We start from the raw sequence: 142599 nt of genomic DNA, 5'->3' as shown, positions 1-142599 counted from the left end.
CATCTAATATTGGAAGCATTGTGTCGAGAATAAAAAAGGAGAGAGTGAAGAATTTCTAAGTATATAAAGAGGTATGCAAATATCTTGTATAAAGAAAGTATAAATTTGAATAAATTATTTCAATGCAACACAAGTAAGATCCAAATTTTTAGCTCTAAACGACTCTAACATTGAAGTACAAATTTAATGAAATTGAATGGTGTTTCGAGAATGGGAAAGCTTTTTGAGCATATATGAGAAATACACATTTGCTTTGATTGAGTTAAAAGAGAAAATACCTTTTTCATTTGAAGACTGCTTTAAAGTTCTATGTGTGTGGGAGGATAGGGGATCACCATAGTCTTCCCGGGGATAATCTTAAGTGCTACCATTATATTTTAAAAATAATAACAGTAAATATTTTTGTCATTATTAAAAAAACATTCTTAAGGTCTTTCAGTATAATTGTTCCTATAACTCATGATTTAAAAGAACCAAATGCAGACTCTGTCCGTGGGCCTATGCAGGCCATTAGAAATCTCATTACAGCTTCGTTTTCAGTTCTCTGTTGTTCTCAAACTCAGGACTTCTGTGCACATCCATGCACTCGCTTTCCTTCTCTGTGAGCTTCATCTCGGCAAGTTCAGTCTCTGAAGAGTCAGTTTCCTCAGGGAGTTGGAACTTTCTCAAAAGTTTTAGAATGAAGATTGACACGAGGTAGCTTGATCCTCTTAGAGCTGCTGGCAACCCAATGTAAATGCGCCTGTTGAAAGCAACTAATCTATGTAAAATCGTAATGCATTCAGTGAAAGTTAATTTTGTACATTTTTACAGATAATTTATTCTTCAAAGAGAAACATTAGGTGATTACTTTTGCTCATGTAATTTATATAATCTACTTTGCTAAATTATCAATTCTGTTAGTTAAAATGTCAAAAATTTCCAACAAAAGTTTAAATGTATTTTTTCAGTTTGGTGATGGCTAGTTTTCATTGTCTACTTGACTGAATTTAGGATCATTATAGAAAGACATTTCTGGGTGAGAGTATTTTCAGATTGGTTTAGCTGAGGATGAAGTCCCTTATACCATGCACTGGACTTGTAGCCCTCAGTATTTCCTGCCAGAGCAGGTGACACGACCAGCCTCCTCACCAAACCCTGTCTGCAATTACCTCACACTAAGTCACTATGCTTCCCCCGTCATTCCAGAATACCTTAAGTTGTAGTAAAAGGAACTTTTGAACTACACAATTTGGGTCATGGGAATTGAACTCATGTGTTCTGCAAGAGCAATATGTACTCTTAACCCATGACCTATATCTTTAGCCCCACATTATTTTCATTTGCTGAACTTGTCCATTTTAATCATGCAGACTATGGATGCTTCCTGAAATGAATCAGGTAATTTTCCCTTTCAACATTTCTGAGAATAACTTTTGTACTGTTATAAACATCTGTTCTTTGTAAATTTGACAAAGTGTGCTTTGAAATTTCTGGGCATAGTGTGTATGGTAAGTAGGTATTTTGACAAGTATATTTCTAAATAAGTAGGGAAAACATTCCTTCATGTTCTCAACATATTTGTAGGAAAATCTGGTGTGTTGGATAGTGTTGTTAACTTCATACAATATAGAATCTCCTGCGAAGGAAGTTTTAGTGAAGGTCTGTGTGGATTTTGTTGGCCTGTGAACAGGTTCATGGGACATTATTTTGATTACATTAATTGAGGTGAGAAATTCCATAGTGGGTAGCACCATTCCTTAGGCCAGAGACCCTGGACCACAAAAGAACAGAGAAAACAATCATGCCTACAATCTCCCCCTACAGGGGGAAAAATATAAAAGTAGTATGTATGTGTATATGCTTAAGGTATAACAGCCTAGAAATACCATTGGCGTTCTTCCACTAGAAGAAAAATAGATTAAAAAGTATCTTAGCTTACTTTTCTGTCACTGTTATAAAAGACCCTGACAAAATTAATTTAAAGGAAGAAGGTGTAAATTTTCTCAAAATTCCAGGTTACTCCCAGAATACCCCACTATTGTGTATTATATCCAATAATGTGTATTATCAAGGCAACTGGAACTTTAACCCACACAGATACACTGACAGAAATAATTGAGACCTACTGTTACTATAAATATACCAGGGTGGGACTGGTATCTCAACTAATCATAGCCAGACAGGACAGGACAATGGCCAGAACTTTTCACTCCTAGAACGTTTCAGTATATTGCTCACCCAGAAACAAAGGAATGGGTCTAACCCACAGCTTTTTTTCTTATGCTGAAGTGATTTTAAGAGAGAGAAGTTGCACAGTGAAGTCTGTATAATGCAAAGTTCCTTTGTGGGCTTTCTTGAGCTCATTACCCTCCAGAGCCAGCAAGGTAAAACTCTAGTTCCAGATCAGCCTAGTATGGCCTCTGTGCATGGGACAGCAATGAACTCACAATTATCCCACTATATTGTTAGTGACTGGTGCCTGTGTAGCACTGAGAGTGGTGGGAACCATGAAGGTACTACTTTTAGTCTATGCAGCAGCATGGAGGCACACAACCGGTTGCACCCAGATCTCAGAGTCCAGGTTCCCCAATCTGCTGGTTCTTGAGGGTAATGGCCTCAGTTATTTCTACGTGTTGTCACTTCCTTCCCCTTCTTGATACTTTCAGCTGGTTTGTACCACAGTCTCTCTGCTGAACCATGTTTTGTTTATGAGATGGTTAACCGCTAAGTGCAGTGGAGCATCTATGGGTTCCCAGCAATGAGACCATCAATCAAATTCAGGTAACAGGTCCCTTCTAAAGATAGCCCCTGGCTCTGGCACCTGACATGTTCTACTAAACTGCAGGGGCAGAACACAGGTTTGGGGTTCTTCGTACACCAGGTGCAAGCATGAGAGGGCTGTGAAATTTACAAGAGCTAGAACATCAGGATCCGAGGTACTTGAATGTGTTAGGTCTGTCATCCTGACTCCTGCAGAAAGAAAGAACCTACTACTCTGAGCTCAGATATGGGGTGGTAGGAGATGAGAGATTTTGTTCCTGCCAATAGTGGCATTGTCACTGGCCTCTGGATCTTGCTGCCTTGTTTATCTCCAGTGTTCTGCCATGCTGCCTCAGCTTAAGATGCAGCTCTCCTCCTACTGCTCCAGGACATCTACACAGATGCCCTGCTCCCTTTCTGATATATTTTGAACAATTAAGTTAGGAAACCCATTTACTCTTATATATCAAGCACTTTAGAAATAATGGGAATATATGAAAATACACATATACGAAGTTATTACCATTCATGTACATTCCAAAAATGAAATCAAATTTAATCTTATCACTGAAGAAATTGTTAGATACTAACGGGGGCACTTCATACATTACAAGCACAAGTCACAAACATTATCATTACCTGTACTCATTTATATCATACATCCTGCATGCCCCTGGCTCACCACATTTCAGAGTTCCCCAGTGTAAACAGGTTCTGTCTATCAAGGCACCAAAGTAAATAGGTGCCGGAATGCCCCCTGCAGTGAGGAGAGAAAAAAAGACCATTGAGAAGAAGAAAGAAAAGAAAGAGATGTGTTGCCGGGTGGTGGTGGCGCACGCCTTTAATCCCAGCACTCGGGAGGCAGAGGCAGGCGGATCTCTGTGAGTTCGAGACCAGCCTGGTCTACAGAGCTAGTTCCAGGACAGGCTCCAAAGCCACAGAGAAACCCTGTCTCGAAAAAACCCAAAAAAAAAAAAAAAAAAAAAAGAAAGAGATGTGTTATTTTATTTGGAAGTACTTCAGTTTCCCTATTAAAAACAACATAAAAATTATAAATCAAAGTTTCTATACTTACTTTTAGGAATTATGAGTTAATGTAAAGTTTCTAGATAAAGACAATGAAAACTATAAGATGCTAATGAAGTATCCATTGAATTCATAATTGTATACAACATATATTTCCTGAAGTGTCTTGTGCTAGTTTTCTATACATCTAACAGAATGACTTATGTCTAATTTTATTCTTGAATCTACTAAAAGATGAAAAGTGTAATTAAGTTCAGGTAATCTTTTCAAAGTCAAGGGGAAACATTTATCATCTCTGCAGTTATCTCATTCTCAAGTTAAATACAAGTAGCCATTTCCAAACATAAGCGCTTGTGAACTGGAGTTCAGGTTAACATTGACAGAGCACATGTATGTTAAAGATGCCACAAGGTGGTTGGAATTTCCAGGATGTGGACAGTTTGCATATTGAAGATACAGAGACAAATTATTTTGCCTCTCTTATTTATCACTTATTGCCCCATCCCTGTGTCTGATGTTATATCCATGTGATTATCATATGAAGCCTTTGTGGGATGTATTGACTGAACTTTCCAAACACTAAGAATGCTATCAGATAGGATCGGAGCCTTCAAAAGAGAATTCCATGCTTTGATGTCACCAAGTTACTTCACATTTCCACAGATACATTTGAGAAGCTCCTTATTCATGACTTCCTGTGTAACTGCCACCATGTTGGAACCTGATATGTGGGTGACCTGAGTCTGTGTTCTCATCATGGTGATTCATGCTTGATTCCAGATTAAACCCTCCTATTCCCTCTAAGGTAAAGGTTTTGTTTTAGGTTAACAATATAGTTGCTGTCTTTTTCTTCAGAAAATGTTAACTGGTTTACTAAGAAAGTGATATGCTAGGAAAATTGTTCATACCAAATACTCTTATGAAAAATGTATGTAATCCAACTCCAAGGGATTTCTCTTCAGACTTTGTACACCTGAGAAATATATAAACACATAAATAAAAGTACATCATGCAAACACATATCTCTCCTAGCATCCTCCCAATGACAATGATGGTTCACGATCCTGGTGGTTAAACCTTTCATCCTGATAAGAGAGGATAATACAACTCTGCTGTTAAGTACATACAGAGAAAGGAGAGTATGACTTATGAAAGCTGTCCGGTGACCTCTACGCATCTGATTCAAGGCACAGCCTTTGACTGCTAACCTCGATGAATTGCTTCCTGTTGGGGGAGGCTGTTCATTCATTCCCAGCTGCCTAGACATGAAATAATCACATAGAAACTATATTATTTGCAATGTTGTTTGGCCAATAGCTTAAGCCTATTTCTAGCTAGCTCTTATATCCTAAACTAACCCATCTCCATTAATCTGTGTATAACCATGTGGCTGTGATTTACCAGCAAGGTTCGAGTGTGACTGTCTCCTGCAGGCGGCTATATGGCTTCTCCCTGACACTACCTATTCTCTATCTATAGCTCTTTCAGCCTGGATTTACTTTGTTAAGTCATTGGCTGAAAGCAGCTTCTTGATTAACCAATGGTAATAAAATATATTCACAGCATACATCACCTTCCACATCAGCTTCCTGGTTACCATGGTGATCACCATGCTATATCACAAATAATGAACCCAAACCTTTGAACTCACAAATCAAATAAATTTTCTTCTCTTAAATTGTTTGCCAGGCATTTTGTCAATTTCATAAAAAAATCTAATGCATCTTATATAAAAATTCAAGATATAGTAAAGGCAATTCCACAAATAAACAGAGAAAGAATCCATCATATAGGCTATGACATTAAGAAAAGGCCTTTGATATATGGAGTTACCAACTTTAGACATTTATCTTTCCTATACTGCCTACAAAATTAAACAATATGGTTTTCAGAATTAAATACAAAAGAGAGGCTTATAAAGCAGTCAGAATAAAAACTGAAAAATATTTTTATAAATTAGGAGTGTGCAAGTTTTTTTTAAGGTGTGTTTTTTTCCCCCACCAAATACACCCTTGTATAAGAAAAGCATAATAAATGGAACTGGTAGGATTTTATTTTGAAAGTGATTCCTTGGAAGAATTCAAGAAAACACAACAGACTAGAAGAGTGATAATAGCGTTCAAACAGTAGGACTGTATTATCAATCACTGACACTGCAATCATCACATTAAGCAAAATAGTGCAAAGAAATACAAGAAAAATAATCTGAATAGACATGAACCCCATTGCATCAAGAAAGTACACATTAGGGCCTAAAAGATGGCTCAGTGGATAAAATTCCTGCCACCAAGATTGATAAACTGAGTTCAATATCTAGAACCACATGATTGCAGATAATCAACCCTTACAAGATGTCTTCTCATTTAAACATGCACACCATAGCATGAAAATTCAAACACACACACACACACTCACACACACAGAATGCTTTTAAAAATCACACATTAAAACATCAATGAACCACATGTTTTTACACCCAGTTTAAGTGTTAACTTAAGAATTAAGATAATTGAGGCAGTAAGTGAGACATGGAAGTGGAAACAGTCATGCAGTAACATGGGAGTATCTCTTGAGAATGTGTTTGGAAGATCCAATAGGATAGTTCAGCTACTCCTATATCCTTTACTCTGGCCATCCTCCTCTATAATGAAAACTTGTCTTTTCAGTTGAGCATGCTGCTTTGGAACAGGGGCAACTGCAGTACTGAGGGAGAAAGGCAACCCTGTGTAGCCACATCAGCTGAATCAGTCTGAAACATGATGGGGTGGCAGGTGTCACAGGCAAATCTCACTCATTTGTAGAATATGTCTTAAGAACTAGTAATACTTGGTAAAATTTATCTGTCTGTGAACCTATGAATTAAAACAAGGCATTTAGCACATCTTCACATCTTCACTTGTGTTAATATAAAAAGATAACATCTTACCATGGAAAATGAATGTATAAGAACATATACCTAGCCTATTCCAGTGAGTATCTATGGTGGGTAGATGTAGAGGAATGGAAGAACCAAAGCAATGGATGAACATGTAAAGGAGAGAATGGAGAGAAGACAAAGACAGAGAAGGAAAGATGAAAGAAGAGAGAATGGGAAGGGAAAGAAGAGGAAATGAGAGGTGCAAGGAGAAAAGAAGAGGGAAGTGAAGGAGAAGGAGGAAGAGAAGAGGGTGTGGAAAGGGAATGTGGGCAAAGAAACAGAAAAGTACAATTGCCTATAAGGAAGAAGCAAGAACCTTAGTTCTGTTTATGAGGGAAAAAAATGTTACAAATTACACATCGCAGTTAACTCAACTTTCTTTCTGAATTCCAATGAGACAAGAAAAAGAATGTTGAACTGTTTCCCCATTGGTAGTGGATGTGAAGATTGCTAGGCTGGAATAAACACTTGCAAAAAAAAAAACAAAAAACAAACAAACAAACAACAACAACAAAAAAACACCCTTGAAGCTTGACTCTTCAATGTCCTCATTTTATGTTAGAGAGTTGGGTATTGTATCTGCTATTGCATTCATGTGTCGCCTGGTTAGCTAGTATCTATTATTGCACATATGTTTTCTGTTTGTTTGTTTGTTTTTGCATGAGAAGTTGAAGTCAGAATGTCAGAGGAGCCTGGTCACTTTTACACAGAGAGTTGCATCTTCTGCCAGTCAGTTAGTTGACCCCAGGAAATGAGTGTTAAACACCTCCTCTCTTCCAGCCAAACAAGAATTCCCTTACTGTAGATTTAAGACATAAGAGGATAAAATAGGAAAGGGCAAGAAGGAAAATTTCAGAAAACTTTAAATTACTGTGAAATATAACAATACTCACTGTATGTTTCTTGTTAAAGTTATCTCAGAACATTGAGGTTTGAGAACCATTACTGTAGTGGTCTTTCTTGGGAAAAGGGAATTTTAATAAGTGACTACAAAATCTAAATAGCATTGGAATGATGCTCTTTGTGTAAAGGTGCTTGCCACAAAGGCTAGATGTCCAGAATTTAAACCCAAGAACCCGGAATGTATGAAAAAATAGAAAAAGAAAATAGCTCAATTCAATGGCATGCATCTGTAATCCTAGCATTCCCATAGTAAAATAGGAGAAAACAGAATTACTTGGAACTTGAAAGCCAGGTAGACTGGAGTACACAGCTAGTATAGCAGCAGAAATAAGAGAGAACCTGTCTCAAAAACAGGGTAAACTGAGAGAACTGATTCCCATCATTACCTTCTGACCTCTCTGTGTTCTTGTTGGAGTCAAGAGTCAAACACACACACACACACACACACACAACCATACACTCACTTATGCACACACAACTAAGAAGGAAGGAGAGAATGCTAACTGAAAGAGGTATTTGTTACCTCAGAAGAACCATATACCCAGGTATGGCTGCCAGTGAGAAGATGAAACAGCCGAATACTGACACGATTAAAAAGTACTGTAGCTTTATAGTACAGTCAGGGCTTTTGTTACACAGTCCAAGGACTGCAGATGAGCTTCCTGAAGACTGAATGCAGCTGCAGTTTTGAAACACCTATAGAAAAAAAAATACAAAGTCTTATTTGTAGAAGAAAAATATTGGGTGCAAACCTTCAGTATTTTCAACATAGCTAGTTATATCAAAATGGAGAGTGTTGGGGCTAATGATATAACTCAGAGGAAGAGCACTCATCAAGCGTTAATGAGGACCAAATGCGAGCACAAAGATCATTAAATAAATACTAAATGCTATGTAAGTAAAATGGAGGTCCTCCTCCCCTTTACTTCCATCTTTCTGTTTTTGGATCTCAGAATTCTATCACAAAATATAAAGGGGAAGATTTTTCAAAACTCGTGTTTTTTTTTTTTTTTTTTTTTTTTTTTTTCGAGACAGGGTTTTTCCATAGCTTTTGATTCCTGTCCTGGAACTAGCTCTTGTAGACCAGGCTGGCCTCGAACTCACAGAGATCCGCCTACCTCTGCCACCCGAGTGCTGGGATTAAAGGCATGCGCCACCACCGCCAGGCTAAGAAGCGAATTTTTAAAACTTCAATTATCCTGATTGCACACACTTCACTTTTTCATTTGTTTGCTTGTTTATTTGCTTTTGCTTCTTGTGGAAATTCTTTCAGCCAATAGCCCTCTGGGCACAGGCTTATCAGGGTGTGGTCTGAATTATAAGCGCAGACAGCATGCTTGCTTGCTGTATCTTAGCTGGTGCTCTGGATTCTGTTCACAGCGCTCAGTGCCCACAGAGCAGAGGACCGCAGCATCATTCTTATTGTGAGTGTTCCCCAATAAACATTTGTTAGCTTTTATCGTGGGCTCTCATGGACTCTCTTAATTATACCTACATTCTTGCTTCTAGTATCCACATGACCAAAGTCCGCTGTTCTCCCCTCTGCAACTGTGTAAACCCTCATGTGGCTAACCACCCATGCGACTGACCACCCATGTGACTCCCATTCACAGTGGCTTAGCTTCCTCCCAGGCCCCACCCCCTCCACACCCATGACTGTGGTTCAGAGGCTCAACCTCTGCTTGCCCACTGCACAGCTACCCTGATTGGCATCTGAGCATGTTGTCTGCTCTTTTTCCCCTTTTTCTTTAACAAAAATCTGTTCAGTATGGTTTTGAGTTCTACTTAGTAAATCTATAGATTAGCAACTTTGGTAAAAGTCAGGTGGGAACTCCAGCATCCCCGGACCACTTTGGTGGTACAACTCTGGAACTTGCTGGCCAACACTGATATTATTATACTTTAAACTCTCAGTAGCCACTTAAACCAGCTAACTGAACACTAGCTCTACCTGCTGGTCAATCAATATTATTACACCTACAGAAATCTGAAGATTTCTGATAACTAGATATCTTATTTTGATTAATAACTAAATAATCAAATTAATAATAATTTATTTCTGAAATTTTAAAATCATAACTAAGATAATCTCAGATAATGCCACCATTCAGAAATTTAACAACCCTTTTTGTTTCTACTATGGATAGAATTCTAAAAAAGCTATATGACCTACCTGGGATATATACATTCTTAATCATAGCTGCTATTAGCTTGATACTTCATACTACATCCTTAAATAAATGGTTTGATGTTCAAAAGCCTTGACTTCTTTTCTCCAATAACTCTTCCACTGTAGCTGTGGACCAAGGTCTAATACTGACAAACATGTGGAGTGACCTTATTTTTTGAAGCCCATTTCTTCACTAACTGCCTCACATATAGTGAATGCATGCCATAAGAAACTAATGTTTCCTTAATATGTTTTAGATCTTTCACACATGCAGGCTCTCTTTTACATTCTATATATTCTTTTGGCTATTTCATATTTTCTCATTTTTCAGAAATAGTAACAACGTAAGTAGTTAAAATTCTTGGTAAGTTATCTCTGACTCTGAGAGGTACTGGCAATGCTAAGTCTTTACTATTGTCTTTTGTATTTGCCCCATCTCCTTACTTATCAATTATGACAAGTTCTTCAATGGTTTAAAATTGTTCTATCATTGTGTTTTGTGGATTATAAATTTTTTGACCTGTGAATATTTTCAAAAATTTTATCAATCAATTAATTTCTGGGTTTCATCATGCACATGTTATTCCAAGTTTTTAACTTTTTCCACTAATGATATCTTCTCATCATTAAAGATTATTTGGATAGCATGTAGATTGCCTTCTAGGAGGGATGTTCTATTGGCTAGCTTGTCATAAGTTTTTAACAGATTTTGATGTCAATTCAAACAGTATGGTTCCTTTCAGATAACTTCTCATTCCCAGTCTGTAAAGTCTGTATTATTTCAATAGGTTTCTCATTCTTGATTTTGTTATCATTTATTTGCTTGTTTATTTGTTTTTCTTGTATATGTTGTGCAAATGTGTGTGTTTGTGTGTGTATGCCTAATCAACTTTGTGTTTATGGGTTGACAAGTGAATGCCATCACATACATGTAGAAGTCAGGGGTAAGTTATGGGAGTTAGTTCTCTTTTCTCATGTGTGGCCTTAGAATGTAGCTGTGGGAATAGTGTTTGGTGACAAATGTCTTTATCCACTGAGCCTGCACATACTTTTCTAGCCTGCACATACTTTTAAAAAAAGTAAATAAATTCTGCTTTGTTTTGTTTTGACCCTAGTACTAAGGACTAAAACAAAATGTTTCAGAATGCTTTTGAAATAGTTAGGTGCTTACAAATAAAGTCATGTCCCCTAAGAAAATGTTTATTTCAACAATAAAGTCAATTCTTTTCTGATTTGTTATGATAATGGGTCTGATTAAAAATCAAAATTTATATTTTATTTTGACTAACAGCCAACTCTGTAAGTATTATAACATGTTTAAGACAAGGAAAATGCTTAACTCTTTATCTGTTAAATTATCATGATGTGGTATGCAGAGATACCACAGTCTGTAAAGTTCTGTACAAGGGTGAGGACCTGAGTTCAGAACCCCAGCACACATGTGAAAAATTATGTATAGAGAAAGTGCTTGCAACATTGGTGCTCTGAAGGAGGGAGCAGGTGACTCCCTAGGGCTCACTTGCCAGGCAGCCTAACTGTATCAACAAATTTCAGGCTAGTGAGATCCTGTCTCCAAAGAACAAAGTGGATGTGACCTGAGAGTCCACAGCTGAGGTAATATTTTGGCCTCCATATACTCATGCACCTGCACACACACACACATACAACTACAATAAATAAGTAAATGAATGAAAGAGGGTCATAATATGGAAAATTAAGTTTTCTGTGTGTTTCAACTACAAAGGTATTTGAGGTCAGCCTGAAATTTATGAGACCCTATCAGTAAAGGAAAGATTCTATCCAGAATATTTTCAAGTTTCAATTTTAATGTTTATTTACATGTATACTTCTGTATCTGTGTGTATTCAAATAGGTGGATGTGGGTGCCAGAGGAAGGCAGAGAGATTACCAAGATTGTAAGCTGTCCCATGTGTGTGCTGGGAACCAAACAGGTCTACTAAAAGATCAGCAAGTGTACTTACAGCTAAGCTAGCTCTCCAGCTAATCCTGGGAATTTTAACTTCATTAATTTGTATAATAATTTCAGATGCTTTGAAATTACAAAATATTTTTCAGATTCTGTCAAGGTTTTACATAACATCTACGAATTATAAGTTTAAATATACATATGTAAAGTAGTTAGTGGTTCACAAAATATATTAGTTCATTTAAAGCAGGGACTAATTTTTGTTTGTTAGTAGATGTGATCTTAGATCATAGCACATATTAATACAGCACACAAAACATCACCCCAAAGTACTGAAAGGGTGTATACCATGTTGATTCCTGTTCCATCAGAGTTTTCACAGCCTGCAAGGCAGGCTGACATGTATGATAGACCATTGTCTCCACACACTGGATCCCACGTTTTAGTTAAACAGTTACACTTTTTGCTGCACTCTGCAAGAACATTTTTCTTCACATACAAAGGCTGTTGAATTCTGAAATGATTAAAAATAATGTTATTGATTCTAAAGAACCATGCAAACCCTTTATTTTCTTATCTTCATCTCAGTCAGTTCACATGCATTCATGCACATATGCACGTGCATGCACACATACAGACACACACACGCAGACAGAAAGAAAGACAGACAGATGGGCAGAGATACAGAAAGACACACACACAGGGGGAGAGATGGGAGAGATGAAAGTGAGAGGGAGAGAGAGAGAGAGAGACTTCATCCAAATATCAATATGTGATCTTTATACTCTGTTTTTTGGCTCAAAGTTATCTGTTCCAGTGTTCACATTGCTGCTTTTTCAATTACTTCAAAAATAAGCATTAGCTGCATACCATATATGAGAAAACTGTGCTGTTGGATCTTTAAAAAAATGAAGATTGTAATTTGTCATTGATCTGCATGATAGGCTGACCTGAAAAAATTGCAGTTTCCATTTATAAGATATATATAAGACATATGTGGTTTGGGTAACCACACATGCTGCTCTGCAATAGAGCATGCCTCATATTTACAAAGGGTCTGAAAGATGATAATGAGGAAGCTAGAGTCTGAATTCAAATTCTGTCACTCAAGCACAGTGTGGAGGTCAGCATGACTGGAGAGAGTCAGTATACAGAATTCTATGGTATTTTTGAAGCCATTTTCTGAAAATTTAGTAATTCACCATGAGTTTTATTCTCTACATCTACAAAGTGAACAGAATAATTACTTTCATAAAAAGAGTTTCAAATTAGATAATGTATATAATTATTCATGATTTTATAATGAAATTATTCAAATTTTAAAACTTTTGAAGATCTTGAAAGGTCTTTTCTTTTAATCTCTGCTCCCATCTCTCTCTCACACATACACATACACACACTCACAAGTGTGTCTCTGTGTGTTCATGTGTGTAAGCCCACATACAACAGCATGCATGTGGAGGTCAGAAGATAATCTTCCACCCTTTTGAAGACAGAGTCCCCTGTTGGTTACTGCTGCAAATGTCAGACTAACAGGCCTGTGACCTTTCAGGTTTTCTTGTTGTGGCTCCCAGCTCACAGTAAGAGTACTGGGATTACAGATACTGTACCATGTCAAACTGTACATGGATTCTGGGAATCTGAACTCAGGTCCTTTGCCAGTCCAGGAAGTATTTTACTGTGCCCACCACGTGGGGCATGGGTCCACATAAAACCCTAAAAAGGATTTAAAAAACAGGGCTTCTACCCACAAAAATGAGAACCAAGCACAGTTTCTTGGTAGCCATATTTTTTCCCCAGATGGGCTTGCAGCAAGCAGGGGTGCCACTTGCACTTTTAAGAGAGATGTAGTAAAAACTGTGTGGCTTTTATAAACAGAAGCTTCCTGGTCTGCAAGCACAAAGGGCTCTGACTCTTACAAGAGGTCCAGCTATGGAACATTTGAATGGGTTTTATGAGCAGAGTGGTACAACTTGCTTAATATCAACATAGACCTACTGTTTGCCTGAAAATTGGGCAATGTGCATGGCTCTCAGAGGCAGGAAACATGCCTCTACCATGTTGGACTTGGTGGAGTCAACAGGTAGGACCATGGAGATGATCCTAGCCATGCCTGCTTAGGATTAAAAAAAGCACTTCTGATCAGAAAATAATTACAGATATGCAATAAAGACAGATGAAAAAGACCTCTGAAGGGTCACAGTGTTGGATAAATGTACATAGGCTTGGGAAAGAGAAGAGGAAAGTATAGGCAGTTATAAAAAGAAATACCTTTAAAGAATAAAGCAAAATCTTTAAATAAACTGAGTACAGAGAATCATAGGTTAAAAGAGTAAGGAAAAATAAGTCATGTATATGAAACATACACAGAGAGTCTAGATTATGTATATTATTGTGTTTTCTTTGAATTTCTGACTGCTAATGAGCTAAGTACAGAGAGACATTTCATTGTACAAGATGCTAAGCTAAACCAACATATATATATATATATATATATATTAAAGGTATTTTGACTTCAAAATATGGGTCTAAGGACATGCTGCTTTGGAAAAGAGGTTCTGCTTTTGTTTCCACAGAGGATGAGAATCTACATATTCTTTCTAGACTAATGTGGTTTGACAGAGCAACATCCCCTGAAAATTTTACATAATCCCCCAAAATTACTTCACCCAACAAAAAGCAGGAATCAGTTTGAAGAGAATTATGCTCAAATTTCATAAATGATTATTTATGAATCTTTGTTTACTTTTAAAGGGAGATATGAAATAGAGATAAATAATTTGCATTAGTATAGATCTTGGCTTATTGATACAATAAATTTTGTTATATGTATATTTATTTTCTTGATTAAGGTATTGTATTTGTGCAGGTAATATTAAGTTAAGAAATACAAATTAATTGATAGTCATCTATAATAGTCAAACTTGTAGTAATGTTTCTTAGGTTTTCTAGGTGTACAGAGATATATTTTAGATGGCTGGGTATTCTTCAAACTTTTCAAAAACTAGCAGAACATAATATTTAAAATGTTTTAGTACTTTTCATGACAATGAGACTCATCTGTTCCTGGTAGCACAAATATAGTTCAAGAGGATAATGGGCATCAAAGAGGCTCCTTATGGAGTTGGTTAGCCATATGGGCAAGAAACTGCTCTTTCTTAAACTGCTTGATGTTCTGTCGTATAAACTGGACATGGCCGGGCGGTGGTGGCGCACGCCTTTAATCCCAGCACGCGGGAGGCAGAGGCAGGCGGATCTCTGTGAGTTCGAGACCAGCCTGGTCTACAAGAGCTAGTTCCAGGACAGGCTCCAAAACCACAGAGAAACCCTGTCTCGAAAAACCAAAAAAAAAAAAAAAAAAAAAAAATAAACTGGACATGTAGGACCCACAGAAGAATGACTACTGAAGTTTCTTAAAGAAGATGAGACAGTCTTCCAGAGTTCCTGTTTCATGAAAGTGTCTGCCAGGCATTCTGCAGGATGCAGACGAAAGTTACTGAAAAACTGCCAATATAGGTGGAACTGTCTTTGAAATTTCCTGTTTCATAAAAAATTTTGCCAAACTCTATGGGCCTGTAGGTTGAAGATGGGTGCCTCAATGGTACAGAAGAAGTTTGGGTGATTGTCCAGGCAGCAGGATGCCTCTGTCAATTCTAGAGTGTTGAAAGTTGCTTACAATGCACTTCCTATTTACTTAGGCAACATTTTATTTTTCTGGAGTCTTTGATGGAGTTGAGGAATAGATAGTTATAATTATAGTTTTCCTCAGTTATGATAAAAGATAAGGTAGATATAAATATTGTAACTGTAATTCTTGCTTGATCCCTGCTTTGTTATAGATAATTTTACCTTGTTAAAGTTAAAACCTTCCTCTTTATTTAGAACAAAAAGGTGAGGTGATGGGGAATTCCCCTCTGCATGCTGTGAATGTATTTAGTTAATAAATATAGAAGCTGCTTGGGCCAACTACTGAGCAGAATAGAGTAAGACAGGAATTCCAAGCAGAGATAGAGGGCAAAAGCAGGTGGAATCAGAGAGATACCATGTAGCTGTTAGAGGAGACAGACACCAGAATCATTGGTAGACCAAGAATTCATGGTGATGTACAGATTAATATAAATGGGTCAATTTAAGATATAAGAGTTATCTAGAAAGATGCTTAAGTTATTGGCCAATCAGTACTTTAATTAATACAGTTTCTGTAATTATTTTGTGTCTGGGTGGCCAGGAATGAACATGCAATCTCCTCCAACATTTTACCACTGAGTTGTCTCCCCAGAACTTTTAAAGGAACCACCATGTATATGTTTTATTTCATTTTAACTGATTTGTTAACATATTTTATAACTCTGCTTTAAACAAAGTTTTACATTTCCCATGCTAATATAGAATATGACCAGGAAACTCTTAAAATACAAAGTCTAAGACTAGGGTGTACATGAGATGTAACTATACTAGTGATTTATACAAATATTATATATAATATATTCATATTATATATAATTATATATTATAATGTTATATATATTGACTCATCAGTATTAGATTCAATTATTCTAAATTGAAATAGGATTGATGAGTGAAAGTACAAGATAACCATGGATGACTGCAAATAAGTTGTAGTAAAATGACCTGGTCATGTACAATCCTTGTAGAAAATGGATAAGCAATTGTGAAAATAGTATTTTCTTCCTTAGGAAATAACATACCGTTCATGTTCATAAGATGTAGTTAAGCCAGCAACTGGAAAATTATCACAGGTCCACATAAAGTTTAAAAAAAATAGAAGGTACTCAATAAGGGATAAACAGAATGCTATGTATGCAGCTTTCTTGACAGTTATCTTGAACTTTTTCATAATCAAGCCACCAATTAAATATCCAATGCATATTGGAGGTAAACTATAAACACCTATAAATGCAAATAAAATAGTATTAATAAAAGAGCAGAAAATAAATGTTATCAATTTTTAATACATTTTAAAGGTATTATTTATCTCTAATATACAGTGATCCTAACCTCCACCCACTCACATATTTCAAATATCCCATAAATGTCACTTTAAAAAAACTTGGCATTAATTAATTATTTGAAGCAAGTTATAAACACCTTATAACCATCTCTCTCTCACATACAAACTCTCTCTCTCTCTCTCTCTCTCTCTCTCTCTCTCTCTCTCCTCTCTCTGATACACGCACACACATACACTAGGTATTTCATGTAGTTCTTTCCACTCGATTTATAATTTGACTTGTCCCTAGGTAATTTTGAAGGTCACTGTGGATTCCATGCTTGTCAAGTGTAGAAATTTTTGTAAATTGCCTATGTTACCCAGAATTCTTCCTTCCTTAGTCACTTCCCCAGCCAAAAATCAAAGAAAAAATTTTAAAAAATGAAAGAAAAAAACGAAACAAAAAAACAAAAAAATAAGACTATTACATATTTTTAAAGGTTGTGTCTGAAATTAGTATCAGTTCGAAATTTTTGACAATATTAAACATAATTATAAATCTTTATGCAGTAAAATAATCATAATTACAGTGATTGTGCCAACCTGTTCCAAATAAATATTAAAAATATTGATTTAACACTTTTAATATTTTAAAGATGTTTTATTGGAGAAACTTTCCAGCCCTATAACATACCCATACAACATTAGGAAATTGCTTTCTAGATACTATTTGCTTACTAGTTTACACAAAATATGTAGGAAATAATGTTAAGCTAAATAAAAAGTGTCTTCTATGAAAACCCTACAAGTTAATAAATTAAGAAGCACAAAAAAAAGAAAGAGAAAATCCTGCCTAGTTTGCATTCATACAGCAGCAGCCCCAGAGTTGGAAAAATTTATCAGTCCTTTTCAGTGCCATGCAGTTGTGTTTAACTTTATCCATCTGCGGATAGGGACTTGAATTTTCAGAGAACTCCCAATAGTGTGGATGCTTTCAGCCTATGACTGTCAGTTTTCAAGAGTAAATGAATCCAGGAAAGACCCAAAGATAGGTAGGATCTCTGGATTTGGTACACTAACAAGAAAGGCAGAGTGTGGTTGTCCAGATTACTCAGACCACCAGGAAACCAAGTAACCAAATTAGGAATAATGTATAAGGCAAGAATTGAAGGCCAGAAAAAAAAACCTGGGAGTAAGATACATAATCCCAGTGACTGAAATCTATATTCCTCTTTGAATTAACATATTGACTATCTAAAAATTGACTGACATAAGGACCCCCAAATATTTCCGTAATGATGATGATTTTCATTCAGATAGGAGAGAGAACAGAGACGGTATTTCTGCCCTCTTCCTTTCCCTATCCATTCTTGATTTACCTGGAGACTGGAATGAAGATATTTACAAGTATGGTAGCAGTGTTCAATTTTCTTTCAGTTTCCTGGTCACATCATCACCTTGTTAAGCAAGTCCTAGGGGATACTGTTCATAATATTCCTGGAGAAAGGGGAACTACTGCTACTGAGATAATAAAAATACATACCTATGAGAAAGATTATCTCTGCAGTTGATTTTCCATATTGCTGTTCCAGGTATTTTGGCATAAAGGTAAAAGTAATGATAAATGAATTGACCTGGAGCACACTTATAAGTGTGAAAAGCATATAAATCGGATTGCAGAAGAGGCTTTTCATGAATGGCAAGAAATCTGAAACAAGAGAGTGTCAAGATCATCAACATAACTTAGCCTTGCATTTTATGTTCAGTGTTCTCCTAAAATTTTATAAATTCTGCATTGTGACACAAATACATTTGATAAATCTTTACCCCATTGGGCTGAAGTTCTATGTCATTGTTTAAGGTGCTCCTGGAAGTTAGTGCCACAACTGGCTTTGAAAGAGAATGAGAATCCAGATATGTCATCAGGCAACCTATAAAGACAAGGCATCCTATCTGTGGTTACATTATTTTATTTGTTTTCCCATTTTTTCTGTTAATATCCTGCATTAACTAGAGAGTTATTAGTCTTTTTCTCTTGAATCTGTAAGGGACTCTCTTTGATGAAATTTGAGTTCAGATACTGATGCTATAGTACTTGATACAAAAATAAATAAGCTAAAATCTTAGGAAAGCTCCAGAAATCCCATTGCAGTTCAGCCAACCACAGCATTCCTGCTGGATTTCACAACAGACCATTCATTAGAAAGCACATAGTGATATTTTTAACCATCTCAACACATGGGTCTCACTGTAATAAAAGTCTACTCATTTGTTGTATTCCAAGCGACTTCCAACTAATGTAATTGGAACTCCTCCTTGTTTAAAAGGTGAACGTCTACTTTTAGTCCATCTGTAGTAAATGGATTATATCTCACAGAAGGTAATGAACTCCACACTTAGTAATCTCCTTTTTCATCTCTATGTTTTCTATCTTGATTTTCTAATTTTTTACTATTCTTAATAAATTGCCTAACATTTTTGATAGTAAAGCATCAAGAATAAACCATTAAGAAGTATAGGCATAGAAATTTAACAAAAAGAAGTGAAATTTAGTGGCAAATCCATCTTTATGAATGACAGGGTTACAATCAGAATTCCCAGAAGCTTTTGAACTCACCTGTGTTTGCTGACATCCCTGTTCTCCCAAATAATTTTCCACAATTCACGTTGATTTTCTATATGTCTTATACTATGCTAAGTGCTTTCCTAGTTTTGAAAATCATGTTGACCTGGCAGACCACACAATCACACATAACAATCAATATTAGCCCTTTCAGGAAAATCCTTAAAATGACCATGATTCTAAAGCCGCTGAACTAGTTTACAGTGTTATTAGCCCAGCCATGGTCAATAGTCATTAAGAGAGATGTGTCATTGGTGTGGGAGGTCCTTCTGTCTATGTATTGATTTTATTGGTTAATGAATAAAGAACTGGCTTGGCCTATAGCATGGGAGGAAAAAGGCAGAGTTAGAGAAATGCCATGGAGCTGTCACTAGAGATAAACATGCTGAAATTTTGTTGGTAGGCCACGACCTTGTGGTGATGAACAGATTAATAGGAATAGGTAAAATTAATACGTAAGAGTTAGCCAATAAGCAGCTAGAGCTAAGGGGCCAAGCAGTGATTTAATTAATACAGTTTCAGTGTGATTATTTTGGGTCTAAGCTAGCTGGGTAGCCTGGAAGAACAAGCGGTCCCTCCTTCTACAAATTGGCATCATCATGGGTAACTACATCCATGTAAAATCTAATAGGGCTTGAAAAGGAATTCTAGACAAAAAAAATTCAGAGTTTAACACAACTTCTTGCTGTTTGCTGGTGGCATGCTGCAGGTTCTTTAAAAGAGGTTCTTCTTTTGTTTTCACAGAAGATGAGAACCTGTGGATTACTTCCAGACCAATATGGTTTGATGGAACAAGACTTCCTGAAAGGTTGCTGGGAACCCCGCCACCCCCAAATTACTTTGCCCAAATGCTGACTGAGATTAACCCAGCACACAGGATAAAATATGAAAGACAGGGTTAACTAACAATGCCCCCAAAGCGCAGGAAACTATTTGTATAAAAGTACATCCACATTCCCAAATATTGTCTATAAATGTTTGTTTACATTCAAAGGGGGATATAACATTGATATGAATAATTTGCATTGGTATAGATCTTGGTTTATTGATACAAATTTAAGGTCAATCTTGTTATATGCATATTTCTGATTTTTTTTGGGGGGGGATTTTTCGAGACAGGGTTTCTCTGTGGCTTTTGGTTCCTGTCCTGGAAATAGCTCTTCTATACCAGGCTGGCCTCGAACTCACAGAGATCTGCCTGCCTCTGCCTCCTGAGTGCTGGGATTAAAGGCGTGTGCCACCACCACCCGGCGTTATTTCTGATCTTGATTAAGGTATTGTGTTTGTGTATCTCATAAAAATGTAATTTATAATTAAGAAATATAGGTTAATAGCTAGTTATCTATAACAGTCAAGCTTGTAGTCATGTTAGATAGATTTTCTAGATGTACAGAGATGTATTTCAGATATGTAGGTATTCTTCAAATCTTTCAGAGACCTTCAAAATATGGCATTTAAAATTTTTAAGAAATTAGAACCTTTCATGACAGTGAGACACATCTGTTCCTGGCAGCACCAATCTACTTCAAGAGGAATATGGGCTTTGAAGAGGTTCCTTATGGAATTCAATAGCCATTTGGGCAAGAAACTGCTCTATCCTAGACTATTTAACTGGACATGCAGGACCCATGGAGAAATGACTGCTGAACTTGCCTAAAAGTGAGATGGTCCTTCAGGGTTCCTGCTACATGAAACAGTCTGCCAGACATTCTGCAGGACACAGAAGAAAATTACTGACAAACTGCCAATATAGGCAGAATTGTCTTTGAAGATTCCTGCTTCATGGAAAAGTCTGCCAGATAATAAGGGCCTGTAGGCTGAAGATGGATGCTCCAGTGGTACAGAAGAACTTTGGGTGACTGTCCAGGCAGCAAGATGTTTCTGTCAATTGTAGAGTTTTGAAAGTTGCTTACAAGGTGCTTCCTGTTTACTTAGGTAATATCATATCCTTCTGGAGTCTTTGATGGAGTTGAAGAATTTATAGTTATAGTTTTCCTTAGTTATGATAAAAGATAAAGTAGATATAAATATTGTAACTGTAATTCTTATTTGATACCTATTTTGTGATATGTAACTTTACTATGTTAAAATTAAAGCCTTCCTTTTTGTTTGAATAGAAAAAGGAAAGTGGTGTGGGAAGTCCTTCTGTTTATATGTTGCTTTTATTGGTTAATTAATAAAGAGCTGGCTTGGTCTATAGCATTGGAGGAGGAAGGCGGAGTTAGAGGGATGCCATGGAGCTGCCACCAGAGTCAGACATGTTGAAACTTTGCTGGTAAGCCACAACCTCATGGTGATGCACAGATTAATATAAATGGGTTAAATTAATATAAGAATTAGCAAATAAGAATCTAGAGCTAATGTGGCAAGCATTGATTTAATTAATATAGTTTTTGTGTGATTATTTTTGATCTAAGCTAGCCAGGTGGCTGGGAAGAACAAGCAGCCCTTACTCCTACATGTGGTTATTCAGTGCATGATGCTATTGGAGGTTATGAGTGGTGGAAAAAATAGAGATATCACCAATAAAATTTTCCTCACAATAATTTGCACCAGAATATCACAGAAACCCAAGAACATAATAAACTGCTACCCTCATTTGACAGGTAAAGAAATAGCCCCTGCCTATCCTCCAGCTATTTTAAGAATTTCATTCTTAACATTTTAAGAATTTCAGAACTCAAGCCATGCCCCTCTTGCACTAACTCAAATCTCTTGAGAATACTACAGAGGTCACCTAAATACAAGGGTGAAATTAGTGCCAAGGCTCAGTAATGGGCAGTCTTGACCACTCAGCATCTCACAGATGCACCACTGCTCTGCACCAGAAGTTGATAACATTTCTGTTTGTTTTACAGCAGTCTGCTTCATGGGGAACAGTTCTCATGTAAACTATCACACACCTTCAAATACAGAGGATTATGTTACCACTCATGTTTTTCCTTTCAACCTTTTAGTTTTTGGTTTTTCAAGACAGGGTTTCTCTGTAGCTTTGGAACCTGACTTATAACTCATTCTGCAGACCAGGCTGGCCTCAAGCTCACAGAGATCTACTGTCTCGACTTAGAATTCTGGGATTAGCGGTGTATGTCACCACCACCTGGCTATTTTCTAGTCTTAATATCAAGGATACTCATAGCTAAACTGACATTTTTCTTAGCAAACTATAATGTTACCATAGGACAATGTTTTTCTCCCATTATCTTTAACTTTAATTTCTAGTTATTAATGTACTTTTTAGCTTGGACAAATATTTTATGTAAAATAGATTTTTCAAAACAGTTGAGAAAACTTTCTCTTATTGAGTGTCCAGATTGACTTGAATTTTTCAAAAGTCTAATCTAAGATAAGATGTTTATAATAATGCCCATTGTTTCCAAGGGATAACTTGGGAAGAAGTTTAACACATCTGAGTAGGGACCACTAATGACAAACTATTTTAAATCAGCGCAGAATTTACCTGGAAATGCTCAACTAACTGCAAACCCATCTAAACCAAATGCAGGATTTAAAGTTTTCCTGTTTACCTTTGGTGATTCCACGTTTTTTTCCCTTGGCTTTTTCACAGTGTTTCTCTTTTTCATTGCTTTTAGTCACATCTTCATTATCCTCTAGTCCTTCTTTTGGAAGTGTTTTGGGAAGGAAGAAAAAGGGGATGCTGATCAGGACATTCACTCCTGCACAGATCAGAAAGCCGATCCACCAAGCACCGACCCAGCGTGTATCAGTGAGAGTTATGGTCAGGTCATCTGTGGAGAAAAACAGATGTTTTGTTAGCTTGCATCATTCTTTCCTGGGTAAACTGTAGAAAATTAATAAGGATCATAATCCATCTAAACACAAAATTTTTATATATTTTGTAAACTATTCTCATGTTTGCTCTTGTATTTGTTTGAGCCTTGTACTATGGTGCCCTGCTTCTACTTCCTAAATTCTGGAATTATAGGTATCTGTCACCAGGCTGGGTGAATTCAGACCTTTAGAAAAAATGTCTGAGCCAGGCAGTGGTGGTGCACAACTTTAATCCCATCATTCAGGGAGGCAGAGGCAAGCAGATCTCTGATTTTGAGGTCAACCTGTTCTACAAAATGAGTTCCAGGACAGTCAGAGAAACACGGAGAAACCCTGCCTCAGAAAGAAAGAAAAAGTGTCTGAGATTATTCAATTGGGTAAAGTTAAAATTATCAAAGAATAAAAAAGTTCTGGATTATTATATTATTATACATAGCATAATAGTTAAAAGTTCATTTTTAAAAGAGAGTAAAAAGATTTGAGACATATTTAAGAAACCAGATTTAACCTAGTGAATTCATATCTGAAAACAACACAGTGATTGAAGAAGGGGATTGGAGAGACCGTTCAGCAATAACTAAGAATTATTGCTACTATTGCAGAGGTCTTGAGTTCTATTAGCTGCACCCATATCAAAACTCACTACTGCCTGTAACTATGATTTCAGAACATTTGAACCTTTTTCTGACCTCAGCTGGCACCCACACACAGTGCACGCACACACACACACAACATATATATATATACATATATTAATATGTATTAATATATAATATATATATATTAAGACAATAAAATATCACATGGTACACAATTGATTTTTTGTGTACTCATTAAGAAAATCAACTAATTTAATCTAGCAATATGTGGTGATATGTAGCCAGTGGCCATGTCATAGGAGCTGTAGACAGCAATAGATCTTATGGAATATAGCCCAGAGGATGACAAAGCTACTTAGGTACATCGTGGAGAGGCAGAGGTCCTGAAGGATTTCTTTCCAGAATGTCCCTTGTTTTGTTCTGTGATTCCTTCTGTTTGCTGCTGCCATATTCCTGCTGTATTTGTTCAGTGTAGTTACTATAAGAAGGAATTCTACTCTATCTGGTACATTGTTATTGTTCTTGAGAAAAATCCCACCCTTCACTGGGCAATTAACTTGTATATAATAATTTTTATAAGAGTAATGATGTTTAGTTGAATCAATGATTTAATTAAAATTTGAGCCTAAAAGATACATGTGGTTAAGACAATTAGTAAGATGATTAGGAACATGATTTATGTTATTCTGACTATTGTTCCAATAAGAGGTATTAAAAAGACAAATATAGGGTAAAAGTCACCTTTCCCAAATATGGGATTTGCAGAGGATGGAAAACAAGAACAAGGAAGTTTAATGACCTGTAGTACCATGAATTATGCCTGTGAAAAAAAACAGGCTGATGATTAAAGTAAACAATTATTTCCCTACACCCAAGGTTAGGTCTGAGTTCCTTGGTCACGTAATTTCAGAATTAACCACACCACTAGTATGTGAAAAAAACTGAGAAATAAAATTAAATGTCCCTATTGTGTAAGGAAAAATAGATGGTTAGCTGACCACTCATTTAGTTTCTCTAGAGTAGAGCTAAAAATAGAAATATGTACTGAAACTGCAAAGAGCAATATGGAATTAGCTGAAATATACATAGCTTGCTGAAATTTTTTTTCAGTAATAAAAGAAAGAGTCATTGCTTTGGAATGAAGATATTATGGTGGGAAAATTAATATAAATAAAAATGTTTAATTTCTATTTGTGGGCTTCTAAGGAAGACATGTAACTTTTGATCTTAATGAAATTTTTTTCTTATGTAAAAATTTTGTTTTTGAAAAATATATGAAATGTGAGGTAATCTTTTATTGCATAGATATATTTGGATATGAAGTATGAAAGGGCTAAGAAAAAATAAAAGATAAGAGAAGGGGACATGTTGAAGGAAAAGCATCAAGAAAGAGAACAGAAGAAGCAAAAGGAGAATACCAGGAAATTATCACAGGAGAACAACTGGAAGAGGAAATAAAAATGACAGGGTGAAAGAACTGAACAGCCAAAGAACTGAGTAAGAACAACCAACAGAAAAAAAAAAATAAAACAAAGAATTAACCTCTGGCCCTCAGATAAAGTTCCCATGAGTGTCTGTGCATCTGTCCAGTAGTTTACCTGCTCTACAGCTCCCCTCCAGTTTTACTGACATGGGGACTGGGCCCCTTGCAGCAATATACTTTTGAGCAGGTAATGATTATGTCTGTCTGTTATGTGAAACCTTTTAAATCAGTGCTTATCACATAATAGAAAGATTTCTTTCATTATCCACACTGACTGCCTCATTGAGAAAAACTTATTTGAGTAAATTGTTTGAGACCAAAGGTGTGGCTACAATGTGGTGAGAGGATGTAGGAATTTTAATGAGGAGGTGGCATTATATCCTTACCTCTGCTCCTCTTGGGTCTGCAAATTGTAAGCAGTGATAATTTGCCTAACTGAGGATCAAAGGAGGCAGTGGTATATTAATCTGGAGCATTCTTCCACACTCTAGAGACTATATTATATAAATAAGATGTATTTTACCTGTATTCACAGATCCAATGTCTACATAAAGGGTTGCACAGAAGGATGCCAATAAAAGTCCAATCAATGGGCCAATGACCATTCCTGTTTCTAAAATACCTGGAAGTAAACAAAAATAGGAAGTTATACAACCACACAAAGAGTTTGCTTGCACACAAAAGCCTTGACTATGAATAGTTTTAGATATTAGATTTCTTTTCCTTCCTTTGTAGAGCTGGGTATCAAATCCAGTAGCCTATCCAAGCACTCTACAACTGAGCTATACGCCATTACTTTAGGTATTCTTATATATTCGTTATAAAAAAATTAAGCTTGATATGTATGTTACATGTAAATTTATACACATATATACCCATTACATGTACATATATGTGTTGCATGTACATACATTGATTCTATAAATATTAAGAAAGATGCTCCCATTGTTTCAATATAGAATGTCCCTCAGAATTTCATGGGTCACAGACTTGTTTTCCAGGGGTTACCACTGAAGCCTGGAGTAACTACCAATACAGAGTATGATGGCAGGTGTTCAAGTCATCTGGAGTAGAACCATAGCCCCTTCCTCATTCTCTTTCCCTTCCCACTCACAAGATGAATGGGTTCACTCCATCATCCTTCCTGTCATCATGGTGAACTGCCTCATCATAAGCCTTTAAACCACACAGTCCAGCAACATAGACCAAAACTTCCAAATCTGTGAGCCAAACAAATCCTTTCTCTTTATAAAATGTTATCTTAGATATTTGTTAAAGTGACAGAAACCTGATTGACACAAAAACTTTATCACTCAAAGCTACATTCCACATTCTCTTTCATTCTGAGTTAAGGCCAAAGGCTGTACAATCACAGGCAGTCCTGTCAAAGGCAGGATATGAGCAAGGTCCTTTTGATGCTTCTATAGCCATGTTTTCAAGGGTTTCTGTGATGGCTAGCTTTAATTGTCAACTGTCCTGCCTAGAACTCCCTGGGAGGAGAATATTAATAAAGTGTTGTCTACACTAGGTTTACCTGTGGCATGTCCATAGAAGACTGTCTCAATTAAGTTAATTAATGTGGGAAGACCCAGTCCACTGTGAGCAGGACCATTCCCTAGGCAGGGAGTCATCAACTATGTAAGAGTGGGGAAAGAGCTGAGCACAACCATGCAAGCAAAGACATAAGCATGCATACGTTCACTTTCTGCTCTTGGATCTGTGACAGCAGCCTCAAGCTTCTGCTACTGTGACTTCTCTATTGTTATGAAATTATAAGATAAATGAACTCCTTTCTTTCCAAGGCTGCATTTCCTCACAGAAAAAGAAATGAAACTAACACAGTTTTGAAGTGTGATCCAAAGTAGTATTATTAAATAAAAACTCTGAGTCACATATTAGGGTCAAAGCTGAAATATCAGAAAAATAAAGCAGCAGCCACAGTCACATTTTACCTCTGTGAAATTTCATACCTAAATAGAAAAGATTATTGGCAAATCAGTAAGTCTTCAAATAGTGACTAAAGTTATTTTTAATTTAAATCATCTTGGTTAATCCTAACCCTATTCCTCTCTTCTATTATCTGCTTTCATTTTTGTTTGTTCTTTTGTGTTAAGTAATATGTATACATTAATTGAAAAGTGTCCCTATATACAAAGTTATGGGTTTATAAACAACTACAGATGGAATTACTTAAGAACATATGCAAATTATTCCTAATAAGCTGAGAACAGTTAAGAGATAGCAGAAGTAGGTATACACTCAAATGGCTCTTCCCTTAAGATGTATACATTTTAAAAAGACATTTTTAAGTAATACAAACAAAAGATCAACTTGGATAGTTATTAAAACCATAAAAAACCTGCCTGTCTAGGCCAAGAAGTTATAACAAAGGAAAATGTGTCATTAACTTCATAGAGAATCAGGTTGCAGAGCCCCAAGTAGTAAAAGAGAGAAGATGGTAAATAAAAAACCAACTATTGAACATAGTAGAGGAGACATGATTAAAATAGTATTTGATAAGTCTTATTCTGCAAGATAGTTTACAAGAATACAACAAAAGAAAACACTAAGTGCCAGGCACAAGGCTCAACAGGTAAAGGCATTTGTCCATCAAACATGACCCAAGGATCAGAGTTCAATATCCAGGCCAACTGTCAAAAGCTGTTATCTGAACACCACACTGTCAACAAAATGCACACACACACACACACACACACACACACACACAGAGAGAGAGAGAGAGAGAGAGATACAGCAGTATTTTAAAGTACTACAGATACAAAATGGCCAATAATGAAATTTTAATAACTTATAGATGCAAGAATGATAATGAAAAGCAACAACAACAACAAAAAAACCACAATTGAATCTAAGAAACATTTTCCAGGAAATATTGGTGAATCTCTAATGCTTTAGGGATAATGTGATAGCAACAGAAGACTGTAGGTTTAGAAGGTTAGCGGGCTCTCCAATAGTGAGAGGCTGATTGAAAAAGTGGCTTGTCTAGAACTATGATTTTTAATTCTTCCATTAAATAATCTTTAAGACCAATGGTGGCATAGCACTCAGCTCAGCATTGTGCAAACCATAATGTGTCCAAATCAATAAATGTTGGTTTTTTTTTTTTTCCCTCTGAGGACTTGTTTAGCTAGTAAAGACTCCAACTCTGATTTTCAAACTTACCAATGTATAAAGGGGAGTTTTCAGATTTGGCAAAATCTTCTATGTAAGAAATACCCAAGGGCATGATGGGAGTTTCACCAATTCCACGGATAAGATTTCCTACCATTACATATATCCACATTAAGGATTTAATTTCTTTTGAACACTCTATATTAAAACAAGAGAAAAACAGATAAGCATTCCAACAGTCAAGTGTTACTGAGAGTTAATTCAAAAATTTCTTTGTTTCTTGGGTCACAAATCTATGATGACCATGAGAGGAGTGATGTAACTGTGCTGTGACTCACTGAGTCACCCCTACTGCTTATTTTGGGATATTATTTATCAACGAATTATAAGAGTTATTTATGCTGGAACCAATTCTCGCTTGGGTGGGAAAGATGACTCTACAGATATATACCTCTTCCCAATTCAGTATTTAGTGACAACACATTGGTTGTGAGAATTTACATCAAAGAAATATGCAAACATTAAAAACAAGGACTTTTCATCACCTCTAGGGACTCAGTTTTCTGCCAACCAATGAACCCAGTAAGTTAATGTATGTCCTGCCTCATTCATCCACAATTCTGAGAATTAAAAAAAAAGCACATGTGTGTATGTCTCTGATAATTCGTGCTGTACTGACACAACACAAGGAAGATTGATAGAAGTTTGAATTCCCCACAGCCTCAATTACTTTGTAAAAACTAAATATTGTAGCACAAATAATAACCCCAGAGACAAATTTGGGTTTCAACCCAAAACCCAGAAAAGCAGAGCAGGAAAGCCACTAGAGAAGTCTTACCTCTACCAAGTCTGGGAGACCTCAGATTAAGCCCACTAAGCTTCTCTCCTCCCATTTTGTATTCTCTCTAGTGCTGGGATTAAAGGCGTGTGACTCCCTAGGACTGGAATTAAAGGTGTGAGCCACCAGCACCTGTATTTGTTTCTGCATTGATCTTGTGTAGCCCAGGGTGGCTTGATCTCATAGAGATCTCTCTGGTTCTGTCCCCCAAATCCTGGAATTAAAGGTGTGTGTCACCATTGACTGACATCTAGTGGCTTTATCTTTGTCTCTGGTCTTCAGGCAAGATTTATTTATCAATATACAAATGATATAACACTACAAAATATTAAACATATTTTTTCTAAAGATTCTGTCTTTTACTATTAACCAAATATTCCAAAGGATCAAACAACAGATAATCATTGAATAGCAGATAATGAATCTAATAGCACTCCATAGACTTCCTGAGAGTAGTGACGTTCTAAGTCTTGGGGACTGTTGCAAATTCTGTGGCATGAATCTACATAAGATGGAAAAGTTCTGGCCTGAGACAATCCTACTCAGACAGTATCAGACGATGTGTTCAGGAAATGTGTTGGGTCTTTTAGCATACGTGACTTTAAAAATGTTCTTTAAAACGTATGTACCTTAAGGAGCACATGTGCATCACGTGTGTGCAGGTGCCCAAAAGGGCCAGAAAAGGGCACCCAATTCCCCATAACTGAATTGATAGGGGGTTGGGGACAACCTGATGACAGTGCTGGGAACCAATCAGGCCCTCTGTAAGAATGGTATGGTGCTCTAAATGGAAATCCCCCCCCCCCCCAGAGGCTTGGGTATTAAATATTTAGTCTCCAGTTAGTGGTGCTATTTGGGGAAGTATAAGAAGCCTATCACTGCAGATCAGCTTCCAGAGCTTAAAGCCTCAGCCTCTGCCCCAGTTTGCTCTTTCTGCCTCATGCTTGTAGTTGAGATGTGAGTTCCTCCTGCTGCCTTTCTCCCTGCCGTGATTGATTCTCATCCCTCTAGAACAGTCATTATCAACCTAGGGATCACATCTCTTTTAGGGATCATATGACCCTTTCACAGGGCTCCCCTAAGAAAATTTGAAGACATAGATATACATTATGATGCATAACAGTAGCAAGATTACAGCTACGAAGGAACAACAAAAAAACTTTTAGGATTGGTGGTCACCATAATACGAGGAACTGTATTAAAACGTTTCAGAATTAGGAAGATTGAAAAGCATTGTTGTAGAATCTTAAGCACAACTATGTTCTTCTGTGTGTAAGTTCCCTTTTGTTATGGTATTCTATCATAGTAAAAGAAAAGTAACCAATACATGCAACAAATACTCAGTGGTCTCTGCTTTGGTTCCTGCCTCCAGGTTCCTGCCTTGGCTTCCCTCATGGTTGGGTACAATTTATAAGATAGACAATCTCTTTCCTACCTGAATTGGTTTTAATCCATGTTTTATTATAGCAACAAAAAACCAAACTAGACCAATCACATAGATCTTATCATGGGTCTAGATCCATCCTTCCAAGTTGTTTTCCCTTGTGGGATTAACTCTACAATGGTGCTGGAGTAGATATCATTTTTAATATCCACTTTAAGAAACAAAGGAGTCTTAAGTATATTCAAACTTAGGAAGCAGAGAATTCTATATTATTAGACAACTCTCTTCCCTGAGAAGAAAAATAAAGATTGTTCATTTGTCTTAGATGCCTACTAAATCCAATGTAACATTCAAAGCCCTTTATAAGAATATTCTGTAACCATGTCCCTGAGCAGGAAAGCAATAAGAAGCACTAGTTCACCTTTAGGGTCCGGTGTTGGTGTTAAAGTCTGGCTTCTATTTCCCGAACACAAGAAGCTGTTTGAGGACAAGTTGCTTGAAGGTGAGATCGTTTTCTCATATTCGTATCTGTGTGGACACAGAAAACATTCACTGTGAGGACCTGAGTGCAATGAGAGCAACTGTAGATCTCTGAATCCTGCTTTCCTGTAAACACAGCGTCCAGAGCCCACACAGACATGTTTCCACAGTGGTCATTCTAAAAATCATGAATCCCATTGCTGGGAAAGAGAGATGACTTAGCAGGTAAAGAACTTGCTGCACAGCCTGATGTCCTGAGTTCAGTCCAGGAAATTACATAAAGGTGGAGGGAGAGGAGTGAATCCGTAAGGCACTCCTCTGACCTCTACATGTGAACACCTACACCCATCCACCATGCATATGCAAAAACATACAGGCACACACACACACACACACACACACACACAAATAAAAAGAAACGGAAATCTGTATCATGAAGCTGGACATGTAGTTCTGGGGCTAAACTCTCTAACTGCATTAACAGGGTGTGGTGGCCCATGCCAGTCACCCTAGTACTTGAGAGGTGGAGAGAGGAACAACAGATGCTCAAGGTCACCCTCAGCTATGCAGTTAGTTTGAGGCCAGACTGGGCTTCCTAAGAACCTATCTCAAATAAAAACAGAACAAAACAAACAAAATAAACCAAAAATAATCCCCAATTTGAAAACATGAATGAATATAAATAAGTAATAAATTTCATCAAAAAGAACTTGATAATCACCAAAAATGTGTCCCTTCTTTACAGTTAGCTCTCATCTCTACATGTAAGTGGCATAACTTTCAGATTCCTTAATGCTGACCCTTTGATATTTCTAAATGATTATTTTCTAGAAATAATTGAGTGAGGTAAAGAACAGAAGCAAAAAAGGAATGAAACTCACTAAAGTAAAATTGAGAAGATGAAAGCTTTGGAGAGAGACAAAAAACAACACAACAAATCAAGACACCTGCTCTGTGATCTCTGAGCTGTGATCCTATCCTTCCTTTCAGAGAATTCAAGCAATCATTTTCCTATGTGTTCATTAACTCCAATAGAAGAAAAAGTTCCCATGTCATGACAAAAGGTGACAGAATCCATCACCTGACAATGCAGATTCGTGGTACCAAAAATGTTAAAAAAAAACTATGATCATTTAACTTGATCAAATCACCAAGGATGAGCTTGTCCTAGAAAGAAAATGACAGACTACAACAGTAGAGGAGAATGTGTCCAGTCAAGTCTATCTCCATTGTAGGTATCCTGGATTTCATTTAGTTATTTAATATTTATTATTTCTAAGTGCTGTTTAGAAGAGGAAAGCCAGAGGAAAGCATGGGCTGCTGAATTCTGCATGAGTATGGAGCTATACTTGTCAACATTCTAGTTTCTTTGCTGAATACTATAGTACAGAAGTCAGAACCACTTCACCCAGAACAACTGCCTGGATGGTCCCACAGAGGTTGCCAGTGAAGTGTAAACAAGAGCCTGTGCCTCTCTATTCATGACCCAGTGAGAACAGGCCAGCTTCAAAGAATAATCACCATTGGCAGAAGGTAGACAAACACAGTAGTTGAATATTTCTTGGCATTGATTTGAATGAAATAGAAAGCAAAGAATAATTTTTAAATTCCATCCACAAACTTCCAGTTCCCTGCAAAAATACCTGAGATGACAAAATATTCTTTCATTTATTATCCACTTAAAATTCAGTTGTTCATTCAAAGTCCATTTACTCCCCAATTGACAATAAAAAAGCAGGAAAATGTTTAAAAATGAAAAAAAGGGAATTCCCATTTTATCACAGATAAAGAGATCTAGATATGAAGATGTAGATCAGCCAGCATATTGGTGCCTGGCAAGCACAAATTGAATGCTAATTTCCATATTAGCATTCTGTACTTTGGGGGAGCATTGCTCCCCCCAGAGAGGAAATTCTAAGCCTCATTCACTGAAATTGAAAGTTGAACTGAAAATACCATCAAGGACTGGGATACTCACCGGCCCATCAGGAAATGAGGTAGTGATATTAAGAAACATCCTAGGCCCATAACCACACATCCAACACCGATCACTATAGGTCGATGCAGTTTTGTTCCAAAATAACTCACAAATATAATGAACAAAAGGTTTCCTAGGAGAAATGAGAATGCTTGTTTCAATAAAGTATTATCACATCATAGTCAATAGCCTCCTTTATATTTGCAATCTAGTGCTCATTGTTTAACAACCACCTTAAGAACACAGCAATAGGTACTTAGAAGATTTGTGCATTGTTTTAAATTAATAATCAATCATGACCCTGAGGGAAGGTTTTCCTTCATTTTGGAGAATATTCAGGGGTCTATTCAAGATTATCTAGTCTTTCAGAATGGATACAAAGCGAGTATTAGCCTGCAAGCCACATCTGGCTGCTCCTCTCATGTCTGCTCTATGCAGAGTCAAATGGAATCATGTTTTTATTTTTAACTTAATATTTAAAAAATCCGTTTTTGCTCAACACAGCCAAGATGGATATCTGCTTCTCTTTCATATCTTTCCTTAGACCCAGTTAAACAGAGAGAAGGTCAGAGTTCTAACTCTCCAACTGCGACTTAGTTCTAGATTGTTGGAGGCATAAACTCAAACCCCAAATTAATAGTAGAAATTAATTTCCACTATTTAGTTTAGTAGAAAACTTTGGCTTAAAGAAATTCAGTGGAAAACCCTATTCTGACAGAGATGACTTTACTATAGATGTTAAGATATAAAAGAACAAGTGGAGGGGCTGGGGACCTGTCATCTCCAGTCACAGAGGTGCTAAGACAGGAAGACTGCAAAATCAATGTTGGCCTGGGCTGCAGAATGAGTTCAAGACCAGCCTAGGCATCTTACTGAGAACTCCCTCCAAATAAAAAGTAAATAAAGGGGCTGGGGATAGAATGATAGAATGCTTGTCTAATGTGTGAAGCTCTAGGTTCAATCATCAGTATTATTAACAGAAAAAAAGGAATTGAAAAGAAACAAATATATAAGTAAGCTCTCTACAAACCACATATTTTCAGTTTGATGAAGAGTATTTGCCACATTCATATAACGCATAAAGAAAAAAATTAGAAAACTCAAATACTTTTTAAATGACTTTGCAAATCTCTAAGTGATCTCAAATATTTGAAAGATATATGAAGACTTTGTTTTTCTCCCAATTCTATTTCTCTCTACTCTGCTAAGAAGAAGAGATGTTGCATTATTTTGAATGGTATGTGTCTCCCTCTATATCCTTATTACACTATCTCTGTCCACAGATTATATCATTGAGGTCATGACTCAGAAGGTAATACCCCAGGACATCCATTGTTTGAATTCTCTGGGCTCCTTTCTAGTCTCTGACTGTACCTGCCCTGAATGAACTGGATCTTATCTGAAATCTCTGTTGTTTGAAAGGAAAACATTCTTTCCTCACATTACACTTAGATTACCTTTCACATTGCCTTAGTGTCCCTTGAATAATTGGAGGGAAGGTGGGGGGAAATGTAAGGTGTCATCCAGGCTAGGGGAAGGTTGTTAGCAACACTAAATGGGGAAATGCTGACCAAATGCTGCATTCACTGTCCAGTGTGAATTCATCCCCTAACAATGATTTCAATTTAAGACTCCCTTTAAGTCATCTGCCACAGCCAGTGGGATTATTATTTTTTAATTTAAACCAGAATTTTTAACTTTTAGTTTAAAAAATCACAGAAAATAGAGTTTTCCATGAACTTGGATGAGAATTAATTTCAACAATCATTAACTTGGAATCAACATTTCTGTTCATGGTAATGTACGAAGATATAGTGACATGAAGAGCCATCTTTCTGTCACCAAAAGAAGTATAAATATTTGCTTATGGTATCATGATTGTTGTAAATACTGCAAAAGGCCATGCAGTCAATAATTACTTGAAAATCAGATGTAGATGATCTCTGCCTTGTTAAAAACCATGAATATTCCTTCCTGACAGGATGTTTAAATGTTCTGATAATTATACTTTAATGTAACTGCATTCCTTCTGACCTATATAGTTTGATTTTGTATAACTACATTATTATTCAGAAATAAGATAGGATTGGGTTTTAATATAAGTCCTCGACATAGAAAGATAAATACTCTCTTCCAACCCCATACTGGATCTCTGCCACATAAAAGATAGAAGACATAATCAAGAGTAAGTCACAGTCTCTACCCATTTTTCCTACTTGCACACAGGGCTGACTTGATCCCCACACAAACTATTTGATGGCTCACCCTCTGTACACATCTCCCCTTCACATTTCCCTGTGGTTTCTCTACCCAGATCACCTTTACCCCTTCAAGAGACTGTCTTCCCTAGCACAGTGTGTTCTGTTTGAACTTGGATAGCCAACGGATAGCACTTGCTGCCCCTAGCACACTGGAACATTACTCAATCTCAGTAAGGCATTCGTTCTGACTGCACTGTGAAGACATGGGACACAAGCTGCAGAGGAAATACTAAGAAGTTTGATTCTGTGAGACAAAATTAAGCAACCTCAGTGTGTGTTAGCTACTTCACAGTCCTGATTTTCTTTGCTGCTTTGATTAAATACCTTAAAGAAAATTTCACTTTGAAGAAAGTAACAACTAGGACTAAAAGTCTTCCAGGTCACTTTGTTAATAGAGGGCATCTTTCCCTCCTTGACCTCCTGTATTCTCATATCCCAGTTCATCATCTAAAATCTGGGGCTAAAGTTCATTCACTTTTCTTAGGAATTGGGTCTTAGGAATTATTCAAACACAGGAAAACATAGAACACATTTTCATGTTTCTGGTTACTAGGAGTGGAAAAATGTCAACCTCACATACACAGTAGGGTAAGAGAAGTATTTGCTCTCCTTCAGAACAAAAGTTCCTCCAGGATCCCACAGAAACCTTGTAAAATTTCATGGAAGAGGCCTTAGTGTCTCTTTGAGCTACAAAGTGATGGATATTAATCAAATCTACTGTCACTTTCAGGAAAAAGAGACCCTATCAGGGTATGTGGCAATAATTAGGTACTATAATGGAGATATTTAAATAAATAATTTCTTTATACCCAAACCTGGCTATTCAATCACACCAGGAAACATGTAATTCACAAATTATAAAGTCTAATGCAGGAAATAAAGAGAGAATGTCAATATATAGCAATAAGTAAATGTGAAAATAACTCACCAATCTCAAAGCTCCCATTGATAAATCCAACTATAGATGTGGGGATATTAAATTGTCTCTCTATTTGTGTGAGCATGGAATTCATATAAATTCCTGATAGTGATTTAGCTACATATGCCCCTGTTAATGCCAAAAGAAACATCTAGGAAGAAAAACATTTAAGAAATAGTGAGAAATTCATTTTACAATTATATATATGCCACCAACTGACAAAACAGATGGAGGATTGTATCCAACTTAAACAGCCCTAGAAGCTAAAAAAAAAAAAACTTTAAAGTGTAATCTCTACTCTGTCCTAACTCTGGAAATGCAGGGTTAGAATAGTTGGATTGAAGCTGTGAGTTTTGTAGATGGATATGGCTTTTCTATTGCTAGTGTACCACATTAATACAGAAAAACACGAAGTTATTTTCCGTAAGACACAGTTATTGTTGGATCTTCAGCATTATACTGTTCTCTGCAGCACAAAAGTTGTCCACCTTAAGGAAGGGAAAGAATAGAACACAGAATAACACCACAGCATTGTTTCTATAGCAAGCCTGTTTTCAGGAGTGACAGGTCTCTGGATGTTCATGGCATTTCAATATTTTATCTTCTTTCTGCATTTTTGAGAACAACAAGCTACAGTCTCACTTCTGGAGGCAATGGTCTGGCAAACTGGTCTCTGTATTTTTTTTTTCTTCCTGAAGCAGCAAACCCTATAGACTTCTAATTCAGTAGTTCAAGTGGTGTTCATAACATATCAACCCAGGGCAGAACATTTTTGGGGGTCTTTCAGGTGCAGGATAAAATGGGACCAGGTCCTGATAAGACTCCACAGTACCTGCCTGTGACTAAAAACTCACATTAAACAATATAGTGAATGAGCTTCCTGTTTCCCTCAACTTATCTTCTAGCAGTTGGTTGATGGCAAATGTCACCATCCCAGCTTCTGAAACCTCTGTACTCTCTCATATGAAATAATAGGCAAATCACCTTGTGTTAGATTAGTATTTACTGCTTATAAAATTTGTCATAAGTACCAATTAATCTGTATTAACCTGAGCAGAAACAAACACAAAAATAAGTAAAATGGCAAATGTGAAAACCAAGTTCAGTATAGCTTAAAAATATTCTATAACTATAAGATAGTATAATTCCATCTCTAGACGTTTATCTTCTAACTCTAAATGACATTGGCAGAGATGTTTTTTCTTCCCACTGCAAATTTTTCAGAGGATATGATTGATACTTGATTATGTTCTCATGAGTTTTATAGTCAGGTCCTATATTTAAAAGTGAAGTCTTCAAAATTAAAAAAAAAAGGCTTATGGAGATCGTTCATTTGATTTAAGTTTTGAAGAAGAAAATTAAACAGATGCTGAATAAATAGCTCTTTCTCTAAAGTATTTTGTTGTAGGCAGAAAATAAAACAAACAAAACCAAAACAAAACAGTGTCCATATTGGCTCAGGTCTGCTGCTACACAACATCTGTATTTATAAAATCAATCCTGGTGATTATTAAACTGAGCACTCTAGAATCTGAAGGAAATGCTTTCAAAGCAGGTTTTACATTCCTCGTAAGGGAGTTCTCTTCTACTTTTTCTTTCAACCTCTTAACTTGTGTAAATGTGTGCATGTTCGTGTGGAATGAGTTCACCTATGTATATGCACAAGGGGAGATGGGACAAGCACAGATATAATTCTTCAATCTTAGTACATATTTTTTTAATAACAGGGACTCTTGCCTGGAATTCACCCAGGTGGCAAAGCTGGGTGTCAGTGAGCATCAAATATCTGCTGACTCTATTGCCCCCACACTGGGATTGCAGTCAGTGTCCCACTATGCCTTGTTTCTACATAGGCTTGGGGACTGAACTGGTCGTCGTCATCCTGCTTCCAAGGCAAGTACTTTACAGATCAAGATTTCTCCCCACACACTTGAGAAATTTTCCTTTCATTTCTTTAATAAATTTTACTGATTAATCTTATTGTTTCATCATTTCATACTTAACGTGACATCGTCTGATTGTACTTTCTTCCTCTTCTCTCCCTGTCTTTCACATCAACACACTCATTCCTAGCATTCCTTTTCCATGGTTCATGAATTTTGGTTTTGTTTTTTGTTCCACGTAGCTTAAACAGGGCCATCTGTGTAGCCACTAGATTAGGACTCACTATTGATGACTAGTGACATCATCAGTGGATGCATGACTGTAGGTCATTAAGGCCATCATTCCCCCTGCCTTAGGACACTTTTCTTAATTATTATAATCTAAACTTAAGAAGCAGGGGCTTCAGTCTAGCACTGTAGACCGTTTGACTAACCTAACATTCTAAACAGTTCTAAAGTCAGAGAAGTCTAATCCTTTTTAAGCAATCACCTCTGAATTTTGACTTGTAAACTCATGGTTTTAACATTTTCCCGTAAACTGCACACCAGTATTTACTGTTGTTAAACTCCCAAGTAACTGTGGTGGGTTGATTAGGAATGGCACCATGAGCTCATAGATTTGCCTTTTGGGCCACCAAGTAGTGGTACTATTGGTAGCTTTGGTCTTGTTGGAGGAAGTGTGTCAATGAGAGTGGCTATGAAGTTTCAGAAGCTCCAGCTGGGCCCAATGTCACTCTCTTACTGTTGCCTGCCGATCTGAATATAGAACTCTTTGATCCCTCTCTAAAACCGTATCTCCCTTGGACCCCATGTTCCCACCATGAAAATCATGGATTAAACCTCAGAAACTATAAGCCAGCCCCAAATAAATATTTTCCTTTATAAGAGTTACAGTGGTTATGGTGTCACTTCATAGCAATAGAAGCCCTAAGACAGTAACCAAAGATGAACTTTGAGAAATAATATTTATGATACCTGATGATATTTCTCTATAAATGTTATTAATGTTAGCAACCAAAAATCAAAACATTCATTATTATCCTAAACATTGAGGCTGGAGATGGGACTCAGCAATTAAGATTATTGACTACTCTTACTGAGGACATGGGTTCCATTCTTACCACCCACATTGTGCTTCAAAACCACCTGTAACTACAGCTCCAGGGAATCCAATACCTTCTCGCCTCCAAGTATACCAGACATTCAAGTGGTGCACCAACATACATAAGGGCAAAACATCCATGTACATAAAATAAAACATAAATTTAAAATGACTCACATATCTTAAAGTGGAGATGGAGGAATAGACCAGATACAGAGGCATTACCTGGTGTGTGTGAGCATCTGGATCTACTGGATCTAATCCTTCATACCACTCATAGAGGATGGCACTGAAGGGTAAGTACTGACACACATACAGAGAGAGAGATGGACACAGAGAGGGATACACATATTCATACACACAGAGAAGTCTCGGAATAATTTTTATCTTAAAATGTAGGACTAGCATTACCTTTTTCAGAAGAAATACACTGAGGTATAAACACATTGCACAAATTGTCCAAAGTGACACATCTAGGAAGCATCTCACAAAGGATAAGCACCAGAGGTTCCAGGTTCCTCAGAAAAATGTGAGAACTGAAGGATAACTTGAGGGGTTGGGTTTCAATAATTCCCACATCGCTGCAGGTGAAAACACTTTCTAGGGCTGGGTCTGAGGCCTCCTCTCTTTTACATTAACGAATGGAGTCCACTACATGTGAATAAGCTCAGTGAGCTTGTGATAGGATAACTTAGGAGGCAGCAGCTTAGAGAGGACTCTGGGAGGAACTCTACAGAGACTAGGACCATGTTCAGATCCTTGGGTTAATCCAAGTTTGCATTTAGTGATGCAAAGATGCTTTTGGAACTGTGACAAGGACAACTATCTCAAAGCTACTGAAAATTACCCAAACAACTAAAAGAATGGAGGTTTTTTTTTTTTTTTTTTTTTTTCTATTACAAAGCCATGATTGTGGTATTGCTAAATCTTGAGGAAAATCTTTTTCTGACTAGGTCATGAAGTCATCTTTGCATATCAATCAACACAGAACTTCTGTTGGGGAACTGTTTCCTAAGAGCAACCCCTGATCTCCTGTTGGGAACCCCCGAGAACTGAGTACTGAATTGACCTTTATCTCAGATTAAATTCCACCACACTATAATACACACCTAAAATATTTTAAATTCCGTCCTCCTTTAAGACTATCTAAATCAATGTTTCTCAGTCTTCTTAATGGTACACACTTTAATACAGATCCTCATATTCTGTTGACTCCAAACATAAAATTATTTCATGTACTACTTCCTAACTGTAATTTTCCTACTGGTATGAATTTTAATGTAAATCTCTGTGTTTTACAATGGTCTTAGGTAGCCCCTGTGAATAATTCTTCAACCCCCAAAGGGGTCACGACCCACAGGTTGAAAACCTCTTCTCTAAATTATTCTCATAAGTCTTTCTGAATGAATAATTCTGGTTAGATATCCACAATTATAAAACCAACTTCTTTAAGGAAATAAATTAACAATACATTAGGCAAAAAGGCTTTTATGTTGGAAAACTTCAAATAAACTGAGCAATGTTACAAGGATTTTCAATGCTTGTTTAAAAAGACTGTAATGCATATATACATGCACATATATCTAAACAATTCATACCTTCATTTTCGAAAAGCATGTCACCCCACGGGTTGCAACCCTCTTCCCAGGTTCTCCCATGTTCTTCTGATGGTTTCCAGATGTTGGTCTTTAAGTGTCTTACTTCTGCCTTTCCAAAAATATCAAACAGTGATTAATTAAACTATTGACTGAACTGTAACAAGTCATACATAAAAAAAAAGAAAAGAAACTTTACTAGAGGTCTTAATCATCATTTCTATTGCTGTGATAAAATACCAGAACCAAAATCAACTTAGAGTGGGAAACAGAAAACCAAAATCAGCTTAGAGGGGAAAGATGTTATTTTAGCTCACAATTTTATATCACAGCTTGTCACAGATGGAAGTCAGAGCAAAAATTTATGGCAGCAACCTAGATACGGAAGCAGATGCAGAGGCTAAGGAGGAATGGCTTGTACTACCTGCTTTCTTATAGAACTCTGGACTGCCTGGCCAGGGAAGGGCCCACCCATAGTAAACTGGGTCCTCTCACATCAATATTTAATAAAGAAAATACACCAAAGGATAGACCATAACCTTGTGACATTTTCTCAGTTGAGGTTCCATCTCCCCCAAATGACCCTAGCCTGTGTCAAATTGATATAAACTGTTGGGCACAGCTGTAGAGGTAGTTCAGTGGGTAATGTGTTTGATTCCTAACTTGAGGACATCAATTTGAATTCTGAGCAACCAACTGAAAACATGGACTTCTCTGTACCAGACTGTAACCTCAACAATGGGAGGACCCAGAGATCAGGATCACTACAGCATGGCATTTTGTCACTCTAACCAAATAAACAACTGAAAAATTCAGTGAGGAGACTCCATTATAACCTAAGGTGGAGCATTCTAGAGGAAGACATTCAGTATTGACTTGTGACCTCCATAATATGTTTACCTGTATGTGTACACCTGGCCCTACATGTGTAATTATGTATATACATGAAAACATATTGACTGCACAGTCTCTCTCTCTCTTTCTCTCTCTCTCTCTTTTTCTTTCTCTCTCTCTCTCTTTCTCTCTCTCTCTCTGTCTAACACACACACACATACACACATACACACACACACACACGCATCACTTGAAAAAGAAAAACTTAACCAGTACCTTGAATATAAAATTATCTAGGAAGCTTTCATTCTGACTGATCTTGAAAAAACTTGCCATAGGAGATTTGTTTTGTTTGATTTCTACTGAAAAAGTCAGTGAAAATAACTATGCTTAGTCTTTGGTGATATTAAAGCTAGCCTCAGAGTTTGTTAGGCTCTAACCTGAAGCTAAGGACAATGTGGTTAAGACAAAATTTTTCAATTCCTTACCCAAGCAAATGAAACCTGAATGAAGCCCTTTGAAGTTACTTGAAGGCTGCTGCCTTTAAGAACATGAAGATATCTGCTGTGTTTGTTCTAAATGTCTGTCTCACTGAGCCAACTAAAGCTGTTTTTCCAGGCTTCCTTCTTGGGGTCTTTGCGTTCTAAGATTTCCCTCGTGTCTCAAGAAGAGAAACACTTCCTGGGGCCACTGTAGATTCACAGAGACCTGGGGAGACAGAGAATTTTAATCAAGAAAACAACCTAAAGAAAAACAACAAATAAATCTACAATCTGGGAATAAGTTGAACACTTCCAGATTTAAAAAATGTAGCAATAGGAAAAGACCAGGCACCTAAAAAGATGCCTATAGATGGTTATTTAAGACATACATGCTACGGATGGACAAACATATATGTTCCTGTGTAGGTGATAAGCAGGTGCAAGTATTAATATGCAATGCAGACAGGTGACTTGAGCTCGATTCAACTGTCAGCCTCATCAAATTATTTTCTGTCTTGAAAGTAGAATATTTTTTCATCATATAGGTATTTTGATTTTATATTTATTACAGAAAATCTATTTCAACATAGCAGTATTAATCCTTAGAAGCATCTGCAGCAAGAACTTGTGCAAATCCTCTAAGCAACATTCATTCAACTTGTAATTCAGAATGGTTTTAACTTTATAAAATATTTAAACCATTTACCAAAGTTTCAAATCCCAGACACAACTGAGTAATTATGTATGACTGTAATTTTCTTTACTGCCTTACAGTTGCAATGAATACTATTTGAACACCAACTATATGCATGCACATCAACAGTGAAGAAAGAACAAGATAAGCTTGCTGTTCTGTAGAGAAGTGAAGTTGTTAGAGACACCACAGTTACCAGAGAAAGTTACTTGTAATTTCTTTAAAAGAAATAAAGGCATACTGAGATAGAATGGGGGCATGTAGGCTGAGGTACAACTTCCTTATTGTGGAAATAAGGAAGAAAATTCATAGTATATGAATGAAAATTTTAATGACTCTCTAGGTAGTTTTGAATAGATATAAGAATGAAATTACAGACTCAAGGATCCCACATAGAACTTCAAGTCCACTTAACTTCATGAGAGGACCTGATAATGGTTGTGGAGAGAATAGAGAAAGGAGGCAATTTCCAATAGAGGGGAGGCTCATGTTTTAAATTTACACCAATTTAGATGAAATTTCAACCTTTGAACTCTTTTCATCTGCCTCTTTTTCTCTCATCTTATTTCAATCTTGCATCAGCCTTTTCTTGCTTTGTTTTCTCCTTCAGCATTCCCGAGTGTGGGATGGTCTCTTTACCCATCATTAAGAGAATTTACTCCTCTCCCATGTAAAAGCTGTCTTCACTTTCCCCAGTGACTTAAAATATAATCATTCTCAATATCTACTTCTCATTATTTAACCAAGAGAATCTGGAGCTAATATCCAGATCATTGGATGACTCTTTTTGTCCACATAAAATAATCATCTGAGTAGTTTGTATCGCCACCTAGACGATTCCTTTCAGAACACAGTGGCTGTGTCAGAAAAGTCATACGATCAAGTGTCTCAACTGTAAAGAAAATGTACAGAGCCAAGCACTTGAAAACAGATTCAATGTTAATAAACTAATCCCCATCTTCCTCTAAAGTGCCAATATTGTCTATATCCTTTCAGATGCATTTTAAACATGTCCATAAAGGAAAAAAGACAAAGCAACCTGTTTCTTTGATTCAACAAAAATTGTGTGACCCAATACTGAATCATGTCACAATCCCCTCTTGAGCACTTTGAACCTAAATGAGAAATGTGCACAAGTGGCAGCCACATGAACAGTGTCCCTTTATACAACACTGTTTAAACAATAACTTCTGTTCCCAGGATCATAGTATCAAAATAAATCCATTATCAGCTATCAATGCTAAAGAAAACAGGATGTTACACTTTTATTAAGCTGACAACACTGTCATTCTCGTTCTTTCACACCCAAATGAGGCATGGAAACATGCCAGTCTCATTCTCGAGCAAAACAGTCCATAACTTTGAACCATTTTACATTGCTTGTGTTTTAATACAAATGTATGACGGAATGTCTGCTCTCTCAATCATTTTAAGAACACAGTGCATAATTGCAAAGTAGATGGGTGAGCATACTATGAAGCAGATCTCTAAAACAGTAACTATCTTACAGTACTGACACTCTATACACACAAAGCAGCAACATTGCTCTGGGGGAACCTTTGGCTGATGGTCCTTAATGACGTCTCAGTCACAGGGAATATAACTCTGTACAAGATAAATAAACACACTCAATCATATTCAGTATCCACCCAACTTGAAATTATCAGGAAATCCATGCTGTTCACGCCACCTTACTCTCTACTTTTGAATTAATGAAACAAAGATTCTGCTTTACCATGGCCAAGCAAATAATACATACATGAAGAAGTCTTAGGAGACAGTCCTCTCCCTGGTGCTGGGAAAAAGAGTTACAGCAAACAAAGTCTAATGAAAAGTACCTTTCCCTGGGATTCTCAATTTGCCTCTAATTCCTAGGGACAGCCTATTGGGTGCTGTCCAGTTGAATTGTGTTCAACCAATACCAAGCCAAGAAAGAACATGGAAAATCAATTGTAAATAGAAGTTTCTGTCCCGTCTCATTCTGCAGTCATTCAGTCTTAAATGAACACACAGGCAGCAGCACCGTGTTTTACATCTGTGTGAAAGGCGGGCAGAAGTGATAACCCCACTCCCCATCCTGTGACAAAGGACTCACAGGCTCAGGTGATGTCCCAGAGTCACACAGCTGCTGTCTGTGTGCTTTTTACTCTGATTGCATTTGTTGGCCTGTTTTATAGACTTATTTGAGGAACATTATTTGAAAATGTGTGTATAGAAATAAAGCATTTCTTTTACTAAAAAAAAAATGATCACACAGAAGCCTATATCAATTATAAGATAATTAGAACATTAGCTCAAGTTTATTAACTAACTCTTACAACTTGAATTAACCCATAATTCTTGCTTATGTTTAGCCACATGGCTTGGTACCTTTTCTCAGTGAGGCATTCTCATCTTACTTCCTCTATGTCTGGCTGGTGACTGCATCTCTGCCTTTCCTCTTCCCAGAATTCTCTTAATATGGTTGCCCCACTTATACTTATACTTCCTGTCTGGCTGTTGGCCAATCAGCATTTTATTAACCAATATTAGTGACAAATCTTTACAGTGTACAAAAGTATTATCCCCACAGAATTTTCTCTTTTTTATTTTCTAAAGAAGAACCTGTATCTAATCTCCTTTGCCTAGCTATTTTTCTGACTATTATCCAGAACAACTTGTAACTAACAACCTAAACAAAAACAAACATCCATAATCCAACTTTGAGGAATGTGGGCATAGTTTTCTAGGCTACTTCCTTCTGATTGGTGGCACTGATAATCTTATGGAGGCCCCCAAAAATTAGGATTATGGTCAAGTACTGACTGGAGTATTCTGTAAGGCTATATCAGCTTAGCTAATAGTCTTGAGGCTGTACTATGTAGAACTCAGAGGAAACTGCACCAGAGGTGCTCTGAAACATTGCATCAAACCTTTTTTTTAAAACCCAGAATGAATCCTCAGCCTCTCGTTTTCTATGGAAACAAAAGCAAAATCTCATCTCCAAACTAACATACCTTTTGACTTAAATCTTGAAGTCAAGGTATTTTGAAAATATGTAGGCTGGGTTAATACAGCAACATTTATAATCAAATGTCTTTTAGCAGCTGTTACTTCTTCCTTAGTAGTCACACAATTCAGAGACAGCATAATAACATACAGTATCCAGACTCTCTGTGTATTTTTTATCTTTATATGGCTTTTTTCTTACTCTATTTTTTTTATTTTTTAATTTTTGGTTTTTTTTTGAGACAAGGTTTCTATAATAGGAGGAAGTTTGTTCATTCCCAGCTGATCAGCCCCAAAATAGCCACATAGAAACTGTATTAATTAAGTCAATGCTTGGCCCATTAGCTCTAGCTTCTTATTGGCTAACTCATAATTTAACCCATTTCATGAGGCTGTGGTTTACCATGTAAAGTTCCAGAGTCTGTGTCTGGTAGGGCTACATGGCTTCTCTCTACTCTGCCTTCCTTTTCCCAGCACTCAGTTTAGTTTTCCCTGTCTACTTCTATTCTTTTGCCCTATCACAGGCCAAGACAGTTTCTTTATTAACCAATTGTATTCATAGCATACAGAGGGGAATCCCATCTCACTTTCCCTTTTCTGTTGAAATAATAAGGAAGGTTATAACTTTAACATAGTAAAATTACATATAGCAAAAAAGTTATCAAACAAGAGTTACAGTTAGCCGGGCGGTGGTGGCGCACGCCTTTAATCCCAGCACTTGGGAGGCAGAGGCAGGTGGATCTCTATGAGTTCGAGACCAGCCTGGTCTACAAGAGCTAGTTCCAGGACAGGCTCCAAAACCACAGAGAAACCCTGTCTCGAAAAAAACCAAAAAAAAAAAACCAAAAAAAAAAAATAAAAATAAAAATAAAAAAAAAATAAAAAATAAAAAAAAAGAGTTACAGTTAGAATATTTATATCTATTTTATCTTTTTTCATGACTAAGGAAAATTATATCTATTCTTCAACTCCACCAAAGATTCCAGAAGGACATAATATTACCTAAGTAAACAAAAAGTGCTTTGTAAGGAACTTCCAAAACTCTAGAATTGATAGAGATGTCTTGCTGCCTGGACAGTCACCCAAAGTTCTGTACAATTGGTACATTCATCTTCAGCCTACAGACCCATAGTATCTAGCAGATGGTTCCCTGGAGCAAGAAATTTCAAAGACAGTTTCACCTATATTGGTAGTCACTTTCTTCTGTATCCTGCAGAATGTCTGGCAGACTTTTTTAGGAAGCAGGAACCCTGAAGGACCATCTCACCATTAGATAAATTCAGCAGTCATTTCTCTGTGGATCCTGTATGTCCAGTTAAGCAATCCAGGCAAGAGCATTTTCTTGCCCAAATGGTTAGCAAACTTTATGAGGAGCCTCTTTAATACCCATCTTCCTCTTGAAATAATTGGTGCTGTCAGGAGCAGATGTGTCTTATTGTCATGATGAGGCCTAAACTTTTAAAACAGTTTAAATACCATACTTTATTGTCTTTGAAAGGTTTAAAGAATACCTATCTATCTGAAATACATCTCTGTACATCTAGAAAATCTAACTAACATGACTACAAGCTTGACTATTTTAGATGATTATCTATTAACCTGTATTTCCCAATTATACATTACATTTTGAAATAAGCTGCACAAACACAATCGCTTAATCAAGAGAAGAAATATATATTCACAGTATAACAAATTGACCTTAAATTTGTATCAATAAACCAAAATTCATACCAATGCAAATCTCTATAGCATATCCCCCTTTACGTGAAAAATTTGTAAACAATCATTTAGGGAATTTGGGCAAAATTTTCTCCAAACTGCTTCCTGCTTTTGGTTGGGCCAAGTAATTTTGGGGAATGTTCATAGTGATCTTTCAGTGGGTCTTGATCCAACAAATCACATTAGTCTGGAATAATTCCACAGGTTCTCATCTGCTGTGAAAACAAACAAAGAATCTCTTTTCCAAAGCAACATATCCTTAGACCCCAATTTGAAGACAAGATAAGTTTAAAGTATATATGTTGGTTACTTAGCTCCTTAGCAGTAAAAAAAATCAAAGAAAATACAATAATCTACATAATCCATACTCTGTGAATTTTCCATCTTTATGTGACTTATTTTTACTCTATTACTTTTTAATATTTATTTTAATATTTTAGCTCTTTAAATCTATGACTGTCTGTACTGTCTCTTTAAAGACATTGTTTTATGTTTTATAAACCATTTACTTCCTTTTATAACTCTCTATACTCTTTTTCTTCTCTGTCCCAAGCATACAAACATTTCTTAAACACATTTTATCTCGTTCATAGTTCTTTCATTTCTGAATCTGTCCTATTTTGTATTTGTAATCCTTTTCTATCCTAGAGAGCTTTATGAAAAAAATACTACCTTATGAAAAACCAGATTATTTAGTGCTCAAAGTGATATTTTGTACTCCATGTGTGATGTATTTTTCAGTTGAGTGACAACACATTAAGTAAAGTTTAAAAGTTCCTGAAGAACTGATTCTACATTGGAAGATGCATATCTGATCTCATTTAGATAATAGATTATCCTGATAACCTGGATATCATGGAAAATTACAGATAATGAATAACATTCGCCTCTAATACTCTTCACATATTTTAAACATCGCTCAGAAAAACTTGTCACATCAGTATATTATTCAATTCTCATAAATCCCTGTGACATGAGTACTGTTAGCCCAACTTTAAAAGTATAGAGAAGTCAAACAGCTGTCTAAGGTCATATATGTCATAAGTAGTAAAGTCAATTTGCCACTTCTCAAGTATATCTGTCTCTGTGTAAAATCTAAACCTGAATCTTCTGAATGGATTTACAAAAGAATTTGCTTTAATTCGCCATTGTTAATTTCTATACTGTTTCTGTAAGTATTATTGGAATTTTTTTCTAGTGAAAAATTGTAGAGGAGCTAGAGGTAATACTTAGTAGCACTTGCTGTTTGGCTAGAGGAATGTACATTAGACCCTAGCATCCTCATCAAGTAGCAATAAAACCACTGGAACTCTAGCAAGGGATGCCAAAATACCAAGTACTGGCTGTTATTTCATCTAGAATATTCATATGGCTTTTAAACTAATGTTTTTTCATCATATTTGGTTGTGTGTATGTATGTGGGTGCATGTATGTGCACACGTGTATGTGTACATGAGCACATGTTTATGTGTTTGTACATGCATGTGTGGTTTATGTGCATGCGTGAATGTATGTGCATGTGTGTGTGTGTGTGCATGGGAGCATCATGTGTGTATTAGCACACAAATATGCATGCATACAAATGCATACACCCATTTATACAAGTACACATGTGAAGGTCAGAGGATAACTTCAGGTATTGTTCCTCACATGTCACTTGATTGAGACAGGGATCCTTGTTGGAGGAAGGTCATTGGTTAAATAATAAAGAAACTGCTTAGCCCTCATAGGTTAGAACATAGGTGGGTGGAGTAAACAAAACAGAATGCGGAGAGGAAGAGGAAGTGAGCTCAGATGCCATTTCCTCTCCTCTCTGGGGCAGACACGATGCCGCTCCTCTCCAGAGCAGACGCAATGAAGCAAGCCGCCAGGTCAGACATGCTAAATCTTTCCCAGTAAGACTGATGCTACACAGATTATTAGAGATGGGTTGATCGGGATATGAGAATTAGCCAGTAAGGGCTAGAGCTAATGGGCCAAGCAGTGTTTAAAAGAATACAGTTTGTGTGTTGTTATTTCGGGGCATAAGCTAGCCAGGCGACCAGAAGCTGGGGCGGCAGGAACACAGCCCGCAGCTCCTACTACAGAATCTACAGATCCTTCTCTTTGCTGCTTCATTCTGAGGCTAACTAGGTTGTGACCTTCTCAGGTTTCTTCTAGCTTTGCCTCACATCTGTCTCTGGGAATGCTAGGATTTCAGACTCATCCACTTATACTTGGATTCTGAGGATGTGAATTCAGATCCTTATGCTTTCATGGCAAGAATACTGCTCTTAAGCAACTGTCCCAACTTTCCATTTTAGAGCTTCTTGTAGCATAGGTTCATGTGTTATATTGTAAAACACATAATCAAAGCTGCTTTTCCTCTGGAAAAATGTCTCTGTTGCTAGAACACCATTATCAAAGGGATAGCCAGCCTCCAGTGTTCCCTTATGGATCACACAGTGAACAAATATCTTTGTCACTCTCCATTTTGCAATTGCCACCATTTTGAGATTCTTTAATACATTACTAATTTGTTGGAGATTTCCACTCAGGGTTCCCTGGAGGTGATTATCATAATAAATAGACACTAATGCATCTGAGTTCATATTACTTATCATATCATGAAAACATGATGTATATATGAGTATTGTTGATTAATTTTGCACTTTTGAAGTCTTTCCTCATGTTTAATTACAAGATATTCCATCATCTCAATGCATCATCACCACATATTCCAAGTCCAAAATACAAATTCTCTAGTCTTTTGGAAGCTACTCCAAAACAACAAGCCATAAGCCCCTACCTTGAATGACCTCAGGGGCTTGAAGTTGAAAGCAAAAATTAGCAAGTGGACTCAGTACATCTAACTCTTTTGGAATGGCAAGATTTAAGAAGGGCTTATAGGTCAAAAGGAATTGACAATATTGGTCTGATTACAACAACAATAACCATGTAAGCACCAATATTGTAGTAGTCCTCGCACACAGAGGCCTGCTAGAGCACCCCCCACACACATTGAAAACTAAAATTCCTGTTTCTTTTAGCAGATGCATATATTCAGTATCTAACTGCTTGCTTGTCTCTCTGCCTGTTTACATAAGACAATCTGCCACAGATAACTTTGTGAACACAGAACTTTCATAAAGAGTTTTTAAAAATTGTTTTTTTTTGTCACCAGTGTTGTTTGGCTTTTTTATTTTTTATATAACCAACACATTGAGCATTAAACTCTGAGATTTAACATTGATTTATTACCAAATGCATGATTTGCTTTTTATATTCCAATTATGCCCATTGTCCTAAAAATTTCCTTATAGGTTTTTGAAAAAAATAATTACAATTTTATTTGCTATGCGCGCGCGCGTGTGTGTGTGTGTGTATGTGTGTGTGTGTGTTAGGAGCTGAACCCCCAGATCCTGAATTTCTTTTTTTTTTTATTTTTTTATTGAAAAAAAAATTTTCCGCCTCCTCTCTGCCTCCCATTTCCCTCCCCCTCCTCCTGCCCCTCTCCCCCTCCCCCCACTCCTCTTCTCCTCCCTCTCCAGCCCCAAGAGCAGTCAGGGTTCCCTGCCCTGTGGAAAGTCCAAGGTCCTCCCCCCTCCATCCAGGTCTAGGAAGGTGAACATCCAAACTGTCTAGGCTCCCACAAAGACAGAACATGAAGTAGGATCAAAACCCCGTGCCATTGTCCTTGGCCTCTCGTCAGCTCTCATTGTCCGCCATGTTCAGAGAGTCTGGTTTTATCCCCATGCTTTTTCAGTCACAGTCCAGCTGGCCTTGGTGAGCTCCCAATAAATCGGCCCACTGTCTCAGTGGGTGGGTGCATTGTAAACAACTTGTTTTCCTCTGCTTGCAGCTGCTCTGAGCACAAGACCCTCAGGAGCTCCTGATGGCAGGGGAGTGATTGCTGGTGGGTTTGGCTGGGGCATGGCTATCCCAATATAAGCTGCCCCTGGACACAATAAAGGGGCATTCTTGGGGCATTCCTGTTTCAAGGATAACCTGTGTCTCTCTCTCTGTCTGTGAGTCTTTGTATTTTTCAATCTCCAGCCCCTTGCCTGGTTCATGAACTGTATGGTGGCCCATAGAGCACAGACGGGAGTGGTGCGCTACATATGTGTGTGTGTTTGTGTGTGTGTGAGAGAGAGAGTGATTAAAATGTATTATATAACATATATGTGTAGGTCAGAAGAAATTGCACAGGAATCAGTTCTCTCCTTCCACCACATGTGATCTGGGGATCTGATTCAGGTATACAACCTTGGCAGTAATTGACTTTTACCCACTGAGCCATCAAAAAGTCTCCATTATAGTTTTTTTAAACTATTATTCTAAGACCGATTTCAATTTCTGACATTGTGTTTAGGTTATTATCTTTAGTTTCTTTGTATAAGGACCAGTTTCTTGGTTTTATTTTTTTTAATTGGGGGATTTTTGACCATTTTCAGAAAACATGATGGGGCTGAGAGATGATTTATTTGATAAGAGCCCTTGCTGCTCTTCCAAGAACACACATCAGGTGGTTCAGAGCCACCTGTAACTCCATTTCCAGAGGATCTAACACCTGCTTCTAGCCTCCTTTGGCACCAACACTCAAGTTGAAGACACATATACATATATTCATAAAAATTTTATTTAAATTTTTCTAAGAATGGTAGCTATTCAAAATACCTCTCAATACAAATCTGTTAAAGTCCCATCATGTTAAGGTTCTCATTACATAGAGTGGAAATGCTATGGAAATAATGTCTTCCCAATGTGTCCAAATACATGGTGCTTATTTGTCCCACTATTGGTAAAGTGGATTTTGGTTATGTGGTCCATGTATATCTTCCAGTTCTCTTAGTATCATAGTATTTCTTCATTTTAATCATGGGACATTTATGTGGACATCTATAGATCACACAGTCTCTTGTCTATACATAATTCACTAGTTTTAACATCCAGTAACAATTTAAAACTCCATTATTTGTGTTAAGTGCAGCAGCTGCTTTTCTGTGTTAGGATAGAGTTTCCCTTATTCCCCAATATTTAGTAATTCGAATCATAATGAACTTACAGATTTTTATTCTATGAAATGGGTTACAGTCTACCCCCTTGATAACTGCATTAATTACATTTTCCATTTCTGGGACATATCTGACAGAATGTTGTAGAATATTACATTAACCATATAAAGGTGTGTTGCATTTGTTTAACTATGTAAACATGTGTTATTTGGCCTGCCTAAAGCACCTGATTCACCTAATAAAAAGCCAAAATGCCAATAACTAGGCAACAGAGAGATAGACATGGCTGGCAGGCAGATAGAATAAGTAGGAGGAGTAATCTAAGCAATGAAGACAGAATTAGGAAAAAGAGACAGATATACCCTGGGTCAACCAGTCAGTCAGACATGGAGGAAAGAGGGAAGTAAGATATGTAGAATGAAAGAACAGTAAAATGCCCCAAAGCAAAATGTAGATGAAAAGCAGGATAATATGTTATAAGAGATAGTTGGAAATGCATACAATAAGGCCAAGAATTTATAATTAATAAGTCTTCATGTCATTATTTGAGGGCTAGCAGTTCTAGAAAGCCTGCTACATTTGACACTGAATATGGAGTACAAATTTCCACATAGGTCCTGAGAAAGCTGAAAAAAGAAAGAGGTTCCGTCATACTGCAGCTGCCACATTAAGTAGAAACAGTGAGCTAAGTAAAAGTAGCTGCCATAGATGAGCATCAACTTTCTAGAGCTGGGGTAGTTGCATGCAACTTCTACTTAGAAGCACCTCCCAATTGAATGCAACTCACTAGCAGGGTAGTGTTAGCCACCAGCACAAAACTGCACAGCTAAGGTTGGGTTCACACAGTCAGAACAGGCTAAAGACATGCAGTAAAGGACTGTGCAGATTAAAAAAAAAAGCTCTAAAGATGTTATAGTGTGTTTAAGAATGTAAGGTATTATTAAGAAAGAAAAGAAAATGGGTGTAGACAATCATAGGAAACAATAATTGAACTAAAAAAATAAAGTCTTTAAAAACAAAGCAAAGTAGCCAGGTGGTGGTCATGCACATCTTTAATCCCAGCACTCAGGAGGCAGAGGCAGACAGATCTCTGTGAGTTTGAGGCCAGCCTGGTCTCCAATTGCTAGTTCCAGGATAGGCACCAAAGCTACAGAGAAACCTTGAAAAAAACCAAAAAAAAAAAAGAAAGAAAAGAAAAATAACAAAGAAAGAAAGTAGTATAAAGGAGAAAAGCTGCATAAAGACAGGAGTCTGGATTCTGTATAGTGTAGTGTAGACTTTTAATTCTTGAGTGCTAATGAATAAATGCGAGCTATTGAGAGACACAGGATGGTAAAAGTAACTGCCGAATTAAATCAGTGTAGATACCTTAGGAATGTCTTAACTTTAAAATGAATTTCAGGAAAATGTATTTTGTTGGGAAACCAAAGGCTGTGAATTCCTTCAAGGTTTATAGAGATCAGGCTTGAGTGAGGGAGATTGACTGAAAATCTTGACTACAGACAACAAAAAATAAATCAGGAAAAACTACAAGACAAATGACATATATACTGATACTTCTGCATGGGAACAGTTCTAAGACTGGAAAACAAATATTACAACTAGTATTCCCAGTACTTGACTATTGTTTTAGAGTACCCTGGAGATGCTGTAACCCACAGACAACAGGAGGTAGTCTAGAGAACACAAGGCCAACATTCATAAGAGGTGGGGTGAGTGGTTTTTGTTCTCATTCAGTGGGTTATAGATGTTTGTCATCATTTAGCAGGGATACATAATATGGGATAAAAAGACAAGTATTAACATCAAATATTTTACATTGGTATGTATTTTGTATATTGATACAAATTTAAAGTTTTTTTTATACTGTATGTATGTTTCTACATTTGTTTAGAGGTATTGTGCTTATTTAACTCATTCATTTTAAAAATGTATTGTATAATTAAGAAATTCAAGTTAGTAATAAGTCATCTGTAATAATCAAACTTGTAATATTAGATATGTTTTCTAGGTTAAACAGTTATATTTTGATAGATATATGATCTTCAAATCTTCAGAGACCTACAGATATGGTATTTAAAATATTTAAGAACCTAAAGATTTTCAGTGATGGAGGAAGGTCATTGGTTAATTAATAAAGAAACTGCTTGGCCCTCATAGGTTAGAACATAGGTGAGTGGAGTAAACAGAACAGAATGCTGGGAGGAAGAGGAAGTGAGCTCAGATGCAGGGCAGCTCCTCTCAGAGCCAGACGCCATGCAGCCAGCTACCAGGTCAGACATGCTGAATCTTTCCCGGTAAGTGCACCTAGTGGTGCTATGCAGATTATTAGAAATGGGCTAAATTAATACGTGAGAATTAGCCTAGAAGTGGCTATATATAATGGGCCAAGCAGTGTTTAAAAGAATACAATTTGTGTGTTGTTTTTCCGGGGCATAAGCTAGCCAGGCGGCCGGGAGCTGGGTGGCAGGAACACAGCCCGCAGCTCCTTTAACATTTCAGGACAGTTAGAAGTGTCTTCTTTTGGAGATACCAATCTACTTAACTAAAGGATACTGGGCATAAAAAAAAAAACTCTATATGCATTGATGTGGTAGTCCCCTCTGTGTGTTATGATTATCATTAATGAATAAAGAAACTGCTTTGGACCTATAGCAAGACAGAACTTAGGCAGGCAGGAAAAAACAAACAAAATGCTAGGAGAAGGAAGGGCAGAGTCAGAGGGATGCCATGGAGCTGCCGCCAGAGTCAGACATGTCAAAACTTTAGCTGGTAAGTCACAGCCATGTGGCAATACACAGATTAATAGAAATGGGTTAAATTAGGTGTGCAAGAGTAAGCCAATAATAAGTTCCAGCTAATGGGCCAAGCAGTGATTTAATTAATACAATTTCTGTGTGATTATTTTGGTTCTGGGTGGCTATGAAAAAAATGCAGCTCCTCCCACTAAAATGGAGTTTTCTTTAATGGTGACAAAACTACCCTTTTGTGCAAAAACCTGTCCTTGTCTAGGCTAATGACAGTATTCCATCCAAACTGGATAAGTAGGACACAAAGTAAAAAGATAGTGGAGCTTTTCTGAGAAAAGGTAGGTAGGATAGTTTTTCAAAATGTCTGCTTCATAGAAAAGCCTGGCAAATATGCTAGGCCTGTATACCAAAGATGAGTGTCCCAATATTGCAAAGGAAACTTGGGTGACTTCCTATGCAACCAGATGCCTCTGTCATTTCTATGGTTTCAGAAGTGGTGTGTACTATACTTCCAGTTTACTCAGGCAATATATTATTCAGATAATAAAACATAAAATTTTAAGTATAGGGTACAATGTATACACTCCTCTGCCATTTACAGTCTTCTCAAAGTATAGAACATTTACCTCCTGACAGACAGGATTCTCATAGACAATGTGTGTTTGAATGTTTATATCATTTGACACTTTAGCTCAGATTTTAAATAATATGTAAGAATGAATTATCTTATCACTTTAAAAAAGCAAAAATAACCTAAGAATGACAAAATATGGAATTATGATCTGAATTTGAACCGCAAAACTCACATAAAGGTGACAGGAGAGAATTAACTCCAAATAGTTGCCCCCCAGCAAACATGCACACACACACACACACACACACACACACACACACACACACACTCATTTGCCCCATGCATTACACACCATGTAATACACACTGCATACCACACATTGTACATATCTGTGCCATAAAATACAATAAATAGAATAAATTTTTAAAAGAAAGGTATAACACACTAAAAAGTACACATTCAATTAGTTATAAACAGTTTAAAACAAGATTAAGATGTCAATTCTACAGAAAAGAGTAAAATGCTGAGGAAAAGTCAAGTTCTTAGACAATGCCCCTTAAAATGTTTATATTCTTTGGTCCTCATGGACATGGCTGTTAGCTTGTTTTTCTTATTTATCTTCTTTCATGACTCATACCAATCTACACTAAAATGGTCTTTTCTGCATTACAAAAATGATTTCCTATTTATTATTAAATATATGTAACTTTTTAAAACTTGGCTTACTTCAATATCTGCCTTATCATTAATACATTTTATGGAAATATAAAACAGGGCTGAATTATTATTGTCATCTCTACCAAGAAGTATGCGACCTCTCTGAGTTCATTGAAGCAAACCTGAACTTGTGCCTGACTTTTTGCCACATTTTTAAACAATTATTTGCCAAGGACAGGACTTATCAGTATTTGTCATTGCCTTGGCATTTGATTCTGTTTATTACCTCTGAGAACTTTGCTCTCTGACTGCTTGCTTCTGTGTTCACTTGAATATTGCAAAGGAAAAATATATTTTAACTTACTGCTTGATGTTATTTTAACTGTTTTTTTGGGTCATGTTTTCCTATTTGCATTTGTCCAGAACTTTAGCTAGATTGAGTTCAATAAAACACTGCTTTTTCTTTTAGTAGAAAACAATGGAGATTCTTATATCCCCACAGCTACTCAACATACTTTCTAAAAACACACATGGATAGTTTACTGTTTACCTCTTTCACCTTTTAGTAAGAGATGTTATATATACACATTTCTTTAATGGTGCATATGCCTAATCATTATAGTTGGCTATGTTCTTGTGGTGGCTATGTCAAAGAAAGGAAAGGTGGGGGCTACAAAGATGTGTTAGTGCTTAAGAGCTTACCTGTGCTTGCAGAGGACACATGTTTAATTTCCAATGTGACAATTCATAACAACCCTTATCTCCAGTTCCAGGCACCATCCAACCCACTCTTCTGGCCTCTAAGGTCACACTATACACACATGGCACATAGACATTCAAGCAGGCCAAACACCCACACATATAAAATAAATAATATTTAAAAAAAAACACTAAAGGAAAACTGGAAAAATTTTGCATTAAACAGATGTAGTAGAACATTCATATACCTATTATTCTTTTACTGAAGGGAACAAAGAGATGTATGGAAGTCAAAGTAATCAAGGCATCATAGACTGCCCAAGTAGAATAAAACAGTAACAATAGTTACAATGAAGATTAAATATAGAAGTAAATGAGGAATAAGTAAATTCAACTGATTTTCTAGTCTGAGAATATGGATTAGGTGTGTTTGCAGAAAAGTTAACCAAGATCTCAAAATGTGCAGGAAGAATTTTGTTGGCTGGAAAGGAGAACACAAATACAGGTGTCAGCTCAAACTACAAGCTGACAATTTTGCTTTGAAATGTATACAGTGTGAAAAAATGATGGAGGTGGGTCTTGTATTAATCTGTTGCTTTCATTGGTTAATTAATAAGTAAACTGCCTTGGCCCATTTGATAGGCCAACCCTTAGGTGGGTGGAGTAAACAGAACAGAATGCTGGGAGAAAGAAGCTGAGTCAGTGAGTCGCCATGATTCTCTCACTCCTGACAGATGCAGGTTAAGATCTTTCCTGGTAAGTCAGCTCATGATGCTACACAGAATATTAGAAATGGGTTAGATCAATATGTAAGAGCTAGCCAATAAGAGGCTGGAGCTAATGGGCCAGGCAGTGATTAAAAGAATACAATTCCGGTGTAATTATTTCGGGGCATAAGCTAGCCATGCAGGCGGCCGGGTGCCGGGGACGCAGCCCTGCCGCTCCATATTACAACAAAAAAATCTTTACCTGGACCATTAAGAAAATTTCAGATATGGATGGTGAAATCAACACTTAGTGCACAATGGAAAAAAGAATTAAAGAAGTTTCGATTAAAAAAAAAACTCATGGATGTTGACTGAGGTTTTTGTCCTGCATGGTCCCACAGCCATTCACTCCCAAAGAAACATACAGTGGCCTACATTTTTATAAACTAGATGGCCTAATGACTCAGGCTTTTTATTAATTAACTCTTACATTAGCCCACAATTTTTGTCTATGTTTGTCATGTGTCTTGGTACCTCTTCTCAGTGAGGCATTCTCATCTTGCTTCCTCTGGGTCTGGGTGGTGACTGTAAATTGAGACTTTTCTCATCTTAGAATTCTCCTAGTCTGGCCATCCCACCTGTACTTCCTGCCTGGCTACTGGTCAATCAGCGTTTCATTAAACTAATACAAGTGACAAATCTTTATGGGGTACAAGGCCATTGTCTCACAGTACTTGCCTTTTTTTAAAGTAAGAACTCTAAAACTAATCTCCTTTGTTTAGCTTTTTTTCTGATCATTATCCATAAAAACTCGTAACCAACACTCTAAACAAAGACAAACATCCATAATCCATTTTGGGTGGGGGAATGTGGGCATAGTTTTCTAGGCTACTTCCTGCTGATTGGGGGTGCTAATTTATGATTATAGTCAAGTCTTGATTGAAATATTGGTTTGGGAGGTCCTTCTGTCTATATGTTGCTTTCGTTGGTTAATGAATAAAGAAACTGTCCTGGCCTGTTAATAGGGCAGAACTTAGGTAAGAGAGAAGACAGAACTGAATTCTGGGAGAAAGAAAGCAGAGCCAGGTAGACATCATGGATCCACTGCCAGAGTAAAGCATGCTGCTAAAACTTAGCTGGTAGAGCCGGGCGGTGGTGGTGCACGCCTTTAATCCCAGCACTCGGGAGGCAGAGGCAGACGGATCTCTGGGAGTTCGAGACCAGCCTGGTCTACAGAGCTAGTTCCAGGACAGGCTCCAAAGCTACAGAGAAACCCTGTCTCGAAAAACCAAAAAAAAAAAAAAAAAAAAAAACTTAGCTGGTAAGCCACTGCCATGTGACAATACACAGATTAATAGAAATGGGTTAAACTAAGGTGTAAGAGTTAGCCAAGAAGAAGTTAGAGATAATGGCCAAGCAGCATTTTAATTAATATAGTTTCTGTGTGATTATTTTGCTTCTGGGTGGCCAGGAAGAACAAGCAGCCCTCTTCTGGCAACACCTAGTGCCAACATGATGGACTAAATCCATTTAAAAACCCAAGAGAGCTTAATTCTAGATACAAAAATATAGAGTTTAAGACAGATTCTTGCTGTTTGCTGGCTGCATGTCACAGCTACTTTGAGAGAGATTTTTATAATCCAGCCATAGCAGAAAAAAAAATCTGTGGCCATTTTAATATGCAAGCTTTCTGGGTCACACTGCCAGCATAACCTCTAACAGGCGATCCAGCTACAGAGCATTTGATTGGGGTTTGTGAGCATAGTGCTCCAGCTTGCTTGCTGGCAATGTGGACTCACTATGTGCCTGGAAGTGGGGCAGTGTGAACAGCTAAGAAGCACAGAAGCTCAGAGGCACAAGAAGCTCCACCATTGCTGGACTTGGCAGGGTAGGCAGGCACTACAATATTTGACCTAGCAATGAAGCAGCTTAAGATTTTAAGAGGTGCTTAGGATTTTAAGAAGTGCTTCTGGACAGTAAAGAATTACAGATTCACAATATAACAGATTCAGATATAAAAGAGTTCTAAATGGGTCACAGTTGGATAAATAAATGTACATAGGCTTGGAAGAGAGAATAAAAAGAGTATAGAGAGTCATAAAATAAAGTTAATGCTTTTTAAAAAGGGTAAAATCTTTAAAGAGACAGAGTACAGATAGTAATAGACTGAAAGGAATAAAGAAAAATAAGCCATGTAAAGATGGAAAATTCACAGAGAGTCTGGATTATGTATATTATTGTGCTTTGACTACTAAGGAACTAAGTACAGAGAGACATTTCATTGTATGGGCTGCTAAACTAAACCAGCATGTATATTGTAAAGGTATCTTGACTTCAGAATTTGGGTCTAAGGATATGGTTCTTTGGAAAAGAGATTCTTGTTTTGTTTTCACAGAAGATGAGAACCTATGGATTGCTTATAGACCGATATGGTTTCATGGAACTAGACCTCCTGAAAGGTTGCTGGAAACATCCTAAAAAAAATCACTTCACCCAACTGTTGACTGAGTTGAATCTAGCATACAGGATACACTGTGAAAGACCTGATTATCAGCAAACCAAAACAGCAGGAAGCAGTATTGACAAATCTACACCCATATTCCCAAATATTGTTTATAAATTTTTGTTTACATTTAAAGGGGATATGATATAGATATGAATAATTTGCATTGGTATGGGTCTTGGTTTATTGATACAAATTTAAGATCAATTTTGTTATAAGTATATTTCTGCTCTTGATTAAGGTATTGTAATTATGTAGTTTATTTTAAAAAGTAATGTATAATTAAGAAATATAGATTAATAGATAATCATCTATATAATAGTCAAGTTTGTAGTCATGTTAGTTAGATTTTCTAGATATACAGAGTATTTCAGATGGATAGAGATTCTTGAAATCTTTCAGAGACCTTCAGAATGTGGAACTTAAAATGTTTACGAATTTAGGATGTTTCATGACAATGAGATACATCATCTCCTGGCAGCACTAAGAAACTGCACTTGCCTGGACTGTTGCATAAACTGGACATGCAGAACCCATAGAGCAATGACTGTTGAACTTGCCTAAAGGTAAGATGATACTTTGGAATTCCTGCTTCGTGAAAGATATTCTGCAGGACACAGAAGAAAGTGACTGACAAACTTCTAATATGGGTGAAACTGTCTTTGCAATTTACTGCCTCATGGAAAAATGTGCTAGATACTATGGGCTTGTAGGCTGAAGATGGATGGCCCAATGGTACAGAAGAACTTTGTGTGACTGTCCATGCAGTGAGATGTCTCTGTCAATTCTAGAGTTTGGAAGTTGTTTATAATGCACTTCCTATTTACTTAGGTTATGTTATATTCTTCTGGAGTCTTTGATGGAGTTGAAGAATTTATAGTCATAGTTTTCCTTAGTTATGATAAAAGATAAAGTAGATAAAATATCGTGATTATAATTCTTATTTGATACCCACTTTGTTGGGAAATGGTGTGGGAGGTCCTTCTGTTGATGTGGTTCTTTCTTTGGTTAATGAATAAAGAAAGTGCCCTGGCCTGTTGATAGGGCAGAACTTTTGTAGGCAGAAAGATGGAACTGAATTCTGGGAGGAAAAAGACAGAGCCAGGGACACACCATGGATCTATTACCAGAGTAAGACATGCTGCCGAAACTTAGCCAGTAAGTCACTGCCACGTGGTGAGACACAGATTAATAGATATGGGTTAAACTAAGGTTTAAGAGTTAGTTAATAAGAAATTAGAGCTAATGGGCCAAGCAGTGCTTTAATTAATATAGTTTCTGTGTGATTATTTTGGTTCTGGGTGGCTGGGATGAGCAAACCACCCTCTCCTAGCAATAGAAATTCTTTGAGGCTTGATCATCTCAACCAGCAGTCTTGAGGCTTTTCTGGATGCAGAACTCAGAGAAAACTACAACAGAGGTTCTCTTAAATGTTGGATCATCTGTGCCATCTGCTCCTCTTGGAGATTTTTCAGATGGTCTTCCTTGGTCAAATCTAAATTTTCTTAATGCAGAATGAATGCACAACCTCTCATTTCTTCTGGATACAAAAGCAAAGACTCTTCTCCAAAGTAACACATCTTTTGGGTTAAATTTTGAAGTCAAGGCATTATCAAAATATATATGTTGGATTAATCCAGCAGCATTTATAATTAAATATCTGTTAGCAGCTGCTTTTTTTCTCAGTCATTAAACAATCTAGGACAACACAATGACATTCAGTATCTAGATTCTTTCTGTATTTTCGATCTGTACATAACTTTATTTTAAACTCTATTTCTTTTTTCTTTCTAATTTTTTTTGAGATAGAGATTTTCTGTTTATCTTTGGCTGTCCTGAAACTCACTCTGTAGACCAGGCTGTCCTTGAATTCACAGATGCCTGCCTCTGCCTCTCAAGTGCTGGGATTAAAGGTGTATGCCACCAAACCCATCTACTCTCGTTCTTTCTTTTTTAAGGACTTTATCCTTTTTCATTTCTTTCCAGAGTCTACATATATTTTTAAACATGCTATAAACCATTTAAAGATTTTTATCTGAATTAATCTTCACAGTATATCTTTTTATTCTGACCACATTAGTCTTTAATTTGCTAAGCAATATGGCTAGGATTAAAGCCATGGCTCTGATGGCTGAATCCATCCCATTCCTTAGAGTTCTGAGAGTATCATGGCAGAGATACTGGCAGGGGCCATATTTTTGGTCACAATTCTGTGAAGTTTCATGGTTCCTCCCATCACCAAGAAGCATGATGTTGGCTATTCATAAACAGCATTTTATGGCATAAACAGTGTTTTGTGGCATAAATAGCTGTGACGTTTTTGTAGCTAAAGCTGAGTCAGGAAGCCTGCCTTAAAGGAGACATGCTTCCTCTAGCAAACGGAGCTCACCTGAGAAAATGCTGCTATCAAGAAGCCATGATTAATTCTGTTCTTTTATGCTTAGAAGAGCTTACTGAGCTCTTTCAGGTTTTATGTGGATGTAGTACCCCTTATTGTCATCTGGAGCCCATGTGAATCCCAATTCCACTCCTACTGGGACCTGTCTAAAAGTTCCAAAAGGTCCGTGGCCTAGAATGTCTCCCATGGCTGCCCTCCTGACTTGTTTTTACCTACTAAGCAGGTTTTTTTTTTTTTTTTTTTTTGTCAAAGCCACGATTTGTCAATATCCCAGGCTGGCCCCTGCTTTCCCCACCCTGCTGCTTTCCCCACCATAAAGTGACTTGTACAGCTTCTGGTTTGTGTTCCCTGCTCTTGTGCTCTGGATTCTTTGATATTCTGGGAACAAAAAGACACACTCCATGTACAGAATTGCTTCACTTTTCCTTAATTTGTGAAGCAAAGCATATTTGTCAGTATTTAAGCAGGCTCCAACATAGGACCAAGTGGAACTACTCACACGACTATGGTTGTTTCTCTCTACCACTGGTCATGTCTCTCTACTATGCAGCTGCCACATGCTGGCCAATGAATATTATTACATCCACAATAATTTACTGAAATCTTATATCAGAAGTAACATTATTTGATTAATAAATAAATCAATAAATTTGAAAGTTATATAATTGCAGAAAATATTATTATCTAGGGATTTAATAATCTTTTTGATTATACTATGGATGGTATTCTGCAAGCTTACATGGTTTTTCTGATACATCCATTTATTAGGTATTGGGGATTAGCTTTCATTTTCATAATGTATCCTTAAGAAAATGATTTGATAACAGAGCCAAGAATGAGGCACTTTTAGAAATGATACAGTCTTTACAGACTAATAATGACCAGTTAACTGACTGAATTACTACTATCAAAAATAAAAAGTTAGCTAAAAAAAGTAATACCATTAAAAAGGAAAACATTAATTTGACAAACAAAATTCAATCTATGTCAAAAGGTGCTGAGAAATTATTTAAAAGAATTCATACTGTTTAATTTAATAATCAAAATCTGTTAAAATGTTATGATAGGTTAGTAGATAAAGTATATTTCCAGGAAGGCAATCTTCATGCCATCGAAATAATATCCAACAATAACAAGCTAGCCTTAATGGATAAATTTCATACCTTTGGGGTTACATGTGCAGAATGAGGACCAGGGGTTATGTGAGTCAATGAGATCACTAGAATTATATACAGGTCAAGGAATTTGGGATTTATAAAAGACAGTGGTGAAAATATTTTAAATGATTGAGAAAATTGTAGAAACTGATGAGCAGTGAGAGAAGGTATAAGGACTGGATTTATCCTTGCTAGTACACGTCAAAGTCAAAGATGATTTACCCAGGCTTTTAGAAACCTACCCTGTAGTCACCTCTGACAAACCATCAAGTTCTAAATGCCCAAAAGGGTGCTGTTCTTGTCTTTGAAAGAAAATACTCATGTAGTAGAGAACAGAGTACCTTGTTTGTCCCAGTCACTCAGCTAGCTTATACCTGAAATAACCAGATAGAAACTGTATTCATTTAAACACTACCTAGCCAATTGTCTCTAACCTTTTATTGGCTAACTCTCACATATCAGTTTAACCCATCTCCATTAATGTGTATCACCACTTGACTGTGGCTTACCAGCATGAGTCTAAACAGGATCCATCTTGGGCAGGAGTACCATGGCATCTGCCACACTGCCCTTCTTCCCAGAATCTTGTTCTGTCTTCCCTGCTTACCTGAGTTCTGCCCTATCAACTAGGCCATGGCAGTTTCTTTAATAACCAATGAAAGCAACACAAATATAGAAGGACCTCCTACACAATTTCCCATTTTCTGTATAAACAAAAAGGAAGGCTTTAAGTTTAACATAGTAAAATTACATATAACAAAACAATTATCAAGCAAGAATTATAATTAAAATATTTATATCTATTTTATCTTATTTTATTTATTTATTTATTAAAGATTTCTGCCTTCTCCCTGCCACCGCCTCCCATTTCCCTCCCCTTCCCCCAATCAAGTCCCCTTTCCTCTAGAAGCAATCAGGGTTCCCTGCCCTATGGAAAGTCCAAGGACCACCCACCTCCATCCAGGTCCAATAAAGTGAGCATCCAAACTGCCTAGGCTCCCACAAAGCCAGTACATGCAGTAGGATCAAAAACCCATTGCCATTGTTCTTGAGTTCTCAGTAGTCCTCTTTGTTCAGTGAGTCCGGTTTTATCCCATGCTTTTTCAGACCCAGGCCAGCTGGCCTTGGTGAGTTCCCGATAGAACATTCCCATTGTCTCAGTGTGTGTGTACACCCCTCACGGTCCTGAGTTCCTTGCTTGTGCTCTCTCTCCTCCTGCTCCTGATTTGGACCTTAAGATTTCAGTCCAGTGCTCCAATGTGGGTCTCAGTCTCTGTCTCCTTTCATCGCCTGATGAAGGTTAATATTCAGGAGGATGCCTATATGTTTTTCTTTGGATTCACCTTCGTATTTAGCTTCTCTAGGATCACGAATTATAGGCTCAATGTCCTTTATTTATGGCTAGAAACCAAATATGAGTGAGTACATCCCATGTTCCTCTATTTGGGTAGGGCTTACCTCACTCAGGATAGTGTTTTCTATTTCCATCCATCTGCATGCAAAATTCAAGAAGTCATTGTTTTTTACTGCTGAGTAGTACTCTAATATGTATATATTCCATACTTTCTTCATCCATTCTTCTATGGAAGGGGATCTAGGTTGTTTCCAGGTTCTGGCTATTACAAACAATGCTGCTATGAACATAGTTGAGCATATACTTTTGTTGTATGATAGGGCATCTCTTGGGTATATTCCCAAGAGTGGTATTGCTGGGTCCTGGGGTAGGTTGATTCCAAATTTCCTGAGAAACCACCACACTGCTTTCCAAAGTGGTTGCACAAGTTTGCAGTCCCACCAGCAATGGATGAGTGTACCCCTTTCTCCACAAACTCTCCAGCAAAGGCTATCACTGGTGTTTTTTATTTTAGTCATTCTGACAGGTGTAAGATGGTATCTTAAAGTTGTTTTGATTTGCATTTCCTTGATCGCCAAGGAAGTTGATCATGACCTTAAATGTCTTTTGGCCATTTGAACGTTTTCTGTTGAGAATTCTCTGTTCAGCTCAGTGCCCCATTTTTTAATTGAGTTGATTAGCCTTTTACGGTCTAGTTTCGTGAGTTCTTTATATATTTTGGAGATCAGACCTTTGTCAGTTGCAGGGTTGGTGAAGATCTTCTCCCTGTCAGTGGGTTGCCTTTTTGTCTTAGTGACAGTGTCCTTTGCTTTACAGAAGATTCTCAGTCTCAGGAGGTCCCATTTATTCAATGATGCCCTTAATGTTTGTGCTGCTGGGGTTATACGTAAGAAGTGGTCTCCTGTGCCCATATGTTGTAGAGTACTTCCCACTTTCTCTTCTATCAGATTGAGTGTGTTCAAACTGATATTGAGGTCTTTAATCTATTTGGACTTGAGTTTTGAACATGGTGATAGATATGGATCTATTTTCATTCTTCTACAGATTGACATCCAGTTTTGCCAGCACAAATTGTTGAAGATGCTCTCTTTTTTCCATTGTATACTTTTAGCTCCTTTATCGAAAATCAGGTGTTCATAGGTTTGTTGGTTAAAGTCCGGGTCTTCTATTCTATTCCATTGGTCGGCTTCTCTGTTTTTATGCCAATACCAAGCTGTTTTCCATACTGTAGCTCTGTAATAGAGTGTGAAGTCAGGGATGGTAATGCCTCCAGAAGTTCCTTTATTGTATAAGATTGTTTTGGCTATCCTGGGTTTTTTGTTCTTCTATATAAAGTTGATTATTGTCTTCTCCAGATCTGTGAAGAATTTTGATGGGATTTTGATGGGGATTGCATTGAATCTATAGATTGCTTTTGGGAGAATTGTCATTTTTACTATGTTGATCCTCCCAATCCAAGAGCAAGGGAGATCCTTCCATTTTCTGGTATCCTCTTCAATTTCTTTCTTCAAAGACTTAAAGTTCTTGTCAAATAGATCTTTTACTTCCTTGGTTAGAGTTACCCCAAGATATTTTATGCTATTTGTGGCTATCATGAATGGTGATGCTTCTCTGATTTCCCTCTCTGCTTCATTATCATTAGTGTACAGGAAGGCAACCGATTTTTTTGGAGTTGATCTTGTATCCTGCCACATTACTAAAGGTGTTTATCAGCTCTAGGAGTTCTTTGGTAGAGTTTTTGGGGTCGCTTATGTATACTATCATATCATCTGCAAATAACAAAAGCTTAACTTCTTCCTTTCCAATTCAAATCCCCTTGATCCCTTATGTTTTCTTTTTGCTATTGCTAGAACTTCAAGCACTATATTAAAGAGGTATGGAGAGAGTGGACATCCTTGTCGTGTTCCTGATTTTAGTGGGATGGCTTTGAGTTTTTCTCTGTTTAATTTAATTTTAGCTGTTGGCTTGCTGTAAATAGCTTTTATTATATTTAGGTATGACCCTTGTATCCCTAATCTCTCCAAGACCTTTATCATAAAGGGGTGTGGAATTTTGTCTAATGCTTTTTCAGCATCTAATGAAATGATCATATGGTTTTTTTCTTTCAGTTTATTTATATGATGGATTACATTGATAGATTTGCCTATGTTGTACCAGCCCTGCATCTCTGGGATGAAGCTTACTTGATCATAATGGATAATTTTTCTAATGTGTTCTTGGATTCAGTTTGCCAGTATTTTATTGAGAATTTTTGCGTCGATGTTCATGAGTGAGATTGGCCTGTAATTCTTTTTCTTGATTGGGTCTTTGTGTGGTTTTGGTATCAGGGTAACTGTAGCTTCATAGAAGGAATTTGGCAATGACTCTTCTGTTTCTATATTGTAAAATACATTAAGGAGTATAGGTATTAGGTCTTCTTGGAAGTTCTGGTAGAATTCCACATTGAAACCATCTGGTCCTGGGCTTTTTTTTAATTCTTTTTTTTAATTCTTCGCGACTAACAGGTCTATTTAGATTGTTCACCTGGTCCTGGTTTATCTTTGGTATATGGTATTTATCTAAAAAAGTGTCCATTTCTTTTACATTTTCCAGTTTTGTGGCATACAGGCTTTTGTAGTAAGATCTAATGATTCTCTGAATTTCCTCCGTGTCTGTGGTTATGTCCCCCTTTTCATTTCAGATCTTATTTATTTGCGTGTTCTCTCTCTCTGTAGTTTGATTAGTTTCGATAGGGGTTTGTCGATCTTGTTGATTTTCTCCAAGAACTAACTTTTTGTTTCATTGATTCTTTGGACTGTTTTCTGTGTTTCTATTTTGTTGATTTCAGCCCTCAGTTTGATTATTTCCAGTCTTCTACTCCTCCTGGGCACGTCTGCCTCTTTTTTTTTTCTGTAGCCTTCAGGTGAACTGTTAAGTCCCCAATGTATGCTTTCTTCCTTTTCTTTAAGTGGGCACTTAGTGCTATGAATTTTCCTCTGAGCACTGCTTTCATTGTGTCCCATAGGTTTGAGTATGTTGTCTCTTTATTTTCATTGACTTCAAGGAAGACTTTAATTTCTTTCTTAATTTCTTCCTTGAATCAAGTGTGGTTCAGTAGCTGACTGTTCAGTTTCCATGAGTTTGTCGGCTTTCTGGGGGTAGCATTGTTGTTGCCTTCTAACTTTAATCTGTGGTGATCTGTTAAGACACAGGTGGACACTGATATTTTTTTGTATCTGTGGAGGTTTCCTTTGTTTCCGAGTATGTGGTAAATTTTCGAGAAGGTTCCATGAGCTGCAGAGAAGAAGGTATATTTTTTCCTATTTAGGTGGAGTGTTCTGTAGATGTCTGTTAAGTCCACTTGCTTCATTACCTCCAACAATTCTCTTAATTCTCTATTAGGTTTCTGTCTGATTGACTTGTCCATTGGTGAGAGAGGTGTGTTGAAGTCTCCTACTACTAGTGTTTGTGGTTTGATGTCTGCCTTGAGTTCTAGTAATATTTCTTTTACATAAGTGGGTGCTTTTATATTAGGGGTGTAGATATTCAAGATTGAGACTTCATCCTGATGAATTGTTCCTGTTATGAGTATAAAGTGTCCATCTCGATCTCTTCTGATGCATTTTAGTTTGAAGTCAGTTTTGTTAGAAATTAGTGTGGCCACACCTGCTTTTTTCTTAGGACCATTTGCTTGAAAAACCTTTTCCCAACTCTTTACTCTGAGTAGATGCCTGTCTTTGTGGTTGTGATGTTTTGCTTGTAAACAGCAGCATGTTGGATCTTATTTTCGTATCCAATCTCTTAGCCTATGCCTTTTTGTAGGTGAATTGAGACCATTAATATTAAGTGATATTAATGATCAGTGGTTGTTTACTCCAGTTATTCTTATTGTTTTTGGTAGTAGAGTTTGTGTGTCTCCCTTCTTTGAGTCGTGCTGGTGAAGGGTCGCTAGATGCCTGAGTAATTGTAGGCAGTGTTGGCAATGTTGGATTCCTTGGGTTGTGATTTTCCTTCTATTACTTTCTGTAGGGCTGGATTTTTGGCTACATATTGTTTAAATTTGTTCTTATCCTGGAATGTCTTGTTTTCTTCATTCATAGTGAACAATAGCTTGGCTGGGTATAGTAATTTGGGTTTGCATCCATGGTCTCTTAGTTTCTGCAGTACCTCTATCCAGGACCTTCTGGCTTTCATGGTTTCCATAGAGAAGTCAGGTGTAAGTCTGATCTGTTTACCTTTATAAGTTACTTGCCCTTTTTCCTTTGCAGCTCGTAATATTCTTTCTTCAATCTGTATATTTTGTGTTTTGATTATTATATGGCCAGGGGATGGTTTTTTTTTTTTTGATCTAGTCTATTTGGTGTTCTGTATGCTTCTTGAATATTTAAAAGAATATCTTTCTTTATGTTGGGAAAGTTTTCTTCCATAATTTTGTTAAATAAATTTTCTGGGTCTTTGAGCTGTAATCCTTCTCCTTCTTCTATCATTATTTTTAGGTTTGGTCTTTTTATGGTGTTCCATATTTCCTGAATGTTTTGTGATGAGAATTTGTTGGATTTGCTGTTTTCCTTGATCAGTGTGTTTATTTTCTCTATGGTGTTTTCAGAATCTGAGATTCTTTCTTCTATCTCTTGTATTCTATTGATTATGCTTGTTTCTGCAGTCTCTGCTCTTTGACCTAGATTTTCTATATCCAGCTGGTCCTTAGTTTGTGTTTTCTTCCTTGCTTCCATTTCAGTTTTCAATTCTTGAACTGTTTCCATTACTTGTTTGTTTTTTCTTGGTGTCCCAGGGTATTATTTACGTATTTACTCATTTCTTCAAACTTTTTGTTATACTTCTCATCCATTTCTATAAGGGCGTTTTTTACATGTTGTTTAAGGGACTCTATTGCTTTCATAAAGTCAATTTTTTCCCCTTCTTCTGTGTTAGGGTGTTCAAGTCCTTCTGTTGTAAGATCATTGGGTTCTGGTATTTTCATGTTGCCTTTCAGAATGTTGGGTGAATTCTTTCCTTGTCCCCTGTCCATCTTTTCCTATCGATGCTATCTAATGGGTCTTTTAAAACAGGATAAGGTTTCCCTGCTCACCAGGGCCCCCACTTACAAAATGCCCTCACTTCTGCCACAGGCCAATATCCCTCTTACCACTCAGAAAGGTCTTCAGGAACAGGACCAGGCTCCCCATTCGCCAGGGACCTTGCCAAAAAAAGGCCTACTACTCTGCAGGCCAGCCACCAAAACAGAGAAACTCCCGCTGCTCTCTGCCCTTAGCTCCTGACTCAGAGCCCAAACAGGCTAAACAGGTTTATCCTGTGGCCCTGTGGAAGGGAGGGAGAGTGAAGGAGGCCCCTGGACGAAAGCTGGGATGGGCCAGGGAGAGAGAGGTCACAGCAGAGGAGGAGCAGCCCCAGCCCAGCAGAGGGGACCAGCCATTACAGACTAACCGGGGGGTCAAGGGGGTCGAGGAAGGCCCTTGCTCCATTTCCTGTGTCCCGTCGTGGGCCAAGAACACTCTCCCCACCCAGTAGGGTCTTAGGGACAGGACCAGGCTCCCTGTTCGCCAGTGGACCTCGCCAATAAAAGGCCTATCACTCTGCAGGCTAGGCCCCAAAAAACCTAATTGATTTAGCTGTAGTGGGACAATCTGCTCTCAGTGTGGGCTTCACTATTTCATGCTTGGACTATCCCGCATCCGCTGCGTCTGCACGCTGGTCTCCGCTGCATCCGCGGGCCAGTCTCTGCTGCGTCCGCGCTCCGGTGTCCACCACGCTCCCATGTGCTTGTCTGCTCTATTTTATCTTTTATCGTAACAAAGGAAAACTGTAACTATCTATCTATTCTTCAACTCTCTCAAAGACTCCAGAAGGATATATATATTACCTAAGTAAACAGGAAGTACATTGTAAGCAACTTCCAAAACTCTAGAAATGACAGAGACATCTCGCTGCCTAGACAGTAACCCAAATTTCCTCTGCACCATTCAGGCATCCATCTTCAGCCTACAGGCCCACAGTATCTAGCATACATTTCCATGAAGCAGGAAATTTTAAAGATGGTTCAGTCATCTTCTTCTGTTGAATGCCTCTCAGACTCTTTCATGAAACAAGAACCCTGAAGGATCATTTCTCCTTTAGGCAAGTTTAGCAGTCATCTTTCTGTGGATTCTTTATGTTCAGTTTATGCATCAGTCCAGGCAAGAGTAGTTTCTTGCCCAAATGGCTATTAAAGTCCATAAGGAGCCTCTTTGATACCCATCTTCCTCTTGAAGTAGCTGGTGCTGCCAGGAGCACACATGTCTCATTGTCATGAGAAACAAAAGTTATTAAAACATCTTAAATGTTATATTCTGTAGTCTTCGAACTATATGAAGAATGCCTATCTAACTGAAATATATCTCTATATATCTAGAAAATCTAACCAGCATGACTACAAGCTTCACTATTACTGATGATTATCAATTAACAACCTATATTTCCTAATTATACGTTACATTTTTAAATGACCTACACAATCACAATACCTTAATTAAGAGCAGAAATATATATAAATATAACAAAATTGACCTTAAATTTCTATCAATAAAACAAAATCCATATCAATGCAAATTATTCATATCTATATCATATCCCTCTTTAAATGTAAAGGAACACTTATAAACAATATTTGGGAATATGGACATAGTTTTTTCTCTCCAAACTTCTTCCTGCTTTATGGGGGCACTGTTAATTAGGTCTTTTATGGTATATCATGTGTGTTATGTTAATCTCAGTCTGCAGTTGAATAAAGTAATTTTCTGAGGGTGTTTACAGTAACCTTTCAGGAGAGCATGGTCTATCATACCATATTGGTAAAGAAGCAATCCACAGGGTCTCATCCTCTGTGAAAACAAAGAAGAACCTCTTTTCCAAAGCATAATATCCTTAGACACAAATTCTGAAGTCAAGATACCTGTGTAATATACATGTGGGTTTAGCTTAGCAGCCCATACAATGAAAAGTCTCTCTGTACTTAGCTCCTTCACAGTCAAAAAATTCAAAGAAAACACAATAATATATAAAATCCAGACTCTCTGTGAATTTTCCATTTTTATGTGGCTTTTTTATTTTTTTAATCTATGACTATCTGTGCTTTGTCTCTTAAAGACTTTACCCCCTTTTTAAGGCATTAACTTTATTTTATGACTCTATATACTCTTTTTATTATCTCTCCTAAGCCTACGTACTTTATCTAACACTATGACCCATTTAAAGGTCTTTTATATCTGAATCTGTTCTATTGCATTGTCTTTAATTCTCTTCTGTCTTGAAAAGCTTTTAAAATGCTAAGCAGGTTGGTTGCAACTGCTCTGGATGTTGGCTCCACTTCTCTCCAATTTCAAAATGGTGAATGTACCATTTTTGCTAGCTCTGGGGCCACCAGGCAGGAGCCACACTCAGCACTACAACCCAGAGAATGAGCATGTAACATATAAATGCTTTTTATCTGAGTTACAGCCAAATCTGCCATGCAGAGGACTGTGCAACCTGAAATCATCTCTGTATATGGCAGCAGGAATCTGCCATCCTCTCCCGCCTGCCCAATTCTAATTCTGCCATCTGCCCAGGCAGAAAGAACTGAGCCATGGGCATGATCTCAGATACTTTGTTCCTGACCCCAAGTAGACACACAAACATCCAGGCTCACAAATGCTCCATAGCTGGAGTTTGAACTGGCAACAGGGCCCAGGAAGCCTTGTTTTAAAATGGTGTGGCTTTTTTTTACTGCTGAGTAAGAAAAATCTCTCTGTGTCACGCCACAAGCAAACAGCAAAAAGCTGTGTTGAACTCTATATTTGTATCTAAAATTCCTTTCCAAGCCCTCTTAGGTTTTTAAATCAATTTAGTCAATCACATTGGGCACCAATCTGTAGTAGAAAGCAGAATGCCTTGTTTTTCCCAGCTGCCTGGATAGCTTATACCTGAAATAACCACATAGAAACTGTATTCATTTAAACATTACCTGGCCAATTGTCTCTAACCGTTTATTGGCTAACTCTCACATATCAGTTTATCCCATCTCCATTAATGTGTAACTTTACTGTGGCTTACCATAATGAGTCTAAACAGCATCCATCTTGGGCAGGAGTACCATGGCATCTGCCACACTGCCCTTCTTCCCAGAATCCTGTTCTGTCTTCCATGCCTACCTGAGTTCCACCCTATCAACTAGGCCATGGCAGTTTCTTTAATAATCAATGAAAACAATGCAAATATAGAAGGACCTCCTCCAACATAGTCATCTTGAAAATGCCAAGAGACCCTGGATATTTGGATAGCTAAAGAATAAAAGATAACTATCCAGAAAGGATACCAAGCAAAGAGAATTATGACTTATGAGGACAAGTCAGCTACATGGTGTGATGTGGGATTCCCCTCTGCATATTATGAATACCATTGGTAAATAAAGAAACTCTCTTGGGCCTGTGCAGAAAAGAATACAGGTAGGCATGGAAAACTAAACTGAATGCTGGGAGAAAGAAAACAGATTTGGGAGATTTCTACGTAGCTGCCAGAGGGGAAAGATGCAAGCTGCCAGCTGGAACCTTGTCAGTACACAGTGGAGATATACAGATGAGCAGAAATGGGTTACATTAAGATGTAAGAGTTAGCCAATAAGAAACTAGACTTAATAGGCCAAGTAGTGATTTAATGAATACAGTTTCTGTGTGGTTATTTCAGGGCTGAGCAGCTAGGAACAAACAAGGAGCCTTCCTACTACAGAGATCCAGCTGCCTCTGCCTCCCAGGTGCTGGGATTAAAGACATGTGCCAGCACACTTGGACTTCAACCACAAATGTCTACAAATGCTGTGGCATAATACTGTTGTACCCTTTAAAGATTTGTCACGTGTATTGGTTTAATAAAATACTCATTGGCTAGTAGCCAGGCAGGAAGTAGAGCAGAGCAACCAGACTAGGAGAATTCTGGGAACAGGAAAGGCTCACTCTGACATAACTACCCAGACACAGAGGAGGCAAGATTAAAGTACTGTACTGAGAAAAGGTACCAAGCCACATGACTAAAACTAGACAAGAATTGTGGGTTAATTTAAGTTGTAAGAACTAGCTAACAATAATCCTGAGATATTAGGCGAACAAGCTTATAATTAATGTAGGCCTTTCTGTGTTTCTTTGGAACTGAATGGCTACAGGACCAGGCGGGATAAAAACTTAGATCTACAAATGGTGCCAATGTGAGGCAACTACATTCACATACAACCTGAGAGAGCTTGAGAAAAAATTCTAGAAAAAATAAAACAATAGAGGTAAGCTCAAGTTCTTGATAGAAGCTTTTTCTCAGGTGGCCTCTGTTTTCTAGAGATAAACAGAGGCAAAGTTTCCTTAACAGAGGCTTCCTGACTCAGCATTAGTAGCAAAAACCTCACTGCTCTTTTAGGAGGCTCTGACACCAAACACTTAATTGGTGTTTAAGAGCAGCAGCGTCAGGCTCCTTTGTGGTGTGGACCTCTGGGGGCCTAAAAGCTCCACAAAGTTATAGTAAATTAAATATGACTCCTGTCAGTCCCTCCATCTTGAAGCTCTCAGGAAATCAAGGAATGGAGTGAATCTAGCCACCAAAGCCACAGCTTTAATCCTAGCTCTATCACTTAGCAAATTAAAGACTCATGTAGTTAGAAAAAGAGAGATATACAGTAAAGACAGATTCAGATTTTAAAAAAAACACTCTAAATAGTTTACAGTGTGTTTAAAAATATACATAGCTTTGGGAGGTAAAAGAAAAAGGATAAATAAAGTCTTTAAAAAAAGAAAGAGAATAGTTGACTGTGGTGGCACATGCCTTTAATCCCAGCACTTGGGAGGCAGAAACTGGTGGATCTCTGTAAGCTAAAGGGAAGCTTGGTCTACAGATTGAGGTCTAGAACAGCCAGAGATACACAGAGAAAAAAAATTGTCTCAAAGAAACCAAAAATTTAAAAAAATAAAAGAAATATAGTAAAAAATAAAAAAATAAACCACATAAATATGGATTATACACAGAGAGTCTTCATTATGTGTATTATTGTGTTTTCTGTTTTCTGATTTTTGTTTTGTGTCACAGAGGGCAGAAAGCTTTGGCCCTTACCTGCTTATATGATTTGATCAAATAAGACTCCTTAAGTAAAAGCCCAGGTTGTCCAAAATTCATGACAGCTTTAAGACTGATGGTTGAGATGGATCAACCACATTAGATATCCCATGAAGTATCTCACATACAGCAGGAATCAGTCTAGTTAACTATGTCCAAATTCCCAAATATTGTTTATAAATATTTGTTTTTTATTTAGAGGGGGTTCATTATAAGTGGTTAATGATCACAGTAAATCTCTGTAAAAATAAAGGTGGGGATTTGATAAAGAAATGAATACTTTCATTTGGTATGGACTTTGGTTTATTGATATAAATTTAAGGTTAATTTTGTTATATGTATATTTCTACTCTTATTTAAGGTATTATGTTGATATAACTCATTTAAAAATGTAATGTATAATTAAAATTATTGATTAATAGATAGACATCAATAATAGTCAAGCTGTAGTCATATTAGTTAGGTTTTCTAAAATGTACATGGATTTTTTAAGATGATAGGTATTCTTCAAAACTTTCAAAGACCTAGAGTATATTGCATTTAAAATGTTTTAATAACTTTGACTTTACTCAACAGTGAGACACTTTCTATTTTGGGCAGCATAAGTTTCTTCAGTGAGGTTGATGGGTATTGAAGAAACTTGTTCTGGAATTTGCCTTCAATGCAAAAAGGCTAGTCATTTGAGCAAGAAACTGCTCTTGCCTGGACTGCTTGATAAATAAACTAGCATCTGGAAATTTACATGCAAATGGATGAAACTATCAAAAAGCATCCTAAATGAAGTAACCCAAAACCTGAAAGACAAGCATGGTATATACTCATTCATAAGTGGTTACTAACTGTAAAGCAAATGATAACAAACCTATATAGTTCATGACCCCAGAGAAGCTGGGAAAGGGAACTAGACAAGATTGCCTGTCCAAATTGGAAGGTTGGGGGTTGGGAAGGAGGGAGGACAGACAGAAGGGAAGCAGAAGGGGAGAAGGAATGAGGGATGAGAAGTTGAGGGAACAAGATGGTTGAGATGAAGAAATGAGAGATTGAGAGCAAGTAAAGAGATATCTTGATTGAGAGAGCCATTTTGGGGCTAGCAAAAACTCTGGCACTAAAGAAATTCCTAGGAATTCGTAAGGATTACCCATACTAAGGCCCAATAATGCAGAGGATGCCTGAACTAGCCTTACCCTGTCATCAGATTGATGAGTGTCTTAAATGTCATCATTATAAAACCTTTATCCAGCAAACAAATGGAAGCAGATGTAGAGATCCAGAGTGGAACACTGGACTGAGTTCCCAAAGTTCAGTCAAAGACTGGGATGAGTGTTAATATGGGCCGAGAGCTCAAGACCATGGTTGGAATATACAGTGAACCAGCTTACCTGAGCTAATGGGAGCCCACCAATGCCAGCCTGACAAAGAGAGAACTAGCATAGGATCAAACTAGGCCCTATGGACTAATGTGGACAGTTGTATGACTGGGACAGACTGTGGGATCACTGTTAGTGAGATCACATTTTATCACTACTACTTGTAATGGCTTTGTGGAACCCATTCTTTTATAGGGATACTTTGCTCTGCCTAGATATAATTGGGATGGCCTTGGTTAGTGTGGGACCATTCTGTATTCTGTCAATTATGTTTTAAATAAACATTGATTGATTAGTAGCCAGGTGGGAAGTATAAGTGTGATAACCAGACAGGAAGTAGAGGTGGAGCAGTGAGAACAGGAGAATTCTGTGAAGAGGAAAGCCCATTCCTGTCCAGTCCTGCACAGACACAGAAGAAAAAAGATGTGGCCTGCCATACTGTAAAAGGTACCAAGCCATGTGGCTAACATAGATAAGAATAATGGGCTAATATAAGTTATAAGAGTTAATAAGAAGCTTGAGCTAATGGGCCCATCAGTTTATAGTTAATATAGATATCTGTGTGATTTCTTTGGGACATAAAGACTGCCGAAACCGGGCAGGACAACACTGAGGTAGTGTCTGTCTTTGAGGTTGTGGTTTGTTTCTTGTATACATCAAAATGCTGGATCCTGTTTTCATATCCATTCTCTTAGCCTGTGTCTTTTTTTAAATATTTTATTTATCTTTTATTTATACAATATTCTGTCTCTGTGTATGTCTGCATGCCAGAAGAGGGCACCAGACCTCATTACAGATGGTTGTGAGCCACCATGTGGTTGCTGGGAATTGAACTCAGGACCTTTGGAAGAGCAGGCAATGCTCTTAACCACTGAGCAATCTCTCCAGCCCTAGCCTGTGTCTTTTTATAGGTGAATTGAGTCCATTGATATTAAGCAATATCAATGACCAGTGGTTGTCAATTCCGAATATTTTTCAGTAGTAGTGTTTGTGTGCTTCCCTCTTTGGATTATGTTGGTGAGGGGTTTATCAGCTGCCTATGTTTTTGTGGGTGTAGTTAGCTTTCCTGGGTTGGGGTTTTCCTTATAGTACTTTCTGTAAGGCTGGGTTTGTGGATACTTATTGTTTAAATCTGTTTTTATCATGGAATATATTATTTTCTCCATCAATGGTGAATGAAAGCATTGCTGGATATAGTAGTCTGGGCTTGCATCCATGGTCTCTTAGTGACTTCAGCACATTTACCTAGAACCTTCTAGCTTTCATGGTTTCCACTGAGAAGTCGGGTGTAATTCTGACAGGTTTACATTTCTATGTTTCTTGCCCTTTTTCCTTTGCAGCTCTTAATATTCTCTCTTTATACTGTATGTTTTTTGTTTTGATTATTATATGGAAAGGGGATTTTTTTTGTTCTAGTCTATTTGGTGTTCTGTAATCTTCTTGTACCTTCAAAGGAACATCAATTTTTAGGTTGGGAAAGTTTTCTTCTATGATTTTGTTGAATATAATTTCTGTGCCTTTGAGCTGAAGTTCTCCTATTCCTATCATTCTTAACTTTGGTATTTTCATGGTGATCCAGATTTCTGGATGTTTTATGTTAAGAATTTGTTGGATTTAATGATTTTTTTGACCAATGAGTCTATTTCCTCTATAGTATCTTCACCCCCTGAGATTCTTTCTTAAATATTTTGTATTCTGTTGGTTATACTTGTCTCTGCAGTTCCTGTTTGTTTACCCAGATTTTCCATATTCAGAATTCGTCAGCTTATGTTTTCTTTATTTCCTCTATTTCAGTCTTCTAGCCTTGAACTGTTTTCTTTAACTGTTTGTTTTTTCTTGGTTTCCTTGGATTTCTTTGAGGGATTTATTAATTTCTTCCAAGTTTTTGTTTGTCTTCTCCTTTTCTTTAAGGGAGTATTTCATTTCCTCTTTAAAAGTCCATCATTTCATAATACATTTAAAGTCATTTCTTCTGAGTTAGGATGGTCAAGTCTTTCTGTTGTGTGACCACTGGGTTCTGGTGTTTCCATGTTGCTTTTAAGGTTGTTGGAGGAATTCTTGCATTGGCACCTACCCATCTCTTCCTTCAAATGAGTCCTTCAGTGTCTTTGTATCTTGGTCCAATCTTTGCAGTGTCCTTCTGAGTGTTTGGGAGTTTTCCTTGGTCTGCTCTGTATTGTCAATGTCTATCTTAAAAGCCTCTGAGGTCTCTATATCTGCTTTCATGGTCTTCTCACCTGGTTTGCTCTCTTGGTGCTCTCTCTTAATCCCCTCAGTGTTGTAGCAAGCTCTTGGTCCTCTCAGTATTATAGCAAGCTCTCAGCTCTTAGGCAAGATGTTGCTAGTAGCATTGGGGGGGGGGTCCAGTGTATGGGTTTGGGTTTTGGGGGAGCCTAGCCACATAAATCTCCTTGATGGCTGGCTAGAAAAGCTGAGTGACCTGGGGGAGGGCCCAAGGTTTTGTCCCACTGGTGTGGATCTAGAGAGTGGAGCATCCCAATATGTGGCTGTTCACTCACCTCTTAAGTCTCCTCAGTATTGGGTCAAGCTGTTTTTCAGAGTTCCACTGAAGTTGCAGGAGGATAAGTGGGTTTGATGGCAGGGTGTGGCTAGTAGACTGGATGTGTTTGTGTTTTGGGGCAGCCTAGGAGCATGGAACCACCTGCGAGCTGGATAGAAAAACCAAGGGAGTTGGGGGGAGGGGCCTGGGGTTTTGTCCCACTAGGGAGGACCTAGAGAGTGTAGTTTCCCACTTTGTGGGTGTTCACTCACTTCTTGAGTACCCTCAGTATTGGAGCAAGCTGTGTTTCAGTGTTCCACAAAGGTTGCGGGAGGATAGGAAAGCTAAGACATTTTTAAGATATTCAGGTTGATGTACTGTATCAGTCTTTTTCAATCCATGTCTCTCAGCAACTGTTTGACTTAAATCCTCCCAATGCTGCCATCAGGTAGCTTACAGTCAGCACACACACTTTTTATGTCCATATGAGCAAAAGCAAAATATGTCACACAGTACTTGACTGATTAGCCTCTATCTACCAAGGCCTGTGTGAGACTGCCAAATCCTACCACCCACAGCATAGCTTAGCTCATGGCAGTTGACGGCCAGCTCCATGTTGTTATTTTGGGGCATGAGCTAGCCAGGCGACCAGGAGCTGGGGCAGCAGGAACACAGCCCGCAGCTCCCACAACAGAATGGCCCCCAAAATGTGGACAACTGAATCCACAGAAAGCCTGAGAAAGCTTGGGAAAGAAGAGAGTAAAGCATGTTTTCTTGGTAGCAGCAATTTCTTGGGTCTGCTCTGCTTGCTAGAGGCAAGCAAGCACTCTCATCTAAGAGAGGCTTCCTGACTCAGCTTTAGCTGCAAAATCCTGCAGCTCATTAAGAGGTCCTGCCACAAAACACTTAAATGGTATTGATAAATGCTGACTGAATGCTTGTTTGTTTTCAGCCGTAGCAGGAAAAATGTTGTGCTGTTTAAAATGCTGGCGTTCTGAGCTGTCCTGCCAGGGCAAACTCTGTTTGAGGCAGGAGGGCCGACTACAGAGAGAGGACTTGAGTGTTGTCTGTGGACATAATGCTGCAGCTTGCTTATTGGCAAGGACCTTGAAACGCCACAGAGTTGTGGTGATAAACATGGCTACAACCAGTACTTCCGCTATGAGGCTGGAAAGCTAAGGAATTGGCTCGATCTAGCCGGCAAAGCCACTGCTTTAATCCTACCCATATTGCTCAGGAATTTGAAGGCTCATGTGGTCAGATTAAAAAAAAAGAGAGATATGCAGTAAAGAGAGACTCAAAAACAAAACAAAACTTCTAAATGATTTACAGTGTGTTAAAAATATATGCAGGCTAAAAGTTAAAGTTCTTAAAAGTAAAATAAGGAAGAAAGAGAGTAGTTGGGTGTGGTAGTACACACCTTTAATCCCCAACACTTGGAAGGCAGAGGGAGATTGACCTCTGAGACTTCAAGGTGTGGTAGCACACGCCTTTAATCCCAATGCCTGGGAGGCAGAGACAGAGGAATCTCTGAGAGTTCAAGGACAGTCTGGTCTACAGAGTTATTCCAGGACAAATATATACAGAGAATATAAAATAAAAGTGAAAATAAACAAAATAGAGGTTAAAATAAAGCTTCACAAAGATGGATAATACACAGAGAATTTTGATACTGTATGCTATTATGCTCTGTTTTAATTGTTTGAATGCTGAGGAAGGAGCAACAGATGCTAAAAGATATTTGTTTATAAATGCTGCTGAACTAATCGAACATAGATATTTTGAAAATACCTTGACTTCAGAATTTGGATCTAAGGATATGATACTTTGGAAAAGAGTTTCTTTTGTTTTCACAGAGGATGAAACTCTTTGGATTGCTTTTATCACAATATGGTATGATAGACCATGCCCTCCTGAAAGGTTGCTATGAACACCCTCAAAAAATTACTTTGCTCAACTGCCGACTGAGATGAACCTAGCAGACAGGTTATCCTATAAAAGACCTGAATAACAGTGCCCCCATTCAGCAGGAAGCAGTTGGGAGAGAAATAACTACGTCCATATTCCCAAATATTATTTATAAATGTTCTTTTACATTTAAAGTGGAATATGATATAGGTATGAATAATTTGCATTGATATGGATTTTGCTTTAGTGATTTAAATTTAAGGTCAAATTTGTTATATGTATATGTATTTCTGATATTGATTAAGGTATTGTGATTGTGTAGCTCATGTAAAAATGTTATGTATATAAGTTGTTAATGAATAGTTACCTATAATAGTCAAGTTTGTAGTCATGTTAGATTTTCGAGATGTACATAGATATATTTTAGATAGACATTCTTCATATCTTTCAAAGACTACGGAATATGCTATTTAATGTTTTAATAACTTAGGACTTTTCATGACAATGAAACACTCTGCTCCTGGCAGCACCAATCTACTTCAAGAAGAAGATGGGCATCGAAGAGGATCGTTATGGAGTTTGATAGCCATTTGGGCAAGAAACTGCTCTTGCCTGGAATATCGCATAAACTGGACACAGAGAACCCGCAGAGAGAGGACTGCTGAACTTGCCTAAAGGTTAGATGATCTTTCGGGGTTCCTGATTCATGAAGAAGTCTGCGAGACATTCTGCAGGACACAGCAGATAGTGACTGAACTGCCTTTGAAATTTCCTGCTTCATGGAAATGTCTCTGGATACTATGGACTTGTAAGCTGAAGATGGATACCCCAACAGTACAGAGGAACTTTGGGTGACTGTCCAGGCAGCGAGATGTCTCTGTCATTTCTAGAGTTTGAAAGTTGCTTATTTCTTGTTTGCTTAGGTAATATTATATCCTTCTGGAGTCTTTGATGGAGTTAAAGAATATATAGATAGTTATAGTTTTCCTTAGTTATGATAAAGATAAAATAGATGTAAATATTGTAATTTTTACTTGATAACTGTTATATGTAATTTTGCTGTGTTGAAGTTAAAGCCTTCCTTTTTTTGTTGTTTAAACAGAAAAAGGGGAAATGATGGAGGAAGGTCATTGGTTAAAAAAATAAAGAAACTGCTTGGCCCTCATAAGTTAGAACATAGGTGGGTGGAGTAAACAGAACAGAATGCTGGGAGGAAGAGGAAGTGAGCTCATATGCTTTAACTCTGCTCTCTGGGGCAGATGCGATGAAGCTCCAACTCAGGATGGACGTAGCCTAGAATCTTCCCGGTAAGCACACCTTGGGGTGCTACACACATGAATAGAAATGGGCCAAGCAGTGTTTAAATGAATATAGTTTGTGTGTTGTTATTTTGGGCCATGAGCTAGCCAGGCGACCAGGAGCTGGGGCGGCAGGAACACAGCCCGCAGCTCCCACAACAGCTCCATCTTGCAGTCCCTATGGAAATTTGAGCACCTCATGTTGGTATACCTTTTGTAGATTTAAGTTTCTCATTCTACCCAGTCCCACAGTCACTTTTAGAATAATCACTCTGAAGCTTAATAATAATTGCAAACTGTTTGGTTTATTAGTTCAGGCTTATTATTAACTAGCTCTTACAAATTAAATAAACCCATTCTATTTTTCCATATTTTATCATGAGGCTCCTGGTTTATTGCCTCACATCTTACTTCCATGGATGCTCCTGACTCCACATTCCTTTTTCTTTATCTTTGCTTGGATTTCCCCCAGTATTATTCTGCCTAGCTAGTGGCCTAATCAGATTCTTTATTAACCAATAGTAATAAAACATATTCACACAATACAGAAGGACATACTACATCAGGAGGTGGAAGCATCAAGACATGAGGTACAGAGGGAGGAAGCTTGGTGGTAAACATGTAGAAGGCCCTTTGTTCCTTACATCTCTTTTTGATTCCCAGTTGAAGTGATGCCAAAAAAATTCCTTCCTATGATTTACCTCCCCAGTGTAAGATTGTGCCTTCTTTTAGTCTGCTCTCACATGTAGATATTCTCACTATATAAACAAGCACACTATATTGACCTCCACTTCTCAACTTTCCTAATTTCAACCTCATTATCTTTAGGGATTAACTCACTTGCTCAACAAAAGCACAAAGCAGAGACTGAACTGAAAGTAGGCAATGCTTTTAACTCTCAACATCCAGCTCAAGGATGCACTTCCTTCATTAAGGATGGTCCCATAATTATTCACAGTTATCAACTGGAGTGCAGATGTCCAATTGTTTGAGCCTAGGATGGACATTTCTCACTCAAACTACCACAACTTTATTTTGTTTTAATGTGTACTTTCAATATTATAAATTCCAGTTTCAAAGAAGAAGTCACTCTTTAAACATTTATAATTTTTTCATCTTTTTTATTAATCTATTTATTTATAGGTGGAGCATGTATACCACAGTACAGAAGTAGATTACATAGGACAACATGCAAGACATGATTCTCTCTTTTCACCATGTGGATCTTTGGGATCAAACCCATCTTGTTAGGTTTTGTGGCAAACTTTTCTTTCCACTGAGCCATCAAACTGATCTCTCTTTAAATGTTTTATTCTAAGACTATTTTGAAAATCATTGTGTCTAAGGACACATTTATAAAATGAATTCTGGGTCAAAGAGGCCACCTGAATAAGAGATACTAGTCTTATGAGAACATCTGATACTGCCTCCAGCCTTTATTTTATTTTCAGTAATTTGCTCTACTTTGATGTTAAACCCAGAGCCTCACACATACTTGACAATCACTGTAACACTGACACACAACCTCTTCTCTATGAAGGCCTATGAAAGTACAGGCTTCCTCAAATTCTTGCTTTTAAGAGTGAGTTTTATGACCAGCTTTGAAATGTTAGGGAAAATATTCCAAATATCTTTGCTTCATGATTTTTAAAAGCATGATTAAAATTTTCAGTGCTCTAAGTAATCAAATGTGTGACATGAATAATAAGACAGGGGATTGAAAACAACAGATGACATTTAATAAGAAGTCTAATTTTAGAAGCATCATACCTAGATAAAAAAGAGAATTAAGAACTCCTAACTAGACAAAGAAGTATGCCAATATCTTGCATATAGAAAGGATAAATTTGAACAAATGATTTCAATGTAATACAACCAAGATGAAAATGTTTCGCTCCAAATAATTATAACATCAAAGCATAATTTCATGAAATTGAATAGTGTTTGATCATGGGAAAGTCTTAAAGCTTTTTACAGATATGTAGGAAAGGTGCACTTATATTGATTGAGTTAAAAGAGAAAATGCTGTTTGACAATGAAGGCAGCTCTAAAGTTCATTGTGGTGGGGTCACCATAGTCTTCCCTGGGAAAATCTTAAGTGCCACTCTAATGCTTCTGAAATATCAGTAAATATTTTTATCATGATTAAAAATAGATTTGGGGGTTCTCAAACATAAGAAAATAGCTCCCATAGTACTTCCCATGATTCAAAAGAACCAAATGCACACTGTCCATGCACTTGTGTAGGTCAATAGAAATCTCATTACAACCTTGTTTTCAGTTCTCGGTTGTTCTCAGACTCAGGACTTCTGTGCTCATCCATGCACTCACTTTCCTTCTCTGTGAGCTTCATCTCTGCAAATTCAGTCTGTGAAGAGTCAGTTTCCTTAGGGAGTTGGAACTTCCTCAAAAGTATCAGAATACAGATTGCTGGGAGGAAGCTTGATCCTCTTAGTGCTGTTGACAACCCAAGGAAAATGCTCCTAAAGAAAGCAACTAATCTGCATTAAATCTTAACATGATCAGTGAAATCTAATTTTGTCTACTCTTACAGATCATTTATTCTTCAAATAAAAATATCAGTTGATTATTTTGTCCATGTACTTAATATAAGTTACTTTACTCAGTTATTAATACTTTTTGTTTAAATATAAAAAAAATCCAACATAAAAGTTTGAATGTATTTCTTATGTTTGGTGATGCCTAGTTTCCTTTGTCAACTTGACTGGATTTAGGATCATTATAGAAAGACATCTCTTGATGTGCTATGCTAATGTTTTTATAAATGTTTAGCTGAGTATGAAGTCCATTATGCCATGGACTGGGCTTGTAGCCCTCAACACTTCCTGTCAGAGCAAGTAACATGACCAGCCTCCTAGCCAAACCGTGTCTGCAACTACCTCACACTAAGTCACTATGCTTCCCCTGCCATTATTGCCTGTTTTCTTAAATATTGAGAAAATAATATCACTGTTAGTTTAAGAGAGATCTTCTGCCTTGTTTGCTCAGAGTTTTATCATACATGAATAAAACATGAAAAAGTCACTTTTCAAGATTTCTCACCTACTAAGTATTTGTATGTGTGTTATGCCAATACATGGAAATTTTTGTATAACTAAAATAAGTCCTGTTAGTCACTTTATACATTAATAGCTTCAAATTGTTGATTTTCATGCATAATTTTGCATATATAAGGATCAATTTATTTTTTATTGTTTAACTATGTGTATGTGTTAGGTCTCTCTGTGTGCATTTGTCCAGTATTCCTGGATACCTTGAAGTTGCACTAACAGGAAGTTTTGAGCTGCAAAATGTGGGTTATGGGAATTGAACTCATGTGCTCTGCAAGAACAATATGTGCTCATAACCCCTGAGCTATATGTATAGCCAAAAATTCTTTTCATTTGCTGAACTTGTCCAGTTTAAGCATGAAGACTATGGATGTTTCCTAAAATAAATTAGGTAATTTTCCTTTTCACCATTTCTGAGAATAACTTTTATACTATCTTAAGCATCTTTCTTTATAAATTTGATAAAATATGCCTTTAGATTTCTGGACTTCATGTGTATGTAAAATAGGTATTTTTATATGTATATTTCTAAGTAACTATGAAAGCATTCTTTCATGTTCTCAAAATATTTGTAGGAAAATATGGTGTGATGGATAGTGTCAACTTAATACAATATAGAATCTCCTGAGAAGGAAGTTTTAGTGAGAGACTGTATGTATTTTGTTGACCTGTGAATAGAGTCATGGGACAGGATCATTCCTTAGACAGGATACCAAGGACCATGAAAGGATAGAGAAATTAATGTTACCTACTTCTACAGTATTAAAACATAAAAGTAGTATATATGTGTAGATTCCTAAGACTTCAGATATAACAAATCAGAAATATTTTTTCTAACGGGATAATAGATTTAAAAGTATCAGTTTATGTTTCTTTCACTTTTTTAAAAGACCATAATAAAAATCAACTTAAAGGAAGAAGGGGTCAATTTAGTTCACAAATCTAGGTTACATGCCACTATTATGGGATACCAAGGCAAATTGAACTGTAGTCCACACAGATATACTGACAGAAGTAATTGAGATCTTCCACACTCTTAGGGTGGATACACCAGCCTGGGAATGGCATGTCAGCTGATCACAGCAGACATGCTTGAGGACAGGTCAGCACTTTTCTTTCCCAGAATTTCAGTATATTGCTCACCCAGACACAAATGAATGGATATTATCTACAACCTTTTTCCCCATAATTTTGGGAGCAAGAAGGAGCCCAGTGCAGTCTGTAGCAAGAGAAGCTTCTCTGTGGACTTTCTTAGACCTGCTGCTCTAGAGGAACAGCAAAGTAGCAAACTAAGTCTGGTTCAAGATCAGCCTAGAATGACCTCTGCAAGTGAGGCAGCAATGAACCCACAACTGTTTCACTATACTCTTAGTGGAAGGTGCCTGCATAGCACTGAGAGTGATGAGAACCATGCAGGTATTGCTTTTGGTTGAAGCCATAGCATAAAAATGAACAACTGGATGCACCTGCATCTTGGAGACCAGGCTCCCTGGTCTGCTACTTCTTGATGATAATGGTTTTAGTTATTTCTATATGTGGCAACAACGTCCTTCTTTGTGACACTCTCAGCTGGTTTGAACCACACTCTTCTACTGAGTCACATTTTGTTCAAGAGACAGCCAACCACTAAGTGCAGTGGAGCATCTCTAAGTTTTCAGAGATGAGACCATCAGTCAAACTCAGGTAGCAGCTAGGTCCCTTCTGAAGGTAGCCCCTGGCTAAGGGACCTGACATGCTCTATTAAACTGCAAAGGCATCACACAGATTTGGGGTTCTTAGTATATCAGGGTGCAAGCATGAAAGGTTTGGAACTTCACAGAGGCTAGAATGTCAGGATCCATGCTTCTTGAATGTGCTGGGACTGTCATCCTGGTCCTTGCAGAAGGGAAGAGTTCTCCTTTTTGTCCATAGGTATGGGGTGGTAGGAGCTGAGATATTTGTTCCCACCTACTGTGCCATTGTCTGTGGTCTCTGGATCTTGCTCTCCTCTTTATTACTGTTGTTTTGCCATGCTGGCTCAGCTCAAGATACAACTCTCCCCCTACTGCTTCAGAGTGTCCACATAGACACCCTGTTCCCTTTTGAAAGTATTTAGAAAGATTAGGTTAAGAAGCCCACTTACATTTATATGTATCAACTACTTTAGGAATAATTGGAATATATCAAAATACATAAATAAGGAAGGTATAACATTCATGTGCATTCTAAAAATGAATCAAGTATCATCTTACCACTCAAAATGTTACATATGAATAGGAACTTTCATATGCACTAAACTCATATGTCACAAAAATTATTATTACCTGAAGTTATTTATATCATACATCCTGCAAGCTCCTCTCTTCCCACATTTCTGATTTCCCCAGTGTAAACAGGTTCTGTCTATCAAGGCACCAAAGTAAATAGGTGCTGGAATGCCCGCTGCAAATAAATGAGAAAGAAAAACAGCCCATTGAAAAGAAGAAAGCAAAGAGAAATATGTTATTTGGAAGTATTTCTGTTTCCCTATTTAAAAAAATATAAAAATAATGAATAAAAGTCTCTATGCTTACTTTTAGGAATTATCAGTTATTGTAAAATTTTTAGATCAAAACAAACTAAAATTATGTATAAATTCTAAAGAAGTATGCAATGAATTTATGATTATGAACCTCATTTATTTTCTGAAATGTCATTTTCAGTCTTCTGTACATCTAACAAAAAACCAGTTTTCTTCTTATATTATTATTGAATTTGCTAAAAGATGAAAAATATAATTAAGGTCAGATAAGTTATTTAAAGACAAGGGGAAACATTTTTCATCTCTGAAGATACTTCATTCTCAGACTAATTAACAGTAGCCATTTCTAACAACAGGGGCTTCAAAATGAAATTCAGAGTAACATGGGCAGAGGACACCTATGTTAAAGATGCCATGTCATTGGAGCTCCCTGGCTGTGGACAGATGGGATGGTACATATCCGGTCACAAATTACATTTTCTCTGTTCTTTTGTCATTCATTGCCCCATCCCTGTATCTGACCATATATCCATGCATCTATCACATGAAGCCTTTGTGGATGTATTGAGTTAACAGGATACTATCCTCCACTCACCTAAACACTAAGGATGTTTTCAAACAGCATCTGAGCCTGCAACAGAGAATTCCATTTTGTGCTATCACCAACTTACTGGACATCCCCCTAGATATGTTTGAGAAGCTTCTTATTCATGACTGCTGATATTCTCCAACTATAAACATCACTAACAGTCATCATGTTGAAACATGATACTTGGATGATCTAAATCTCTGTTGCCTTTGTGGTGATTCTTGTTTGATTCTAAATTAAAGCCTTTTATTCCTTTTAGGGTGAGTGTTCTCTTTTGACTTAACAATATATTTGCTGTCTTTTTTCTTCAGAAAATTTAACTGGTTTACTAAGCATTTGATATTGATCTGATATGTTTAGAAAATTTTTCATACCAAATACTCTTGCGAAAAATGCATGTAATCCAACTCCAAGTGACTTTTCTTCAGACTTGATACACCTGAAAAGCAATACTCACATAAATAAACGTATATCATGCAAACAATATCTGTCCTAGCATCCCCCCAATGACAATCTTCGTTCATGAACCTAATGGTTAAGCTTTTAAGCATGAAGGGAAAACAATGCAACTCTCTCTCTGCTAAACATACACAATGGGAGGAGAGTAATGACTTCTGATAGCTGTCCTGCGACATTCACATATCTTATTGAGGGTGAAACCCTTTAACAGTTGGACACTGACTGCTAACCTAGATAACCTAGGTTATCATGGTGACTAGCATGCAGTACCCTTATACCCAAAACAATGGACCCAAACCTTTGAAACAACAAAACAAATAAATCTTTTTTTTTCTCTTAAGTTGTTTGGCAGCATTTTGTCCTGATGATAAAAAAAATCTAACACATGTTATATAAAAATTCAAGATATAGTAAAAGCAATCCCATGGATAAACAGAGAAAGACTGCATCATGTAGGCTATGACATTAAGATAAGACTTTTGTTATATGGAGGTAAACGCATTAGATATTTGTCTTTCCTGTACCATCCACAAAATTAGATAAGATGTTTTTGAGAATTACATACAAAGAGGAGGCTTATAAGGCAGTCAGGATAAAATCTGAAAAAAAATCTTATAAATTATGAACACAGAAGTCCTTTTAAAATGCTGTCTTTCCTCTGCAGCTGCTAACTTTTTTTCTGATTATGCATAGATAGCTATGGGAATCGAACCCGTGCCCTCAGGAACAGTGGTCAGTGCTCTTAGCCTCTGCACCACCTACTCACTCATATGTGGATTCTAGCCATAAATAAAGGACATTGAGCCTATAATCCATGATCCTAGAGAAGCTAAATAAGAAGGTGAATCCAAAGAAAAACATATAGTTATCCTCCTGGATATTGGAAGGAGACAAGATTGCCAGAACCTTCATCTGGCAATGGATGAAGCTAGAGAAAGAGACCCACATTGGTGCACTGGACTGAGCTCCTAAGGTCCAAATGAGGAGCAGAAGGAGGGAGGACATGAAAAAGGAAGTCAGGACCGAGAAGGGTGCACCCACCCAAAGAGACAGTGGGGCTGATCTAATGGGAGCTCACCAAAGCAAGCTGGACTGGGACTGATGGAGCAAGATGTCTCTCATTTCAACATGTATGCCATAACATGCAAACACACACATGTACAAATACATGCATACACACACGCAAATAGAGAGAGACTAAAAATGTTTTTAAAAATCACAGATCAAAACATCAATGGGAGCCAGGCACTGGTGGCTCATGCCTTAATCCCAGCGGATCTTTATTAGTTCAATGCCAGCCTGGTCACAAGAGATAGTTCCAGGACAGGCTCCAAAGCTACAGAGAAACCCTGTCTAAAAACCAAAACACAGAGATCAGCCTGATTGGGCTCTGGAACAGGGTGCTGAGGGCAAAGGGGCCGGCGGGAATTGCTTTGCTTCAATAGCCTGTCTGCAGCAAGATAGGCCCTTTGTTAACGAGGTTCCTGGCCACCAAGGGAACCTGATCCTGTTCCATAAGATCTATAGGATAGCATTTGAAAGAAGAGATGGGCAGGCATCAAGGCAAGAATTCCTCCACCAATCTGAAAAACAACATGAAAACACCAGAACCCAGTGATCAGACAACAGAAGGTTTTGAACACCCTAATCCAGAAGAAGGGGAAAAAATTGACATTATGAAAGTGATAGAGTCCCTTAAACAGCATGTAAAAATGCCCTTATAGAATGGATGAGAAGTATAACAAAAAGTTTGAAGAAATGAATAAATACGTAAATGATACCCTGGGAAACCAAGAAAAAACAATCAAACAGGTAATGGAAACAGTTCAGGAATTAAAAACTGAAATGGAGGCAAGGAAGAAAACACAAACCAAGGGCTAACTGGATATGGAAAATCTAGGGCAATGAACAGAGACTATAGAAAGAAGCATAACTAATAGAATCCAACAGATAGAAGAAAGAATGTCAGACTCTGAAGACACCTTTGAGAAAATAAACGCACTGATCAAAGAAAACAGCAAATCCAACAAATTCTCATCACAAAACATTCAGGAAATATGGGACACCATAAAAAGACCAAACCTAAGAATAATAGGGATAGAAGAAGGAGAAGAATTGAAGCTCAAAGACCCAGAAAGTTTATTTAACAAAATTATGGAAGAAAACTTTCCCAACATAAAGAAAGATATTCTATGAATATTCAAGAAGCATACAGAACACCAAATAGACTCTATAAAAAAAATACCATCGGCTGAGGATCAGCTTCCTGCTCTTACACTAAGGCTACCCACCCAGAGCGATGAGTGCCTGACTAGCAGGCAGGCCTCAAGGTCCCCGTGAGGGAGCACGGGCCCCTGCTGCTGGGCTGCAGGGTCTGCTGTGCTCTTCTGGACCTGCCCTGCCTGCCTCATTCTTCCCTTGGTCCCTGGATCATTGGGCTACCAGGCATCCCTGTGTAGGTGCTGAGAAGTTCCATCTGGACGGGTGTCCCTGTGTAGGTGCTGAGAAGTTCCATCTGGACGGGTAAGTGTGTGCTATCCAGGGGTGGACTGTCCCAGAAGAGAGCACAAACCCCCCTCCCCCAGCTCCTGCTGCAGGGCTTTCTTTCCTACACCCCCCCAAAAAAGCCTGCCTTGTCTGCAAGGTCCACCCAAATAGGAAAGAATATACCTTCTTCTCTGCAGCTCATGGAACCTTCTCGAAAACTGACCACATAGTCGGTAACAAAGCAAACCTCCACAGATACAAAAAAAAATTTAGGACCACATGTGTTTTATCGAATCACCATGGATTAAAGTTAGAATTCAACAATGAGGCTACACCCAGAAAGCTGAAAAACTCATGGAAACTGAACAGTCAACTGCTGAACCACAACTGGGTCAAGGAACAAATAAAGAAAGAAATTAAACTCTTCCTTGAATTTAATGAAAATAAAGAGACAACATACTCAAACCTATGGGACATGATGAAAGCAGTACTAAGAGGAAAGTTGATAGCACTAAGTACCCACTTAAAGAAAATGGAGAAAACACACATTGGAGACTTAACAGCGCACCCGAAAGCTCTAGAAAAAAAAAGAAGCAGACTCACCCAGGAGGAGTAGAATACTAGAAATTATCAAACTGAGGGTGGAAATCAACAAAATAGAAACACAGAAAACAATCCAAAGAATCAATGAAACAAAAAGTTAATTCTTGGAGAAAATCAACAAGATTGACAAACCCCTATCCAAACTAATCAATCGGCAGAGAGAGAAAACACAAATTAATAAAATCAGAAATGAAAAGGGGGACATAACTACAGACACAGGAAATTCAGGGAATCTTTAGATCTTACTACAAAAGCCTGTATGCCAGAAAACTGGAAAATGCAAAAAAAAATGGATATCTTTTACGATAAGTACAATATACCAAAGTAAAACAAGACCAGGTGAACGATCTAAATAGATCCGTTAGTCGCGAAGAATTAGAAACTGTTATCAAAAATCTCCCTTCCAAAAAAAGCCCAGGACCAGATGGTTTTGATGCAGAATTCTACCAGAACTTCCAAGAAGAGCTAATACCTATACTCCTTAATGTATTTCACAATATAGAAACAGAAGAGTCATTGTCAAATTCCTTTTATGAAGCTACAGTTACCCTGATACCAAAACCACACAAAGACCCAACCAAGAAACAGTAATTACAGGGCTATCTCACTCATGAACATCGACGCAAAAATTCTCAATAAAATACTGGCAAACCGATTCCAAGAACACATTAGAAAATTATCCATTATGATCAAGTAGGCTTCATCCCAGAGATGCAGGGCTGGTTCAACATATGTAAATCTATCAGTGTAATCCATCATATAAATAAACTGAAAGAAAAAAATATGATCATTTCATTAGATGCTGAGAAAGCATTTGACAAAATTCAACATCCCTTTATGATAAAGGTCTTAGAGAGACTAGGGATACAAGGGTCATATCTAAATGTAATAAAAGCTATTTACAGCAAGCTTAAAGCTAACATTAAATTAAATGGAGAGATACTCAAAGCCATCCCACTAAAATCAGGAACACGACAAGGATGTCCACTCTCTCCATACCTCTTCAATATAGTACTTGAAGTTCTAGCAATAACAATAAGACAACATAAGGGGATCAAGGGGATTAGAATTGGAAAGGAAGAAGTTAAACTGTCATTATTTGCAGATGATATGATAGTATACATAAGCGACTCCAAAAACTCTACCAAAGAACTCCTAGAGCTGATAAACACCTTTAGTAATGTGGCAGGATACAAGATCAACTCCAAAAAAATCAGTTGCCCTCATATACACCAAGGATAAGGATGCAGAGAGGGAATTCAGAGAAGCATCACCTTTAAAATAGCCACAAATAGCATAAAATATCTTGGGGTAACTCTGACCAAGGAAGTGAAAGATCTATTTGACAAGAACTTTAAGTCTTTGAAGAAAGAAATTGAAGAGGATACCAGAAAATGGAAGGATCTCCCTTGCTCTTGGATTGGGAGGATCAACATAGTAAAAATGGCAATTCTCCCTAAAGCAATCTATAGATTTAATGCAATCCCCATCAAAATCCCAACAAAATTCTTCACAGACCTTGAGAGGACAATAAACAACTTTATATGGAAAAACAAAAAACTCAGGATAGCCAAAACAATCTTATACAATAAAGGAACTTCTGGAGGCATTACCATCCCTGACTTCAAACTCTATTACAGAGCTTCAGTATTGAAAACAGCTTGGTACTGGCACAAAAACAGAGAAGTCAATTAATAGAATCGAGTAGAAGACCCTGATTTTAACCCACAAACCTATGAACACCTGATTTTTGATAAAGGAGCTAAAAGTACTCAATGGAAGAAAGAAAATATCTTCAACAAATGGTGCTGGCAGAACCGGTTGTCAACCTGTAGAAGAATGAAAATAGATCCATATCTATCGCCATGCACAAAACTCAAGTCCAAATGGATTAAAGACCTCAATATCAGTCTGAACACACTGAACCTGATAGAAGAAAAAGTGGGGAGTACTCTACAACATGTGGGCACAGGAGATCACTTCCTATGTATATCCCCAGCAACACAGACATTAAGGACAACATTGAATAAATGGAACCTCCTGAAACTGAGAAGCTTCTGTAAAGCAAAGGACACTGTCACTAAGACAAAAGGCAACCCACTGACTGGGAGAAGATCTTCACCAACCCTTCAACAGACAAAGGTCTGATCTCCAAAATATATAAAGAACTCAAGAAACTAGACTTTAAAATGCTAATTAACCCAATTAAAAACTGGGCACTGAACTGAACAGAGAATTCTCAACAGAAGAAGTTCAAATGGCCAAAAGACACTTAAGGTCATGCTCAAGCTCCTTAGCGATAAGGGAAATGCAAATTAAAACAACTTTGAGATACCATCTTACACCTGTCAGAATGGCTAAAATCAAAAACACCAATGATAGCCTTTGCTGGAGAGGTTGTGGAGAAAGGGGCACACTCATCCATTGCTGGTGGGAATGCAAACTTGTGCAACCACTTTGGAAATCAGTGTGGTGGTTTCTCAGGAAATTTGGGATCAACCTACCCCAAGATCCAGTAATACCACTCTTGGGAATATACCCAAGAGATGCCCTATCATATGACAAAAGTATTTGTTCAACTATGTTCATAGCAGCATTGTTTGTAATAGCCAGAACCTGGAAACAACCTAGATGCCCTTCAATGGAAGAATGGATGAAGAAAATGTGGAATATATACATATTAGAGTACTACTCAGCGGTAAAAAACAATGACATCATGAATTTTACATGCAAATGGATAGAAATAGAAAACACTATCCTGAGTGAGGTATCCCAGACCCAAAAAGAGGAACATGGGATGTACTCACTCATAATTGGTTTCTAGCCATAAATAAAGGACATTGAGCATATAATTTGTGATCCTAGAGAAGCTAAATAAGAAGGTGAACCCAAAGAAAAACTTATAGTCATCCGCCTGGATAGGGGAAGTAGACAAGATTGCCGGGCAAAAACTGGGAACTTGCAGGTCAGGTGGCATGGGGCTAAGAGTAAATGGGATGAGAAACGTGAGAAGGGGAGGATGGGGGGAGCTTGGGGGAATGGGATGGTTGGGATATAGGAAGGGTGGATACGGGAGCAGAGAAATATATATATCCTAATTAAGGGAGTCATCTTAGGGTTGGCAAGAGGCTTGATTCTAGAGGGGCTCGCAGGTGTCCAGGGAGATGTCCCCAGCTGGTACCTTGGGCAACTGAGGAGAGCGAACCTGAAATGACCCTATCCTATACTGATGAATATCTTGCATATCACCTTAGAACCTTCATCTGGCGATGGATCGAGGTAGAGACAGAGACTCAATTTGGAGCAATGGACTGAGCTCTTAAGGTCCAAATGAGGAGCAGAAGGAGGGAGAACTTGAGCAAGGAAGTCAGGACCACGAGGCGTGCACCCACCCACTGTGACAGTGGAACTGATCTATTGGGAGCCCACCAAGGCCAGCTGGTCTGGGACTGAATAAGCATGGAATGAAACCGGACTCTCTGAACATGGCGGACAATGAAGGCTGATGAGAAGCCAAGGACAATGACACTAGGTTTCGATCCTAATACATGAACTGGCTTTGTGGGAGCCTAGCCTGTTTGAATGCTCACCTTCCTAGACCTAGATAGAAGTGGGAGGAAAAGAGGAGAGAAGAAGAGAGGAGAGAAGAGGAATGAAGAGGAGAGGAGAGAAAAGAAGAGGAGAGGAGGAAAAGAGAGGCGAGAAGAGGAAAGAAAAGGAGAGGAGAAGAGAGGAGAGGAGAGGCATGATGAGAGAAGAGGAATGAAGTGAGGGAAAAGTAATGGGAAAAAGATTTGGAAAGGAGGAAGAGAATGGGAGGGGATGAAAAGGGAATGTGGATAAGGAAACAGAAAAGTACAGTTGCCCATAAGGGAAAATTGAGAACATTGGTCCATTCTATTGGGATAAAATATTTTGAATGACACATAATTAACAACTTTGCTTCTGAATTCCATTGAGACAAGAAAAGTGTTGAACAGTCTCCTCATTGTTGGTGTCTGTTAAGTTTGCTAGACTAGAAAGAACATGTGGAAAAAGAAAATAACTTGAAACGTGACTCTGCAACTTTCTCACATTATATTAGAGATTAGAGTATCTACTTTTATATTCTTATACCTTCTCATTAGAGAGTATCCACTACTGCATTCATATGTCGCTTGGTCAGATAATATTCAATTTTGATAAAGACACATTGAGCTCAGGATGTCAAGGGAGTCTGGTCACTTTTACACATAGATTTTCACATTTTGTCAGTCACTTAGCTGAGCATAGGAAATGATTGTAGGCAAATACTATCTCTCTACAAAACAAGATGTCCCTTAATTTAGACCTAAGACATAAAGGAAGAAAATACAAAAGGACCAGAAGAAAAAATTCCAACAAACTTTACATTATTCTTAAATATAGCAATGCTATTTTTATATTAAGAGTCTTGATAAAGATAACTCAGAAGATTTGAGGTTCTGGGAACCATTATTCCAAGGGTCTTTCTTTGGAAAACAAATTTTAATAAATTACCAAAAAATCTATATGGGATTGGTAGGGTATTCTTTGTGTAAAGGTGCTTGCCACAAAGGCTAGATGACCTAAGTTCAACAACCAGAACACAGAGACATATACAAGAAAAGAAAAATATAAAAGGCCAATTCAGTGACATGCATCTGTAAACTCAGCATTCCTATAGTGAAATAGGTGAAAATAGAATTATTTAGGACTTGAAGGCCAGTTAGGCTAGAGCACTTAGCCAATATGGCTGCAGAAATAAAAGAGACCCTGACTCTGAAGCAAGATAAATGGAGAGAGCTGATTCCCAACATTGTCTTTTGATCTCACCCTACTCTCAGTGGCATACAGGAGCCCACCAGTCAGTCACACACACACACACTCACACACTCACACACACAATCATACACTCTTGTATGCACACACTGCTATGAGGAAGAGAGACAAAGATAAATGAACAAGTTACTTATTACCTCAGAAGAACCATATACCCAGGTATGGCTGCTAGAGAATAGATGAAACTGCCAATTACTACTGTGATGAAAAAGTACTGCAGCTTTATAGTACAGTCAGGGCCTTTGTTACACAGCCCAAGGACTGCAGACGAGTTTCCTGAAAACTGAATGCAGCTGCAATTTTGAAATACCTGTAAACAAAACAAAATCAAAATGAAACAAACAAACCAAAAACAATGTCCTATTTACAGAAGAAAACTATTGGGTATAAATGTCCAGTATTTGCTACATAACCAATTAGAGAAACCTGGAGAGTGTTGAGGACAATGGTACGACTCAGAGGAGGAACACTGATCTATCATGAATGAGATGGAGCACGAATACCATTAAATAAACACTAAATAAGTAAAACGGAGGTTCTTTTCCCCTTTATTAACATCTCTGTTTTGGCATTTGAGAATTTTATTTTAAAATATAAAGGGGGAGATTTTTTTTTAAAGACTTGGTATTTTTTTCTAAATACATGAAGTAAATTTACAAAAATTCAATTATCCTAAATGCACACTTATTTGCTTTTTTTCTTTATTTTTCTTGTATGTGTGTCTATGTATGTGTGTGTGTGTGTACATGAATTTATGTATGTGCATGCCTATGTATGTGTGTGTCTATGGATGGACATGACTATGCCATGGCATCAATATAGATGTCAGGGATAAGTTGTGGGAGTTAGTTCTCTTCTTCTGTCATATGGGGCCCCAGGATGTAGCTCTGGTGGTATTGTTTGGGGACAAATATCTTTACGCACTGAACCAACTTTCTAACCTGCACACACCTTTTTACAAAAGTAAACAAATACTGTTTTGTTTTGGCCCCCGGTACTAAGTACAAAAACAAAATGTGTTTCAGAATGATAATGAAATACTAACAAGTTACATGCTTACTAATGAAGTCCCCAAGAAAACAAGTCTATTTTAAGAATAAAGTTGATTCTTTTTTGAATTATGTTTCTGGGAATGATTAAGAATCAAAATTTATATTTTATTTTGAGTACCAACCAGCTCTGTAAGTATTATAAGATGTTTAAGTCAAGGAAAAATGCTTAAATCTTCATCTCCTGAGCTATAATGATGTGGGCTAGCGAGATGGTACACTCTTTAAAGTCCTGTACAGGCAAGAAAACCTGAGTTCAGATCCACAGCACACATGTGAAAGATACATGTGTAGAGAAAGTGCTCACAATACTGGTGCTCTAAAGGATAAAACAGGTGACTCCCTGGGGCTCACTTGCCAGGCAGCCTAACAGAATCAGCAAATTCCAGTCCAAGTTAATGGGACCTGAGTGTCCACAGCAGAGATTGTCTTCTGACCTCCATATGCACATCCGCCTACACACACACACACACACACACACACACATAGTGCAGGAGGTCCTTCTGCCTATCTGTTGCTTTTATTGTTTAATGAATAAAGAAAATTTCTTGGCCTGTTGATAGAGCAGAACTTAATTAGGTAGGCAGGGAAAAATGGAATGAATGCTGGAAGAAGAAAGGCAGAGAGAGAGGCCATGGAGTTGCTGAGGAAGATAGATATGCTGAAATTTTGCTGGTAGGCCACAACCTTGTGACAATATACAGATTAACAGAAATGGGTTAAATTAATATAAGTAAGCCAATAAGAACCTAGAGTTAATGGGCCAAGCAGTGTTTTAATTAATATAGTTTCTGTATGGTCATTTTGGTTCTGGAAGACCGGGATGAACAAGCAGCCACACTCCTCCAACACATTGGTGCCAACGTGGGTAACTTCATGTTGTAAATAGGGGAGCAGGCTGCTTTCCATCCTACCCAGCTGTCTGGCTAGCTTTACCTGAAATAATTACATGGAAACTATATTCATTTAAACACTGCCTGGCCCATTATTTCTAGTCTCATATTGGCTAACTCTCACATCTTAATTAACCCATTTCTATTAATGTGTATTGCCACTTGACTGTGGCTTACTGGCATGAGTCTAACCAGCGTCCATCTTGGAGAGGAGAGCCACGGCATCTGCCACACTGCCTTCTTCCTCCCAGCATTCTCTTCTGTCTACTCCACCCAACTAAGGGCTGGCATATGAAAAGACCAAGGCAGCTTCTTTATTTAACCAATGAAAGTAACACATAGACAGAAGATCCTCCTACAGCAGCTTCACAAAAGAACAGAGTTAAGAATAATTTGGTAGCAGCAATTTCTAGGGTGGGCTCCATTTGCTAGAAGGAAGCAAAGGCATGGCTCCTTTGACAGAGGATTTCTTGATTCAGCAGTAGCAAAAGAAAAAAAGCCATGCCATTTTGAAATACAGTCTTTTTGGGACCTGCTGCAACATGACCTCTGGCACTTTCAGGAGACCAAGTATTTGAATGCCGTTTGTGAGAAGCATACTACAGCTTGCTTAATGGCAATGTGTACAGGCTATTTGCATGGAAGTGGGGCAATGGGTGTCGCTGTTGGAAGCAGGGAGTAGTACCCATGTTGGAATGGGTACAACAAGCAGGAAATACCATATATAGCTTAGTAATGTCACAGATTAGATTCATAAGCACTTAACATTTTAAGAAGTTCTTCTGGTCAGAAAATACTTACAAATATGCAATAAAGACAAATACAGATAAGTCATAGTGTTGTATAAATGTGTGTAGGCTTGGAAGAGAGAAGAAAAATAGTATAGTGATTTATAAAATAAAGCTAACGCTTTTAAAAAAGGGAGAAAAGTCTTTAAAAAGACAGAGTACTGATAGACGTAGATTAAAAGGAGTAAAAGATATAAGCCACAGAAAAATGGAAAATTCACAGAGAGTCTGGATTATGTATATTATTGTGTTTTCTTTGAATTTTTTGACTGTGAAGGAGCTAAGTACAGAGAGACATTTCATTGTAGGGGAAGCTAAGTTAAACCAACATAAAGGTATCTTGATTCCAAAAGTTGAATATAAGGATATGTTGTTTTGGAAAAGAGTTAATTTTTTCTTTTTTTTTCTTTTTTTTTGTTTGTTTTTTTTGTTATCACAGAAGATGAGAACCTGTGGATTGCTTCCAGACAAATATGGCTTGATAGAGCATAAGCCTCTGAAAGACTGCTGTGAATACCCTCCAAAAATTACTTCCCCCAACTGTTAGCTGAGATAAACCTAGCACACAGGATACAGCATGAAAGACCTGATTAAGAAGATCCCCAAACATCTGTAATCAGTATGGACAGAACTATGCTCATATTCCCAAATATTTTTTATAACTGTTTGTTTACATTTAAAGGGGTATATGCTATAGAGATGGATAATTTTCATTGGTATGGAGTTGGTTTATTGATACAAATTTAATGTCAATTTTGTTATATGTTTATGTATTTCTGATCTTGATTAAGGTATTGTATTTGTGTAGCTCATTTAAAAATATAGTGTATAATTAAGAAATATAAGTTACTAGTTATTCAAACTTGTAGTCATGTAAGTTAGATTTTCTAGCTGAATAGAGATATATTTCAGTTAACTAGGTATTCAAATTTTTCAGAAACTTTCAGAAGGTAGCATTTAAAATATATAAGAACTTAAGATTTTCATCTTAAGACACATCTGCTCCTGGAGGTACCATCTACTTGAAGAGGATGATGGACATTGAAGAGGTTCCTTATGGAGTTTGCTATCCATTTGGGCAAGAAACTGCTCCTGCCTGGACTGCTGAACTGGGCATGCAGGACCCACACAGAAATGAATGCTGAACTTGCCTAAAGGTGAGAACATTTTTTGGGGGGATTCCACTACATGAAAAATAATCTGGTAGACATTCTGTAAGACACATAAAAAAGTTACTGACAAACTGCCATTATATGTGGAACTGTCTTTGAAATTTCCTACATCAATGATAAAGTCTGTTGGATACTGTGGGCCAGTAGGATGAAGATTGATGTCCCAATGGTACAAAAGAACTTTGGGTGACTGTACAGGTTGCAAGATATCTCTGTCAATTCTTGAGTTTTGAAAGTTGCTTGCAGTGCACTGCCTGTTTACTTAGGTAATATTATATTCTTTTGGAGTCTTTGAGGGAGTTAAAGAATAGATATAGTTTTCCTTAATTATGGTAAAAGATAAAATGTATATAAATAATGAAACTGTAATTCTTGCTTGATAACTGTTTTGTTTATATAATTTTATTATGTCAAAGCCTTCCTTTTTGTTTAAACAGAAAGGTGGAAATGGTGTGGGAGGTCCTTCTGTCTATGTGTTGCTTTGATTGGTTAATGAATAAAGAAACTACCTTTGCCTGTTAATAGAACAAAACTTAGGTAGGCGAGGAAAACTGGACTGAATGCTGGGAGAAGGAAGAAGGAGAGAGAGACACCATTGAACTAGTGCCAGATGTGCTGAAATTTTGCTGGTAGGCCATGACCTCATGAAAATCTACATATTAATAAATGTGTTAAATTAATATAAGAGTTAGCCAATAAGAATCTAGAGCTAATGTGCCAAGCAGTGTTTTAATTGATATAGTTTCTGTGTCATTATTTTGGTTCTGGGAGGCCAGGACAACCAAACGACCTCACTCCTCCAAGACACACATGCATACACACACACACACACACACACACCTGCCATAAATAAATAAATAAATGAAATAGATTTTCAATATGAAAAAATAAGTTTTTTGCCTGCCTCAACTGTACAACTTGTTTGAGTCTAGCTTGTCTTCATGAGTCTCTATCACATAAAAAATATCAGATTTTGTCCAAAGCATTTTAAAGTTTTAATTTTAGTGTTTATGTGTGTGCTTCTGTATCTCTGTATATTAAAGCAGGTGCATGTGATGCCTGAGGAAGGTCAGATTGAGAGTCAGATTGCCTGGAGGTGGATTGTGAGCTGTTCCTGTTGGTGCTAGGAACCAAACAAGTTTACTGAATGAGCAGCAAATGTTCTTACTGCTAAGCTAGCTCTACCACCTATTATGAGGATTTTAATTCTAATAATTTAAAAAATGGTCTCAATTGCTTTTAAATTAAAAAATAAGTTTCAGACTCTGTCAAGGCTTTACATAACGTCTGGAACTGTAAGGTCAAATATGCATATACAAAGTACAGTCAGTTGTTCACAAAAATATTCATACTATATTAAGCATGAACTAATTTTTGCCTTTTAGAAGATGTAGGCTTAGATCATAGTACATATTATTGCAGTGAACATAAAATCAGTCTACAACACTGAAAAGATATTTACCATGTTAATTCCCATTCCAACAGATTTCTCACAGCCTGCAAGGCAGGCTGACATGTATGCTATTCCATTGTCTCCACACACTGGATCCCATGTTTTGGTTAAACAGTTGCACCTCGTGTTGCAGTTAGCAAGAATCTTATTCTCCACATATAATGGCTGCTGAATTCTGAAATGATTTAAAATAATGTTATGGATAGTGAAGAACCACCATGCTATTTATCTTTTTCTCTTTATCTCAGCCTGTGTGTGTGCAAGCATAGAAATTGAAACAGGATGAATCAGTAAATTTTCAAAAAATGTTTTCAATAATACCAAAATAGAATTATACATAGTAACTCCATCTCCAGTCATGATAACTTCACACAAGGTTTGAATGACAGGATTTGAACTCAGCCTCTAGAATCCCATGTTACCCTTTTTCAAACCCATTATAAAATTTGGGGCAGGTGCTTTCTATTACACAAGAGCAAGTCTGATTACTCAAACCACTGTTTTGGGGGGGTTAATGAAGCATCTATTTTCTAAATGGAAATTGCTGATTTTGCTCAAGCTAGTCCTTTTTCATTTTTTTCCCACTGTGCAAATGAATAACAGATTACAATCTTCATTTTTAGCTGTAATAGTACAGAATTTTCTTAGATGGCAGATAATTAATGCTTATTTTTGAAGTAATTGAAAAAAACAGCTATGTAGGTGACTTGTGTGCCAATGAAATTGTCCAGAGATCACAAATTCATATTTGGGTGTTTTCTGTTTTGTTCTGGAGGAGGAGATGAATTGTGTTTCTTTCCCTCCACCCCATTTCTCTCTCCTCCCATCCTGAGTCTCTCTCTCTCTCTCTCTCTCTCTCTCTCTTTGTTTCTCTCTTGTGTTTGTGTTTTTGTGTGTGTTTGTGTGTATATGTATGTAAGCACATGTACAACAGCATGCATGTGAAGAGCAGAAGATTAACTTCTATCTTTTTAGATATAATAGAGTCCGCTGCTGCTCACTTATGCACATGCCAAACTAGCAGGCCTTTGCACTTTCCCATGTCAAGCTGTACATGCATTCTGGGGATCTGAACTCAGGTCCTTCTGCCTGTTTTGAGTTGTATCCCCAGAACCCTGAAAGGAATCCTCATGTATATATTTTCTTTCATTTTAAGTGATTGGATGATTATATAACTCTACCCTAAACTTAGATTTACATTTCCTATGCTAATACAGAATATGACCTGGCAATCCTTAAAATACAAAGTCTAAGGCTACAAAGTATATGAGATATAATTATAATGGTGATATAAATAAATATGTGCACGCATTGACTTACCATGTATTAAACTCAACTGTGCTAAATTTGTGCCCATTGTAGAAACCTATGAAGGTTCCTTGGCCTGTATATTTGAGTTTTAAAACTATCTGTTGTTATATTAAACTTTTAAAGTGATCTGTAGTATAAAATACATGGATAATTTAGGTTACAAAGATCTAGTTTAGTTTCTTCATTATATTTTAAAGCAGACTAGGATATCACTATGACAACCACTCATATATACATAGAATTATAAATTTACTCATTGCTACTCCATAGGCATCTTTAATAGGCTCACACTTATATATTATTGATGGAAGGAAGAAAAATACAGGATAACTATGGATGATTGTCTTTATGTTGTAATAAAATGACCCGGTCATATACAGTACTTGAATAAAAATGGATTAAAAATAGTGAAAATATTATGACCTAGGTGTGGGACAATTCTATATTTTATCAATTATATCTTAATTAAATGCCAATTGGCCAGTAGCCAGGCAGGATGTATAGGTGAGACAACGAGACAGGAAGTCAAGGCTGGGCAATGAGAATAGCAGTATTCTGGAAAGAAGGAAGCTCTCTCCAGTCCTGTCTCAACCACCGAAGAAGGAAGACTGAGCCATGTGGCTAACATAGATGAGAATAATTGGCTAAGATATGTTATAAGGGCTAATATGAAGCCTGAGCTAACTGACCAATCAGTTTATAACTTATGGAGACCTCTGTGTGGTTTTCTCTGAGACTAAATGGCTGGGGGACTGGGTGGGACAAAAACCCCAACAACCAGGCTCTCACGTTACATGACTTTACTTAGGAAATAACATACCGTTCATGCTCATAAGATGTAGTTAAGCCAGCAACTGGGAAATTATCACAGGTCCACAGAAAGTTTAAGAAAAATAAAAGCCACTCTGTCAGGGATAAGCAGAAAGCTACACATGCAGCTTTCTTGACAGTAAACTTGAACTTTTTCATAACCAATCCACCAATTAAATATCCAATAATTACTGGAGGTAAATTATAAATACCTATAAATTAAAATAGAATAGTATTCATAAAACACAGCAGAAAATTAAATGTTATCAATTTTTAAAAACATCTTACTTAGGAAATTACTTAACTCAAATATACAGTATCATAACCCCTACTCATTCACATATTTCAAATGTCACATAATGTCACTTTAAAAAGAGAATTGGCATTTGCCTAATTATTTGAAACAAGTCATAAACACATTGTAACCCTCACATACACAGACACACAAACTCGCATATACACAATTAGGTATTTTAGGTACTTCTATCTGCTCTGTAATTTTGAAGGTCCCCACTGAACTCAAGCTTATCACATATAGAACATTCTGTGCAGTCCTTATGTTTCCCAGAAGTCTTTCTTCCTGACTCTAATGAACCTATCCTATAATCATACTGATGAATATCTTGCATATCGCCATAGAACCTTCATCTAGCGATGGATGGAGATAGAGACAGAGACCCACACTGGAGCACCGGACTGAGCTCCCAAGGTTATAATGAGGATCAGAAGGAGAGAGAACATGAACAAGGAAGTCAGGACCATGAGGGGTGCACCCAACCACTGAGACAGTGGGGCCGATCTATTGGGAGCTCACCAAGGCCAGCTGGACTGCTACTGAAAAAACATGGGATAAAACCGGACTCTCTGAATGTGGCGGACAATGAGAGCTGACGAGAGGCCAAGGAGAATGGCACGGGAACTTTCATCTGGCGATGGATTGAGAGAGAGACAAAGACACAATTTGGAACAACGGTCTGAGCTCTTAAGGTCCAAATGAGGAGCAGAAGGAGGGAGAACATGAGCAAGGAAATCAGGACCACGAGGCGTGCACCCACCCACTGTGACAATGGAACTGATCTATTGGGAGCTCTCCAAGGCCAGCTGGACTGGGACTGAATAAGCATGGGTTGAAACTGGACTCTCTGAACATGGCGGACAATGAAGGCTGATGAGAAGCCAAGGACAATGGCACTAGGTTTCGATCCTAACACATGAACTGGCTTTGTGGGAGCTTAGCCTGTTTGGATGCTCACCTTCCTGGACCTAGATAGAAGTGGGAGGACCTTGGTCTTCCTGTAGGGCAGGGAATTTGGACTGCTCTTCAGTATCGAGAGGGAGGGGGAATGGAGTGGGGGGAGGAGAAGAGGAGTTGGGATAGGGGGAGGGGAGCGAGGGGAGGGGGCAATATGTGGGAGGAGTGGGAGGGAAATGGGAAACGGGGAGCAGTTGGAAATTTTAATTAAAAAAGAATAAAAAAATGAGAAAAAAATTTAAAGGCAGTAATAAGCCTGAGCTTTTGACTGAGCATTTATCATTAATATAAGTCTCAGTGAGTTTATTTGAGAGTACAAAAATGTAGTCAGGAGCAACTTATTGGTAACTGCCTTTTCTCCAGTAACTTCTGCTTGCTGGCAGTGAGCAGAGGTGTGACTCCTTTAGGAGACAGCTACCTGGCATGGCAAAAACTGAGCAGCTCCCTTGAGAGGCTCTGCTACTAAACTCTTAAGTGGTGTGTGTGAATGGTGGATGAGATGCTACTTGGTGGCTATGTACACCCAGAAAGTTCCTAGAGTTAGGGTGATAACATAGCTTCCAGAGCTGGTGATAAACATACATCAGCCATGAGACTAGGGTCTCCGGGAAACAAGCAGGTGGAGTCAGCCACAAGAGCTGCCAGTGAAAAGTCACTTAACAGTTTAAAGGTTGACTTGTGTGGTCAGAAAAGGACAAAGATATACAATAAAATGAGAATCAGATTGAAAAATAATGTCTAAATGTGCCATGGTGTTTAAAAGTATATGTAAGCTTAAGAAAGAAAATAAACTGAGTATAGAAAGTCACAGAAAGAATAGTTTAAAGTTATAAAGTCTTTAAAAAGAGATGTACAATAATAAAAAAAGATCAAGCCATACAGAGATGGGGAATGCACAGGGAGTCTGGATAAGTTATGTTATTATATTAATTTTGATTTTTTTGAATTCTAATGAGCAAAAGACAGTTGCTAGGGGCATGGAATTGTGAACAGAACTGCAAATTTTAAATTTCAGTCTATCTTAAATTTAAAAACAAAATAAAAATATACTTGTCAAAAAATCAAAAATCTTTTAGAGAAGTGTATTTGCCTTTGTTCTCACAGGAAAGAAGAATCTGTGTATTCCTTCAGGAATAATATTTATCAGGTTTGATCATGGGAGACCTCATGAATCTTGCAGATGATATATATATATATACTGTTTATCTTCCTAGCACTTGGTCATTATCTCAAATTTTCTCAAGCACCAGAGATGCCTTCACCAACAGATAACAAAAAGCAATTTGGAGAGCATTATGCCCATGTTCCCAAGAGGTGTAGGGGAGGCATTTTGGTTATTTGGTGACCTATGGATGTTTGCTGTCAATTAGGGTAATATATCATATTGATGTAAATTTAAGTAGCAGTTCATTAAAAAATCAAAGCTAAAGTTATAGTTTTTGAAAGTTATTATAAAATATTTAGTGTAATCAACAAATACAAGTTGTAGTTAGTCATTTACAACAATCATACCTGTAGATATGTTAGGTATGTTTTCAAGATCATGTAGTGATATATTTTAGATAGATAAATGATTTTTAAGCACTTCAAAGATCTACAGAATATGACATATGAAATGTTTTGATAACATAAGGGTTTTCATGACAATGAAACACATCTTCTCCTGGTAGCATCAATTTACTTCAGAGAAGGTAATGGGCATCAATTCAACTCTGTAGGCATTTGTTTTGTTTTTTGGTTTTTTTTGTAGCAAGATTAGTAATTTTGACAGGAAACTACTTTTGCCTTGACTGCTTGACTGCAAGCTCAATAAAATGGACATCCTAGACCCATAGGAAAAAGATTACTGAACTTGGCCAAAACATGGCACGACAGTCTTTTAAGATTTCTGCTTCATAGAAATGACTGCTAGAGAGACATTCTGCAAGACACATAGGAAAACGTCTGTTGAACTTTTCTAATACAAGGCATGATAGTCCTTTGGGATTCCTCCTTCAAAAAAGAATCTGTCAGACATTCTGCAGGACACAAAGGAAAACAATTGATGAATTTTGCTAATACAAGACAAGAAGGTCCTTCAAATTTCTTGGATCACAGAAAAGTCTGCCAGATACTCTAAGATGGTGGACTGAAGATGGATGCCCCAATGTTACAGAGAAATTTGACTGACTGTCCAGGCAGCAAGATGTCCGGTCATTAAGTAACATATCATCCTTCTGGGGCCTTTGATGAAGCTGTAGATTAGATAGTCTTAATTATAACTTTCCTCAGTTATAATGAATAAATTAAGTATAAAATTTTAGAAGCACCAAGACAAAATAGATGACAGAATATTTTATCTAATTTTGCCAAATACAAATTGACTAGACATTGTACCTGTAATTCTTAGTAACTGTCTTTGTTGTTTATAATCTTACTATGTTAAAGTTAAACCTTCCATTTTAATTAGACAAAAAGTGAGAAATGCTGTGGAATAATCTTTTTGTACACTGTAAATATGTATTACTCTCATTGATTTAATAAAGAAGTTGACTGACTAATAGCTGAACAGGATAGAGATAGGTAGGAGACTGAAACTAAGAATGAGGAAAAGAAGAAGGGTGGAGTCAGAGGAGTCACTAGCAGAAGCTGAGGGAGCAGAAGACAAATGTGCTATGCTAGTAAAGATGCCACCATGTGGCAGAATGTAATAACGATTATGCATTAATTTAAAATGTTTGAGCTGGTTAGCAATAGACCTGAGCTTTTGACTGAGGATTTAGTTACAAATATTAGCCTTGGAGTGTTTATTTGGGAGTTTCTGGAAGGACTTAAACTTCCATCTATATAAATGAAACCAGAAAAAATCCAAAGTTACATAAGATACCTAGCTTTACTGTACTAACAAGAAAAGCAGATGTGACTGCACAGACTCCACAAACCACCAGAGGACCTAGTGACTTAATTAGGAGTAATGTGGAAGCCAAGATTTGAAACTCAGAAGTAAAATTGGGGAATAATATATAGAATCCTAGTTAGTTAAATCTATATTCCTCTTTGAATTAATATATTGCCTATCTGACTAATATAAACATCCCTAAAGATGTCCATAGTGATGATGATTTCATTATGATTAGAGAGAGAACAGAGAGGGTATTTCTGGCCTCTTCTTTTCTTTGTCAATTTTTGATTTATTTGTTTGGAGACTAGAAAGAAGAAATTTACAAATATGCTAACAGACATCAATTTTCTTGTAGTTTCTGAGTCACATTATCATATTGTTTTGCATGTCTTTGGAGACACTTTTTTATTATGTCCTTGAGGAAAGAAAAAGTGGTACTAAAGAAATCATAAAATTGCATACCTATGAGGAAGACTACCTCTGCAGTTGATTTTCCATATTGCTGTTCCAGGTATTTAGGAAGGAAGACAAATGTTGTGGTAAATGAATTGACCTGAAGCACACTTACAAGGACAAAAAGCACATAAATCGGATTGCAGAAGAGGCTCTTCATGAATGGTAAAAAATCTGAAACAAGAGAGTATCAACACCATCAAGATAACCCAGTCTTGCATTTTGTGTCTGCTAAACTGAAATCTTCTCACAGATTCTGTAGTGTTACACAAAAGCATTTAAGTAAATCTTTATTTACCCCTCTGGGCTAAAGTTCTATGTCATCATTTAAGGAGTTTTTGAAAGATAGTAACAAAACTGGCTTCATTAGAATCAGAACCCAATTGCACCATAAAGCCAAACTATAAGGAGATAAAATCATATCTATGGCCACACCTTTTAATTTTTTCCTCTTTCCCTTCTATTAATATCCTGCATTCACTAGAGAGTGACTAGTCTGCTCTCTGGAATGTTCAAGGGACAATCTTTGATGAATTTTGAGCTCAGATACTGATGTTAACACACCATTGTGGAAGAACAGAGAAGCAAAAAAATTTAGGAAGACTCCAGGAATCTTTCTGTGACTTAGCTAACTTCAGCATCCCTGCAGCACTTCCAAACAGAACATTTATTAGCAGAATTAGTGATATTTTTAAAATTCTCAACACAAGGATCTAACTGCAAGGGATGCTGACTCACTTGGTGTAGACCTTCCAACTGGCTTAACCAGGACATTTTCCTGTTTAACAGTCTGTGACTCAAGTTTGCAGCCTGTTTCTGGTAAATAGATGGAATCTTACATAGATAATTTCACTGAACTCCACACTTAATAATCTCTTTTCTTATCTTCATGTTTTATAACTGCATTTTCTAATTTTATACTATCCTTAATAAATTGTCCAAAGTTTTTAGAGAACAAAATTTCAAAAAAATAATTAGAATAATAGGTAGAGCAAATAGTGAAAAAAAAAAATCATCCTTAAGATGTGAGGACTGCAACCAGAATTCCCAGAAGCTTTTGAACTCACCCATGTTTGTGGACATCCCTGTTCTCCTAACTCAGTCTCCATCTTTCACATTGACTTTTCTATGTATCTTATACTATGCTAAGTTGTTTCCTAGTTTTGAATATCAGGTTGACCTAGCAGACCACACAATCACACATAACAATCAGTATTATCCCTTTTAGGAGAATCATTAACATGACCACAATTCTAAGAGTGTTTAGGCCTCAAAATTTGCTCCCGGTGTGATTGTCTGCCAAGTTATGGTTAACCGTGTATATGGTAGATGTGTGTTATTCAATGCATGATGGTTTTAAAAGTTATGAGTGATAGGAAAATAGATACATCATTGATAAAGTTTTCCTCATAGTACTCGACCAGAATAGCACAGAAACCCAAGAAGATAATGTGATTTTCTGTTCATTTTACAAGTAAATAAATAGCGCCTTCCTATCTTCCAACTATAAACTTTCAAAATTTCAGAACCCAAGTCCTGCTCCACACACAATTGTGAAGTCATTGCTAAGGTTTAATAATAAGTAGTCTTTAGTCTGTAGACCCTAGGCCCCAAGGCAAAATCCTGGACCCCTTCCCCACCTGACTCAGTCATACCTCCTGCAAGTAGGCTGATTCAGAAACCCTAATCAAACCCAGTTATCTTTAAGTTCCACTCTGCTCCCAAACCCACCCAACAACCATGACCTCAGTGACTCCCTGAGATACAGACATGTTCTCTGCAAAGCAGATCAAGAGCAGCCCCATGACACAGAAAGCAACTGCAACAATCAGTCCAAGACAGGATTCCAGAGTCACAGACACCACATACAAGGATTGGACAAAGATGCAGAGATACTTCCTGAATCAATTATAGGAAGGGATGGATAGGCACCAATGCAAGAATATATTAAAAAACCTAAAGAGCAATATGGTAACAACAAGTCCCAGTATCCTAACACAGAAAAAGCAGAAAAATATAACTTTTTGAAGATGGTAGAGACTCTTAAAGAGGAAATGAAAAAATCCCTTAAAAATATGGAGGAAAAGGCAAACAAAAATTGGTAGAAATCATTAAATCTTTTAACCAAAAGCAAGAAAAAAAACAATTAAGCAGGTGTAGCGAACAGTTTAAGACTCAAAAACTGAAATAGCAGCAATAAAGAAAACAGAAACTGAGGGACTTCTGGACACAAAATAAAATTGGGTAGCTAAACAAGAGCTACAGATACAGCAAAATCAAAAGTATACAAAAGATGTAAGAGAAAATCTCAGAAGTTGAAGATAGGATACATGAAAAAGATTCATCAGTCAAAGAAAATGTAAATTCAACAAATTTTTTAAACATAAAACATACAGAAAATGTGGAACACCATGAAAATATCAAACCTAACAATAATAGAGATAGAAGAAGGAGAAGTACTCCAGTTCAAAAGCACAGAATATTTATTCAACAAAATTATAGAAAAAAACTTTCCCAATCTATAGAAAGATATGCCTATGAAGGTACAGAAAGCTTACAGAACACCAAATATACAGGAAAAAAAAGTCCTGTTGCAATTTAATAATCAAAACACTAAACATACAGAATAAAGAGAAAATATTAAGAGCTACAAGGGAAAAGGCCAAGTAACATATGAAGGCAGACCTATCAAAATTAAACCCAATTCCTAATGGAAATTCTGGAAGCCAGATTGTCCTGGACAGATATGCTGAAGACACTAAGAAACCATGGATTCAAGCCCTAGCTATTATACTCTGCAAAGATTTCAATCACCATTGATCAAAAAAAAAAACAAGATATTCTATGACAAAACCAGATTTAAACAACACCTATCCACAAATCCAGCCTTACAGAAAATACTTTAAGAAAAACTCCATCAAAAGGAATTTAGCCGTACCCACAAAAACACAGGCAATAAGTGATCTCACAATAGCAAATCCCTAAAAAGGGAAACACACAAATACTAAACCTGAAAAATAACAAAAATTAACAATCACTGTTCATTAATATCTCTTAATATCAATAGACTCAACTCACCCATAATAGGACATAGGCTAACAGAATGAATACAAATCAGGACCCATCCTTCTGTTGCATACAAGAAACACACCTCAACCTCAAAAACAGACATTACCTTAGAGTAAAGGGTTGGGAAAAGAATTTCCAATGGAATGAATTTAAGAAACAAGCTTGTGTAGCTATTCTAATATTAAAAAAAATAGATTTGAAACTAAAAGCAATCAAAAGAGATGAAGGATACTACATACTTATCCAAGGAAATCCATCAAGATTAAGTCTCAATTATGAATATCTATGCCCCAATTACAAGAGCACTCACGTATGTAAAAAAAAAAATCTTTACTAAAGCTTAAATTGCACATCAAACCCCACATATTAATAGTAGAGGACTTCACCACTCCACTCTCACCAATGGACATGTTTGCCAGATGGAAACTTAACAGATAATAAGAGAAATAATAGATGTCATAATTCAAATGGACTTAACAGACATCTACAGCACATTTAAACCAAACACAAAAAAATGCACTTTCTTTTCAACACCTCTTGCAACCTTCTCTAAAACTGACCACATAGTCAGTAACAAAGCAAACATCAACAGATACAAAATAATTGGAATAACCTCCTATATCTTATCAGATCTCCATAGCTTAAAGTCAGAATTCAACAGCAACATTAATTTTAGAAAGCCTACAGATTCATTGAAATTGAACAATGCTTAACTAAATCAACCCTAGGTAAAGGAAGAAATAAAGAAAGAAATTAAAGACTTCCTAGAATTCAACAAAAATGAATGCACAACATACCCAAACCCATGGGATGCTATGAAAGCAGTGCTAAGAGGAAAGTTCATTGCACTCAGTGTTACATAAAGCAAGAGAAGCAATCTCATACTAGTGACTTAACACCACACCTGATTGCTAAGTAACAAAAAGAAGCAGTCTCACCCAGGAGGAGTAAAATGATGAGAAATAATAAAATTGAGGGCTGAAATCAATAAAATAGAAGCAAAGGAAACAATACAAAAAATCAATGAAACAAAGAACTGGTTCAAAAAATAAACAAAAGAGAAAAACCTTTATCCAAATGAACCAAAAGGCAGAGAAAGAATATCAAAATTTTAAAAATCAGAAATAAGAAGGGGATATAACAACAGACACTGAGGAAATCCAGAAAATCATTAGGTCATAGTTTGAAAACATATATTCAACAAAACTGGAAACAATAAAAAAGAAATGGAATATTTTCTGGATAGGTACCACAAATCAAAGACACATAAACAATTTAAATAGATTTATATCCCCTAAAGAAATAGAAGCTCTTATCAAAAGTCTCTCCCCATCCCCACTCCCAAAAAACCAAGGGCTGGTTGGTTTCAATGTAGAATTCTGTCAGAATTTCAAAAAAGAGCTAATACTTATACTCCTTAAATTGATCCACACAATAAAAACAAAAGGAACATTACTAAACACTTTTATAGAAGGCTACAGTTACCCTGATACCCAAGCCACATTCAATAAGAAAGACAATTATATACCAGAATTATATACCAATCTCTCTCATGAACATTGATGCAAAAATTCTCAAGAAAATACTGGCAAACTGAACCCTAAAACACATCAAGTAATCATGCCAATGATCAAGGTGGCTTCATCCCAGAGATGCAAGGATGGTTCGACATACAAAGATCTGTCTATGTAATCCACCACATAAATAAATTGAAGGATAAAAATGATCATCTCATTAGATACTGAAAAAATCTTTGACAAAATCAAACACCCCTTTATGATAAAGGCCTTGAAGTAAGCAATGATGCAAGGAACTTGCCTAGCATATTAAAAGCAATATACAGCAAGTCGACAGCCAACATCAAATTGAATGGAAAGAAATTCAAAGTGATTACACTAAAATCAGGAAGAAGACAAGGCTGTTCACTCTCTCCTTATCTATTCAATATACTACTTAAAGTTTTAACTAGAGCAATTAGACAAGAAAAGGAGATCAAGGAAATACAAGGATGAAGGGCCTTGATCCTAACTCAAAATGATCACCTTTGTTGATTCTGCATAGGGAGCCTTACCTTTTCTGAGGAGTGAATGGGGGTTGAGTAGAAAAAAGGTCATGGGTGTAGGAGGAGAGGAGGGGTTGAGAACTGGGCCTGGTATGTAAAATAAGAAAGACTGATTCATATATACATACATGCATACATACATACATACATTCATACATTCATACATTCATTCATACATACATACATACATACATAAAGGAATGGGCAGTCTTGACCACGCAGCTTCTCACAGATGCACCACTGCTCTGTACTAGAAGTTACTAACATTCCTGCTTGTTTTACAGCAGTCTGCTCCTTAGGGAATAGTTCTACAGTAAACTATCACATACCTTCAAATACGGAAGATCATACAACCTCTCAGGTTTTCTCCTCCAATATTAATTTCAATCATGCTCACAGCTAAACTGGCATTTTTCTTATCAATTTACACTGTTACCTTAGTACAGATAGTTTTCTCTCATTATCTTTACCTTGAATTTCTGGTTGCTTTTCTTTTCAACTTGAAACAATATTTTCTATAAAATACACTTTTTAAAGCAGGTGGGAAAATATATTTTCTCATTGAGTGTCCAGATTGATGAATTTTCCATAAAGTCTAATCTAAGATGCACTGTTTACAAATTATGTGTGTTGTTTCCAAGCAGTAACTTGGGAAGAAGTTTAAGGCATCTGAGTAGGGACCCTTAGTGACAAACCATCTTAACTCAGCACAGCAGACACATGCTCCACTACCTGCAGACCCATCTAAACCAAATACAAGGGTTAAGGTTTGTCTGTTTGCCTTTAGTGATTCCACGTTTTTCCTTTTTGGCTTTTCCTTGGTGTTTCTCTTCTTTGTTGCTGTTAGTCACATCTGCATTATCCTCTAGTCTTTCCTTTGGGAGCATTTTGGGAAGAAAGAAAAAGGGGATGCTGGTCAAGACATTCACTCCTGCACAGATCAAAAAGCCGACCCACCAAGCACCAACCCAGCGCGTATCAGTGGGAGTTATGGTCAGGTCATCTGTGGAGAAATACAGATATTTTGTTAGCTTGATTCATTCTTTCTGGTACAAACTGTAGAAAATTGTTAAGAATCATAATCCCATCTAAATACAACATTCATGTATTGTTTGCAAATTATTCACATTTGTTCTTGTTTAAGTTATTTACTGCAGTCCCTGCCTCTACTACTAAATGCTATGATTACAGATATCTTACACCCCTTTGGGCAAATTCAGACCTGTAGAAAAACTATCTGAGTTTGATCAGTTTGGTGGAGATAAAATTATCTAAGAAAGATAGGTTCTGGATTTCTATAAAGTGTAGTAGTTAAAACTTTATTTCAAAATGGCATAAAAATGATTTGAGACATTTAAGGAACCAGTTTTAACCTGACGTGTTCATCTCTCAAAGTATCACATGGAGTGAGAAAGGGGAGTGGAGAGACAGTTCAGTGACTAAGAGTTAGTGCTGCTCTTGCAGAGGCTCTGGGTTCTATTCCCAGCACACTTATGGAAACTTACTATTGCCTGTAATTGTGATTTTACAACTTCTGAAACCCTCTTCCAAACTCAGTAAGTACCCATACACATAGCGCACAGATATACACATGTACAAAAATTAAGGTAATAAAACATCACATGATACCCAATTACTTTTGTTGTGTGTATTCATTAAGAAAATTAACCAGTTTAATCTAGACATATGCGTTGATATATTGCCAGAGGCCATGTCATAAGTGCAGCAGACAGAAATGAATCTTATGTAATATAACCCAAAGGATGACAAAGCTACCTGGGTACATACTAGAGAAGCAGAGCACCTGGAGAATTGTTTCCAGAATGCCAATTATATTTTTTTTACATCCTTATGTTTGCTGCTGCCATGTTTCTGCTGTATTGGCATAGTATAATTTGTATGATGGGACCTCACTGAAACTAGTATACTGTGGTTGTTTCTTGAAAAAAATCCCAGTCCTCACTGAACAATTACTTTGTAGATAATAATAAAGATGATTTTCATATGAGTAATGATGCTTAGTTCAATCAATGATTTAATTGGACTTTATGAGTTAGCATAAAAGATGCAGGTAGTTAGGACTATTAGTAACGATGATTAGGGACATGATTTAATTTATTCTTCCAGCTGCTCAAAATAACATACAAAAAGGGCAAAAACAGTCTGGAAGCTACCTTGCTTTTTGTTAGAAATGAGATTTTCAGAAGACGGAAAATAAAATGAGGAAAGTTTCATGAATTATAGACCCATGAATTCTTCCTATATAAAAACAGATGATTAAAGAAAATAATTATGTTCCTGCACCCAAGGTTAGGCCTGCATTTCTTGGTAATATAAGTTACAGAATTAATCACAGGTCCTATATACAACTTAAAAAAACAAAGCTGTAAAAGAAAATTATTAACCCTATTCTGTGTAAAGAAAAATAGATAGTTTAGCTGACATCTCATTTAAAGTTTCTCCAGAGTAGAATTAAAAATGGAAGTTTACTACACTGAAACTGCACACAGGGACCTGGAAGTACAAAAAGAACTAGCTGAAATATGCTTAACTTGCTTAAATGTTTGTTATTCCATAATAAAAATGACATTGCTTTGTGGTGAAGCTGTTCTGGTGGGAAAATTAATAAAAAGAAAATTGTTTAGTTGTGGGCTTCTAAGGAAAACAACTAACTCATGATCTTAATGTAAATTTTTCTTGTGTAAATATTTTAATTTGTTTTTTAAAAATATGTAACATGTGGCTAATGAGGTAATCTTTCCTTGCATAGATATCCTTTTTATTATGAGGTATAAAATGGATAACAAAAACATAAGACATAGGAGAAGGGGACACATAGAAGGAAAAGCATCAGGAAAGGGAAGGAAAACATCAGGGAAGAAGCAAAAGTTTAACAGAAAAAAAGATACAGCAGGAGAACAACTGGAAGAGGAAGTAAAAGAAAAATGATGGGTTAAAAGAACCAAACAGACATAGAACTGAGTAAGAACAACCACCAGAGAGAAACACAAAGAACTAAGCTTTGGCCCTCAGATAAAGGGCCCGTGATTGTCTGTGCATATGTCCAGTAGTTCACAGTTTCTCTGACCTTCTGGGGGCTAGGTACATTGTGGCAATATATTTTCTAGCAGTTAATGAATCTGCTACATAAAACCTTTTAAATTGGTGCTTATGACATAACAGAAAGATCTCTTTCATTATCCACAGTGACTGCATCATTGAGAAAAATCTATGTAAGTAAATCCTCTGATACCAAAGGTGTGGCTGCAGTGTGGTGGGAGAATGGTGGATTCTTGATTAGAAGGTGACATTTTATTGTTACCTTTGTTTCTCTTAGGTCTGCAGACTGTAAGCAGTGATAATAAGCCTAACTAAGGATCAAAGAAGGCAGCAGTATAGCAATCTGGAGCAGTCTCTTACACTCTAGAGACTATACTATATAAATAAAATGTATTTTACCTGTATTCACAGATCCAGTGTCTACATAGATGTTTGCACAGAAAGATGCCAACAAAAGTCCAATCAAAGGGCCAAAGATCTTTCCTGCTTCTAAAATCCCTGGAAGTAAAAAAAAGATAGGAAGTTACACAACCAGACAAAAAGTTTGCTTGCACAATAAACAAAAAGCTTTGAGATTGAATTCTTTTTTAGTATTAGATTTCTTTACTTGCTTTGCAAAGCTTGGTATCAAATCTGGCAAACTTGGTAAGTGCTGTGGGACAATGGTCTTGTGCCCTGTAAAGATTTGTCACTTGTATTGCTTTAATAGAGCATTGATTGGGGCAGTAGCCAGGCAGGAAGTATAGATGAGGTAAATAGGCAGGAAATATAGACAGAATAACCAGATTAGGAAAATTCTGGGACGACGAAAGGCTCAGCCTTCAGTGATCACCTAGACACAGGAAGCAAGATGAGAATGCCTCACTGATAAAATGTACCAAGCCACATGGCCAATACAGATAAGAATTATGGGGTAATTTAGGATGTAAGCCTAGGTTAATAAGAACACTGAGCTAATAAGCCAACCAGTTTATAATTAATGTAAGCCTCTGTGTGTTTCTTTGGGACTGAATGGCTGCAGAACTGGGCAGGACAGATGATGTGGGAATCCCCTTTGTGTGTTGCTTGTATTGGTTAATGAATAAAGAAAACTGATTTGGCCTGATAGGGCAGAACTTAGGTAGGTGGAGAAGACAAAACTGAATTCTGGGAGGAAGAAAGCAGAAAGAGAGAGATGCAATGGATGCTCCACCTTAGAAAAACCCTGATTAGAATCTCTCCCGGTAAGCCACTGCCACGTTGCAAGATACAGATTAATAGAAATAGGTTAAATCAAGATGTGAGTTAGCCAATTAGAGGCTAGAGCAAATGAGCCAAGCAGTGTTTCAATTAATACAATTTATGTGTGGTTATTTTGGGGCTAAGCTAGCCAGGCAGCTGGGACAAACAAGCAGCCTCTCTCTACAATAGATAGAAACTTCTGTGAACAAGTGATGACAATGGGGACAATGACATCCACATAAAACCTGAGAGAGCTTGGGAAGTAATTCTAGACACAAAAGAACATGGTTAAACATGGCTTCTTTCTAGCAACATTTTCTCCGGTGGGATTTGTTTGCTAGAGCCAAGCATATCTAATTTAAGAGAGACTTCCTAACTCAGCTCTAGCTGCAAAAACTTTGTAGTCATTTTAAGAGGCCCCACTACCAAACACTAAAATGGTGTTTATGAATTGCCAAAAACATGCTTTTTGATGGTGCCAGGGACCTTGAAACTCCATAGGGTTGTGGCAATAAACATGGCTCCAGATGGTACCTCCACCATGAATCTAGGCTCCCAGAAAGCTAAGGAATGAGTGGATCCAGTCTTCAAAGCCACAGCTTTAATCCTAGCCATATCATTTAGCAAATTAAAGATTCATGTGGTCAGAAAAAGAGATATATACACTAAAGATAGGTTCAGATAGACAAACATCCTCTAAACAGTTAACAGTGTGTTTAAAAAATATATGTAGGCTCGGGAGAGAAAACAAAAGGATAAAGTCCAGAGAGAGAGAGAGAGAGAGAGAGAGAGAGAGAGAGAGAGAGAGAGAGTGCTTGGGTATGGTGGCACACACCTTTAATCATAGACTTGGGAGGCAGAGGCAGGAGGATATCTGTGAATTCAAGTACAGCCTAGTCTACAGAGTAAGTTGCAGGAGGGCCAAAGATACACAGAGAAACCCTGTCTCAAAAAATATATATAAAAATAAAAGAAATATAGTTTAAAATAAAACCATGTAAAGATGGAAAATGTGCAGAGAATCTGGATATTCTGTTATTGTGTTATCTTTGAATTGTTTGATGGCTGAGGTAGGGACAAGAGCTGCTAAAAGACACTTGATTATAAATGCTCCTAGATTAATTCAACATATGTATTTTGTAAATGCCTTAACTTCAAAATTTAATTAAAAATTATGTTACTTTGGAGAAGAGGTTTTACTTGTTTTCACAGAAAACAAGAGGCTGTGGATTCATTCTGGGTTAAGAAACATCAGGTTTGATCAAGAAATACCTTCTGAAAAATTTCCAATAGAAGCAGATGGCCCAGATGATCCAACATTTCAGAAGACCTCTGTTGGAGTTTCCTCTGAGTTCTACATCAAGAACAACCTCAATACTGCTGGCTGAGATGATAAAGTCTCAGAGAATAATCCAGTCAGGTGTTTAAATTAATCCTATTTTTTTTTTAGGTACCCATAAGATTATCAACAACCCCAATCAGCAGAAAGTATCCTAAAAAAACTACACCTACATTCCCAAAAAATGAATGATGGATGTTTGTCTTTGTTTAGAGTGTTTTGGTTTCAAGTTGTTTTGGATAATTATCAGGAAGAAAGCTAAACAAAGGAGATTAGATTCAGAGATTTTGTTTTGGAAAAAAAAAAGTGGAAAGATATTGTGGGACTGGCTAGCAAAGACAAGAATTATGAGGTAATTTGAGATGTAATAGTTAATAAGAAGCCTGAGTTAATAGGCAAACCAATTTATAATTAATGTAAACCTTTCTGTATTTCTTTGGGACCAAACTGCTGCAGAACTGCGTGGTGAAGAAATGGCTATCAACAGGTAAATGAGTTATACCCTATTACTTCAGATATTCTTATATATTCAACATATAAAACATTAAGCTTTTTATGTATGTTATATGTACATATATAGGTTAGCAGTACATATGTGTGTTGCATGCACAGGTACTGGTTTCTATAATATTGAGAAGGAAGGTTCCATTGTTTCAATATAGAAAGTTTCCCAGAAGCTCATGCGTGACAGACTTGTTTTACAGGGGGCACCACTGGAGTCTAATGGGACCCTACTGAGAACAGGCATGGTGTTGGGTCTTCAGGTCATCTAGAGTACAAGCATTTCCTTTTCCTCATTCTATTTTGCTTCTCAGTCTCAGGATGAATGATTTCACTCTACCTATCCTTCCATCATAATGAGCTGCCTCATGACAGGCTTCTAAAACACATAATGAGGCAACATAGACTAAAACTTCCAGAGCTGTGAGCCAAATGAATCCTTTCTAATTATCAATCATTATATCAGGAGTTTATTAAAGTTATAAAAAATCTGATTGACACAGATTTATTACTTAAAGACACGTTCCAAATTCTCTTTTATTCTGAGTTAATGTCAAAGGTTTCACTATCACACGCAGTCCCATCAAAGCCATGGTGTTAGCAAGTGCCTTTTGATTCTTCCATAGCCATGTTTTCAAAGGGACTCTGTGATGGTTATCTTTGATTGTCAACTTGATAAAACCTAGAACTCTCTAGAAGAGAGTCTTAATGAGATATTGTCTGTACTGGATTTACCTGTGGACATGTCCATAGAAGACTGTCTTAATTAAGTTAATTGATGTGAGAAGACCCAGCCCACTGTGGGCACCACCATTCCCTATGCAGGGAGTCATCAGTTGTGTAAGAGTGGGAAAAGAGTTGATTACAATGATACAAGCAAAGATATAAGCATGCATAGATTTACTATCTCTGCTCTTATTGGTATGACCAGTGGATTCAAGATCCTGCTACTGTGACTTCTCTGTTGTGATGGAATTATAAGCCACATATATTATAAGTCCTCTCTCCAAGGCTGCATTTCCTCACAGAAACAGAAATTAAACTAACACCATCTCAAAAACAGTGTGTGCTGTGATGGATTTCTTGTAATATAATTTCATTAAAGGCTTTCACTCAAAACTTCCTTCCAAAGAAAAAACATGTCCTCATAATGGCACTTCTCTTTGATGCTTTCCTGATCATCTTTCTTTTCTTATTATTATTTTCATTTTCTTTGTCCCTTTAAATCTCACCTGGTTTCTTTGATTCCACCAAAAGCATCATCCAACTTTTCTGAGCCATCCCTACTCACAGAAAAACCAGATATGAACTTTAGCTTCCTTATGTTTCTATACTTTACACTTTGTTTTTCCTCTTTCTCTGTGGTTCTATGGGTTAGTCCTCCTATGTTTGACTGACCTCTCAATACCAAACTCTTCCGCCTTTTTTGTTCTGTCAATCACTCTCTTCTCTGCTGTTTGATGTCATGTAGCTAATGATTCCTACATGATCTCCAACCTCCATTCTTCCTTCCTGCCCTTCACCGTGCTCCACAACTCCTCAACTCTCATTGCGCTCAGATGTTTCCTGATTCTAAGACTTTCTTGGCACCAGTAACTGCCAGAAAATATTGGTGAATCTCTAAGGGTTTAGAGATAGTGTGGCAGCATCAGAGGACTGTAGGATCAGCAGATAAGAAGGATCTCCAATGTGAGAAGCTGCTTGCTGAAGCTGCTTGTTAGGAAGTGCTGATTAACTCTTCCATTGAACAATTTTACGATCAGTGGTGCCATAGCACTCTGTGCATGGTTCCAGAAACCACAGGTATTCAAATCAATAACTCTTTTAAACCATCCCAGAACTTGCTTTGTTAGAAATGATCCCAAGTCTGATTTTCAAACTTACCAATGTATAAAGGGGAGTTTTCAGATTTGGCAAAATCTTCTATGTAGGAAATGCCCAAGGGCACGATGGGAGTTTCACCAATTCCACGAATAAAATTTCCTACCAGTACATATATCCACATTAAGGATTTAATTTCTTTTTCACAGTCTACATTAAAACAACAGAAAATTACATAAGTGTTTTGACAGTCAAGTGTTACTGACAGTTAATTCAAATTTGTCTTTATTTCTTGAGGCCAAAAGCCTATGATGACCATCAAGTAACTTATATAACTATGCTAGCAGTGAATTATTGAGTAAACCCTATTACATATTTTGAAGGAATACTTAGCAATGGAATATAACTGCTATGCTAATTACCACTTTATGGGAGAGATGACTACAATTCTTCCCAATGCAGTGTTTAGTGACAACGCATTGATTGTAAGAATTTACACCCCCAAAAAAGACCAAGCAGTAAAATCAAAGATTTTGCTCATCTCTAGGGACTCAGTTTTCCACCAACTAGTAGACCCAGTTAGTTAATATGTACACTGCATAATTTCTAAACAACTTTGAGGATGGAAAAGGAAGCACGCATGAGCATATGTCTCTAACAATTTATTTTGTACTGATATAATACAGAGAGAATATTGATGGAAGTTTGAATTCTCCACAGCCTCAATTACTTTGTAGAAAATAAATATTTACATGATTAGCAACCATATATTTCCCTATAGATCTTAACTTTTACTGTCAACATAATAAGACAACAGTTGGTGAGCACTGGAATAACATAAACAAGGTCAAATGGACACAAAAGGTAAAAGGTGAAATTATTGACTCCTTGTATTCACCTTCCAAGTTTGTTTTAAGCTAATGAACTGTCACTCTGCAGGGAAGCTCAACGTGGGGTTTTCAGGGAAGTAGACAATGTACTGTGTCCTTTGGATTAATCAGCGGAAGCCCATAAGTGTCCTAGGCACAACTGGATCTTGAGGTCTAACTCTTACTTATTCCTAATTAAAGTAAAATCTGTTTCCATCTCTATGTATTCAAATTCTCATCTTGGATGCTTCAGGTGCACAGTACAGATCTGGAGAAGTTTTTGTCTGTATATCTTATTGTAAAATCACTGTGATGGCTAGTTATTATCAATGTGACACAACTCTAGATATACCTGAAAGAAGGTATCTCAATTGAGGAACTGCCTCCATCAGATTGGCTTGTGGGCATGTGTATGAGACATTTTCTTCCTGGATAATTGATGTGAGATTTCACAGAACACTGTGATTGGTACCATCCTTGGGTATCTGGGTCTAGGCTGTATAAGAGAGGTAGCTGATCAAGCCAGAGGACATAGCCAGCATGAGGCACTCCTTAGTGCTCTCTGCTTTGTTCACTCTCTCCAGATTCCTGCCTTGGCTTCCATCATGATTGGGTATAATTTGTACGCTAGATAACTTTTTTCCTAACTGGGTTGGCTTAAGTCCATGTTTTATTACAGCAACAGAAAACCAATCACATAGATCACATCACGAGTCTAGATCTGTCCTTTTAAGTCATTTTCCATTGTGGGACTAAGTTTTCAATGGTACTGGAGTAGATGTCTTTTATTTATTTTTAAATATACTCACATTAATAAACAAAGGAGTCTTACTGAATATATTCAAACTCAGGGAGCAGAGTATTTCATGTTTTTGCACAGCTCCCTTCCCTGAAGAGGGAAGCAAAGATTGTTCATTTGTCTTAGGTGCCTACATCACATTCAAAATCCTTCAAAAGAGTGTTCTATGACTGAGTCTCTAAGTAGAAAGCAATAAGAAGTATGAGTCACCTCCTGGGTCTGGTGTTGGCATTAAAGTCTGGCTTCTATTTCCCAAACACAAGAAGCTGTTTGAGGACAAGTTACTTGAAGGTAAGATCGTTTTCTCATATTCGTATCTGTGAGGACACAGAAAACATTCACCTTGATGACCTGAGGGCAATGAGAGCATCTACAGATCACTGATTCCTGCTTCCCTAAAAACACAGTATCCAGAGGCCGCACAAGCATGTTTCCACAGCAGTCATTCTGGCCATCATTGCTAGGCTAGAGAGATGACACAGCAAATAAAGAACTCTCTGCACAGTCTGATGACCTGAGCTCATTTCTGGAAATAAAGGGAGAGGGAGAGGAGTGACTCCATTAAGTGGTCCTCTGATCTCTACATGTGAATATCTACATCCACCATGCATCCTCAGACACAGACATACACACATACACAAACAAGTAAATAGAAACAGAAATCTGTATCATGAAGATGGGAATGTAGTTGTAGGCCTGAACTCCATAATGTATTGTCAGTGGTGGTCCTTGCCTACCACCCTAGCACTGGAGAAGAGGAAGCTCAAGGTCACCCTCAGCTATGCAGCTAGTTTGAGGTGAGACTGGGCTTCACAAGAGCCTATTTGAAAATAAAACAAAACATAATAAAAACAAACAAGCAAACAAAAATCAAAACTCAATATTAAAAACTTGAATAAATAAAAATAATAAATATCATCAAAAGAAATTTATTATCACCAAAAAAATGCCCATTCTTTATAGTTAGCTCTCAAGCCTCTACATGTAGGTGACATAACTTGCAGGTTCTCTAATACCAACCCTCTGTTATTTCTAAATGACTATTTCCTAGAAATCAGTGAGGAAAGATAAAGAACAAAAGCAAGAATGAGAAAGAGACTCACTAAAGTATCATTGAGAAAATAAAAGCTTTAGAGAGACGCAAAACAACACAACAAATCGAGACAGTTGCTCTGCATTTTCTGAGCTATGGTCATATCCTCCCTTTCTGAGAATTTAAACAATCATTCTCACAATGTACTCATTAATTTCAACAGAATAAAAGAGCTCATGTGCCATGACAAGAGGTGACAGAATCCATCTCCTGACAAGGCAGTGTCCTGAGGAAAAAAATTGCTAATGAACTTTGGTCAGAAAATGACAGACTGTAACAGTAGAGGAGAATGTGTCCAGTTAAGACTCTTCCAATTATATGCATGCTGGATTTCCTTTATTTCTTTTTATTTATTTATTTATACATAATTGTTCAACATTGTAATTTTTAAGCTGCATACTATTGCACAGAAGTCAGAACTGCTTCTCCAAAAACTGCTGCCTGGATGTTCCCACAGAAGTTGCCCGTGAACTGTGAACAAGTAAGTGTGTCTCTCTTCTCATGACCCAGGAAGAACAGGCCAGCTTCAAAGAATTACCACCTTTGACAGAAGGTAAGAACACCTAATTATAGCCAAATATATCTTGACATTAATTTGAATAAAATAGGAAGTAAAAAATAATTTTAATTCCATGTGCATACTTTCAATTTTATGCAAAAACACGGAGAGGCTAAAATATCCTTCATTTCATTCATTATCCACTTAACATGAGGTTGTACATTTGACATATATTTATTCCCAAGTGACAATAAAAAGGCATAAAAAAGGTCAAAATGAAAAAGGGAAATGGCCATTTACCCACAAATAGAGAAATCTAGAGATGCGGGTGTAGATCAATTGGTACATTAGTGCCTGGCAAAAACCAGTTCTGGGTTTGATCCTAAGTACTCAATGAAACCAAGTATGATGTATCAGGCTTATAATTCTAGCACTCAGGAGATAGAGACAAAGAGATAAGAAGTTCATGATTGTCATTAAATACAGAGTAAATTTAAGGCCAGCCTGAGCTACATGAGATTTTCTTTCAAAAATTATATATATATGACTTGTGAAATACCAGATGCCTCCATGGGTACAGATGCAAGCCTGACAACCTAGATTGCATGTCAGGTCCCACAGAGTAGGCAGAGAGACACTGCTCCTAGGAGTTGTTTCCTGACCGCATATGAAAGCACACACACTTTTTCACCAGAAAAAAATAGGTGAAAAAAAAAGTCTGAATGAGGGATTAAAAATGTGGTCATTTAAGCTCAATAAAATCTTGAGATTGTGATATAGATTTAAGAATGGCCCTGAATCACAAGGTAAGGGAAATATAAATATCATGGTTCAGGGAATGATAGGGAATGTTTCAGATCTACTGAAAACTGCATGAAGAGAATCCAAACTCAGGGCCCAGCTGAGTACATGAAGCATAGTCTAAAGTGAGGGGTAAAGTATACATAGGGAATTTCAAGATCCGCAGATTCATCCTCCACCTCTCCAAGTGGAAAAACTAACAAGTAGGAAAAGATTTATACTGGTACAATGAGGACAAAAACAAGAAACATTGTTTTAAAACTCCATGCACTAAAAGATGATGCTTCCCTTCCTTTCTAGCTGGTAGCCAAGTTTCTACCTATTTAGAAAGTGCAAAGAATTTCTGTCTAGGATCACAATTTACACAAGTTTCTGAGATAGCCGGTCCAGTTCACTCATCAGCTAGTCCAACTCAGACAGAACCCAGTCCATCTCAATCATCACTCTGTCTAGATCAGTCATAATTCAGTCCAGATCAGTCACCACCCAGTTAATATCAATCACCATCCTGTCCAGATCAATCAATACCCTGTCCAGATCAATCACCATCCAATTCAGATCAATCACCAGAACAATTCATCTCAGTCACCACCCAGTCCATTTTGATCACCAGCCAGTCCTGTCTCAATCACCTGTTTACTCATCCTAATGAAAAAGACAAAAGACTCACACTAACCAAGTCTATTCTTTATATAGAATTTCTATTTAGCTTTCTGTTGTTATACTTTGTTAAGTATTTACAAATAATTTAATGTCATCTATGGGGGATAATATTACAGTAAGTCAAAGACAAACAAAAGCTACACTTGAAGAAGCTAGAGGCACACATAAAGGAGAAGAGATCACAGAAGATAAGTTATTGAGTTCTTGAGAAAATAACAAGATGTACCCACAGAGGAAATATTCAAGGTAGAGAGGTATCCTTGACAATAAAAATTTAGAAATAACCTAATCCACTGACATGCCCTGGATTGAAGAACCTGGATGACGAAGCTAAATTTCCGAGAAAGTAACTAAAAGATTCAAAGACATGAAGTTAGAAATTTAGCAAGATATGAATGAAACCTAGGATTCCAGTGATCAAATAGTGACTCCAGAAGAGGAGGAGGAAGGTATCATCAAAGAGGAAAGTGTTACAGGGAGTGGGGCCCCTTGTTCCAGCTGCCTGGCTATCTTACATCTGAAAAATCACATAGAAACTCTATTAACTAAAACATGGCTTGGCTATTAGCTCTAGCCTCCTATTTCCTAACTATCACATCTTGATTTAACCCATTTCTATTAATCTGTGTTCACCATGAGGTCATGGATTACCTGGAAAATTCTAGCATGTTTGACCTGGCATCTCCATGGCTTCTCTCACACTCTGCTTTCTTCCTCCCAGAATTCAGTTCTGTCTCCCCACCTACCTAAGTTTTGCCCCATCTCCAGGCCAAAAGCAGTTTCTTTATTAACCAACGAAAGCAACAGAAATACTGAAGGACCTTCTACACCAGAAAGAGTACAAAAATCTTTAAAAAAAATGTCCTGACCAAAAGCAGCTGACAGAGGTGGCAAAGGACTTAACCCAATCATCATTAATGTCAAACTGTGGAGATAAAAGAGAAGCAAGTCACAGTAGTTAGAATACAAATTCTAATTCCAAAATGCACAAACTTTGAGTCAATGTCTTTAAAGGCTATAGGGAATTTTTTTTTCTTTGCAGAAAAATGTGAGAGAAAGTAAACAGGGAATCAGAGGGTAGGATGTTCCTCTAGTGAGTAATTAAGCATAAAAAAGAGGCAAAGAATGGCTGTTTTGATGGTTCATCCTAGTAATGTCAACACTTGAAAGACTGAATTGGGAAGATCACCAAGAGTTTGTATCCAGCCTAAGCTACATAATGAATTCTAACCTGGGCTTTATAACAAGATCTTATCACAAAAAGAAAAACAGAGCAACACTAGGGATATGACTCTGTGTTTAAGAGCACTTGTTGCTCTTGAAGAGGATCTAGGTTCATTTTCTAGCATCCACATAGTAGCAGACAACCATCTCTAACTCCACTTCCTGGGAGAAAATACACACTCTTCTTTTTTTTATTATTAATTAATTTATTTAATTATTAAAGATTTCTGCCTCTTCCCCGCCACCACTTCCCATTCCCTCCCCCTCCCCCAATCAAGTCTTCCTTCCTCCTCAGCCCAAAGAGCAAGCAGGTTTCTCTGCCCTGTGGGAGGTCCAAGGACCACCCACCTCCATCCAGGTCTATTAAGGTGAGCATCCAAACTACCTGGGCTCCCACAAAGCCATTACATGCAATAGGATCAAGAACCCATTGCCATTGTTCTTCAGTTCTCAGTAGTCCTCATTGTCCATTATGTTCAGTGAGACCGGTTTTGTCCCATGCTTTTTCAGTCCCCAGCCAGCTGGCCTTGGTGAGTTCCCGATAGAACAACCCCATTGCCTCAGTGTGTGGGTGCACCCCTCGCAGTCCTGAGTTCTTCTGATCACTGCAGGCACCACACACACACATAGTATGCAGATGTACATGCAGGTGAAACACTCATACAAATAAAATTGATTAAAAATCTTAAAAATGAAATAAAACAAGAAAAAAAGAAATAATAAAAAAGACTAGAGTGGAGGCAGGAAGAAGAGGAAGATGAGGGAAGGAATCCAAACAAATTCATAAGGAAAAGAGGGATGGAGAATCATAAGGAAATGGTCCTGAGCTGGTCTAGAGATTTACAGTTCAGAGGCAGGAGAAGCACAGCAGATAACAGTAAGGGGCATGCTCGGAAAAACACTGAAGTCCCTGACTTGTGTTGAAGGTCTTTATCCTGCCAGGCAATGAGAGGCTTGTGAAATAGTGAGAGACTCGAAGAAACTCAATCAAATGGGGGAAAATGACTAAGTATTAAACCTAGAGAAAAAAATAGAGTTAAAGTATTAAAAACTTACAAGATATCCAGGCAAGCAAAAAAAAAAAAATAACCAAAACTAAAAACTATCCCTAGAAAGCAGAAAACAGGGAAAGAGATAGTTGAACATAATTTAAATTTTACAATTTTCTGTGTAAGACACTTTGCTAAGCATGAAAATAAAAATAAATATTCACATTAGTCTATCTCTTGCTCATCTGTGATTAAATCAAACAGTAGACTCCTTGTATCCGGAATGTCTAAACAGTTCTGATGGATGATGCAGCACAAGTTTAGGCAGATTCAGAGAATCCGATTAGGTGTCTCAGCTTCCTGAAAGCAGTCTTTCAAATCCCCACTTCACAGTGAACTGGATTGGACCTTAAAGAGACTGAAGGTCACAAGATTCACAAATCATATTGGTAGAGTGGAGACCATATCTCCCAATTTCCATTTTAGCCTTCTGTACTTCAGGGGAGCATTGCTGTTCTCAGGGAGAAAATTCTGAGCTTCATTTCATTAAGAGAAAATTTAATCAAAGACTGGAATACTCACCGTCCCATCAGGAAATGAGGCAGTGATATTAAGAAACACCCTAGGCCCATAACCGCACAACCAGCACCAATCATGATAGGCCTATGCAGTTTTGATCCAAAATAACTCACGAATACGATCAACAAAAGGTTTCCTAAGAGAAGGAAATGAGAATGTTGTTTTAGTAAAATACTAGCAGATCATAGTCAATAGCCTCTCCATTGTTGAAATAACCACCTTAAGAAATATATATATTTATATATATATATATATATATATATAGAGAGAGAGAGAGAGAGAGAGAGAGAAAGAGAGAGAGAAAGAGAGAGAGAAAGAGAGAGTGAGGGAGACTAAATATATATATGTGTGTGTGTGTCTGTGTATGTGATTGTGTGTGTATACATATATACACACACAAACACACACACACACATATCAGTTGTGACCCTGATGAAAAGTTCTCTTCCATTCTGAAGAATATTAAATGCTCTATTCAGGAATATGCAGCTCTTGGTAAAATATAAAAAGCAAGTGTCAGCCTACACATCACCTCTGATCTCTTCTCATACCCACTCTAACTCTATGCAGAATCAAATGGATTCATGTTTTTTAACTTAGTTTTCAAAAATTCCTTAATCGCTCAACATGGCCAATCAGGATGTCTGCTTATACTGTCACATCCTTCTTTAGACCAAGCAACACTGTTAACAGAGAGGTCAGAGTCCCAACCCTCCAATTATGTCTTAGGTCTAGATTGCAGGAGTCAAAAGTTTAAATCAAATATTCATCTCTGGTTTAGGAGAAAGCTTAGGAAAAAAAAATAAAACCCAGTGGAGAGCCCATTCTGACTTAGGGGCCTTTGATAAATATGATTAAGAAATGAAAGAAAGAGTGTGTCCTTTTGGCACAGAACTGCCTTCCCCAGTCATAGGGTGTGGTAAGACAGAAAGACTTAAAGATCAAATATGGCCTGGTCTACAGAGTGAGATCAAGACCAGTCTGGGAATCTTACTGTGAACTTCCTAAAAATAAAAAGTAAATAAACAGGCTGAAGATAGATTGGTCAAATGTGTCTAAAATGTTTGAGTCCTAGGTCAATTAATCAGTATTATTCACAAAAGAAAGGGGAATTAAAAAGAAATAAATATATAAGTAAGCACTCTACAAATCTCATACTTTTAGTCTGATGAATATTTACCATCCTTATACTATATATAAAGGAATGATCAGAAAACTCAGGCACACTTCTTTAATAGCTTAGAAAATCTCTCAGTCATCTTATATATTTCAAAGATGTTTGAAGACTGTTTTTCATAAAATTCTATTTCTCTATAGTCTGCTATCTACATAGAAGTGGTGGTGCACTATTTTGAATGGTATGTGCCGCACCTCTGTATAGGTCCCTCCAAGACCTGTCATTGATATCATCATGCAAAAGGTAATGTCCCAGAAGACCAATTGTTTAAACTCTGAGCATCTTTCTAGTCTATTGATGAACAAACATGAATGCACAGAGTCTTGTCTGAAATCTCTATTGTTTGAAAAGAAAAGCCTCCCTTCTTCACATTAGGCATAGATGGCCTTTACATTGCCTTGCTATCCCCCTCAAATAATTTGTGGGAAGGTGTGTGGGATAAGAGAAGGTGCTATTTATGCTCTGGTAAGTTGCTTTCAAAACTACCAAAACTACCATTTGGTAGAGAAAAGCCTATCAAATGCTGCATTCACTGGTCAATGATTGCATTTAATACCTCCCTTAAGTCACCTGCCAGTCAGTGGTGGTATTGTCATTTTCAACTTTAAATAGGACTTTTTACCTTTAGTTTAAAAATCAGTGATTTCACAGAAATTAGAGTTTTCCATGAACTTGAGTAGGAATTGTTTTCAATAATCATTAAGTGGACATTCGCATTTCTGTTCATGGTAGTGTAGAAAGCAATGATGGCTTGAGGAACTATCATTCTGTCACCAAAAGGCTTATAACCTTGTGGATGTTGTAAATACTGCAAAAGGTCATGCAGCCAATAATTACTAGAAAATCAGATGTAGATAGTCTTTGTCTTGTTAAAAAGCATGAATATTCCTTCCTGATAAGATGTTTAAATGTTCTGACAATTATACTTCAATGTAACTGCATTCCTTTTGACCTATACAGTTTGATTTTGTATAACTAAAGCATTGTCCAGAATTCAGATGGCATTGGATTTTCAATATGAGTCCTCAGCATAGAAAGATCATGACCTTCTTCCAACCCCATACTGTCTTTCTGCCACCAGAGGGATAAAAGACATACTCCAGAGCAAGCCACACTCTCTATCCATATTTCGTCCCTGTACACTTCTCCAGGTTCATGTTCTAACAACTTCCACCTTCCCATACAGTGAGGACAGAAGAATTCTGGGAAGAAGGAAGCCCATTCCTCTGCAGTTGTGACCGGGCCACAGCAGAAGCAAAATGTGACTGCCCTCCTGAAAGGTACTGAGCCAATGGCTAACATAAACAAGAATAATGGGCTAATATAAGTTATAAGAGTTAATAAGAAGGCTGAGCTAATGGGCCAATCAGTTTATAACTAATGTAGACTTCTGTGTGATTTTTTTTGGGGGGACTTAATGACTGCAAGAACTGGGCCAGACAGAAATCCCAACAACAAATGGCACCCAACATGGGGTGACTGCATCCACACAAAGCCTGACAGAGCTTGGGAAGTAATCCTAGACAGAAAAGAATAGAGTTAAGCATAGCTTATTGATAGCAGCATTTTCTCAGATGGGCTCTGCTTGCTAGAGGTAAGTGCTCTCATTTAAGAGAGGCTTCCTGACTCAGAATTAGGTACAACACCTTGCAGTTCTTTAAAGAGGTCCTGCCACAAAACACTTAAAAGGTGTTGATGAAAAGGTGACCACATGCTTTCTGTTGGTTTCATGGACCTTGAAATGCCACAGAGTTGTGGAAATAAATATGGCTCCAGCCAGTACCTCAGCCATGAGCCTGGAATCTCAGAAAGCTAAGGTATGGGCTGGATCAAGCTGTCAAAGCCACACCTTTAATCCTACCCATATTGCTTAGCAAATTAAAAACTCAAGTGGACAGAAAAAGAGAGATATATACAGTAAAAATAGATTCAAAGACAAAACCCTCTAAATAGTTTACTATGTGTTTAAAAATACATGTAGACTTGGGAGAAAAAAGGAAAAAAGAGAGTAGTTGGGTGTGGTAGTACACACCTTTAATCCCAATGCACTGGAGGCAGAGGCAGACAGATATCTATGAATTCAAGGTGTGGTGCTACACACATTTAATCCCAGTACTTGGGAGGCAGAGGTAGGAAGATTTCTGTGAGTTCAAAGACAGCCTGGTCTATGGAGAGAGTTCCAGGACAGCCAAAGATACACAGAGAATCTGTCTTAAAAAGTCAAAAATTAAAAGTAAAAATAAAAGAGCGGTTAAAATAAAGCCACATAAAGATTAAAAATACACAGAGGGTCTAGATACTGTATGTTATTATGTTCTCTTTGAATTTAAAAATGCTGAAGAAGGAGCAACATCTGTTAAAAGGTATTTATTTATAAATGCTGCTGAATTAATCCATGATAGATATTATGAAAATACCACATCTTCAAAATTGAAGTCAAAAGGTATGTTACTTTGGAGATGAGGTTTTGCTTTTGATTCCACAGAAAATGTGAGGCTACGAATGTATTCTGAGTTAAGAAAAATCAGGGGTGATCAAGGAAGACCACCTGAGAAATTTCTGGTAGGAACAGATGGCACAGATGTCTGATTTCTACATCCATAACATATTCAAGACTGCTGTCTGAGATGATCAAGCCTCAGAGGATACTCCAGTCAGGATTTGATCATAATTCTAAATTTTCTTTAGGGCCTCATAATATTATGAGCATGCCCAAGAAGCATGAAGTAGCCTGGAAAACTACGCCCATATCCCCAAAAATGGACTATGGATATTTTCCTTTGTTTGGAATGTTGATTACAAGTTGTTATGGCTATTGGTCAGGAGAAAAGCTAAACAAAGGATATTAGATTCAGAGTTCCTGTTGTTGTTTTTTTTCTTTAAATAAATGAGGGGGAAGTGATGTGGCATGATGGTCTGTGTCCTGTCAATTATATTTTAAATAATTGGTGATTGGCCAGTAGCCAGGCAGGAAGTATAGTCAGGACAACCAGACAAAGTAGAGGCGGGTTAATGAGGACAGGAGAATTCTGGGAAGAAGGAAGCCCATTCCTCTGCAGTTGTGACCAGACCACAGAAGAAGCAAGATGTGACTGCCTCGCTGAAAAAGGTACTGAGAAAGTGGCTAACATAGACAAGAATAATGGAATAATATGTTATAAGCATTAATAAGAAGCCTGAGCTAATGGGTCAATCAGTTTATAACTAATGTAGACTTCTGTGTGATTTCTTTGGTACTTAATGACTGCAGGAACCAAGCAGGATGGAAACCCCAAAAACAATACAGGACTGACTTGATCCCCGTGCAAACTATTTAATGGTTCACACTCTGCACACATCTCCCCTTCACATTTACCTGTCGATTCTATTTCCAGATCACCTTTATCCCTTTAAGAGACTGTCTTCCCTAGTACAATGTGTTCTTTAGGATCTTGGACAATGAATGAACAGCACTTGCTCCATCTAACACACTAGAATATGACTGAATCTATTAAAAATGTCTGTGTAAGGCATTCATCCTGAGTGCACTGAGAAAACCTACGACACATGTAAGATGTTTTATACTGGGAGACAAGATGGAACAACCTCAATGTTGGTTAGTTACTTCACAGTCCTGATTTTCATGAATGTTTTGGTTAAACACATTAAAAACAATTTCATTTTGAAGGAAATAAAAACTAAGAACAAAAGGCATCCAGGTCTCCTTGTTTATAAGGAACATCTTACCCTCCTTCATCCTTTGTACTGTCATATTCCAGTTCATTACTCTCATTACCCAAATCTTTGGAATTGTGTCTGTCACAACTCAGACACAGGAAAGCATCCTCCATATCTATGAGTGGAGAGCTGCCAACTTCACAGGCACAGTGGAGGCAGAGAAGCATTTGCTCCTTCCTTCAGAACACAGGCTCCAACGGCAACCTTCTAAAATGCCGTGAAAAGGGCCTTAGTGTCTGCCTGAGTTATCAAGTGATGGAATTAGATATTAATACTCTAAATCTTATTCCAATTGTTAGAAAAAGAGGTCATATCAGGGTATATAGCACAAAATACATATTATTATAGAGATATTAAAAAAATAATTTCTTCACACCCAAACCAAGCCATTCAATCACTTCAGGAATCATGTAAGTATGTCAGTTTTGAAAATCTTATGCAGGAAATTATGAGAGAATATCAATATGTAATAATAAGTAAATGTAACTCACCAGTCTCAAAACTCCCATTGATAAATCCAACTACAGATGCGGGGATATTGAATTGCCTCTCTATTTGTGTGAGCATGGAAATCATATACGTTCCTGATAGTGCTTTGGCTATATATGCCATTGTTAATGCCAACAGAAACATCTAGGAAGAAAAACGTTCAAGAAAAAGTGAGAACTTAGTTTTTAATTATATATCTACCACCTACTGACAAAACAGCCTCTACCATGAGGTTTGTTTCCAAATTAAATAGTCCTTGATCTTGGAAGAAATTTTAAATTGCAATCTCCCTTCTACCATATTGTCCTAACTCTGGAAATGCAGTTAGGATAGTAGGTTAGCAGCAGTGAGTTTTGTAGAAAGATATGTCTTTGTTTTTTTTATGAGTGTACCTTATTCATACAGAAAAACATGGAGATATTCAATGTAAAACACAGTCATTGATGGGTCATCAGCATTATGAGGTTATCTCCAAGACAAGTGCTTCCACTTTAAGGAAGGTAAGAAACAAAACACAGAATTGAACCAAAGCATATTTCTGCTCAAGTTTTCAGGAATGACTAGTCTCTAGATGTCCTTGAATATAGTGATATTTTGTATGTAATATAATAAATAAAGTTTGCCTGAAGATCAGAGTGCAGATTTGGTAGAGGTAAATGGTCTCTCTAGTAGCTGGGTGCACTGATTCTCTGATCTCTCTGCTTTCACCCTCTAGTATCTGACTCAGGAATTTTATTATTAAGAACAATAAGGGTTTATGCTACATCTGGTGACCAACTTTTTGGGTGAGAATTAGGAAAAAGCTGCTTGCCCATGGTTTTGAACCACCAGCACAGGCTGCAGCTACACACAGCCAGAGTCACCACATCACCAACTAGGTTTTCCTTTCTTCTCTCCTGGTAGACTTTTCTGGACCACTGACCACACTGCTTGAACCTACTCAGGCTCCTACTCTTCTATGCACCATCTGTCATTGGTGGCAGATTTGTTGAGATAATTGGGATTCCTTAAAGGAAAAATTAGTTAAAAGAGATAGCTATTTCCCACGTTAAAAGGTGGGAAACACTATTACAATGGGAAAGTTAGGTCTCATTGAGTATGCAATGCATGATTTAAAACTGGAAAAATTAGATGAAGGGAGGAGATCGGAGCTCAGTGTCAGTCTGAGGTTTCAGAGAGACAAATGCAGTTTACAATTCCATCAGAGGATGCAGTTGAGGCTTGTAGACAGGGCATTCAGGAACACAGTACAGTCTGACGATTTGGTAGAACTAAAGGTTCTCTCTAGTAGATATCTGCACTACTTATCTGATCTCTCAGCATTCACCTGTTAATAGATTTCTGACTCTGGACTTTTATTATTAAGAACTATTAGAATTTGTGCTGTCTTTAGCTAGTTCAACAATTTGTCCTCCCTACATTCTTGAAAAAAACAAGCTACAGTCTCACTCCTGGAGGCAATAGTCGCAGCAAAGGGACATGTTTTATTTTTCTTGCTGGGGCAATATGCTTGTCCTACAACCCTCTAACACAGTAGTCTAAATGGTGTTCATGGCATATAAACCCAGGGCAGAATATTTTGGGGGTCTCTCAGGTGCAGGATAAAATGTGTCTGTTTCCTGATAAGAATCCTCACTACTTTCCTGTTACTAATGAACTTATTTTGAATGATGTAGTGAATAAGCTTTCTGTTTCCCTTAACTTATTTCCCAGCAGTAGGTTGTTGGTAATGTCATCATCCCAGCTTCTGGAATTTCTGGAATCTCATCTGAAATAATAGGCAAACCATCCTGGATTAGGTTAGTGTTTACTGCTTGGAAAATTTTTTATCACCAGTACCAATTAATTTGAATTAACCTAAGCAGAATTTACATAAAAATAAATAAAATGGTAAGAATGAACACCGAGTTCAGTATACTTTAACAGTGTTCTAGAAGTCTGTCTAACACTAAATGGTATTTGCAGAGCTATGCCCTCTTCCCACTACAAATCTTTCAGGGAATGCAATTGATAATTGATCATTTCACATGAGTTTCATATTTCAGGGCCTATACATGATTAAAGGTCATAGAGGCCATCAGTTTCCCAGTCCTGGGACACTTTTCTTAATGATTGCTTCCTAAACTTAAGAAGCAGAAGCTCCACTCTGGCATTTTAGACTGTTCAACTACTCTAACATTCTAGACAGTTCTAAAGTCAGAGAAGTCTAATTCTTTTTAAACAATCATCTCTAAATTTTGACTTGTAAACTTATGGTTTTAAAATTTTTTCCATAAACTACACACCAGTATCTACTGTTGTTAAACTCTGAAGTAACTGTGGTGGCTCGATTAGGAATGGTCCCATAAACTCAAAGATTTGAATGCTTGGCCATGAAGTAGTGGCATTAGGAGCTCTGGCCTTGTAGGAGGAAGTGTCAATGAGGGTGGCTCTGAAGTTTCAGACGCTGCAGATGGGCCCAGTACCACTCTATTCCTGTTGCCTGTTTATCTGGGTGTAGAACATTTGGATCCTTCTCAAGAACTGTATCTTCCTTGGGCTTCCATGATTACCGCCATGATGGTTATGGACTAAACCTCCGTAGTTGTAAACAAGCCCCAAATAAATGTTTTCCTTTATAGGAGTTGAAGTGGTTATAGTGTTCCTTCATAGCAATAGAAACCCTGAGACAGTAATAAAAGATGAAATGTTTATGATACCTGATGATATTTCGCTATAAATGCTACTAATGTTTGTAACTGATAATCAGAATACCCATCATTACCCTTAGCTTTGAAGATGGAGATATGACTCAGCAGTCAAGACCACTGGCTGCTCTTTCTGAGGACCTGAGTTCAGTTCTTAGCACCCACATTGTGTTTCAAAACTACCTCTATCTTCAGTTCCAGGGAATTCAGCACCTTCTTCTGGCCTCCAAAGATACAAGACACACAAGTGGTACAGCAACATACATGGGGGCGAAAGAGTCATACACATAAAAAATATAAATTGAAAGTAATTTACACATTTAACAGTGGAGAGGGAGGTATAGATCAGGGACAGAGGAATTGCCCATTGTGTTGAGTATCTGGATCTAATTCCCCATACTCCTTGAATAGGATGTCACTGAATGATGAACTCACACACATACAGAGACAGACACAGAGAGAGATGTCCATACAAACAGGTCTCAGAATGATGGTTTTGTCTTAAAATGTAGGACTACCACTATCCTTTCCAGATGAAGTACAGACACGTTGCACCAATTTTCCAAAGTGACACATCTAGTAAACATCGTTCAAAGGTTCAGATCCAGGGGCCCTCAGCTCTTCAGAATGTGAGAACTGAAGGATAATTTGAGGGGTTGGGTTTCAATGATTCACGCATCACTGTGGGTAAAAAACACTTTCCAGGGCTGAGTCTGAGGCCTCCTCTCTTTTACATTAGTGTATGGAGTCCACTGCAGTTGAATAAGGTAAATGAGCTTGTGATTGGATGACTCAGGAGGCAGCAGCTTAGAGAGGAGCCTGGGATGGTCCCTGCAGAGACTAGAGCAATGCTCTGATTCCCTGGGTTAATACATGTTCACATTTGGTGATCACACAAAGATGCCTTTGGAACTGTGAGAAGGACAACTCTCTAATAACTACTGAAAACCACCCAAATAGTAAACAGAATGTATATTTTCTCTTACAAAATGATTGCAATATTATCAAAACTCATAGAATATATTCATCTGACTAGATCATGAGCTCCTCTTGCATATTAATAAACACAGCACTTCTACTCAAGAACTGTTCCTAGCTGTGACCCCTGATTTTTTGTCAAAAACCCCTAAGAACTGAGCACTGGCTGGACATCTGACCTCAGGCCAAATTCCAGCACAGTATAATACACATATAAAATATTTTAAGCCTCTTGCTCCTTTAAGACCTTCTAAAACAGTGATTCTCAACCTTACTACTGATGCACACGTTAATACAGCTCCTCATGTTCTATTGGACCCAACCATGAATTTACTTTTATTTGCTACTTCATAGCTTTAATTTTTCTACTGTTATTAATTATAAAATAAATAGCTGTGCTTTCCAACGATCCTAGGTGACCCCTGTGAAAGGGACTTCAACCCTTAAGGGGTCTCAAATCAAAGATTGAGAATCTGTACTCTAAGTTAGTTTGAAAAATCTGTCTAGTTAAATAATCCTAGTTAGACAACCATAATAATAAAATCAACTTCTTTAAGGCAGTACATTAAGAACACATTAGGCAAAATAGTTTTTATGTTGGAAAACTTTGTATAAGTTGATCAATGTTATAAGGATTTTCAGTGCTTGCTTTAAAAGATTGCCATGCATATATACATGCACATATATCTAAACAATTCATACCTTCATTTTTGAAAAGCATGTCACCCCATGGGTTGCAAACCGTTTCCCAGGTTCTCCCATGTTCTTCTGATGGTTTCCAGATGTTTATGTTTTAAATGTTTTACTGCTTCCTTTTCAAAAAGGCAAACGATTGTTAATTAAATTATTTACTGAGCTGTAATGAGTCATTCCACAAATGAAAAATAAAAGCTTTCATAGGTCTCTTAGTCATGATTGCTATTATTGTGATAAAATACCAAGACAAAATCAACTTAAGTGGAAAGGTTTTATTTTAACTTAAAATGTTTCAATGACAGTTCATCACTGTTGAAAGTCAGGGCAGAAACTCATGGCAGTACCCTGAATACAGGTGCAGTTGCAGAGGCCATGGAGAAACACTGTTTCCTGTTTTGTTCCTCCTGGCTTGCACTACCTGCTTTCTTAGACAACCCAGGACGGCCATCGAGGTATGGTCCACCCACTGTGAGCTGGGCCCTCCACCATTAATTTTCAATCAAGAAAGTGCACCACAGAAAAGATCATGACCCCTTGAGACAGTTTTTCAGTTAATACTCCCCCTTCCCAAACGTCCCTAGTCTGTGTCAAGTTCATAAAAAAATGCTTCAGCACAGCTGTAGAGGTGATTCAATTGGTAACCTGTTTGATTCCTGTGACTGAAGACCTCAGTTTAAATAGTTAGCAATCAAGTGAACTTCTGGGAAACTGCCTGTAACCCCAACACTGGGAGAGTCCAGACCGCAGGATCACTGTAGCGTGCTGATCTGGTACTCTCACCAAATGAACAACAGACAAATTTGTGAAAAAACTCCATTATAAAACCTAAGGTAGAGGAAAACATTAAGTATTGACTTATCTATATATGGGCACCTGCACCTGAACACACATTTACATATACATACAAATCCATATGTACATATTCACTGCATTCACATACATGTACACATAAACATTTGAATAGGATCAATTTAACTAATACCTTGAATATTATAAAATTACCTAGGAAGTTTTTTATTCTGACTGATCTTGAAAATAATGCTATAAGAGAAGTTTTGGTTTGTTATGGAATCTCCTTCAGTCAATAGCCTTCAAGATACCAACCCACAAAGGCATGGTCTCTTATACTATAAATGCAGTCATAATTAATTCTCTCTCTCTCTCTCTCTCTCTCTCTCTCTCTCTCTCTCTCTCTCTCTCTCTCTCTCTCTCTCTCTCTCTCCTTCTGGATTTGGTTCCTGTTCACTGCTTCTTCAGTGGACTGTGATCTTTGAGTCTACACATTTATTATATTTAACTCTGAGCTATTGTGTGCCTACTTTATAGTGTCAATCTACATTGTTTGTTGAATTCTACTGAAAAAGCCAATGCAAATTACTTTAATTAGACTTTGGTGTTATTAAAGCATGTCTCAAAGCTTGTTAGGCTCTGATGTTAAGCTAATGACAATGTGGTTAAAATATAACTTCTCAATTCTTTAACAGAGCAAGAGAAACCCAGATGGTGCCCTTTGAACTTACTTTGAGGGCTGCTGCCTTTAAGAACTCGAAGATATCTCTTGTGTTTGTTCTCAAACTCTGCCTAACTGAGTTCGCACAGACTGCTTTCAAGGGTTCCTTCTTGAGGTCTTTACATTCCAAATTTCCCTGGAGTCTCAATATAAGTAAAAGGTTTTGAGGCACTTCGACTCACAGAAACCTAGGGGGACATTAAATTTTAATCAAGAAAATTATATAAGCCGGGCGATGGTGGTACACACCTTTAATCCCAGCACTCGGGAGGCAGAGGCAGGTGGATCTCTGTGAGTTCGAGACTAGCCTGGTCAACAGAGCTAGTTCCAGGACATGCTCCAAAGCCACAGAGAAAGCCTGTCTCGAAAAAAAAAAAAAAAAAAAAGAAAGAAAATGATATAAATATAAACAACAGATACATATAAAACTTCAAAGTTTTAAACTGTAGAGATATGAAAATACCAGAAACCCAAAGAGACAACTTGCATAGTTGTTTATCACCAGCATCTTATGTATGGACAAACGTGCACCTCTCTGTACATTTTAAGCAGGTGCAAGTATTAATATGCATTGCAGAAAGGTGACTTGATGTCTATTTAACTGTATCAGCCTCATCAATCTATTTTGTGTCTTGAAAGAAGGATATTTTCATCAGCACTTTAATTTTACACATATTCGAAAAAGTCCATTTCAACATATCAGTATTATTTCTCACCCACATCAACAAAACTAATTTATAAAAGTCCTCTGAACAGCATTCATTCAGTATGCAATTCAGAATGATTCTAAGTTTATAAAACATTTAAACCATTTGCCTGATGGAGGTGGTTCTTGTATTTTATCTGTTGCTTTCCTTGGTTAACTAATAAAGAAAACTGCCTTAGCCCATTTGATAGGCCAAACCTTAGGTGGGTGGAGTAAACAGAAGAGAATGCTGGGAGAAAGAAGCTGAGTCAGGAGTCGCCATGATTCTCCCACTCCAGACAGACGCAGGTTAAGATCTTCCCTGGTAAGCCAACTCGTTGTGCTACACAGAATATTAGAAATGGGTTAGATCAATATGTAAGAGCTAGCCAATAAGAGACTGGAACTAATGGGCCAGGCAGTGATTAAAAGAATAGTTTCCATGTAATTATTTCGGGGCATAAGCTAGCCATGGGGGCGTCTGGGTGCCGGGGACGCAACCCTGCTGCTCCCACTTCAACAGGGTGGCACCCAACGTGCTAATGAACTCCACGTAAAACCTGAGAGGGCTTGAAAAGGAGAGAGAGAGAAAATTTAAGACAGCTTTTTGCTGTTTGTGGGTTGCGTGCAGCAAAGAAATTGTCCTGACTCAGCAGCAGGAAAAAACTGGCTGTTTTAAAATGCCGGCTTTCTGGGCTGTGCCGCCATCGCGATCTCTGTCTGGCTCCTGCTGGAGACAGAGCTTTTGAGTGGATCATTTGGAGTAAAGTGCTACGTCTTGCTTGATGGCAATGTGGACTGCTGTGTGTCTGGAACTGTGTGTGGCTCAGGGGCACCAAATGGCTCTGAGGCAGGAGGGCTTAGCTCTGCCATGCTGAACTGCGCTGGTCTCAGGCAGGAACTACCGTAATTACCATAATAACAGGGCAGTTAAGGTTTAGACTGAGCAGGACACAGGTGGTACCGTATTACTTGTACATGGTGCAACTTAAGTTTTTAAGAAGTGCTTAACATTTTAAGAAATGCTCCTGGATAGTAAAAAAATTACAGATTCACAATAAAACCGATT

The 142599-nt window shown here is 37.4% G+C and overlaps 2 protein-coding genes across 4 annotated transcripts; both read right to left on the bottom strand.

Annotated features, from left to right (window-relative positions):
• Positions 1-522: 522 nt before the first annotated feature.
• Positions 523-40768, bottom strand: LOC130869744 (solute carrier organic anion transporter family member 1A5-like). 2 transcript variants are annotated; one of them, XM_057762166.1, is made up of 14 exons: positions 40709-40768; positions 36135-36276; positions 32946-33078; positions 30909-31015; positions 28317-28463; positions 25657-25755; positions 22787-23008; positions 18180-18344; positions 16391-16596; positions 12034-12189; positions 8112-8284; positions 4677-4741; positions 3382-3499; positions 523-742 (listed from the first exon to the last, which is right to left on the bottom strand). In XM_057762166.1, the coding sequence occupies exons 1-14, from the start codon at positions 40766-40768 to the stop codon at positions 523-525; spliced, it is 2013 nt and encodes a 670-aa protein (XP_057618149.1). The 2 variants fall into 2 exon arrangements, with proteins under 2 accessions (XP_057618149.1, XP_057618142.1); XM_057762159.1 differs by having other exon boundaries at positions 12034-12199; positions 16395-16596.
• Positions 40769-84655: 43887 nt separating this feature from the next.
• LOC130869729 (solute carrier organic anion transporter family member 1A5-like) lies at positions 84656-139422 on the bottom strand. Of its 2 annotated transcripts, none has more exons than XM_057762148.1 (14): positions 139342-139422; positions 134977-135118; positions 129595-129727; positions 123954-124060; positions 122139-122285; positions 117593-117691; positions 114915-115136; positions 109012-109176; positions 104423-104628; positions 102305-102460; positions 97078-97250; positions 88927-88991; positions 87767-87884; positions 84656-84875 (listed from the first exon to the last, which is right to left on the bottom strand). In XM_057762148.1, the coding sequence occupies exons 1-14, from the start codon at positions 139399-139401 to the stop codon at positions 84656-84658; spliced, it is 2013 nt and encodes a 670-aa protein (XP_057618131.1). In that variant the 5' UTR covers positions 139402-139422. The 2 variants fall into 2 exon arrangements, with proteins under 2 accessions (XP_057618131.1, XP_057618122.1); XM_057762139.1 differs by having other exon boundaries at positions 102305-102470; positions 104427-104628.
• Between the last annotated feature and the right edge of the window lie 3177 nt (positions 139423-142599).

The sequence above is a fragment of the Chionomys nivalis genome, chromosome 1, assembly GCF_950005125.1.
Source record: "Chionomys nivalis chromosome 1, mChiNiv1.1, whole genome shotgun sequence".
Taxonomy (NCBI): domain Eukaryota; kingdom Metazoa; phylum Chordata; class Mammalia; order Rodentia; family Cricetidae; genus Chionomys; species Chionomys nivalis.
The sequence above is the reverse complement of the archived record's forward strand: the minus strand, read 5'-3'. Positions and strand labels throughout refer to the sequence as shown.

Bases quoted from the DNA above. Each gene is read 5' to 3' on its own strand.
- LOC130869744 (XM_057762159.1), bottom strand. From the start codon at position 40,768: ATGGGAGAACCTGGGAAGAGGGTTGCAACCCGTGGGGTGACATGCTTT. The intron at 18,345-22,786 runs GTAAACAGGAAA...CTCTTGTTTCAG, and splicing joins AAAACGTGGAATCACCAAAG to ATTTCTTGCCATTCATGAAA. The intron at 8,285-12,033 runs GTATACACCCTT...TTTTTTCTATAG, and splicing joins ATGGAACAGGAATCAACATG to GTGTTTCAAAACTGCAGCTG.
- LOC130869729 (XM_057762139.1), bottom strand. From the start codon at position 139,401: ATGGGAGAACCTGGGAAACGGTTTGCAACCCATGGGGTGACATGCTTT. The intron at 117,692-122,138 runs GTAAGTTTGAAA...TTTTACTTCCAG, and splicing joins AAACTCCCCTTTATACATTG to GGATTTTAGAAGCAGGAAAG. The intron at 87,885-88,926 runs GTATGAAAAATT...ATTTATTTGCAG, and splicing joins ATTTTTCGCAAGAGTATTTG to CGGGCATTCCAGCACCTATT.